At 46.9% G+C, this 142,146-nt stretch overlaps 1 protein-coding gene and 2 long non-coding RNA genes across 7 annotated transcripts; 2 read left to right on the forward strand and 1 right to left on the reverse strand.

Annotated features, from left to right (window-relative positions):
* Positions 1-43,617: 43,617 nt before the first annotated feature.
* LOC127482863 (uncharacterized) lies at positions 43,618-46,436 on the reverse strand. Of its 2 annotated transcripts, none has more exons than XR_016232123.1 (3): positions 46,384-46,436; positions 44,323-44,450; positions 43,618-43,967 (listed from the first exon to the last, which is right to left on the reverse strand). It is a non-coding gene; the product is annotated as an uncharacterized LOC127482863 (long non-coding RNA). The 2 variants fall into 2 exon arrangements; XR_007908732.3 differs by having other exon boundaries at positions 46,318-46,425.
* A 7,811-nt stretch (positions 46,437-54,247) lies between these two features.
* LOC108177946 (uncharacterized) lies at positions 54,248-64,018 on the forward strand. 4 transcript variants are annotated; one of them, XR_016232124.1, is made up of 5 exons: positions 54,248-54,381; positions 55,475-55,652; positions 60,716-60,882; positions 61,634-61,741; positions 62,719-64,018. It is a non-coding gene; the product is annotated as an uncharacterized LOC108177946 (long non-coding RNA). The 4 variants fall into 4 exon arrangements; XR_016232125.1 differs by having other exon boundaries at positions 61,703-61,741; XR_016232126.1 differs by lacking the exon at positions 61,634-61,741 and having other exon boundaries at positions 62,719-64,017.
* Positions 64,019-120,123: 56,105 nt separating this feature from the next.
* LOC138849502 (proline-rich protein 23A-like) lies at positions 120,124-121,035 on the forward strand. Its single transcript, XM_089330368.1, has one exon. The coding sequence runs from the start codon at positions 120,141-120,143 to the stop codon at positions 120,900-120,902; it is 762 nt and encodes a 253-aa protein (XP_089186494.1). The 5' UTR covers positions 120,124-120,140; the 3' UTR covers positions 120,903-121,035.
* Positions 121,036-142,146: the final 21,111 nt, after the last annotated feature.

Genomic DNA, 142,146 nt, shown 5'->3' on the forward strand with positions numbered 1-142,146 from the left:
GCCCTTTACTCCAAACTTCCTGCTAATGTAGATCCCAGGGGACAGTGGTAACAGCTCACATAATAGAGTTCCTGACACCACATGGGATACATGGGTTGAGTTCCCAGCTCTTGACTTCGGCTTCAGGAAGTGAACTAGCAGATGGAAATTTGTACTCTCCTCTTTCTTCTTCTCTCTCTTCCACAATCCCAAATTAAAATAGACAGACAGGAATATTTCTATATACTTGGAATGAGGAAAACTTCTTGAGCAAAACTGAGATGCAGTAAAGAAGAAACACAAGTAGAATCATGGATGCGGGCTCCAGCCCAGCCCTAGTAGTAGGACAACCCACAGACTCAGGCTCCGGACCAGGACTTCCCCAGAGCCCATATTTCTTTGTGTCCCCTACTTGAAATGGAAATGTATACCCTTTGCCTGCATCACCATTATATCTTGGAAGTACACAATTTTTTTTTTTTTATTTTACAGGTTCATAGCTATGAGAGTTTGCCTTCAGTCTCAGATGAGACCATGGAGTATCAGCTGTTAAATTGATGTTGGACTGAGTTAAGAGTTTGGGACTTTGGGGGATGGAATTGATTACATTTTTTATGCGAGAAGAACATGAGTCTGGGGAAGCCAGGGGTGGAATGCTATGGTTTGAGTAGAACTTGTCTCTCAAAAACCCACGTGAGCTGTTCAAACTCTGCTGTCTTGATGTGAATGGGTGATGGCATGAGGGTGGAGACCTGAGTCGGGTCTTGGAGGTGTGCCTGGTGGGAGGTGTTTCGGCCATCAGATGGTGGCTTTCATGAGAAGGTTGATTATTGTTTAGGTTCAGGTTAAACCTAGGTTCTCTCTCTCTCTGTTTCCTGCATCACCACAGGCTCATTCCTCTGCATCTGCCATGGGCAGCCTCCTCAGATGCCGGACTTTGGGATTGCTCAATCCTGAACTGTAACCGCCAAACTATAAGCTAAAATAAACCTTTTCTTTCCCAAAAACCTCCTCTCAGGTATTTTGGTTAAAGTAATAAAAAGCAGACTGATTAAAGGCCCGAGCACCAGGTGCTCCCACCCACCACCCACCTAAGCCCTGTGCCGTACCTCACCAGGGCTCCACCAGCAAGGCCTCCTGCAGACGCCCCGGCCAGCCCTCCTGGAATCTCAGGTGGCTGAGTAGTGAATGACTTCCTGCCAAAGTACACAAAGACTGGAAGAGATACTTACGTCTTCTGCATATCTTCCAATGCACAGACACCCACACAGGGATCTATGACACCACCAAAGAAACAAAATAGACACCAGTAACTGACCATAAGGAAATGAGTATTGAGGGACTAGTGCTGTGGTACAGTGGGTTGAAGCCCCGGCCTGCAGCGCCAGCACCCACATGGGTGTAGGTTCGAATCCCACTTGCTCCACTTGCAATCCAGCTCCCTGCTAATGCACTTGGGAAAGCAGTGGAAGATGGCCCAAATCCTTGGGCCCCTGCACCCATATGGGACTCCCAGAAGAAGCCCCTGGCTCCTGGCTTCAGATCAGCTCAGCTCTGGAAGTTGCAGCCATTAGGGTAGTGAACCAGCAGATGAAAGACCTCTCTCTATCTCTACCTCTCTCTGTAACTCTATCATTCAAATAAATAAAATAAATCTTTGAAACAAAAATAAATGAGTATCTACAAAGTGCCTAGCAAAAAACTCAAAATAACATCTTAAAGAATCTCAGCGAGTTACAAGAGCACATCGATTGACAACTAAATGAAATCAGAGAAATAGTACATGAACAAAATGAGAAGTCCAAGAGAGGAAAGCCATAAATTAAACCAACAGGATTCTGGAACTAAAAAACACAAGGAATAAAGTGAGAAATTCAACAGAGAGCTTCAGGAACAGACTCAATCAAGCAGAACTAATCCGCAAGCTTGAAGACAGTTCTTTTGAAATTATTCAGAGGAACAAAAGTAAAACAGAGTGGAGAGAGCCTTATGAAACACCATCAAGTGAACCCATATCTGCCCTGTGGGAGTCCTAGAAAGGAAAAGGGTCAGAAAGTTTCTTTAAAGAAGCAATGACAAAAAGCTTTCCAAATCTGGAGAGGAAACCAGCACCCACCCGGATCCATGAAGACAAGAGATCTTCACAAAGACACAATATCAAATCGTCGAAAGTCAAAAACAAAAAATTTTGAAAGCAGCAGGAGAAAAGTGACTCGATCACATATAAGTGAATCTCCTTGAGGCTATCAGTGTACTTCTCAGAGAAACCTTGCAGGCTTGGAAAGAGTGGGATGATGTATCCAAAGAAAAGACATGGCCACCCAAGAACACTACCCCAGCAAGCCTGTCTTTCAGGCCAGTTAAAGACGTGCCCAGGTAAACAAGCCGACGAAGTTCATCGCAACTACATCTGCCTTACATGGAAAAATGCTAGGAGGAGTTTTTCAACTTGAAACAAAAGGATGCTAATGACATGGGAATATATGAAGCTATAAAACACTGTACATGTAAGCACGCAATTCCATTCACTGGAATTCTGATACTACAGAACTGATAAATATGTCACTTTTAACTCTGGTATAAACTTGGTTAATGGACATAGAATATTAGAATATGTAAATTGTGATATCAACAACATGATACATTAAGAGAAAAGTTACAATGTAGTTTTTTAATGTATTCAAAATAAGTCGTTATAAGCCTAAAATAAATTGTTATAAGATATTCTATGCAAGCCTCATGGTAACCAGCAAGAAAAAAGTGAACAGATACATAAAATATGAAGGAATCAACTTATTCTGCTACAGAAAATCATCAAATCAAAAGGAAGAAAGCAAGAAGGGAAGAAAGGGAAAAAAGAAATACAAAATAGAAAATAATTAGCAATATGACAGTAGTAAACCCTTACCTATCAATAATCACTTAAATGTAAATGAATTAAATTCCCCTCTAAAAAGACATAGTGTCTCAGTGGACTACAGAACTAAAGACACAGCTGTAAGTGTATGCTTACAAGAGACTCAGTAATTCAACCTGAAGACCACATATAGATCGAAAATAAAGAAATGGAAAAGGATAGTCCATGGTGAGCAAAAGGGAGCAGAAATGGCTGTATTTACATCAGACAACATTGTCACAGTGAGAAAGGTCATTACATAGAAAGGGGTTAATCCACCAAGAGGATACACACATATATACACACACACACTCAACTCAAGACTGCCTAACAGGTGGAACAAATATTAACCAAATGAAGGGAAAGTAGACAGCGCTCCAACAGTAGCAGGAAGCTGTGGCAGCTCATTTTGAACAGTGGCCAGGTCGTCCAGACAGAAAATCAACAGGGAAACACCAGACTTGAGCCATACAGACCTGTCTCCCGGGATAAATCATGTATTAGGCAAATCTTTAAAGCTTTGATAAGATTGAAATCTTTCTAAGAATCTTTCTTGACCAGAATAACATTAGATTATTCCTATTGGAAAATCCAAAAACATGTGTAAATTAAACAACATTCTTCTGAACAACAAATGGGTAAAAAAAATTAAATATCTTGAGACAAACATAAATAGAAACACAACATGCCAAGACTTATGGGATGCAGCAAAAGCCATCTTGAGAGGGGAGGTCATAGTAATAAATGCCTACGTGGAAAAAGAAGGAAGCTCTCAGATGAACAACCCAATGTTACACCTCAAGGAACCAGAAAAAGGAGAATAAAGCAAGCCCAAACTTAGCAAAGGGAAGGAAACAACTAGATAGATACTAGATACTAGAGCAGAATAAGTAAACTAGAGAATAGAAAAGCAATAGAGAAAATCGATGAAATTAAAAATTTGTTTTTAAAAAGATAGGCCAAGTTGACAAAGCTTTAGCTAGACTTACAAAGAAATAAAAAGGCTCAAAGTCAAGAATGAAAAGATGAGACATTGCACCTGACCCCACAGAAACAGAAAGTATCCTGAGACTCTTGTAAATAATTAGACACAAAAAATCTGGTATTTTGCAAGAAATGGGTAAATTCCTAGAAACATGGAACCTACCAAAAATGACACAGGAAAAAATAGAAAACCTGAATAGACCTGCAACTAACGAGAACATTGAATCATGTCTGCCTTCACTGAGAAGTCCAGGACTTGAAGGCTTCACTTCTGATTTCTCCAATCATTTACAGAACTCATAGCAATCCTTTTCAAACTCAAAAAATTAAAGAGAACATATTTCCAAATTTGTTTTTTTAAAGATTCATTTTATTTATTTGAAAGACAGAGTTACAGAGAGAGGTAGAGAGAGAGGTCTTCTATCCACTGGTTCACTCCCCAAATGGCCACCATGTCCAGAGCTGTGCTGATCTGAAGCCAGGAGCCAGGAGCTTCTTCCAGTATCCCACATGCATGCAGGAGCCCAAGAACTTGGGCCATCCTCTACTGCTTTCCCAGCCATAGCAGAGAGCTGGATTGGAAGTGGAGCAGCTGGGTCTCAAACCGGTGCCCATATGGGATCCTGGCACTGCAAGCCAAGGCTTTAGCTCTCTGCACAACAGTGCCGCCCCCCACCCCCAAATTAGTTTTGCAATGTTGGCATTACCCTGATACCTAAGCCAGACAAGGTCACTACAGGAAAAGAAAGTTGCAAAGCAATATCCCTGATAACTATGGATGCAAAACTTCTCAACAAAACATTAGCAAATGAAATTCAACAATGCATTGAAAAGATAATTCTCCATGAGCAACTGGGACCTGGTCTTACAAAGGTTGTTTAAATAAATAAATAACTGTGATACACCATAGTGAAAAATGAAGGAAAAACCCACATGATCATAAGAGAGGCAGAAAAGGCATCTGACAAAATTCAGCACCTGTTCATCATAAAACTCCCAGTGAAATAGGAAATAGTAAGTGTATCTCGGGGCTGGCATTGTGGTGCACTGAGTAAAGCTACCTCCTGTGACACTGGCATCCCATATGAGTACTGGCTCAAGTCCCAGGTGATCCACTTCTGATCCAGCTCCCTGCTAATGGCTGGGAAAGCAGTGGAGGATGGCCCAAGTGTTCCGGCTGCTGGCATCCACGTGGGAGACCCAAATGAAGCTGCTGGCCCCTGTCTTCAGCCTGGCCCAGCCTTGGCCATTGTGGTCACCTGGGGAGTGGACCAAAAAATGGATGACTTCTGTCTCTCCTTTTCTCTCTCTAACCATGACTTTCAAATAAATCTCTCTTTATAAATGTATCTTTTTAAAAATGTATCTCAGCACAATAAAAACCATATTATGGCCAGTCTACAGCTAAAGTCATACTCAGTATGGGAAGCTAAAAGCCTTTTCTCAATTACAAGAATATTTCGGCTTGTGTGGCAACACGGCTCCCCCTCTGTCCTCGCGATGCTGCATGGTGCATGTCTCCTAGGTAAAGAGAACCGAGCGCGAGCGCGTGGCTGCAGCAAGAGCAGACGTGGCCACAGTCACAGGCATGGGCTGCGCCGGCCATATGTGTTCTTGGCAATTCCAGGCAAGAATCTGAAAAAGGAGTTTGCCAACTTACAAACCAGTTTGCTTCTCACTTTTTCAAAATGAAAACCCACCGGTCTCCCAAACCTCCCCAGATGCCTGCAATGGTTCCCATGGTCACGCCTCCTGTTTGCAAGCCATTGAGTCAATTCCCAGCCCTGTGAACTGTCCTCAGATACTAAAAACCCACACGTTCTGGGGCTTGGGCTTGTGCTCTTTGATTTTTTTTTTTTAATTTAACGCATATACCAATGATCTGGCCCTTTTTTACAGGGAGTGAGCTAGCAGTTGGAAGACCTCTCTTTCTCTCTGCCTTTCTCTCTCTGACTTTCAAGTAAATAAATGGACCTTTAAAAAAGAAAGAAGGGGGGGGGGAGGGGGAGGAGGGAAAGGAGGAGGAGGAGGAGAAGGCCTAAGGGCCTAAGTGCTTGGGCCCCTGCCACCCACATTGAAGGCCCAGATAGAGTTTGAGGCTTCTGGCTTCAGCCTGCCCCTGCCCCTGCCATTGCAACCATGAGGAGAGTGAACCAGTGGATGGAAGATTTTCTCTCTGTCGCTCCCTTTTTCTCTATAACTCTGCCTTTCAAATAAGCAAATAAATACTTTTTAAAAACTACAGAGGTTCTACTTGACTTCATTTTTCTTTCTCCCATGTATCCCCTCTCTCCCGTGTTGAAGCTTGAAGGTCCTAACAGCATCAATGTCGTGACTTGCATGCTTTATCCCATCATGAAGCACACATGAGGTTTCAGTTAACAACACTAACAGTACCAACAACACAATTAAAATAATTTAAGTGATTTTGTTTTGTTTTTTGTTTTTGGCTAAAGGTGTATCTACTGGGGATACACAAAGTGTTTGTGTTTTTTTTTTTTTTTTTTTTTTTTTTTGGCAGGCAGAGTGGACAGTGAGAGAGAGAGAGAGAAAGGTCTTCCTTTTTCCATTAGTTCACCCCCCAATGGCCGCTGCGGCCAGAGCACCGTGCTGATCCAAAGCCAGGAGCCAGGTGTTTCTCCTGCTCTTCCATGCAGGTGCAGGGCCCAAGCACTTGGGCCATCCTCCACTGCACTCCCAGGCCACAGCAGAGAGCTGGACAGGAAGAGGAGCAACCGGACAGAATCCGGCGCCCTGGCCGGGACTAGAACCCCGGGTGCCGGTGCCGTAGCCAGAGGATTAGCCTATTGCCCTCAGCGCCAGCCAAATCACTATGTTTTGCAATCACTAGGAATAGCTCCTCTCAGTGTGGCTATGCCAAGAACTCAAAGTTCCTAATGGCCACATAACTAACGAAGAAGGCTAAGTGCAATGGAATAGCAATGCCTCAAATGCGTTTAAACATATGAGATCATAAAGAAACAAAAATAATCTATCGGTTACCTTTGGAGGATGCTAGGACTTAACAGATTATTTTGGAAATGGTAGCCAAATCAATTACTTTATCTATGCAAACTGTGTATTTGGCAAACAGTTGATAAAGGGGAGTTCTCTTGACAGAAACACTGAAGTTCAGGCATTTAACCTAGTGAGGGAGGTGCCCGCAGCCCACAGCCCACAGCAGAGGAGCTGGGTTTGATTCCCAGCCCCAGCTCCTGACTCCAGCTTCCTGCTAACGCAAACTCTGGGCGGCAGTGCTGATGGCTCAACTCTTTGGATCTTTGCCACGCACAAGGGAGCCCGGAATTGCATTTCTGGCCCCCAGCTTCCACCCAGCAGCCCAGGTCCTGGAGAGCATTTGAGAAGTAAACCAGCTTTTGTCTCTCTCTCTCTCTTTATTAATTTTTTTTTTACTATTTTCAAGTTAATAAATGTGGAAGAGATGATAGAAGTAGAAACATCAGCATTTTGTAGCCCCTGAGGAAATAATGATCTAACGGGTGAGCAATGGGTTGCAGCAACACAACCAGGGAGAAACAGAGCCCCACCTAGGAACTAACCATCCCCAAATCTGAACCGGGGTCTGATCAAACTTCAGGCCTCACCCCCCATCCCCCGCTCCACCAGAGTGCCATCAGCACAGCCCAGACTGCTTGATTCATGGCAGAAGAAATAAACCAGTTTCTTCAAAAGATACATTCCAAGGGAAGAAAAGAGGTAAAAGGGCTGTTTACAAATTTGAATGGGACGTAAGACATAGGAGGGTCTTTTCAAAAAGTTCCTGGAAATGGAATTAGTAATTTTGGTGCCAAAAAATTAAAATCTATGTAGAGTTTCTCATAATATACATTTTTCATGAACTTTTATTTTGAAGAGCCCTTGCAGGCATGGATTCTAAAATTTTTTGGCACCCAAATAAGCTGAGCTTTTATCCCATTTTCCACAAACTTTTTGAAGTACTCTCATATCTCAACTGATTGCATTTGGATTTTGGGTTGGATAAATTGTGGAGGGTGATACAGTTAATTTTTCACTATGCAGTAATTACACTGTTGACACACACACACACACACACACACACTACACTCACGAATGTTTAAATGCCACCACAAAGTGAATCTTGGGGGCTCTGGTCTCCACCCCCATCTCCATCATGTTACTTTACCCTCTTCCACCTCGCCCCTTCCAGGTCACCCCACAATCTGAGGAGAAATCGTTCACGTGCTCAAACTTTTTCTTCCAAAGCCACCTCTGTACACTCAGCACCAGCCCCCTCTCTCTTGCCCCGCCCCCACCCCAGCCCCCCCAGCTCCTCAGCCCTCACCTTCTGTTCCAGCACCTGAGAACTTGCAGCTCCCAAACCCCCTCCTCCAGTCTCCTGAGAGATTCCGCTCTTCCCAAGGCACAGGTGCCCGGACTTCTCTTGCCCACCCCAGCCGCCCACACGTGGGAGGCACTGTAACGTCATTGAATATGGGCAGGTGAGCCATCTCTTTCCCACCTGAGAGGGCCCTTGGACTTGACAGGGAAGGACCTGAAAGCCTCCAGATCCAGACCTAAGCGGTGATGTCTTCCTCACAGAGGCAGAATGCAGTCTCTGCAGAAGCCAGTGGGTGGCCAAGGGACACAGGGGCCTTGGCCCCTCTACCCCGTGCCCTTCCTTTGTCCACAGATCATTCCTAGAAGCTGGTTGCAAAACAAACCATTGCAATAGAAATGGCTTTTTTTTTTTTTTTTTTGAACAACATTAAAGTGAAGGTAGGTTTCTGAGCTACAACCAGGAACCAGACCAGAAATCCACGATCCTAGCTGAATTGGAAAAAGCAGACTAAACAACCAACCATAGGCACAAAAAATAACAAAACAAGGTACCCACGGTGTCTCCAGCTCACAGTTAACACACAGGTAAAGCCACTGGAAACAGGGAAGACCAATAGTAGCGGTGTAGGCGGTCATAATGTGCGCTCCTGGAGACAGGAGAAGAAACTTGAGAGAGAAGGAACTTTAGGACAAATAACAGGAAAGCCAGCTTTCCACAAGATAGGATAAAGATGGTGGCTGGTGCATGGGCTGTCACATGTGGCGGGTCTTAGAAAACCCCATCCTGGGGCCGGCAGGGTGGTGCAATGGATTAAGCCACTGCCTCTGGTTCAAATCCCAGCTGCTCCAGTTCTGACCCAGCTCTCTGCTAATGCACCTGGGAAAGCAGCAGAAGATGGCCCAAGTGCTTGGGCCCCTGCCACCCATGTGGGAGACCCAGATGGAGTTCCTGGCTTCTGACTTTGGCCTGGCTCAGCCCCAGCCGCTGCAGACATTCGGGGAGTGAACCAGCAGGTGAACAATCTCGCTCTGTGTCTGTGTATATGTGTGTGTGTGTCCCTCTTTCTCTGTAACTCTACCTTTCAAATAAATAAATATTTTTAAATTAAATGGAAAGAGGGACTGGCATGGTGGCATAATGGGTAAAGCCACTGCCTGCAACACCAGCATCCCATATGGATGCCAATTCGAGTCCCAGCTGCTCCACTTCTGATCCAGCTGCCTGCTAATGGCCTGGGGAAAGTAGCAGAAGATGGCACAAGGGTTTGGGTCCCTGCTACCCATGTGGGAGACCAGGAAGAAGCTCCAACCCTCTAGGGAATGAACCAGCAGGTAGAATACCGACCTCTCTCTTTCTCTCTCTCTCTCTCTCTGTGACTCTGAATTTCAAATAATTAAATCAAGAAAGAAAGAAAGAAAGTCCCATCCCACCATTCCCTAGTTGTGTGACCTCAGGAAGCAGCTCTCCTCCTTGAATTCTGGGTTCCTTGTTGGTTGAAAGGGGGGTAATTGTGCCTAGCAGATAGAAGCACCCCCCCACCTCTACCTCTCTCTGTAACTCTGTCAAATAAATAAAATAAATTAAAAAAAAAAGTTCAAGTAAGCCAGTAACTGTGAGACCCTCTGCAGGTTGCAGCCCCATCTATGCCATCCTCTGATGTGAGACATGGGTGTCTTAAGAGCCAGGCCAGACACCTGGCTACCTCCTGTGCCAGGCCTCTGCCAGGGAGATTTCCAACAGGAAAACTGTTAGTTTCGATTCATTTATCCTCTTAAACTCTTCTTCTTTTTGAGCACCTGCGCTGTGCCTGATACCTGCTTACCGCTTCAGGACAAGAGATGCTTTCCAAGCAAAGAGGATGGGCTGTGCAAGCATGGGAAGGCTCGTTTCTCTGTGCTGTTGTGGTCTTAGCTATAAAAGCAGCTTCCTTCCCCCAGGTCAGCTCGCACACCACCACGGTGCTTAGTGAAACAAGGTGCCAGGAACGCGCGGGTACTTAGCAGGCATAAAAGGCCGTGAGGCTTGGCGGCCGTTCCTTGCGAGCACACAGGAAATACCCAAGGAAAGCACGAAGCTGGCTTGAGGTCCTTCTGCAGGGAGTCAGCACCCAGTGCGCTGAGCTGCTTTACGCCTTGCTCAGACCACAGAGGACACAGCCGGGTGATTCTCCGTCTCACCTTCAAAAACCCTGGCAATCTAGCGGTGAGGACAGAGATGCATGCACACCCAGAGGGCATGTGTCGGGAGAGCTGCAGTGAGCAGAGGAGCCAGCCCCACTGGGCCTCCTCCGGGACAGGACACTTGGGCTGGGCCTGGAAGGGGGAGCTCCTTTGCCTCTCCCTCTCTTCCATAAAGACGGGCAAAGGGGGGGGTGCAGAACAGCACGGCAGGTGTGGGAGCCATGAACCGAGGGTGAGCAGGAACAGGGCGAGGCTGGCTTGGTGGGATCCGGCAGGGCTGAGGGCAAGGCAGGCTAAGGAATCTGTGCAGCCATGGAGAGCCACTGGGAGCCCTGGAAAGTCCGCAGTGTTTAACAACGGTTAGGACTACAGACTCGGGGCAGGGGTTTGGCCTAGCTCTTAAGACACCCGCGTCCCATATCAGTACCTGCTCCAGCTCCTGGCTCCAGCTTCCTGCTCATGTACTCACGGAGACCCTTTGAGGCAGCAGTGATGGCTCAATAACTTGGTCCCTGTCACCTATATGGCAGACCTGGATTGACTTTCCAGCTCCCAGCTTTATCCTGGCCCAAGCCTGACTGTGGTGGACATTAGGAGAGTGCACTAGTTTATGGGAGCACATGCTTATCTCTCTCTCTCTCTCTCTCTCTTTCTCTCCTCACTCTCTCTCTCTCTCTCCCCCAAATAAATAATTTTAAGTATCCGCAAAAAAAATTTTAAAGTAAATTTTTAAATTAGGTCAGATTTGGGTTCAAATATTAGCTTTCACTACCTACAAGTTGTGTGAACAAGGGAAAGTTACTTTGGGCTTACTTGGCTCATCTGTAAAATGGGTATAATAAGGGTACTTACTCAAAGGTTTATCATCAGGATTAGTTGAGTGAGTCTTTACAAAGTGTTTAAAACTACCTGGTGTATGACTGGCACTCAGATGTTAGCATTAGCATCACCATTAGCAATCCTTTAATCCTCTGCATTTCCTACTACACTGCTGCTCCACGAGGCCAGGGAACCTGTTTATCTTGCTTATCCCATGATCCCAGTATGTAGCAAAGGCAATGGCACATGGTCAGCAATTAACCTCTGATGAATGAATTAGCAGACTATAAAGGCCAGTCCTATACTGGCAATGGAATCTGAAGCTGCTGCAGGCCCCCGGGCAGGCAATGACCCTGTGTCCTGCCAGGGGGCTGGGGAGCAGGCTCCCTGCAGCTTGCACAAGAGGCCAGTGTCACCACTCACCCCCCATAGACTTCCTGTGTTCACCAGGGCCGGCCCGCCATGGGCCGCGGCCTCCATGAGGGCCTCGGAAGTCCACTCTCACTCGACAGCCCAGCCCACCATGTCTCCTCGCTCCCAGGAAGCTCCTGCTTCCCCTCTCTGCCACCAAACCTCAGTCTGCACTGTCAGGTCCCTGGGCCCATTGTCCCCGCTGTGCCCAGCGAGCCTCCCACTTGCAGATCTAGCCAGGCCACTTCTCAGTTTAAAATGCAGCCCTGATTTCTCTTGTCCTTGAGCTAAAGTGCAAACTGGTTAGCATGCTGCTCACCAAACCCCCTACAGTCGGCCCCAGATCCATGGCCCTAGCCTAAGCCTCCAATTGCATCCGTACCCCAGCCCTCGCCCCACAGATACTCCTGCATGCCGTGAGACCTTCAAGTCTGGCTTCCTCTAGGGTCCACTCTCCCCAGACGCCCTGCTGTGACTTGATAAATACATTTCATAGCCACTTACAAGGATCTGTTTATGCTTCTGTCTCCACCACAGGGCCGAGAGGCCTTGAGCACTGGAACTGTCTGGTCTGGGAGGGTTGTTTAGGGTTTTTGGCATTCCCAGTACCCAGCCCAGCATATGGAACACAATAGTCACTTGGGAAATGTTGGTTGGGTGGTTGGTGGATTCATTGGCAGAACAAACGAATGAATGAATGACAAGCTCTCTGTATTCCAGTCATCCTGGCATGTAGTAAGGCCACCGTGTGTGAATGCAGAAGTCAGTCACCCCTCCCTCCACTAGCTGTTGACATTTGACTTTTTTTTTTTTTTTTTAGCACCAGCTCTACCCAATAGACAGAGAAAGAGAGAGAGCTCTTCAAACCCCCACCTGGCACTTTTTCTAAAGGAACCATTCCATATGCATGGATTCACTTGACTCTAGTCTAGTCTAACAGAATTTATTATTTTATATTCAAATATAAAAACAATGTATACAAATCTGTAATGTTTCCAAAAATACTGGTCAAGAATTGGCAAGCAGTCCCCTGAAATGTGGCCCAGGGACAGCCTGTGAGTGGACATTCTTTCCAGGAGACCTGGGTGACCCTGCCTGCTCCCCCACCCCACTTTGTGCACGGGAGGCCCCCACTCAGCCTCCCATCTTGGGCTGTGAGCCGACACCTGTGGCTATGCTGTAATCCCCAGTAAGCCGCCTGCATACAACCCAGCACCACCCCCAGCGGGTCCTAAGGATATCAATAGCCAGGTGCACCTGCGGGCCGGCTCGGCAGGACTGAGCATCAGCTTTTGAAGCACTGACAGGGCTGTTCCCTGGAGCCTGACCCCTGACCTGCAGGTGGGCACAACCATTGTCCCTACACATCCCAGCCACTGTCTGTCGCACTGCAGGGACCCGTGAAGGTATCCATTTCAGGTCAGTGCAAAGCAAAACAAACAGAGGGGCCAAGGGGCAGGGGTCTGTGTGGAGGGCTGTGCTGGCCAGGGAAGCCACCGTTGCAAACACAGGCATAATCCTCACCAGGCAGGCCCCACCTGTTGTTCACGAGGTTGTTTATAAACACGTGGCCTGGGTTGGATCTCCAACCCAAGAAGCTCTGGGAGTCAGGGACTGGAAGATGCTTTGAAATCACAAATCCTGCAGAGGAAGAGGCACCAGGCAGGGCGGTATCCCCATCTCTGCACCACAGGGTGGCAGCTGCAGCCAGGCACAGGCCTGCGAGAGCGCGGGCAGAGCGCCTGCGGGGCCCAGGTGCTGCTGACAGCTCCATCCCCATCAGACCACCTGCCCAGCAGCTGGCTGTGTGCTGCTCACACAGAGGAGAGCGTTGGTGACTCTGCAGGCTTTGGGATGTTTGTGTTACTGAGCAGTCCACGATCGCTCTAGCTCTGGATTCCAAAGCTGGCCCAGCCACAGGCCAGCCGTGTGAGCCCATGTTAACAAATTCACCTAGAATGCAGGCACGCGCATGCCCGACAGGAAGGGCTATGGTGAGGATCACCTGTGTGCAAAATCTCCTGGACCCGTCTTAAGCCTCTCACTTCCTACAAACCCAAGGAGCGGTCTGAAAATATTTGGACTGTTAAGGCACATTGCTGTTAAATATCACTCACATTCAAAAAGTAAAGCAGTAAGGGTACGCCTTTGGTGAGGCAGTTTATGGAGGTTACTTGGGGTGCCTGCATTTCACACTGGAGTGTCTGGGTTTGAGTCATAACTCCACTTCCGCTTGGAGGTCCCTGCTAATGCGCACCCTGGGAGCACACGGGTCCCTGCCACACACACTTTCTGTTTCTGTCTCTCTGCCTTTCCAATAAAATTAAACTAAATTTTAAAAATTAAAAAAGCAAAGGTAAAACAACATCCACTTACGACAAATGAACTGCAGGTTGAGCCTCCCTCGTCCAGAATGCTCAGAGCCAGAAGTGTCTGAGATTTTGGATTTTTTTTCATATTTTGGAATATTTTCATATACATGGTAAGACCTCTTGGAGACAGGGCTTCACTCGAAACAGGAAATCCACTTACGTTTCACCTACAAGCATACCTCCAAAAGTGCATGGACGGATGGAATTAAAAAAAAAAGTCTGGTTTTGGTGTCAGAGCAATTCTGGCCTTGAAAAAAGAGCTTGGCAGACTTCCACCCTTGTCAATTTGGGGGATAGTTTGAGCAGCAGTGGAGTTAGCTTTTCTTGCAATATTTGGTAGAAGCCACTTAAGGCCTTGAGGTCCTGGACTTCTCTTGAATGCGAGCCACTCAATCCCATTACTTGTTACTGGTCAACGTTTAATGGCTACGTCAATCTTATTACTTGTTTAGATTTTCTGTATCTTCATGCTTCAGTCATGGTGCGTCCTGTGTAACTAGAAATCCAGCCATTTCTTCAAGGTTTTCAAATTCGTTAGTTCAGAGTTGTTCAGTTTCTTCCAATCTTTTGCATTTCTGTGGTATCAGTTGTAATGTCTCCTGTTTCACCTCTGAGTTTATTTATTTGCATCTTGTCTGTTTTACTTTTCCGTGTTAGTCTGAGTAAAGGCTTCTCTATTTTGTTTATATTTTCAAAAAGCCAGCTTGTCGCTCCCCCTCTTCATGGAGGAGCAACACAGGACCCTGCCTAGGCTTCATATCCGAGTCACAGCACCATTATGTCGCTCCCCCTCTTCGCGGAGGAACGACACAGGACCCTGCGCTGTTCTTTTGTCTGCTCGGCCCTCCCCGGGTTTGCTGCTGGTTCTTCCCGGGTTGGCTACCGTCCCTTCCACCTCCGTGGAAGGGCGGTTCCCCCTGCCACTTTCCCCACTTCCGCGGGGGAGCGGCACACCGCCGGCCGGCTCTCTCGGGGGCTGCTCAGGTGTTCCTTCAGATAGATGTTCCTGGTGCATGTTGTCTCTCTCCTCCTTTATAGTCCTCTTCTACCAATCCCAACTCTGCTACCCACACGCCGAGTATGCTGCTCTCCTCCAATCAGGGAGCAGGATCAGCTCCTGCAGGTCATCACTCAAGTTGGTGAGAGGCAGCTGCGTAGAAGTTGTTACTCCCTTCTCAGTGCCATATTGTGGGAGAGCAGATGCATAGAATAAGTCTTAATTTGAGTAACAGTCTAGTACGAGTTGCTCCCCACACCAGCTTTTCATTTTGTTGATCTTTTCTAATTTTTTTAGCTTCAATATCATTTATTTTTGCTCTTATTATTTCTTTCCTCCTGCTAATTTGAATTTTGATTTGTTCTTGCTTTTCTAAGTCCCTGAGGTGTATCGCTAGACTGATTTTTTTTAACAGAGAAAGAGAGAGATTTTCCATTCCCTGGTCCTTCCTTCCTTCCTTCCTTTTCTTTCTTTCTTTCTTTCTTTCTTTCTTTCTTTCTTTCTTTCTTTCTTTCTTTCTTTCTTTCTTTCTTTCTTTCTTTCTTTTCTTTCGACAGGCAGAGTTAGTGAGAGAGAGAAACAGAGAGAAAAATCTTCCTTTTCCATTGGTTCACCTCCCAAATGGCTGCTAAGGCTGGCGCGCTGCGCCGATCCAAAGCCAGGAGCCAGGTGCTTCCTCCTGATCTCCCATGTGGGTGCAGGGCCCAAGGACCTGGGCCATCCTCCACTGCACTCCAGGGCCACAGCAGAGAGCTGGACTGGAAGAGGAGCGACCAGGACAGAACCAGCGCCCCAACTGGTACTAGAACCCAGGGTGCTGGCGCCGCAGGAGGAGTATTAGCCTAATGAGCCGCGGCGCCGGCCTTGATGTTTGTTTTTAATGTAGGCATGCACCTCTATAAGCCCCCTTATTATACTGCTGTTCCTGAAGCCCACAGATTTTGATATGCTGTGTTTTCATTCTCAACTGAACATAGAATAGTAATTACTAGTGAATGGAGGGGTGACAGGGGGATGCAGGGAGCTTATCTGATGGATATCGAATCAGAGTGAGAGAAGGAACAGGTTCCTAGTGTTATATAGCACAGTGGAATGACTACAGCTCGCAATAACGGGTCATACATTTTCTGTGCAGATGGAGACAAAAACAGCAAAGTGCCAATCATACAGTCAAATCAGAGATAGGGAGATGATTAACTGGATGTGGCCAATGCACATTGTATCCATGTAGTGAAATGTCACACCATAGCCCATAAATAGTCTAATTATTGCTCACTGGTTTTTTTTTAAAGATTTATTTTATTTATTTGAAAGACAGAGTTACAGAGAGGTAGAGACAGAGAGAGGTCTTCCATGTGCTGGTTTACTCCCCAGATGGCCACAATGGCTGGAGCTGTGCCAATCCGAAGCCAGAAGCCAGGAGCTTCTTCCAGGTCTCCCATGCAGGTGCAGGGGCCCGAGGACTTGGGCCATCTTCTACTGCTTTCCCAGGCCATAGCAGAGAGCTGGATCAGAAGAGGAGCAGCCAGGACTCGAACCAGTACCCATATGGGATGCCGGTGCTTCAGGCCAGGGCTTTAACCTGTTGTGCCACAGTGCCGGTCCCCGTTGGGTTTCTATTTTTTTAAAATCTGGCTTTTGAAAGTCATATTTAGGGAAAGAGTGAAACACACAAAGAGAGAAAGAAATAGAGAGAGAGAAAGAGAGTCTTTTAACACCTGGCTCACTCCCCAGATGGCCCCAATGGCCAGTGCTGAGCCAAGCCAAATCCAGGAGCTTCATCCCACTCTTCCATGTTTGTGGCAGGGGCTCAAACCCTCGGGCCATCTTCCGCTGCCTTCCCAGGTCATTAGCAGTGAGCTAGACCAGAAGGGGAGCAACCGGTGTCCATATGGGATGCCAATATTGCAGGTGGTGGCTTTACCTGCTATACCAGAACACTAGCCTTTGTTAATTGTTTTTTAAAAAATTAAAAACTAAAAAGAGATCAGCTTATTTTGGTTAAAAATAAAAAAGTTAAAACCTGTGTGGTTTTTTCATAGTATGTATTTTCCCAATGACATTTTTAAATACATGGTTTATTGGGAAAAAGTCATGATGAAAACTTCAATTGTTCTGCAACATACAAAATAATAAATCAATAAATAAAATGAATAGGGTTTTTATTACATCAGGACAAAATGGCTTAAAAAAATCCATCTAATACATATTTCCCATTCACAGGAACACATCCTGGGACGCTCCAGCTCTACATCATTCTTTTTTTTATTTTTATTTTTTTAAAATTTTTGGACAGGCAGAATGGACAGTGAGAGAGAGACAGAGAGAAAGGTCTTCCTTTGCCGTTGGTTCACCCTCCAATGGCCGCCGCAGCCGGCGTGCTGCAGCCAGCGCACCGCGCTGATCCGATGGCAGGAGCCAGGTACTTATCCTGGTCTCCCATGGGGTGCAGGGCCCAAGTACTTGGGCCATCCTCCACTGCACTCCCTGGCCACAGCAGAGTCCAGCTCTACATCTTTCACACCAGACATTTCCCATCTGTTTAGCAAGAAGCAGCAGGTCCGAGCCCCACCAGTCTCTGCGGTCTGTGGAGCAGTGTCCCCAGAACTGGAGCCGGTGGCGCCTGCGAGCTCTCCTGGGCTGTTTCAGTGGTGCTTTGGCGACAGCCAGGACCCTCCTCGGCTCCCTGCAGTACTTCATCGTGGCTACCAGTTGGGGTGAATTAGAACCCACTCATCTTCCCACACTGTCTCCACCAGCCCTGAACCCGCACACACACAACAGCACCAATGTACGGATACAGCACTTCCCCACTCCCAACCTACAAACCACTTTAAAAAGCGAAACTTCATCTCAGCATTGCGCTCCTTTTTAAAATTTTTATTTTTACAATTCAGGAACATAGTGCTACTTCCCACCCTCCCCCCCCACCCTGACTCCCACCCCCTTCCTCTTCCCTCTCCTATTCCCACTCTTAATTTTTACAAGATCTGTTTTCAGTTTACTTTACACTCATAAGGTTAACCCTACACTAAGTAAAGAGTTCAACAAATAGTACGAAGGAAAAAAAAAAAAAACAAAAACCACTGATCCTCCACAGTCGAGACAAGGGCTGTAGAAAGTCACAGAGTCTCAAAGAGGCCTTGCCGTGGCTCAGGCTGGCTCTGGAAGGACACTTTCCTACATAACATATCAAGGCACTGCAAGGCTTATAAAAAAAAAAAAAGCAATTATCCAGGACAGTAGTGACTTCTCCCAAACAGCGTTCATTTAGGAAGCTATTCTGCTTCTTCTAATAGCTAAAGGCTTGAAAATTATTTTTAATTTTTCGCACTTATTTTAGCATGTGGAGTCACTGCCAATCTTTGCCGTTCTCTCTCCCTTCTCTTTAAGCCCTCCACAGGCCTGACCCATCTGCAGAAAACAAATATGTGATCAGAGTGCTAAATCTTGGAAGCTTTCTCATTTCGACCTTACAGAGTGGTGACTGTCAGGTTCACGTTCTTTTACAAATGCAATATAAGTATTGTGGACAGACACAAGGAAACATTGACATAGGTGATTATTAAAAAGAAACAAGTCTTGCACTCTGGCAAAAAAAAAAAATCTAAATGAAAGATCTCCGTGAGTGAGATCCCAGTGGAAAGAAGGGGCCATCAAAGAAGGAGGAACCTTTCTCTGAAGGGAGGAGAGAACTTCCACTTTGACTATGACCTTGTCTAAATAAGATAAGAGTCGGTGAACTCAAAAGGCTTCCATAGCCTTGGCAACTCATGACAAGAGTGATTACTGATGCCATAAACAAGAGTGTCAAGTTGTTAAGTCAACAACAGGAGTCACTGTGCACTTACTCCTCATGTAGGATCTCTGTCCTTAATGTGCTGTACATTGAGATTTAATGCTATAATGAGTACTCAAACAGTATTTTTCACTTTGTGTTTCTATGTGGGTGCAAACTGTTGAAATCTTTACTTAATGTATACTAAACTGATCTTCTGTATATAAAGAAAATTGAAAATGAATCTTGATAAGAATGGAAGGGGAGAGAGAGCGGGAAAGGGGAGGGTTGCAGGTGGGAGGGAAGTCATGGGGGGGGAGCCAATGTAATCCATAAGCTGTACTTTGGAAATCTATATTCATTAAATAAAAGTTAAAAAAAAAAAACAAGTCTTGCCATGAAACAGATATAAAAGATGACTATGAAACTACAACACTAAGAACTCCAACCAGATGGAAAATGTGGGGTGCTGGGGACTAGGTGGATAACAGAACACTGCCCCAAGACAGGCTCCGGCTAGCCAGGGCTGGGGTGGCTTACCCCACTGCAGGCCCTGCTGGCCCCCCGGATTCTCAGGGATTGGCGGGGGTGCAGAAGTCCCAGGCTCGTTCCTTGCCCAGAAGCCGTCCTCAGAGTTGGGGCACAGCCACTCAGGGCAAGTGTGGCCGCGCCGGGTTATGGATGAGTGGCAGGCAGCAAGGCAGAAACCCGGGTAGGAGGCCTGGTCAGTCACCAGGAGGGTGACCTGGAGCACCCAGCCAGGAGGAGCGGGTCGCCCCCCAGCCCCCGTCCCTCTGGGATCCTCAGACGGGGAGGAAGCAGATGAGGAGGCAGAGTGGCAGGATGAGGAAGCCGCAGAGGCGCGGGGCGGCCTTCCTGTGGCGGACTCCACGAGGCTCGCAGACACCGCCCAGGGACGACAGAGACGTTGCGGAGACGACGTCTGGATGTGGCCTGCCAGCGCCAGGACGTGGAGAGGCCATGGCGCTGGGCGGCAGCTAGCGCAGGATCCAGCGGTGGAGCCCGCAGGCGTGGCTGTGCACGGTGCAGCAGGTGCCGGGCAGCTGGGGGCAGCTGAGGGCGGCCGAGGGGTGGCCGGGGGCAGCTGGGGGGGGCAAGTGGGGGCAGCCGGGAGTCAGCTGGGGGCAGCAGCCGAAGGGCAGCTGAAGGGCAGCCGTGGGGCAGCTGGGGGCAGCAGCTGAGGGGTAGCCGAGGGCGGCTGGGGGCAGTCGAGGGTTAGCCAAGGGGCAGTCGCAAGTCACCATGAGCCCCTGAGCCGTCGCTGCCGCAGGGAAGAGGCTTGGGCAGGTGGCTCCTTGCCCCACCTGGAGTCCAGCCTCCCATAACTTGCTGATGGACCTTTTTACTCCTAGGCTGAAGATCACTCTCCCCCATCCCCTCTATATCTCTGCCTTTCACGTTAACAAAGTAAATTTTTAAATAAATATATATGTAAAAAACCTTCAGGAAGTACTACAGAGTTCTTTCTCCATAATCAATGATTATGGGACAAAGAACTTACAAGCTACTTATCCAGCCAAGAATTAATATCCAGAATACTTAAGGAACTCAAAATCTCAACAACAAAAAACACCCAATCCATGGGGATTGCGTTATGGCACAATGGGTCAAGCCATTATCTGCAACCCATATAAATGCCAGTTCAAGTCCCAGCTGATCTGTTTCCAATCCAGTTCCCTGTTAATGCACCTGGGAAGGCAGCAGATGATGATCAAGTACTTGGCCCCTCCCACCCATGTAGAAGACCCTGATGAAGTTCTAGTCTCCTGACTTCAGCCTGGTCCAGCCTTGGCCCTTGAGGTGTGAACCACTGGATGGAAGATCACTTTCTCTGTCTCTGCCCTCTCTCCCTCTGCCACTCGTTCAAATAAATAACATAAACCAATCCAGTTAATAAATGGCTAGGGGCCAGCATGGGGCGAGGGAGGGTGCAGTAAGCCTCCACTTGCAATGCTGGCATCCCATACAGGTGCTGGTTCAAGTTCCTTTTGTTGCACTCCTGATCCAGCTCCCTGTTAATGCATCTAGGAATGTAGCAGAAGATGGCCCAAGTACTTGGGCCCCTGCACCCACATGGGAGATCTGGATGAAGCTGGCTTCAGTCTGGCCCAGCCCTCACCATTGAAGCCATTTGGGGAATGAACAAATGGATGGAAGATCTCTCTCTCTTTCTCTCTCTCTCTGTAATTCTGCCTTTCAAACAAATAAAATAAATACTAAAAACAGGAACAGTCAAAGGATCTGAATAGACGCCTCTCCAAAGGAGAAATACAAATGGCCAACAAGTACATGAAAAAAATACCTAATATCTGTAGCCATCTGGGAAATGCAAATCAAAACCACAATGAGATATCACCTCACCTCTGTTAGAACAGTTCTTATCAAAACCCAGAGAGCAACAAACACTGGTGAAGACGTGGAGAACGAGGAATTCTTATGCATTGTTGGAGAAAATGTAAATTAGTGTAGCCACCATGGAAAATCATGTGGAGATTCCAATAAAAAATAGAAATAGAACTGCCGCATGATCCAGAAATCTCTGTTGGCTTTATAACTAAAAGATATGAAATCACTGTATCAAAGACATACCTGCTCCACCATGTTTATTGTACAACTAATTCACAATAACCAGGATATAGAATTAACCAAAGTGTCCATCATCAGATGGATAAAGCAAATGTGTATACACAATGGAATATTTTTCAGCCATAAAAAGGATGAAATCCTGTCATAGGGCCGGCACCGCGGCTCAATAGGCTAATCCTCTGCCTGCGGCGCCGGCACACCAGGTTCTAGTCCCGGTCGGGGCACCTGATTCTGTCCCGGTTGCCCCTCTTCCAGGCCAGCTCTCTGCTGTGGCCAGGGAGTGCAGTGGAGGATGGCCCAAGTGCTTGGGCCCTGCACCGCATGGGAGACCAGGAGGAGCACCTGGCTCCTGCCTTCGGATAGGCATGGTGTGCCGGCCGCAGCATGCCAGCCGCAGCCCGCCGGCCGCGGGGGCCATTGGAGGGTGAACCAACAGCAAGAGGAAGACCTTTCTCTCTCTCTCTCTCTCACTGTCCACTCTGCCTGTAAAAAAAAAAAAAAAAAAAAAAAAAAAAAAAAAAAAAAAAGAAGAAGAAGAAGAAGAAGAAAGAAAGAAAGAAAGAAAGAACAAACAAAAAGAAATCCTGTCATTTGCAGCAAAATGGTTGGAACTGGAGGCTATCATGTTAAGTGAAATAAGCCAGACATGGAAAGACAAATACTACATGTTCTCCCTCATATGTGGGAGCCAAAAGTATCCATCTGAATACAGAGTAATGATTGCAAGAGTCTGGGAGGGCATGGGGATAGACAGAATTTGGATTAGGAATAAGCCCCTAGAGTTACACAGCACAGTGGGGCAACTATGGGTTCACAATAACTGTTACCCATTTTATGAGCAAACTGAAGAAAGGATTGCCAAGGCTTGGGTCATAGTATCAAAGACAGCAGATGCTGATCACCCTGATTTGGCCATTACCCAGGTATACATGCACTGAAATGTTAAACTGGAGGCTGGCACTGTGGCATAGTGGGTTAAGCTACGCCTGGAGTGCCAGCATCCCATGTGGGCACCAGTTCTAGTCCTGGCTGCTCTGCTTCCAATCCAGCTGCCCGCTAATGCATCTGGGAAAGCAGCGGAGGATGGCCCAAGTGCTTGGGCTCCTGTATCCATGTGGGAGACCCAGATGAAGCTCCTGGCTCCTGGATTTGTCCTGGCCCAGCCCTGGCTGTTGTGGCCATTTGGGGAGTGAATCAGCAGATGGGAGTTCTCTCTCTCTCCCTCTCCCTGTAACTCTGCCTTTCAAATAAATCTTAAAAAAAAAAAAGTTACATCATAACCCATAAATAGTACAATTGTCATTGGAGGGTGAACCAGCGGGTGTCTTTCTCTCTCACTGTCCACTCTGCCTGTCAAAAAAATATTTTAAAAGTATACACATAAAAATAACATTTATATTTCTTTTAAGGTTTTATGTATGTATTTATTTATTAGAAAGGCAGAGTAACAGAGATAGAGGGAGAGACATGGAAAGGGGAGAGCACTACCATCACTCCCTAAATGCCCATACCAGCCAGGGCAGGGCCAGGCCAAAGCCAGGAACCTGTACCTCCAGACAGGTCTCCCACACGGGTGGCAGGAACCCAAGTACTTGAGCCGTCATCTGCTGCCTCTCAGGCAGAGTATCAGAAAGCTGGACCAGACGCATGGGTGAGCGTCAATCCCAGGCACTCGGATGGGGATTGTGGCATCCCGAGGGCAGCTTAACCTGCTGTGCTACAGTGCCTGCCCTGCCCAGGATTTCTACTTCTTCCATCCCTTTTGCAACTGATACTCTTATAAAGTCTTCTCTCTAAACTCAAGTATTTTTTAAAATTTTTTTTGACAGGCAGAGTTAGACAGTGAGAGAGAGAGAGAAAGAAAGAAAGAAAGGTCTTCCTTCTGTTGGTTCACCCCCCAAATGGCCGCCACAGCCGGCGCGCTACGCCGATCCAAAGCCAGGAGCCAGGTGCTTCCTCCCAGTCTCCCATGCGGGTGCGGGGCCCAAGGACCTGGACCATCCTCCACTGCCTTCCCAGGCCACAGCAGATAGCTGGACTGGAAGAGGAGCAACCGGGACAGAATCCGGTGCCCCAACTGGGGCCAGAACCTGGGGTGCTGGCGCCGCAGGCAGAGGATTAGTCTAGTGAGCCACGGCGCCGGCTAAAACTCAAGTATTTACCATATACTTGCCATTGTCCTTCCTTTTGCTCCCCACGCCTGTAGCTCTGAGTTTGATGTTCTCGTTTTGATTCCCAGTACTGCCTGTTTCGAGCTTCTTTGGAACCAGGGTATTATCGATTTCGTTAGCCTTTTCAGTAAACAGATACGGCTATGCTGATCCCTTCTAGCTTCTGTTTGGCTTCCCCTTCGTTGCTTTCTACGGTTACCTTTATGACTGTTTCTATTTCCTTTGGTCTGTTTCATGGTTGATGATGTTTCCCTAATTTCTTGACACAGATTGTAAGTTCATTAACTGTCATCTCTACATGCTTCCAAGGATATAGCCTCCTCTATAAATCCAAATTTTACTACCTACCACCATTTTGAATGAAATATTGTTTTTATTCGGTTAAAAATACTGTTGCATTTCCATTGTAGGCTTTGTTTTATTTAGACTAATGCTACGTATTTTGCAAACTAAGTTATCCCTTTGCTATTCATTTTCAACTCGATAGCATTGTGGCCAAAATACACCCTCTGAGAGATTTCAATCCTTTTAAATGTCTTCGGGCTTGCTTTAGGGTTCCGTGTATGCAATTTTCATACATTTCTTATGGGTACTTAAAAATAATGGGTACTCCACAAAATGCTGGGCACAGTATTGTACAGAAACTGCCCACACAACTTCCTTCTGCTGAGAGACCTCCAGGGATCACACCGCCTCCTGCTTACATCCGTGTTCCAGTGAAGTCTTTAAGCAGGTCGCCTGGGCCACACAGCTAACCACAAGGCAGAGCCAGGGCCTCCGCTGCCAAAGCAATTCTGTTTTCTTTTCCTCATACTATACTTTTCTCAAGACTTTGTTGGGGGGTCGGTGCTGTGGCGCAGCGGGTTAATGCCCTGGCCTGTGGTGCCGGCATCCCATATGGCCGCCGGTTCTAGTCCAGGCTGCTCCTCTTCTGATCCAGCTCTCTGCTATGGCCTGGGAAAGCAGTAGAAGATGGCCCAAGTCCTTGGGCCTCTGCACCTGCATGGGAGACCTGGAAGAAGCTCCTGGCTCCTGGCTTCGAATTGGTGCAGCAATGGCCATTGTGGCCAACTGGGGAGTGAAACAGCGGATGGAAGACCTCTCTCTCTCTCTCTCTCTCTCTCTCTCTCTCTCTCTCCTCTCTCTGTGTAACTCTAACTTGGAAATAAATAAAGAAACCTTTTAAAAAAGGCTGCATTTAAACTGTCTATCAGACCTGCCCACATACAATATACACCCCCCAAAAAAAATCAAGCACACTTTTGCATATAGAAGCAGAAATCCTCTATATCATCAAATCAAATGCGGCAAAGTGTTAGAATAATAAACAACGGGCTTTCAGAGAGCAGACAGCTGAGCTGAAGGTTGCAGAGGTGAGAAGCTGATCTGCCAAAAGCTCTCCCAGTGCCTTGGGCACCGACGACTGTGTTTACGTTGGAAACAGCATTCACTAACTGGTCGGTTCAGCTGACTGCTCAGGAAAGTGGCAGGCAACAGAAACAGATGTACCAGGGCAGGAGTCTGGTGCAGTGGTTAGATCATGACCTGAGCACCTGAGTGAGAGGGCCTGGCTGGAGTCCTGTCTGCACTTTGAAGGAATTTTTTAAAAATTTATTTGACAGGTTGAGTTAGAGATAGTGAGAGAGAGAGAGAGAGAGACAAAGAGAAAGGTCTTCCTTCTGTTGGTTCACCCCCCAAATGGCCGCTACGGCCAGCGCTGTGCCAATCCGAAGCCAGAAGTCAGGTGTTTCCTCCTGGTCTCCCGTGCAGGTGCAGGGGCCCAAGCGCTTGGGCCATCTTCTACTGCTTTCCTAGGCCATAGCAGAGAGCTAGATCAGAAGTGGAGCAGCTGGGACTTGAATCAGCACCCATACGGGATGCTGGCACTACAGGTGGGGGCTTTACCCACTACACCACAGTGCTGGCCCCTAATGAGGTATTCTAATACATGAATACAATTATATTGCTCAAATCAGTCATTAGCATTTCCACATTTCCCTATTATATCATTTATTCATGTGGGCTCCTCCTGTCTTCATGTTTTTTTAAGATTTGTTTAATTATTTGAAAGGCAGAATTGGAGAGAGAGAGAGAGAGAGAGAATCTTCCATTTGCTGATTCACTCCCCAAATGGCCACAATGATTGGGCTGGGCCAGGCCAAATTTAGGAGCCAGGAGCTTCTTTTGGGTCTCCCATGTGAGTTCAGGGACCCAAGGACTTTGACCATCTTCTACTGCTTTCCTAGGCCACAACAGAGAGCTGGATTGGAAGTTGAGCAGCTGGGGCTAGAACCAGCACTCATGGGATGCCAGCATTGCTGGCCGTGGCTTTAATCACTGTGCAGTCCTCTTCCAGTCCTTCATAAAACATGTACAAGACTATTGTGAATGACAGCCACGACTGTGCCACAGGACATCAGGTTCAGTGAAAGAAGCCAGACACAGATACAAATACTACATGTCCTTTCTCATATGTGGAAACTGAAAAAGTCGGTCTGAAAGCTAAACGGGAATTACCAGAGACTCCCAGGGAGTACAGGCAGACAGCAGGAGGCTGGGTAATGGGTACCAAGACACAAATAGATAGGAGAAATTAATTCTAGCGTTCCTCCCTTTTAGTGCTACAAATTACATTTCAGGGAACATGTCCCTGCCTAACTCTTTTCCCACACTTTCCATATTTCCTTTGGTCCTATTTTTAGAAGTAGACTTAGTATACCAACTGTTGAGACATATTTTGAGTCCTTAATGCACATCAGAACTCTTGATGTGCTGGGCCTAAGCGCTCTATTAACAGCTGGCATCAGTTTCCACCAGCAGGGTCCAGCCACGCCCTCCTTAGCACATCCTTGGTAGCATTTAAGTGTTCTTTTCTTGACCTGTGTTAATCCAGTGGGTCAAAATTGGCATCATAGCGTTCTTTTAACTTGATGAACTTGAGTAGAGATAAACCTTAAAATCTGCCGCCTTCCAGAAAGCTCTCCACACATTGATTTTTCTCCATGCAAAGCGTGTGCATGGGAGACATGCAGTCTGGGGCCGGCCAGGAGCCAAGTACCTGGCTGGCCCAACGACAGAGAGCCAGAAACCTGAGTACCCTGGTGCAGAACCACTTTCCTAATGACTGGGCCTCTGGTGGATGCAGATGCAGGATAAGCCCAGGAAAGGATCAAGTGAAAAGGCCATATGTGAGGTCTCCTAATTGCCACAGCACTGGAAACACTATTACACTTGTTTTTAATCTCCCTGCTCTCCATTCGGCTCGTTCCTTTTAATTTTCCTAAATGGCCCGGCCGTTGCTGTTGAGAAGGTATTTAATATGGGTGAGGATTTAGCTGTTCCTCCAGGAACAGGCTGGGCCACTGCTTTGGAAATGTCATCTTGATTTGCTGCTTCCCCACTAAGTAAGAGACTTAATAGGGCTTAGGAGATGAATCGGGGCGGGGGAAACCTCCCTAATGAAATGGCCCAGGGCCTCGCCCACTGCCGTGGCTCTGGGGACAGCTGCCCCCTGGAGCAGGAGCTACTGACAAGAAAGGAGTCTGGAACCTGAATGACTCTCCTTGCCATCCCCCTCCCCCACCCTGGCTCTAGCCACTCGGAGCCCCTGGTCCGCACTGGCTGCCTGGCTCATGTCTCTTTCTCTCTCGTCTCCCGCTGCCCCACCGCCATCACCTGTTTCTCTCTGGGGCAGGTAAGTCTCCAAGATCGCCCAGCACCTCTGCTAACAGTGATGCCACTGTGTGAGAACTACCTGTTGGCTTCTGTGTTTCCTTCCTCCTTCGTTTACTTCAAACCGAGACATTTTTGAGAACATAGGTTGTGTCTGGTTTGCTACCCTTGGTGCTGAACAGAGTGTTCATTCCTGAAAAGATGCTCGATAAGCCACTGGTCAATGAATAAACGGATGGCTCTTGGATGAGCCTTAGTAAGACCCTTAACATGCTTCTCTAGAAAGTCAGCCGTGGGGCCAATGCTGTGGCCTAGCAGGTTAAGTTGCTGCCTGCCATGCTGGCATCCCAAATGAGTGCTGGTTCAAATCCCAGCTGCTCCATTTCCGATCCAGCTCTCTTCTATGGCCTGGAGAAGCAGTAGAAGAAGGCCCAAGTGCTTGGGTACCTGCACCTGCGTAGGAGACCCAGAAGAAGCTCCTGACTGCTAGCTTCAGATCAGCTCATCTTTGGCTGTTACAGCCAATTGGGACCAATTGAACCAATGGATGGAAGACCTCTCTCTCTCTGCTTCTCCTTCTCTCTGTGTGTAACTCTGCCTATCAAATAAATAAATATTAAAAAAAAAAGAAAAAGTCAGCCGTGCCTCAGTCTTCTTTTTTTTTTAACATTTATTTAATAAATATAAATTTCCAAAGTACAGCTTTTGGATTACAGTGGCTTTTTCCCCCCATGATTTCCCTCCCACCCACAACCCTCCCATCTGCTGCTCCCTCTCCCATTCCATTCACATCAAGATTCACTTTCAATTATCTTTATATACAGAAGATCAATTTAGTATATACTAAATAAAGATTTTAACAGTTTGCACCCGCACAGAAACACAAAGTATAAAGTACTGTTTGAGTACTAGTTATAGCATTAATTCATATTGTACAACACATTAAGGACAGAGATCCTACATGGGGAGTAAGTGCACAGTGACTCCTGTTGTTGACTTAACAAGTGACACTCTTGTTTATGGCGTCAATAATCACCCTAGGCTCTTAACATGAGTTGTCAAGGCTATGGAAGCCTTTTGAGTCATAGTCAAAGTGGAAGTTCTCTCCTCCCTTCAGAGAAAGGTACCTCCTTCTTTGATGGCCCGTTCTTTCCACTGGGATCTCATTCGCAGAGATCTTTCTTTTAGGGTGTTTTTTTTTGTTTGTTTGTTTGTTTGTTTTTTTTTTTTTGCCAGAGTGTCTTGGCTTTCCATGCCTAAAATACTCTCATGGGCTCTTCAGCCAGATCCAAATGCCTTAAGGGCTGATTCTGAGGCCAGAGTGCTGTTTAGGACATCTGCCATTCTATGAGTCTGCTGTGTATCCCGCTGCCCAGTTGGATCGTTCTCTCCTTTTTAATTCTATCAGTTAGTATTAGCAGACACTAGTCTTGTTTATGTGATCCTTTTGACTCTTAATCCTATCATTATGATCAATTGTGAACTGAAACTGATCACTCTGACTAGTGAGATGGCATTGGCAGATGCCACCTTGATGGTATTGAATTGGAATCCCCTCGTGCCTCAGTCTTCTTAGCCATCAAGCAGGGACACGGATTCCGGCTGGAGGCTGAAGGGTACTTCCAGAGGCACTGCTTATTTTCACAGTATACAGCTGTGCAGGCGGTGTACTTCCCACGACTGTCTGAACAAGATGGTAAATAGCATCTCGGACGAGGCCTGAGCTCAGCCTACCAAGCCCTGTGCCTTAGCTCATGGCTGTGCCAGTCTCCCCGTATCACCAAAGAGGCACTGATCAACGACATGGGAGGATTAACTTGGTCATTCTGTATCAGCCTCTGTCACTGGCTGCCTAAACTGCTGACTCCACAGCATCTACCAGGTCCAATGATCCAATCAGCAGGCTGCTTGCACTACCACATGAATCTTCTTCAAAGTGTTCTCATGTCCTGGACCCCATTCAGCCTTCCTTACTCTCTATAACTGGAGCAGGCTTGTATCCCAGCTATGACAAATGTGATCCCCACAACCCAAAGAAACCTACCAAGCTTGTGCTGCTTCTGTTGAAAGAGGCAAGAGGCAGGAATTACCCTTTGGAAGGCACATTCCAACATGCCTCTGATCACTGAACCCCTAAAGATGTCATTTACATAAAAGGCCACTGTATCCTTATAGGATTTACCTCCAACCATAGGGAGAACATGTGGTATACCAGCACCTCCAATCTATGTGCCATGTCTTGATCATCCAACTAAACTACAACACAGTTTTCAATACAGTGAACCAACGTGATGCTCTCAAGAAGGCCTCGGTCTCTTTGGACTGTGCTGCAACACAGGGTGAGAGGCCTGGGGCGTGCCCGTGACTGTGTTCCCAGGGAATTCACTCTGGCTCCATGATGGCAGAGCATGGCTGCCAGAGTGGTGTTAACAGATCATTCTCTCACACAAGGACAGCCCATCTGGCCCAGCAGCTGCAACAGCGCTATACTTGGTGTCAAAATAAAGTAAAAGTCTAGTTGAGACCCAAGTTTAATGGCTGTTGGTTTGTCAAACAAGCAACCTGATCCAGCAAAGTCTAGGGGAGCTCTTGGGGATAAGGTGCAAGAAAAGATAAGCAGGGAAGAAACAAAGCCAGCAGACGTTTCCCGAGTGTGTTGACTGACTGCCGACATTTGAGTTTTCCTGCTGTGTAAGCATTGGAAGTGATCTGCGGCACTCACGTGACGTGGGTTTCAGGGCTATGTCATTCAGGTGCCTCTGCTGAGTGCCTGGGGTCCCTGCCTTGGGATGAGGATATCAGGCTGCTTTGCAATGCGCCTGGGTCAGGATTTGTCATCCAGTTGGGTCAGACCAGTTTCACTAGGCTGGTGACCAGGTCAGAGTTTTGTATGGGTTAGGTAGGTGGTTGCCCATCAGAATCCAACATGGTGTTGCTGGTGTCTGCCTGGGGGATCAAATAGGGGTATGGCACACTGTAGGTTTCTGAAAGTAGCAGTCTCTGCCAGTCTTCCCAGGATGCAGTATCACTGTTTAATGCACCATCTTGGCCTGGGAGGAGGGTGGGTTCTGAGCCTTCCACTTGGTCTTTCTCACTACCACAGTGGTTACCTGACAGCTCAAGGGTCTACTGTGAGGGTTCTGCCAGCCACCAAGCAGCTCCACTCCAATTACACTCTGGGCCTGGGAAATGACCACCAGATGGATCCACGGACCCAGTGGACCCACTGTGAGCAGATCCAGGCCAGGACTCCACGGATGACACAGACTTCAATGTCCCCATTATGGGGTCCCTGGGTTTTAATGTCAGTTCAGAGCCTGTGAAAAGTCTGAAACTTTTTTCAGATCTTTGAAGATCTGAGTATAGTTCCCAGCACACGATTACCGAATGAAATGACCATGAGGGCACCTTGGGACAGGTCTGGGGTAATTCCCATGGAGCAAGGTCACTCCAGAGAAGCAGTGTCCTGTCTCAGAGGGACGCAGCTGTTCCACAGTTACTAGGGTTTGGATCTGAGAACAGGTCCAGGAACAGAAAATGGGCAGTGATCAATACTTCCGACTGCACCTGTTTCCCTCAGCCCTGGCCAATCATCCTTGATTTACCTTTATTACATGTACATTAAACAGTACCTTTGTTAGCTATCATCTTGAGCCACTTTGCTACCATAACAGAAGACCCAAGACTGGGTGTATTAGTTTTTTGTTACAACAATGGCGCACCTAAGGCTAGCCATTTACAAAGGAGAGGCTTTTTTGGTTCATGATTTTTGAAGTTCACAGTCCATGAGTAGGTAGATCCCCGTTGGTCTATCCAGCTGATGAGGCCACAAGATGGCAATGACAGAGTGTGTGAAATCAGAGACAGAGAGAGAGAGAGAGAGAGAGAGAGAGAGAAGCCCAAATTCAGCTTTCATCAACAGCCCTTTCACAGTATCTACCTTCCAAAGGCAGCCTCTAGTGACCTAAGGACCTCCCACAAGGCCCACCTCCCAGACACCATACTTGGATCAAGCCTCCATCCTCTTGCCACCATCAGTCCATGACTCTGAGACTGAACTGTCTAACATGAGTTCAGGAGTCATGTCCTATCCAACCTTCACACTGGGCACACAGACTATAGGTATAGTTGGCTCATGGTTCTGGATGCTGGGAATTCCAAGAACATAGTTCAGATAGGGTTCTTGGCTCAAGGCTGCTTTAATCCAAGGCAGAAAGTAGAAAGGAGGGGCCAGTGCTGTGGCGTAGTGGGCAAAGCTGCCACCTCCAGTGCTGGCATCCCTTATGGGTGCCGGTCTGAGTCCCGGCTGCTCCACTTCCGATCCAGCTCTCTGCTGTGGCCTGGGAAAACAGTAGAAGATGGTCAAAGTCCTCGGAACCCTGCACCTGCATGGGAAGACCCGGAGGAAGCTCCTGGCTCCTGGCTCCTGGCTCCTGGCTTTGGATTGGCGCAGCTCAAGCCACTGCAGTCAATTGAGGAGTGAAACAGCGGATGGAAGATCTCTCTCTCTCTCTCTCTCTCTCTGCCTCTCCTCTCTCTTAAAAAAAAAAAAAAAAAGGCCAGCCTCAATTTAGAACAACCCCTCTCTTGATAAGGGATCAGGTCCCTGTGAGAGCCAGAACTCATGCAGCAAGGGCTTTAATTCATTCACGAGGGCCCCAGCCCATAATCCAAAGACCTCCCCTAGCATGTATCTCCCAACACCGCCTCATTGTGGAATTACAATTCCAGCACATGAGCCTTCCCGGGACATTCAAACCATAGCGCAGTCTTACAAGGGACACTGAGGTCCATTAACTACCTCTGCAGTATTATGCTGGCGGGGCCCTCCTGCTGCCACTCGGGCATGGCCAGTCATCACCATAGTTACACCCACCTGACTTCTGATGGTTAAGCACTGCCACTTGGCTCCTATCATTTCCCCATTGCTACAAAGGAGACAGTGCTGCTGCCGCATTGCTCGATGCCAGTCCTGGGCCCCTGGGCTTCTCCATCATGCAAGCACCCCTTGCTATGCATTCCTGATCACTCTGGAAAGTGTGCTCCTGGCCCTCCCACAGAACATGACCAACTCTTCCCAACCTTACATCGTACATCCACTCTGGGCCCTAAGTCTTTTGATCCTGCTGGGCTGCCTGCCCCAGCAGGCTGTCATGTCTTCATCACTTGGTGTAGGTTGGCATTTTTGCTGAGTTTCTTTTTTTTTTTTAAAGATTTATTTTTATTTATTTGGAAGAGACTTACAGAGAGAGGTAGAGACAAAGAGAGAGGTCTTCTATCCACTGGCTCACTCCCTAGATGGCTGCAACGGCTGCAGCTGTGCAGATCTGGAGCCAGGAGCCAGGAGCTTCTTCCGGGTCTCCCACATGGGTGCAGGGGCCAAGGACTTGGGCCATCTTCTACTGCTTTTCCAGGCCATAACAGAGAGCTGGATCGGAAGAGGAGCAGCCAGGACTGGAACCGGTGCCCATATGGGATGCCAGCACTTCAGGCCAGGGCTTTAACCCACTGCACCACAGCGCCGGCCCCACTGAGTTTCTAAAAGCAATCCTGGTGGCATATCAGCACCATCTTCTGTGGTTCTTCCCAGGATATCCAATTCCGAATGTGCCACCATATCAATAAACTCTTCCACTAACCAGCTTTGTATTCCAGCTCCCTTGACACAGCACCTGGGTCCTATCCCACGTTAACTCTCCCAACGCCCTCCCCCTCCATCAGGACAGAACTCTTGTCCTCCTTAGCAGGTGCACAGCACTTCCCATGGGAACCTTCTGGAATCTGGCCCTTGTCATGGGTCTGCCTGGCAGCAGGAGAGGTGGAGATGGGTCCCAAGGAGGTTAAGCATTGTTTATAAAGTCACCCCACAACGATGCTGAGTTGCTGGTGGCACAGATGATTATCGTGGCTCCAGGGCTGCCCTCACCCCGCTGCCTAAAGGGCCACAGCTCTCCTGTGGACTCCCATGATCTTGCCACCCAAATGACTGAACAAGATCTGGCAGAAACAAAAGGCACAGGGACTTAGCTCACACCCTGGACAGGTGGCTTTTCAGAGGGGAGGAAGGATAGCATTTAGACGCTGGCTCTGCTTCTCCCTCCCCAGGAAGCAGTGGGAGAGTCACCTCACCTCTCTCAACCTCCCAAGGCATTTTTACAAGGTTTAAATGAGATGGGATGTGCAGGGTCCTTAGCCCTGGGCCTGGCGTGTGGTGGCTGCTCACTGCCTAGGGGACAGCAGTGAGCACCTCATGCTACATGAGGGTCAGGACCTGTCACTCTGGGACAGAGGTGAAGGGAGGGCCCAGATGTGTTAGAGGCATGGACAGTAGTGGGCACCCTGGAGGAGCATCCCAGCATGCCCCAGGCTGCAGGGTTTTCTGGGCCTCCCTTGTCCCTGTTCTCAGAAGAGAGAAGACAGTCTATGACCACGGATGAGCGTGGCCTCCACGAGGGGACCACTGGCCCCCGCAGTGTCCTCCCTCTCCAGCAGCCTGCCCAGCTCCTGTGCTGCCCTCAAGGTTCAACTCGGGTGCCACCACCCCTGTGAGCACACAAAACACCCTCCGCTTCTGTCTGCTCTGCACTGACCATGCAGCTGCAACCCCAAATCAGACCATGAGCTCCAGAGGGCAGAACCAGGGCCAGCGCAGGCCTGGCAGAGAAAGGAGGCTCCAAGGCATGTGCCCAGCAGATGAACAAATGCGTGGCGGGGTGGTACTGGCAGTTCTTTAATTGTTCTCTGCTCCCCCTCTATTGATTCACACGGTAACTGTTGACCACTGGCCAGAAGGCCTACTGCCTGAAAATGGAGGCTTGGGTCTCTCTTCGGGTCTTCCCCAGGGCACCGAGCACCCTGGAGAGCACATGGCACATGCTCGGGAAAGCCTTGCAGTAAATGCTTAGACTTCCCCAGGCTCCCCAGCGCAGCAGATTTGGCTGCTGCTCCATGAAATATCTCACACCCTGATCTTCACGTCAGTGGCCACTGCAGAGCCCAGGCACCCAGCTTGGCTGCCGCTGTGCAGGTCAAGGTTGTTCCAGCAGGAAGAGGTGATCAGGTGAATGCATTGGGCAGAAGCTGCAGGAATTCCCGCAGCACCTGTGCCGAACGCAAGTGGAACATGTGCCTGGAGATGCCATTCGCGCTGCTCGTCTGTAGATGGCCCTGGGGTCTTGGCTGCTAGATCGAGTATCCACTTGTCCATCTGTCTTCAGGCATCTCCCCTCAGATCTCATTAGCCCCTGCCAGCACTGGGTCCCTTCCCTATTCACAGAGATGAAACCGGCGCAGCAGCTGTTCTGTTTCCTGGGACCTGATGTCCCGAAGGGGAGCGATGCCCATTCATGAGTGTGCTAACAGGCACTCACAGACTGTGGGATGCACAGTTCCTTGCAGTCTTTGCTGATCTCACTGTGCATCCATCCCCAGGCATGGCTCTGGTTTCCGGGACCTAGCTCCGCGGGGACCACTGGAAACATCAACAGTTGTGCAACCCTCGAGTCTGCCTGCACAGATGGGCTGTTTTCAGGGACCACACAAAAACACTGCCTTCAGACGCCTCTGACCAGCTACTGACACGCTGCACCTGTGCCCGCCTGCTTAGCCCAAAACAAGGGGTGCAGCTCATGGCATTCATGGAATGTCTCACCTGGCTGTGCCCATCACTCCAAACGAGAAGCCCTGGCATCCCCAGATTGCTCCTCCCCCACCTGCCTGTCTGGGTTAACTCAAGCACCCAGCATGGGCCAGGTCCTGGGATCATGTAATTCAGTGCTCAACATTTACGAAATATAAAGCAATGCTCAGAAAGAGTCTACTGAGTATTGGTGCCATTTTGCAGATAAGAAAACTGAGACTCCAAGAGGTTATGTGGCTTTCCCAGGGGCATGCAGTAATGAAACCAAGATTTAGATGCGAGCCCTTCTTGGTCCGACTCCTGCCCTGTCTGTTATACTCTCCTAATTACATGGGAACGTCACACATAGCTGACCACCACCGCCTTCTCGTGAACCTCCATGCACACCTGTCTAGTCTCCCCGGTCACCCAAAGCCAGGGGACAGCCTTGGCCCAGAGCCCTCCCTCAACCCAGGTGGCCGCTGAGTCCTTTCCAGCCTCCTCTCCTCCCTGAGAGATCACTGGGCTCCCAGCACAGCCTTCCCACCCCCACCCTCCCCATCTTGCCATGTCTCAGCCACTCCCCACAAAAACCCCAAACCTCTTGCTTCTCAGTACCAGTCCTGCTGGCTCCAAAGTGAGCCTGGACATCTCACAACTCCGCAGATGCCGGTTCCTAGGCCTCCTGCAAGAGCCGGTACAAACATCACCTCCAATGGGAAGCCCTCCTGGCTCTCCTAGACAGGGAGAGGTATCCATCCTTTGGTCTCACACAATATCTCATGTCCTTTGCCCCTCACCAGGTGTCATAGTTGTGTGTGTGTGCAGGCCTCACCTCTGGTGCCCTTTTACCTGTGATCAGGGGAGTGTCTCCTAGTGTGACTTCCAAAAGCACCAATACTTTTTCCTGTAAGGAGATGGCCCCACGCAAACGCTATATGAACTCAGTGCCAACTATTGGACATTACCATATCTAAACCATGGGCTACTGCTTTTCTCCTTGGCAGTGGCAGATGCCAGAGAGTCTCCAAGGAAGACCACTGCATTAGTGGAAAATGATCTGAAAATCTGCGAAACGCAGTCATTACCTTTGGGATTCTGGGCACAAGCGACAGAAACCAAGGCACATGTTTTCCATCCCTTGTGCCTCCACCATCACACACAGATAAGTAGGTCCTTGTGATTTTAAATTCAGCTTGCAAATGTTCAAAGACTGCCTGTCATTGCTGCTCCTCGGAAGATGTGCACAGCTCGCCCTTTCAAGTGCAAATGTCGGCAGAACCCCAGACTGGGAACAACCCAAGCCAGCCAGGCTGCAGGCTGCAGCCCGCCTCGGGCTGCTGTCCTCACTTGTAGGCAGGCAGCTCTCCCCAGAAGCGCACCTGATGAGCACCTGGTCCCACCATGCAGGACCCAGCCCACATCTGGGGAGAAAGGATGGCAGGACCTGGGAGCCATGGGGTCCCCTGAGAAGTGTGTAGGACCACTAGACAGAGGCTGATGGGGTCCTGTGACCAGGCACACGGGCTTGGGGCTCACACCTGGTTGGATCCTGGTCCTGCCACTCACCTGCCACGGAGCCCCTGGGAAGTCATCACATCCCTTCAGCCTCGGCTCTTTCAGCTGTGACGTGGGAACAGTGACACCTTCCTGGGAGGGCTGTCATGGTGATTACATCAGAAACTGAACTTGGAACATTTAACCTGGTCCCTGGCACACAGCAAACACAAAATCAAAACCGGGGTCAGTGAGTGAGACACAGAAGGGCTTCGGCTTTGGGGGCTGGGGACTGGGGGCTATTTCCAGCAGGAGTTATTAACTCACCAACGGTGTTGCTGGGATGAACTCAAGATTCACAGGACGACAGGGTGACTGTGCCCACTGACTGCTCCTACTTCCATCCACTCAGAGCAGGCCCCCCAACTCCTGTCCATGTCTCAGGAGCCACAAACTGAGAAACAGCAAAAGGAAGAAAGGCCCTTGTCAGAATTGTGTCTAAAATCGCAGTGTAACTTGTTCTGAATGAAGATCTGAACCCTTGAGGCCCACGCCCAGGCCTGGCACATGGCTGCTGAGGTGTGGTGGCATCCCAGGGTCACAGATGCTGAGGCAGAGGCGGAGAGCACGCAGGTCATTTGCCTGGTGTCACACAGACATTGTGAGGCAGAGAACTGAAGCCAGGTCCGTGTATCTGCACAGCCCATAGTCTCTTGCTGCGGGGAGCCCCCTGCGGAACCGTTTAGATAAACGACCCCACCAGCTCTGCACGGAGCCCTCACAGGGCAGTGAACGGGAGCCCTTTCTCAACCTCAGTGGTGCTTCCGTGCCCTCCAGAGCCGCATAGCTCTTCCTTCTCGGGGTCTCCTCGCTGCTTGCACCAAGCCAGCCCACTCCTTCTGCTAAACTTCATTTTACATGAAAGTCTTTTTGCATTATCACACCCCATATCACTTCCTATAATTAAAGTAATTAATTACTAAAAGTGTAAGTTCATCTCCATATCAGTTAAAACCAGCTTGTTCTGATACATACCATTCCTAGTGAGGCTTTGTTGATTTTTAATTTCTTATTTATTTGATTTATTAGAGACATACCAACAAAGAGTTTGCATTCACCAGCTCCCCTCGCTCCGCTAGAAGCATCATTCTCTCAAACATGTGTATATGCCTCTATCTATGCATAAGCAACATTTTATTATAGAAACTTGTTCTTTTTATTAAGTTTCAAGACCAAAAGGAGAAAGAACAGCATCACGAACCCCCATGTACCCACCACCCAGCTCCAACATCACCAAAATCATGGCTAGCCCTGTCTCATCCGAATCGCACCCAATTCCCCACCCCCACACCCGCTTTAAAGTGCATCAGGACGTCACACCGTTTCATTCATGCACACAACATTCATAACAACAGTAACCACTCAAAAAGCTTCTGCCAGATGCCAGGCAGGTAAAGCTTCGCAGACACACACAGCCCTGGGCAGCCTGCAACCATTCTCGCCTCACCGAGGGTGCAGCGCACGCACAGACGCAAAGCCACTCACCCCAGCCCCACAGCTGGGGAGTGGCGCAGCCGGCACTTGAACTCCGGCAGCCTGTGCGCCCTCACCACCTGCACAGCATCACCTGGCAGCACAGACAGCCCTGCTTCTCGGCCCAGGTGAGGGCCACTCCCAGTGACCACTCCCAGTGAGCTTCCTGCAGCTCATGTGCAGTCTGTCCCAGCACCCCTGCCACATCACCAATCACCATCAGGTGCCCTCAAGACACAAGGCAAGAGGTGGGGCACTGAGGGCAGAGCAAGGGACCGGCGGGCTGGGTGTGAGCCTGCACTGCCCGGCACTGGCGAGACAGATACCGGTGCACGGCAGCTGGAGGGCTCGAGGACAAGTCAGCCCTGGACAGTCATTTGCGACTTGTCACTCGCTGTGCCTTCACGCAGGTGCTGATTTCTCCGAAGCCTTGTTTCCTGGGCATGCGGCTGCCGCTGGGGTCGTCCTTGGCTGTGCCACGCCATCGGGCGGGGAGGAATGCCTTTTGTCTTGATTGAAACTCTTCGTGTTCGTTTGCTTGCAGCAGCACGCAGGGCCTTGGTTCTAAGAGGGGGTGAAAGGGCTTACATGTCTCCAAAGGGTTCCGAGACATGGGATTTCTCAACAGAGAAAGGGTGATGATTTCAGGGGCGAGGAATCAAAAGCACATGTACCGCCTTTCTCGGCGCAGACAGAGTGACTCGAAAACCAGGGGAAGAAAGCGTTAGGAAAAACAGTTTTGAGTTTCGTTGAACCAACATCGGAAAAATGCAGCAAGACCCTATCCAAATCCAAAGCAGAACCGTGTCCTTCCACCTCTGCGGGGAACTCCTCCGGGCTGGAAACCGGGTCCCCTGGGCCGCCGGAAGTGCCCCGCCTCAACAGAGCGCCTCCCCCACTTCCTTCTGACAGGCAAGCAGATGCTCCCCGAGTCAGGATGCCCGGCCCAACCGCCTAAGGCGGGGCTGCAGGGAGGCCGCGCATGGCTGGTGGTTCCCCTGTACCCACTGCTCCCCTCGCTTGTCTGCAGCACCCCACATTATCACGTTCAGGGGCCAGAGGATGGGCGGGCACTCGGCTGGGTGGGATCCGTTAGGAAAAAGACGCTAAACAGGTTCGGAGACTATCTGGGGATGCGGAGGTGGGAGGCCACATGCGGGCGATACGTCAGGCTCCACAAGAACAGGAGGCACCCTTGGGAGACCGCTGGGTTTCCTTAGCTCTGGAAATCTTGTCATAGTCTTCCTCAGTCTCCTCTTACTGCTGTCAGCTGTCCCCTAGAGAGCCCCGGCTGCCCTGCTTCTGGAACCTTCTTTTTTTTTATTAATTAAAGATTTATTTATTTATTTAAAAGTCAGAGTTACACAGAGAGAGGGGAGGCAGAGAGAGATAGAGAGGTCTTTGGTTCACTCCCCAATTGGCCACAACGGCTAGAGCTGCGCTGATCCGAAGCCAGGAGCCAGGAGCTTCTTCTGGGTCTCCCATGTGGGTACAGGGGCCCAAGTACTTGGACCATCTTCTGCTTTCCGAGGCCACAGCAGAGAGCTGGATTGGAAGTGGAGCAGCCAAGACTAGAACCAGTGCCCATATGGGATGCCGGCACTTCAGGCCAGGGTGTTAACCCGCTGCGCCACAGCACCGGCCCCATGGAACCTTCTTAACCTGTGCCTCTTCCCTTCCTGCCTGCCACCAGAAAGCAGAGGATCTGATTGGGCCCCCTTGGCCCTGCTGCCCGATCCTGAGTCTCTATGGACAGCATCCACCTTGCTGGCCTACGAGGGGGCTGCCCTTGGCTGAGCCTCAGGGCCTGCTCCAGTTAGCTGTGGCCAGAACACAGCCTCCGGCCTCTGTTTAGCACAGGGCCTCAGGGATGGGAGCAGAATGGGGAATCCTATGGATAGACTCTGTTACCCTAGACCTTGAAACAAAGGCTCAGTGGTCTTCGGTAGAGACCACAAGGAAGCCTGCAGCCCTATGGAGGCGTGCGTGCATGTGCGTGTGTGCAGGTCCATGCCAAGCTTCAATTAGGTAAACCTGTTTTGTAACTTGGCCTGGCCTTTTAAACCCCGACTGTCAAGGAAGCCTCTGCTTTCCAGGAAGCCAGCCCCATCAGCAGTTGTTTCTGCAATCATGGCTGTTATGAAACCCTTTATTTTGGAAACACATTTCAAAACAAAGCTTCTTACGCACTCAGCTTTCTCTGGGCTACTAGGAGCAAAATGGCACAGATGTTTCCCCGTGGCCCATGGCCCCGTGCATTATCCCCGCGGGTCACTCAAGTACCCGAATCCATCCTATAGTCACCACGGAAAAATGCAGAGGCGCGCTGCGGGGGTCCTGCTGTCAGCTCATCGCCAACGCCCCCCTTCAGCCGGCTCCTGCCCCACACACGGCTGAGCCACGGCACAACAGCCTGCTCCTCGGGGAATTCATTATGTAATTAGCCGTTGTTTCATCAGAGCCGGTTTCTAAAGCAACTGCTGGGCTAATACCAATTAGCAAACACTACCAGGGGAGGCAGCCGGGCCCTGACGTCAGGGCTCCCGCCCGGGAGAGGTTGCAGAAGCTGTCAGACCCCTGACGGGAGGCTGGGGCAGAGACAGGCAGCTTGTGCCCTTTGGGCCCTTCTGGAGGGGCGTTGCTCCGCAGACTGGCTGCGGCTGCGGCAGGGCCACGGACAGAAAAGGGCTTTGAGCAGGGACCACAATGGACTCTAATCCCTGCTCCAGCCATCGCAGGCTGCGGGACCTTGGGCCAGCCATACAGCCTTTTGCAACTCCGGCATCCTTTCTGTCGTCTTCTTTTTTGCGATGTACAAAGATGTTTATTGTGCCATTGTTTGAAGGAGTGAAAAAACAAACACACCTGGAAACAACCTGAATTTCTGAACCTCAGAGACTAGCTCACCATAAAATATATCTGTTCTAAGGACTATTACAGAGCTATACAAGAAAAAAAGACTGCGTATGGATTGTTCTGGAAAGATGCCCATGATAGAATGGTTGAAAAGAGTCTGTTATCGAACTGAATACGACATGATCCAGCGTCTGGGAACAAAAGCTCTTCTATGCACACACACAAGACAGGTATCTGTGAACGTGCTGGTATAAGCGTCAAAGACAAGGACAGACCACGGAACTCAGCACCGCTCACCGTAGAGCATGGGCCTGGCAGGGAGGGGCGCCTCTGTGGCCCTGCTGGACCTGTTGTAATAGGCGGCACTGCACAGGCAAAGGAAAGCTAGGGTCGGGGAACCGCCTGGTATCTTTTAACACAAGTGATACCAGATCCTTTAAAAAAATTATTTACTTGAAAGTTAGAGAGACAGGAAGAGACAGAGAGAGAGAAAGATCTTCCATCTGCTGATTCACTCCCCAAATGACTGCAACAGCCAGGGCTGGGCCAGGCTGAAGCCAGGAGCCTGGAGCTTCCTGAGTCTCACATGTGGATACAGGGGCCCAAAGACTCAGGCCACCTCCCACTGCCTTCCCAGATGCACTAGCAGGGAGCCAGATCGGACATGGAGCCCATATGGGATGCTGGTGCTGCAGGCAGCAGCTGAACCCACGGCACCACAGCGCTGTTCCCGACCAGCTTCTTTTTTAGAGGGTTGTTTTTCTTCCACACTCCCACACAGGGCTCCGCGAGGGCTAGAGAGAAGGGGGCCAAACAGTGGGAAGCAGTGTCAGCACACAGGAGGCGCTCTGGTGCAGTGTGGCCATCAGCCCTCCAGCATCAGCACGAGTCCGCAGTCCGGTGGCTCTTAGGCGAGTGGCCTGGGCTACCCAAGGGGCCCGGGAGAGGAAGAAGGCTCGGACAGAGAACACTCTTCTCAGATGCTCCGCTGGGCCCCGGTCCCACTCACAGCGAGCTTGGTTCAGAAAACTCCTGCTGAGCCCCTGCTCTCAAGGAACTCACCCTGAAGGGATGCAACAGACAAGAAACACAACTGCAGCACCACTGACACAGGCAGGGCAGGGCAAGAAGGGGAGCACACAGGTGAGATCAGGGCCGACTTCCTGGAGGAGGAGATGGGGTAGTGGGGAAGGGAGCCATTTCTGGGCAGAGGGTATGAGATCAGGGCTCAGCTACAATGCTAGGAGCACACACTGCAGGTGTGGGGTCAGGAAGGTGGGTTGGCCCCTGGGAGCCTCAGAGGAGGCAGGGGCAGCCTCCAGGGAGCAGGGCATTGTGGTGGGCCCCTTAGCTTCACTCGGGAACCACAAGGGGAAACCAATTTGACAAATGAACAAATTCTCACAGGCAGCAATCAAGTTACCTGCGAGGCAAGCTGGAAGCAGCACAGCCCCTCCCTGGCCTCCTGCCTGAGGTGGATTCCATCTAAGGCCCTATGAGCCCTGTCCAGGGCTGGTCCAGCCACACAGTACTGGGTAAGGAGCCCAGCTGGGCTGCAGGGAAAGCCAGGCCTTTGCCCAAGGCGCTGTCCATGCTGTCCAGCTTGTATGCTCTACATCTGTCTCCAGTAGGCTCAGAGAACCAAAGAAACTGGACTGGGTCAGGGCGCAGGGGCACCATGACGGAAGCCATTCCCCACTCTCTATGCCTTCCCTTCCTTAGAGGTAGCCGGCCAGTCTCCCATGGACAGAACCAGGGCCTGCAGACCCGTGCCCACCAGGACATCTAGCGTCTCACAGTCACTGACAGATAAGGCTGAAGAACATTCCAGAAAGATGGTAATCCAGGGTTAGAACCCCCATTTGCTGTTAAGTTCTTGTGGGAACAAGAAAGAGTTGCAGGCCATGCTAACACCCAGGAGCCTCCTGCAGCCTTTGCATCATGCAGTGGGGCGCCCCCGGAGCACATGGGCTGCTCCATCAGGCCTACAGGCCACACCCCCAGCAAGCAGCCCGGCCCAGGGGCGTGGTGTGAGCCCCTGCGAGAGGCCCATGAGCAAGCTCAGCTCTCCCCTGGGAAGAGGCAGTCCCTCCTCTGCACACCTGCTGGTCCACAAAGGAGAGGTGTCCTAAGCCTTCCGGTGACCAGAACAGAGAGAGGCCAGGGCGTCCCTGGGATGGCCGATTCTGTGTGTTAACACAGCTGGACCACAGTACCCAGATATTTCATCAAACATGTCTGGTTGTGTCTGTGAAAGCAGTTTTGGCATGAGGTTTCTTTTTTCCTGTTTTTAAATGTCTATTTATTATTTATCTATTTGAAAGGCAGAGTGAGAGAGAAAGAGGCCTCCCATCCAGGGGTTCACTTCTCAAGTGGCCAGAGTGGTTGGGGCGGGCTAGCCTGAAGCCAGGAGCCTGGAACTCCACCTGGGTCTCCCACATGAAGACAGAGACCCAGGCACCTGTGCCATCTTCTACTGCCTCCCAGAGTGCATCAGCAGGAAGCTGGATGGAAAGTAGAGTAGCCAGGACTCGAACCGGGGCTCCAACATGGGATGCCAGTGCATCAAGCAGTGGCTTACCCAATGCACCACAGTGCCAGTATCCAGGATGAGGTGTTTGAGGAAGGCAGATTACGCTCCCTAATGTGGGTGGGCCACGCCTAATCAGCCGAAGGCCTTCAGAAGGAAAACTGTTCTATCCCGAGAAGGAGAAATGTGCCAGCCGACTGCTCAGGCTTGAGCTGAGACAGCGAGTCTTCCCTGGGTGCCCAGCCTGCATCTGCCCTGTAGACGCTGGACCTGCCAATCTCTGTCGCCACACGAGCCACTGTCTTACAGCCAGCCTCCCTCCTCCCATCCTCCACCCCTCCCCCCTTCCCCTCTCTGTCTCTCTCTCCTCCTGCTGCTGTGGGTTCCACAGGCTGGTCCACCCGTGACTGTATCTCTGCTGTGGCTCTTTGTCAAGTTCATCCGGCACAGTTCCTTTTCTTTCTCCTCTCTTAAGATCTGGCTCCCAAGATTCAGCCTTACGGTCTGCTCTGGGTGGGACTTCCCTTGGCCACAAGAGCGACATAAAGAGGAGCTTGCCCTGGAAGCTTTCTCTGGATGGCTGCGCAGAAAGACATAACAGGCAAATGAAGTGACCTAGCATTTGGGGTCTTATTAGAACACAGAACTGGACCAGGTGGAGAGGCAGAGTATGTCCAGGTAGGCAAGTCTTCCCTTCAACAGCCTTGGGCAGCTTGCTTGGGCTCTCCGTGCCTCAGTTTCTTCATCTGTGAAATAAACGAGTTGGCTATTTTTTGAAGCCCTAAAGATCTAGGATCTTCTGACATACAGGTTCGCCCTCTTCTGCAAGTGCCCACTTAGATTAAGACAAAATATCTACACCACGGGGATAGTTACATCCACCCCAGGCCCCCCACACCCCACTGAATGACAAGTGTTCTTTCCTTTGAACAGCAGAAGCTTCCCCAACACAGCACACCAGGAGTGACCGCATCCAACCAGAGGATCCATGCAAAATATGATTTGGATTAAAAACGTGCAAGCCTCTGAAAGCTTGTCCCCAGCCAGAATCCCCCAACACTGCCCGCCCAGAGTCGGGGCCAGGACTTCACAAGAACTCACCAGCCTCCCACGGAGGGCTGAGCCTTCAGAAAGGTGGCCCGGTTGCTCAGTAACTCCCCCGGGTCTGATGTCCACAACCCAGGACCCACAGATGTCAAGGAAGCAGGGACTTCCATCCTAAGGAACAACTGCAGGGAAGCAGAGCCACAGAAGGTGGGGTGGACATCACAAGTGAGGGCTGCCCCCCCACATACCCCTCACACCTACCACAAGCTCAGGTGCCCTCCCCCCGCACACTCACTCCCCCCCAGAAGGGCTCCCGGGTGAAAACGACCTGCAACAGTGCCATCTAGTGGGGGCTGGCGGCTGTCCGGCCCTCACAGGTTTCTCTGCACAGCCCTAGTCTGCTGATGCACAGACCTGGAGGAGGTGGCTGGTGCTCGCCAGAAAGAAGTGATGGCTTGAGACTCTCACCCCACCTGCACACGGTGCCAACTGACCCGTCAAAGCGCTCTGGGGTGGCCACGTGTCACCCAGTCAGGGGCTAGGAGACCCCACAGTCCCTCTCCCACAGACGGGGCCTCTGTGCCTCTCTAGTGCAGGAGAGGATGCCATCATTTTTAAACAAGGATTTATGTCAGGCTGCTGGCCAGCGGACACCCCCCCCCTTCCCCTGCGGAGACCACAGGAAGATGTCGCAGCTCAGTGAGCACAGGCGCACGGGTCGCAGCCTGTGCAGCCCACAGAAACAGTCACTGAGCAGGCCAGCGGGCTGTGGGGGGAGCCGGTGCATTGCTGCCTCCTCCTCCTCCACCAAGAGGGGCCCTCCCAGGGCCGGGGATCAGCCTCTCCAGGAGGCCCTCCCAAGGAGACTGAGAGATGGGGAGGCCCTGGACCTTAAGGGCCTATGGAGGCTGACCAGGAGGAGCGGGAGGTGACACCCTGGCCACTCAGCCTGAGAGAGGAGGAAATGGAGCCCTGGCGGTGCCTCCACCTGGGGGAGAGGAAGCTCCGCAGAGGGTGCCCCAAGATGGCCCGGCCTTCCCTGGCTCCCAGGGCCCTTGGGTGCAGCGGGCAGGGCATGGATGCCAGGTGTGTTGGGGCCCTGGACCCGCCACCCTCACTCGCTCTCCCTGTTGAATGGCTGCCCTGGCTGCACCACCCCAGACACTGCTCTGTCAGCCTCTCACCACCACCAAGCCTCACTCTTCCTCCTCCCTCCCGTTCCTTGCCCCGGAGTGTCCTCACAGCACCACAGGCAATGGCTCTGCCAGGGCCTCCTCCAGAACCCCTCCCCCCTTGCAGGGAGGGCAGCATGGCCTGCACCTGACCCACATGCTGGGCTATGCATCGGGTTCCGAGGAGCCCACTTCACCAGGGGGCATCCTCAAGGTCACAGAGGGCATGGGAGCCCGGCCAGGGACCCAGCTGTCTGACTCTGTGCAGCCTCTAACGCCTGGGCCAGCTCCACCAGGTGCATGTAGGGAGTGGTCTGGGCTGCAGGCCAAGGTGTCACTAACAACTGGAGCTGAGCGCAGCGACTGGGGACCTTCCTCAGCCCCAGGATGGCGACAGTGCACAAAATGACCTCTTAGTTTGGGGGCGGGGGTAGGGTGAGCAGCGTGGGGCACAGGTTGGAGGGGGGGAACTTATAATGCAAATTTCCCCAAGCCCGCTCCATCCCCTCTCACACCAGCCCACCTCTGACCCCAAGCAAGCAAGGGGAGGCTCCCAGCACCAAGCAGCATCGAGGCCGCTTCGTGGGCGAAGGAGCCCCTGTCACCGACAGGAGGGAGTGTTTGCTTTACTGCACTACTGCAGGGGCAGGGCCTGGCTTCTGAGAGTAGAAAGTGCAGCAGACTTCACGGGCAGCGAGGTCACGTCTCCCCTCCACCCGCACAGCCCCCCTCTGGGGTCAGTCTGTAGGTCTCTGCCCCCTCACCTGTCTCTCTACCTCTCTCCCTCTCACTGCCCCTGCCCCATCTCTGTCTCATCCTCTCTGTTTTTCTTTCTCCCTCTGTCAGGCACACGGCGCGGCTCTTTCTGCTCATTCACCTGCTTCCACACGCTGCCACTACGCCCAGCCCGAATCTGGCTCAGCCCCTGGGTCCAGCATCCCACCTTGTTAATGTCTGGCCACGACCTTTCCGGTTCAAATCTCAAGAGAGAATCTGATTGGTTTAATCCAGCCTATGGCTTGGGGCCAGGTGGTCAGGTGACCACCCTTATCCAATTGGCTGTGGGGAAGGCGGGGCGGCTTGGGTCACATGACCCAATCAGAGCGAGCGGAGTTGAGAGTGGCATGGAGGCAGGAAGAACACACTCGGGACACCCTCGTATCGCACAGACAGAAAAATGCTCCGTGAAGCATCGTTTATAACAATAACAAAAAATCTCTTCGCTCCCTGGTTCCCTCAAAATGGTTAATCTGCCATTCACTGGCTGAGCAAGGCACTGCTTGCCGGACCCGGCACCAGCCCTGGACACTGAGGCAAAGCTGTATCAGACGGCCACTCAGTCGTGCAGGGGTAGAGGGCCGGGCCGCACGCAGCCCCTCCACGCAGGCTCTGCAGCCAGGCCACGTCATCTCAGCCCGAGGAGAGACCCGCAAGCACCCGCGATGTGAACCACCAGAGTCCGGCCTTCCCGGGCTGGGGGCAGGCGCCAGTGGCATCAGGGCCAAGCGGCCCCGAGGGCGAGATCCTGGCAGGAGCAGCGGCTCCTCTCCAGACCTGGCAGGTCCTGACTTGCAGTTGGAACCTGCCTTTTGGCCCACGGGCTGGCAGCCCCAGCCGGCCGCTCCAGTGTCCTCGCCTCTACCTGGACTTAATTCAAACCATTCTGTCCAAGCCTAATTCAGAGCTTTTATTAGGTTTTAGGTTACTCTATCTATGGCACAATAGAAACATTTCTGCAATCTTAAATTAGAAACATACCAGGGTGGGGGGTGGGGGGATTTTTTTCCAAGCCTTTTACAACACTGTCGACAGGACTGCAGTCTGACAAGGGAGCCTCGCGTGGGGAGCTCTGGTTCTCCAGACCAGCACGCATCCTCCAGGTCGCTCTTCCTTCTCTTTTCCCAAGAGCGGTCCCAGGACCCAGCTCATTATCAGACTGTGGCCTGTGAGTCCCCAGGCAGGATCACTCTGGTGGCAATCCCAGAAGGAGTAAGGCACCGGCTGCAGATCAGGACACGGAGGGTTTGAACCCCAGTTCTGGGAGGAACAGACCCTCCCGGATCATTCCTGCTTACCCTGACATGAGGGTGGCAGGAGCCCTCCGGCATCCTGGCTGTGGCATCCAGGCTCCTGGACAGCTGGAGGATGGCTTGCTTACAGCCAGAGGCTCCAAGCCTGTGGCAGTCTGGTCCAGGACAGCGCCCAGGGCTGACATTTGGGGCCCAACTTGGAATTTTGGAATGAAGCAGTTGCTTTGTAGAAGGAAATCAAGGCAATGAGCAGAAAGTGGCTGATTGATGCTGAGGGAGGGGGAAAAATAGGACAGTCCTGAGATTATGCATGAATTTGTCCCATGTAAAATGATCTAACTCCCCTGAACCACACCAAGAAACCCTGCACTCTGAAAGCCACAGCATTGCTCACCAAGGCTGCTCGTGGTCCCTGTGATCTGACCGCCATCCCAAGGCCACAGCAGCTGGCCAGGTTGATGCCATGGATACACGATGGGGGAGGGAGGGGGAGGATGGTGCCACTTTCAAGAACCAACAAAGGGTGAGTTCAGTCCTCAGTGCACTGGGTCTACTGGTATTATGGTCTCTGAACCTCCGTGAGCCAAACAGTTGACAAGTTCCAGGTATAAAAATGAAAAATATCTGACAGAGGCTGGTGCTGTGGCACAGTGGGTTAAGCTGCACCTGAGAGGCCACTATCACATTGTGGCATTCTGATTCAAGTCCTGACTGTTCCATTTCTGATCCAGCTCCCTGCTGGTGCGCCTGAGAAAGCAGCAGCAGAAGACTCAAGTACCTGGACATCTACCATCTATGTGGGAGACATGGCTCCTGGCTTAGTCCTGGTCATTGTGACATCTGGGTAATATAGTGATCAATCCAGCGAATGGAAGACCGATCGGTTGGTCAATCGATCTCTCTCTCTCCCCACCCCGGCTTTCTCTGCCACTCTGCCTTTCAAATAAATAAATGAGCCTTAAAAAAAAAAAAAAACAACTGAGCTTGTGCCCAGCCCACAGTTCTACCTCACACTCTGGCTTCCTGCCTGCCCACACCTGTCCCTAGCCCTGGCCCTTCCCCACCACTGTGGGCACAAGGCTTGGTGCTGCAGGCAATGGCCTACAAGGTATGTCATCTGGGCACACACTACAGGAGGGACTCGGGGTGGGCAAAGGTCTCGCAGAGCTGGAAAGGGCACAGAGGCTTCCCAGCGAGACAGGCTTGGAGACTGGCTCTGAGGGAGGGCCAGCCCAGGGCAAGCCCGGAGGGCAGGCGGCATGGCCAAGGCCAAGACTCCGAGCCGCGAACCCTGGGTGTTCAGGAGCAGCCGGTGAGGGACAAGGGGCTCGCCTTGGAGACGAGCGTGGTTAAGGAAGCGTCCACCCTCCCGACGGCGTCCCTAGCCTATCCTCGTCCCTGTGAGGCGGATCGTCAGGTCTGTGGCCACCTGACCAGAGGGCCGGCCTGACGCAGTGCTAAGCCCCGGGCTGAAGGCTGCACAGGGACTGGGGGAAGCTGGCTGTGGCTGCTGCCCTCTCTCCCACTTCTGGTCCCACAATCTAGGATGGCAGCTTCTCCACTGATAATTCCCCAGTGGGCTCAGTCTGCCCTGTCTCAGGGCACAGGGGTCAGCGTGAGCCCTGGGCCTTGGGCACAGACCCCATGTGACACTGGGGGGGGTGCTGAAACCCACGCTGAGGCCCAGCACCCTGCTGGTGCTTGGCCTCGGGAATATATCACTCGGGGGACTGGAAATCCAGGGGCCCTCCTTGCAGGAGACCACGGGGTACAGGGCAGCTTCTGGCCCCCACCACCCCATGGCTCAGGGACCACTGCCAGTCTGACTTCCACCTGACCCCTAGAAGACAAAGGCCAGAGGCGCTCACTTGAAGTGGCCCAAGGCAGGGACAGGAGCTGTCCAACTCCTGGGCTGCTCTGGGCTGTTGGGTGCTTTCACCCAACAGCACACCTGGTAACCCAGCCTTCGGCCTTCCACCCACTCTCCCCCGAGGCCGCCCCATCAGCAGAAAGAGGCACTCAGGAGCTCAGCTGGGGCCACCAGCACACCAGGCTCCCAGTTGAGTCAGGCCAGCTCCTCCACTTTCTCCTTCTACCCGAGGCGGACACTGTGGAGTCAAGGACACGAGCCTGGGGCCCCACTCAGCTCAGAGTCCTAGTGACCAGCACAGGACATGGGGAAGTGACCACAAGCCAGGCTAGACGAGACCCACCACTGCCCTGGGAGGTGCGGGCATTGTTCAGTGGGTTAAGCCACCATTAGGGATACCTGCTTCCTGGATCAGACCACCTGATTCAAATGCAGGCTGCTCCACTTCTGATCCAGCTTCCTGCTACTTCGATCCTGGAGGCAGCAGGTAATGGCTCAAGTGGTAGAGTCCCTGCCACCCACGTGGGAGACCCAGAGGAAGTTTCAGGCTCCCAGCTTCAGCCTGGCCCAGCTCCCACTACTGCAGGCATTTGGAGGATGAACTAGCAAATGAAAGATCTCTCTCAACACCGCTCTATCTCCCTCCTTCCTCCTCCGCCTCTCTCTCTCTCCCCCCTGCCTTTCAAATCAATCAGTCACAGGCACATGACAGGTGAACTGATGCCCCTGCTCAGAACAGCGCTGGCTCAATTGGCCCTGCTCAACCCCCCCTCGGCAGAGTCCCCCTGGGACTGGTCACACTGTGTCACCTCCTGCAAGGCTAGTGAGAGGTCAATGCTGGATTCAAACCCAGAGTTCTCGTCCACTCAGACAGAAGAACCGGCAAAGGCTTGAGGAAGGCAGAGGGTAAGCCACCTGGGTGGTGCTTCCATAAAGGGCAGCCTCCAGGCAGCACAGACAAGGCTCAGGAAGATCCTGGAAGACCTCCTGGAGGAGGTGATGTGTGGCAGATGAGCAGGAGAAGGCCTGCAGGACAGAGGAATAGTGTACGTGAGGGTGGCAGGCAGCTTGACCCTTGGAGACTCCACCAGTGGCCCCCTGGCTAAATGCTAAGACAGCTGTGAGGAAGATGTGCATTCTCAATAATGATCTGCTGTCTGAAATATCTCCACTTTGGCTTGGACAGGGAGTGCAATCTGGCTATCTAGGAAGGCAATCAAAGCCAGAGACAACAGGCACTTAGAAAGCCCCGGAGTGGGTGGAGGCGAGCCGTTCTTCCTCTGAAGCACCAGGGACATCTGGGCCAGGTTACAGCCAGGACACAGTGCCCACCTGCAGAGGCCTGCACCCTCTCTGCACCAAGAATCCGGGCAGTCACCCCTGAGACGGGCAGATCTGGATGCAGGTGTGAACTGGGAGGGCTCTTGGGGCAGGCCTGGAGGGTCTGGGCACCAGCTGGATATCTTGGCCGATGCCACAGAGTCCCCAGAGGCTAGGCCCTGAGGTAGGCTGTCATCCCTGCTTGGCCCTGATTCCTTCCCAACTGGTTCAGCTCCTCTGAAAGGTCTTCCCAGAGCCCACCCTATGTTCACTAGGACCCCCGGTCGCAGCATATCGTAGGATCTGTACTACCCTTTCAGCCAAGGGATTCATCACAGGCTATAAATAGGAACGTGTGTGCTCGCTTGTTATCTGATTATCTCTGCTGGGCTTCGAGCACCACAAGGACAAGGACTGGGACTGTTCTGTCCACCAGCATAGCCCCAGTGTCCAGCAAACTGACAAACACTTGCAGAGAGGCCAAAGGCATGACTAGGGGACTGCAAATCTGCCCCTAGAACCTTGTTCCCCAAACCCTTCTGCTCATTCGAGCATCCAACGTTCACTAAGCATCTATATGTGCCAGACCCAAAGCTGGGAAAATGAGACATACACGCCCACGGGAGAGCGCTCTAGGACACAACCTGTTACTCAGGCACTGGCAGGGATTTGGCCATGGATGCCTTCCGTCACGGGCCTCACGCTCAAGGTGCGTGTGCTGGGGGCACGGGGGTGGTGTGCGGGGCGGAATTCACATCAGTAGTTACAGGCTGACACTGGCTTTGCTGCAGAGAGCAGGGGGCACCTCCCCTGCTAATCTTGCCCGCCAAGGCCCCAGGCCCTGCTTCGCAATCAGGAGACCTTGAGAGTACAGGGCAGGGGTGAGGAAAGCAGATAGTTCACACACTTCTCACCCACTGTTCTTCCCAGCTTGGATGGGGCTCAGCGCTGGCCATCAGCCATGCCAGAACTGAAGGTCGGGGAGCAGAGCCAGACCTCGAGGTGGGCAGCGGAGCCTGGAGGCGCCACAGGTCCCAGAGCAAGGCTGCTGCAGGTACCCCACCTGGCTCAACAGCGCCTTCACCTCCACTCCTTCCGAGAACCGCGTCCCCCCCACCCCATCCCCGCCACACTGCGGGGACTCTGGTGGCAGGGGCAGGCAGCAGGATGGGGCAGCTCTCTGTGCAGCCACCCAGCAGGGCTGTCAGGATTTGCGGGCAGCCGGAGGGATAGTCAGAGCAGCAGCTGCATGTCAGAGGCATCAACCCGAGGTCTGGGCAGCACGGCCAGAGCCTGGATTCTACTGCTGGGGAGACCAAGGGCAGACAAGGGAGGACTCTGCTCCAGGCTACAAGGGAGAGAGGTCGCTCCAGGGCTGGCATGGGTTCCATTCCACAGGCCTGGGTTCCTTCACAACGCTCTGCCAACTGTGTTTCTGGCTGATGGCACCCCAAACCCAGCCCCTCCAAGCCCACAGGGCAGAACTGAGCTAAAAAAACGCATTCAAGGGTTGGGGGGTAGGGGGCCTTGAGCAGTCCCATGGAGGCGCCTCCCCTGCACCCACCAGAGCCTGTGATTTGACCTCCTCTCACCTTTCCTAGATGTGCTCCGGGTCCCCATGAGGCCTTCAGGGTCCCCCCACACACACTACCACCCCGCTGACGGAGAACAAATGGGGGAGTCCCAGAAGGGCTGGGGAGAGCCCCACTCTGGCACACGCAGAGCGGCATTGAGGCCACACCTCCGGCTCCCGCCCTTAGGTGCCCTCAGCTCCATCTCCGCCTCTGTAACATGGGTGAGGGAGCCTGCCACAAAGGACTGTGGCAAGGGATCGGTCCACGGGCACGCAGCCACGCAATCCCTGAGCCTCCCCTGATGCCGCTCTGTGGAACGCATCTCCCATTGCAGGCCGATTCAGCACGCGGGTGCAGGCCCAGCACAGCACACACGGCAGGCTCACCAACAGCGCGTACAGCTGCCACACTCACTACCATCCTCCTTTTACAATAGGTCATCACACGCAGGGGATGGGGGCAGGGGGGGGGGCAGATGATGCAGGAGACTGGCCAGGGGCAAGACTGCAGGGGCTGAGGAGGGAGGATTTCTTGGTGACTGTATTGGTGTTTCAAGCCTTGGCCTTCCCCAGGCTACATGACCTCGGGCAACAGACGTGACCTGACCTTCCTGAATGGATCTGTTTGCTCTGCAAGCCCAGGCGACACCTTTGTCTTAGCTCAGCAGTGAGGGTGAAGAGAGCACGTCCAGTGTGGCACGAGGCAATTGGAGGGGGCTCAGCCCCTGCCCACCCTCACCTGTCTTAAGCAGCCAGAGGGCGGTGACACAGGGGAAAGGCACAAAGTACCAAAGAGTGCGGCTCAGTTCTAGAATGGCCTCAAAAGTTCTAGAATGTCCTCAGAAGAGCAGTAAGAAGACAGAAACCACACAGGAGCTTGTTTTTAAAGACAAAGGGAAAATATGATTAAGCAGGCCTGAGAATGCTGTTATGAAAGAATGCAAATATTTTCCTTTCCAGGGCATTTGTATGTCAACAGCTGATAGGGGGCAGGAGGGGCCCCACAAGGCCACCAAGCACCTCCAGCTGCACAGTATGTGGCTGCCGTGGAGGAGCCACCGCCGGGAAAAGCAGGCCGGGAGGCCACTGGGGGAGGGAGGACTTTGCAGAGCCTCAGTAGTGCAGCCTGAGAAATAGGGCTGCCCAGGCTGGGCTCTGGCCGGCCACGCCGCTTTTCCACCTGCGCTCTGCGAGAACCGGCCTGCAGCAGCCTAACTGGCGGCTGAGGTCGGGGGAGGAGGGAGCTGAGACCGTCAGGTGAACAGAAAAGTTAAGGACTGCTCCTGAGGTCACACAGCTGATGGGGTGTGGCACAGCTGACAGACGCTGGGGTGGCCCCAACGTACCACCTTGCGTCGCCATCCTGGGAGACTGCTTCACTCATCCTCAGCCCCTGGAGCAGCACCAAGAAAACCCAGAGACCCCTCCTGTCCCCGCTTCTCCCCTGAGGGCCCTCGGCTCTGCCCCTCCCCCACACCCAGACAAGCAGGACACGTGAGAATCCTTGGCTGGCCGCCCTAACCCTTGCTCCCTCTCTGCCAGGCAACCATGATCAGTCTCCTGTTCTCAAGTTCCCTGCCTTCCCCACAGCTGCCAGCCCATCCAACTCCCCTCTCCTGGTTCTTGGGTCATGGCCAGCACCCTGGGGATCTTTCTCACCTTAGTGTTTGTCTCCTCCCCAGTGCCCCTGAGAAACCGGCGTCCGTCCGAGGAGCAACACGACACCCTCGCCCTTCCTCCTGCACATCTATGCTTGGCGTGATTTAGCGGCAGTGTTCTCTGTGGCAGCATACACTAGGTGCCCAATGCATGCATGCTGATGATGTCCACTTGTGCACATTAGTCTAACTGACATCACTAGGACCTCACGGGACCTGAATCCCTTCCCTGTCCCCAGGACAGAGACTGCCAGAGGAGGAAACAGGGCTCCAAGCCAAGTGTGCTCCAATGTGCCAAAGTCCAGGTTCAAAGCCTGGTGTTTCAGCCCCTCCCACTGCCCCACACCACCCCTCGTCGCCTACATCCCCTGCGAGGCAGCTACCAGGCAGTCCCCGGGGGACCGGCAGCTTCAGCTTACGGGGTTCAGGAAGGTGTGGCAGCACCCCCCCACACACACTTTATCCAGGTCCACCTTGGAAATGCTCTCAGGTAAGGGACCCAAGAGCAGCTGCAGGTGCTGCTGGGTAGGCCTCTCAGAAGACGTCCCTCATCCCGCCTGTGCTGGGGTGACAATAAGGGGGCCCCAGACCACTCCCTTCTCCCAGCAGATGGCCTGGGCAGCACTCCCAGCAGGAGGGGCGGCTCTGTGAGAGAGGCAGCCCCGCACAGTGAGCGGGGCTGGAGGCTGAGGCTGGCTGTGTCTGCCCTGCGCTCCCCATGCAGCCCCAGGCCGGGCAGGAGCCAGCAGCAACCTGGACAAGCAGTCCTGCAACCCTTTGTGGGCCACAGCTGCTGCCTGGACACTTCTAGAAACTGCCCAGGCACGAGCTCTGCCGGTCAGACTCACAAGCAGGCAGACACGATGGAAAGCAGACTCTCCCACCTCGGACATCGAACAGCAGCCTGGGGCTGCGAGGCACTGGCTGCGGAACCCATGGGCTGGGCCCTGTGCTGAGCACCTGAGATTCAGACGTAAGCAAACCAGGGCCTCACCCCTGCAGAGATCATGGGTGCTCACGGGAAATGCTTCACATCTGTGGGCCCAAGGACTGGCCACAGATTACAGGTTCAGGTCACTCCTCACTGTTCTGTGCCCCTCTGCAAGCCCAGACCCTCTGCTGCCCGGGGCCACCATGCTGTGAGCTGTGTGGCTTCACCAGTCCAGGCTCAGTTGACTGGACCAGGGTACACAGTGGCTCGAGTGTGTGTGTGTGTGTGTGTGTGTGTGTGTATCAAGAGATCAGAGAAGGGGCTGGTTTTAGAGAACTGGGATTTCAAGAGCAAGTGAGTTGGAGTGGGGATGGCCATGAGACCATGCTGGAGCCAAAGAGGCTTTGCCAGCAACTCACAAGCTGAGGGGGCAGGACTTACGAGAGCCAGGGCTTGGAGACACAGGGCCAGACTGGGGGGTGGAGGGGAGAGGGGCAGTTGATTAAGGGGTGGGGGAGGCTGCAGTGGTCCTGAGGGGCTGCTCCGATAGCTGTTGAAACTTCAACAAGTGCAAGGCTAGACTGGGAGCCAAACAGACCTCAAGTACACAGTGCTCAAGAATCGTTCAGTCTACAGGAGTAACTCTGCCCAGTTCCAGGTCCCGTGCCAAGATGAGCGACGTGGCCTGTGCCCGTGAGAGCCACAACCCAGAAGAAGACATACAGGTCAGTCTGAAGAGGATTGGGACCGAGAGAAGGAGGCCTAGGAGACCACGGGAGCAATGCTAGCTGGACACTGGGAAAGTTCCAGAAATGGACCGGATTTACTAGGTAATAAATGGTTCTGCTCGTATGGGAGAGCCCAAGACGCCCCCAAGTAACTGCAGAGGTCTGAGTGTCCACTGACCTGCGCACTGCTGGGGCAGAGGGGTCTGGGCAGTCGGTGGCTGAGTACCCATCTCCTGCCTCCATCCTGGCTTCAGATTCTTCATCTGAAAAGACAAGCAACCTTGTTTGTTCCCAGTATTGGGTGAGAACATGCAGAGAGAGGCTGGCTCAGTGTCACGCATCCAGTAAGTGCTGCCACCATCAGAGGGCTGGGCTGGTGGCACAGTCCCCAGACTGTAGCCTGTGTCTTCCTCTTGGCACCCCCACTCCTCCAAGGTTTGTGGTGTTGGTGCATCAGGGAAGAACTGTTACTCCTCTTCATGTTTGTTTCCTGACTTGTTCTAAAAACAATCGGTCACACTGTTAGAATCAGGTTACAACTGTCTCCATGTACAGAGCACTAACGTTAACTGAGCACTCTGATGTGACAGACTGGATTCTTTACGTACATTATCACACTCAATTCCAGTAAGTAAGGGAGAGGCAATGCATATGTGAAAACACGCAGAATACCTTTCAGGAAGAGAACCGTGTTGGCCACGTGACCTAACCCCTAAGCTTCCCCCTCCATACAGAAGGGGTCAGACTTGGACCTATCACATGGAGCTACTCTGGCTACTGAAGATTCAATTAGATAATACACGGGGAGCATCAAGCACGGGGCTTTCAAGTGCCTCGAAAGCATTGCACATAAACTAAGAACCAGTAAATATTTGTTGATTGATTGATCTGCACTTATTAAATGCTCAGTAGTCACTGTTATTTTGACATTAGCTTAGGAATGCCCACAAGTGGACAGTTTGTTAATGAAGATGAGGCTTTCGATTCATGGTGTTAGTGGCCGGTGTGGTAGCGCAGCATGTTAAGTCACTGTGTGTGATGCCAGTGTCTCATATCTGAGCACAGCTCAAATGCTAGCCGCTCTGCTTCTGATCCAGCTCCCTGCTAATGTGCCCAGGAAAGCAGCAGAAGATGGTTCAAGCCCTTGGGCCCCTTCACCCACGTGGGAGACCTGGATGGAGTCCAGGCTCCTGGCTTGTGCCCATTTAGGGAGTGAACCAACAGGTGGTTCTCGCTTTGTTTCTCCCTCTATCTCTGTCACTCTCTGCCTTTCAAATAAAAAAATCTTAAAAAAAAAAAAAACAACTCATGGTTGTACCTAATGGGATTAGAACAAAAGAAGTTGCAACAAGCACAGAAAATTCACCTGAAGTTAGAATGGTCAAAGAACTTTCAAGAATAAAGATGTTTAAAATTACACCTTAAGGCCAGCGCCGTGGCTCACTAGGCTAATCCTCCGCCAGTGGCACCAGCACCCCAGGTTCTAGTCCCGGTCTGGGCGCCGGATTCTGTCCCGGTTGCCCCTCTTCCAGGCCAGCTCTCTGCTGTGGCCCGGGAGTGCAGTGGAGGGTGGCCCAAGTGCTTGGGCCCTGCACCCCATGGGAGACCAGGAGAAGTACCTGGCTCCTGCCATCGGATCAGCGCGGTGCACCGGCCACAGCACACCACCAGAGCAGCCATTGAGGGGTGAACCAACGGCAAAGGAAGACCTTTCTCTCTGTCTCTCTCTCTCTCACTGTCCACTCTGCCTGTCAAAAAAATTTTTTTAAAAAATTACACGTTAAGCTGTTTCTGTTTCCTCAAGACGGAATCCCTCTCTACAACCTAGAAAGCCTGCAAAGGACATCTTTGGCGAGACAGGGTTGAAGGAGGTGAAATGAACCATGCAGTGTCCATCAGAAAGGAGCCTCCACACTGACCTCAGCGAGTGCAGGAATCCACACAGCAGGCAAAGCAGATTGCTAAGCACCCAGCCACAGTGAGCACCAGGGACAGGGAAATGCACACCGCACAGTGCCGTCTATAGGATAACTCACAGGAGAAAACATTCAGAGTGTATGATCTTTAACCAGAAAAAATAGGGGGACTTTAAAGTCCCAAAAGAAGACATGAGAGAAAACAAGGAAAGAAAAGTCTACACCATGTGGCAAAAATACAAGTTATTTCCGAAAGTTCGTGGGGGCCAGCACTGTGGCATAGTGGTAAAGCCACTGCCTGCAGTGCTGGCATCCAATATGGGCTCCGGTTCAAGTCCTGGCTGCTCCACTTCCGATCCAGCTCTCTGTTATGGCCTGGGAAAGCAGTAGAAGATGGCCAAAGTCCTTGGGCCCCTGCACCTGCATGGGACACCAGGAAGAAGCTCCTGGCTCCTGGCTTTGGATCAGCGCAGCTCTGGCCATTGCAGCCAACTGGGGAGTAAACCAGTGGATGGAAGACCTCTCTCTCTCTCTCTCTCTCTCTCTCTCTCTCTCTCTCTCTCTCTGCCTCTCCTCTCTCGGTATAACTCTGACTTCCAAATAAATAAATCTTTTTAAAAAGTTCATGAAAAACTGAATTAAAATATAAATTTAGGGGCAGGGATTTGCTCTAGCAGTTAAGACACCCATGTCCCACGTCAGTTTTCAGCTCCAGCCCCTGGTTCCAGCTTCCTGCCAATGCAGGTCCTGGGAGGCAGGGCTGATGGCTCAAGACTGGGCTCCTGCCACCCACCCCCATAAGAGACCTGGATCGAGTTTCCAGCTCCCAGCCATTGCAGGCATTTGGGCAGTGGACCAGCAGACAGGAATACTTGCTCTCTTTCAAATAAATTTTTATATATATATATACACACACACACACACACATATATATATATGAAGTATATATTTATATATAAATGAATACACACACACACACACACATCATACATAGGGGTATGGAACATAGGAACAGTTGTTAAGACATTGGGGCCGGCGCCACGGCTCACTAGGCTAATCCTCCACCTTGCGGCGCCGGCACACCGGGTTCTAGTCCCGGTCGGGGCGCCGGATTCTGTCCCGGTTGCCCCTCTTCCAGGCCAGCTCTCTGCTGTGGCCAGGGAGTGCAGTGGAGGATGGCCCAGGTGCTTGGGCCCTGCACCCCATGGGAGACCAAGATAAATACCTGGCTCCTGCCATTGGCAGTGCGGTGCACCAGCCACAGTGCGCCGGCTGCGGCAGCCATTGGAGGGTGAACCAACGGCAAAGGAAGACCTTTCTCTCTGTCTCTCTCTCTCTCACTGTCCACTCTGCCTGTCAAAAAAAAAAAAAAAAAAAGACATTGTTTGGGACACCCGCATCCTGTATCAGAGTATCTGGCTTCAATCCCATATTTGCATTCAATTCCAGCTTTCTACTAATGCACACCCTGAGAGGCAGAAAGTGGTGGTCCAAATACTTGGGCCTGTCACCTATGTGGAAAACATAGAGTGAGTTCCAGGCTCCCGGCTTGGTCTGGCCCAGCCCCAGCTGTTGCAGACATTTGGAGAATGAACAAGCACATGGAAGACCTCTCTGTTTCTGTCTATCTCCCTCTCTCCTCTGTCTCTTTACCTTTCAAATAAATTAATTAAAATGTTTAAATATATATTAAAATAACTAATTTTATTTTAGTGCAAAATATTTGAAATTCATTAATGCAAAATGTGAATTATGAAAAAAACTGGATTTCAAAGGTTTTTGCACAAAAAAACTTGCTTTTCAGTTTTCCTTGAGCTTTTTGAAGTACACTTATAGAAAGCATAAAGGGGTAGATTTCAATACATTAAATGTAAATAGACTAAATGCTCCAATTGAGATTCCTGCTGAAGCGCTATGAAAAGTATGTTTTAACTTGAACATGCATGTTTAAAAGGAGGAATATATAATAAGAATTTTTAAAGTTTATAAGTAAAAGGGTAGCAAAAAATTACCCTGAAAGCAATAACCTAAAGAAACAAGGTGACTGCTAAAGTTGACCTGTGAAAATGTACAGCAAAAACCATACTAGAGAATAGGAGAGCCAGTTCACAATGACAAAAGGTTCATCAGAGAGATAAAACAATTCTGAAATGATATGCAGTTAATAATATCCTCAAAACATACAAAGCAAATATATAAATAAATCTTCAAAGTAAGAGATTTTAATAATAAGTATTTGCTAAAACAAGCAGGCAAAAAATCAGTTAGGATAAAGAACATTTTAACAACACCCAGTTAATGAGAAATTACAGAATATCAACCAATAATTGGACAATAAAAATTGTTTTCTCTTTAAGATTTATTTATTTTTTTGAAAGGCAGAGTTAGAGAGAGACAGAGAGAGAGAAGAGACAGAGAGATCTTCCATCTGCTGGTTCACTCCCCAAATGGCCACAACGGCCAGAGCTGGGCCAGGCTGAGGTCAGGAGCTTCCTCCAGGTCTCCCATGTGGGTGCAGGGGCCCAAGCACTTGGGCCATCTTCCTCTGCTTTCCCAGGTGCGTTAGCAGAGAGCTGCACTGGAAGTAGAGCAGCTGGGACTTGAACTGGCATTGCAGGTGAGCTATGCTACAACACCAGTCCCCCAAAAATTATTTTCAAATACAGTACTTCCCACTTATCCATGGTTTCACTTTCTGCTATTTCAATTACCTCCAGTGAATTGCAGTCCAAAAATATTAAATGGAAAATGCCAGAAACAGACCATGAAAAAGTTTTCATCACAAAGCGTTCTGAGTGCTGTGATGAAAGCTCACATCATCATGCCCCACCCTGCACAAGACACAAAGCATTCATCAGCCCAGGGCACCTGGGATGCACGCTCTATTCACCACTTTGTGCTCGTCCCTCTGGCCTACAACAACAGATGGGTTCTTCTTTGCCAGTCACCTGGGGAGTCCTTCCAGCTAGGGGAAACCTGACGGGTAAGTTCAGAGCTGGCCCAGGCTGGCTGGGCAAGGCCCTACTCAGACTCCCATTTCCGGAGGTTTTGACTTTTCACGTGAGCCTGACCTCTAACTCCAGAGGGGCCACTGCAGACGACTTGTGGGGCCCTGGCTGGGTGACAAATGGGGCAAAAAGAATAAGGTCTCCCTCAACCCACACTGCACATGAGCTGCCTCCCATTCTGCCCTGAACAGAGTGGAGCTCATGCTCCCCTAAGGCTGAGCCTTCTCCCCTCTCCCTGCAGCTGGGAGCCCCCAGGGGCAGGAACCTCAGGAATGCTCCCTTGGCCTGCAGCATCCAGCCTGCCTGTAGAAATTCAGCAGACTCTCGCCAGCTTGGAACTGCTCAAAAGGGTGTGCATTCTGAAAACGCTCCTTTGCCGAACGTCTTGCAATTTCTGGGTTGATGTTGGTGAGCTGATTTATCTTCCATCCTCCTTAGTTCCAAGATCTAAACTTCCTTGAACAGCAAAACACTAACGTTGCTGCAGCCAAGTTCAACAGGAGAGGAGGCTGCCATGCTTTGGCTGCTTCAGGGTCACTGGCTGAGGACCTGGGCGTCCCACAGCTGGAGCTGGAGAGGTGGCCGCCAGTGGGGAGCAGGAAGGAAGGAGGAATATAGGGGCAGCGGACAAGGAAAGTAGGGGAAGCCAGAAAGCAGTGAACCTGGAGCCGTGGGGGCTGCCACCCAGCCCACCTGCCCAGCCTGTCTGCCCTCCCTTCACCCAGCAGGGTGACAGGTGTGAACCTGCTACCTCCTCGGTGTCTCTCAAACCCCCACCCTGACCCCTCCACGACCTCATCCCAGTTCTAGCTTACTCTCCCAGGCACTACCATGCTGGCTGTTTCCAGTGCTGATGCTACATGGGGCTGGGCAGATCTTTTAAGCACAACTCTGGTCATATGCAGTCCACGTGACAGCCATCAAGGCTTGTCCACACACTCTAAAAAACTCCACCACCCCACCTTGCTGACACTGTGCACATACTCTGCACCCTCCTGTTCTGGCCCACTCATCTTGCACACAATTCTCCAGCCCCATGCAAGGAAGGCCTCTCTCGATGCCCCTTGCATACCATGCCCCTTCTGTCTACAAGACCTCTGTGCCACTGCCCACCCAAGGAACCTGGCTGAATCCTGTTTGTCTTTCTCACCTGTGCCAGGAGTGCTGTGTCCAGGCACTCAATTGACTGTCTCTCCCCTGATCTGTTTCATTCATGGCTCTTCCCAAGCTTGGTACCGATGCGGGCGCTGCCTGTTCACTGTCAAAGGTAAGTCCCATGCAGGCCGGAGCTGTGTTTCTTGGGTTCTGCTGCATATTGCAGCACTGACCCAGCACCTCCCATACAGCAGATGTTCAGGAAGGGCCTGGTGTTGGAGGCAGGAATCCCCATGGGGTGAGAACTACTGCAGGCTCCTGGGAACTCCAGGGGAGCCGCAGAAATGTGCACAGCCATGGGCCCCAGGCGGGGATGAGAAGCAAGGGCTGGAAAGATAGATGGTCGCTGAGGGTACAGAAAATCCCTGGAAGCCAGCCTCAGAGCAGGATGCCACCCAGGCCCGGCCCAAGCTGCCCCCAGTCATGATAGCGCCTTGAGGCAGAGGAGTTCGGGGCTGGGAGGAGCCTTTCGAATGTTCGACTCTAGACAGGGCAATGAGTGGTCCATGAGCGCAAAGCCGGGCAGCCAAGGGCCAGGCTTCTGGATAGATGGGTGCAGTGCTAGTAACCTCACCCGTGTGTATGAGCACGGAATGCCAGCGGCCAGCGGCTCGCCCAGCGCGCGGTGGATGCTCTCAAGTCCCTTCTCCTCTTGCCCCATCTCCCAGGGAGAACAACTGGGGCCATGTGTGGTGTGACTCCTCTCCCTGGCTCTTCCATGTCTCCCCTGACCTGGGACATCTGGGTGGGAAACGGCTTCAGGCTGCAGATGCTATGACAGCGCTGCTTAAATTGAATTACACCGAAACCAGAGAAGCCTTCAGCTCTCCCAGGGAGTTCAGAAGTGCTCACCCCGAGAGTAACTGCACTCTGCACGGGAAAGGCATGTGAGTTGATAAGGAGTCACTCGGATCACCATCTAAGGCAGCTTTCGCCTTTGAAATAAACTCATTCCTTATTAGCACACTCCGGGGACGTGCAGGATTGAATATTATTTCTATGACACACAGTGCATTTTTTAGGCATTTTTTTCATGCCGTCAGGGTCCTATGTAATTTCATCTCTCCACATTGTCACTCTCTCGCACAGACAGGCCAGAAGCCCCGATGAGAAACGAAAAGAGAAAGCACATGGATGAGAGTCACTGACCCAACCAGGGCTGGAAGCAGGCACCAGCACACACGACAGACAAGTCTGCCTCACTGAGAGCCTGTGGCCATGAAATGACCCCTGGGCCTCCCTAGAAAGCGATGGGGAAGCCACTGAACGGCAACTGAGGAGGGAAGAGGAAATTATTCCTTTTTATGATGCTCACTTTGTGTATAATGGAAAAGACAGATGCAGGGGAGGGAAATAGTTAAGAAACTGATCATTTATTCAATTTACATATGACATCAAAAGCACAAATCTCTGACTAAGAGTCTCGTGTCTTCTGCCAGCGCCCATGAAACTAAATCAGGCTACTGGTGAGCTTGCCAGCAGGGTAACATCTCAGAACTTCATAGTGCCTAACAAAGAGGAAACCACAGAGGAGCAGCCTGATGGGTCTTTTCTCCCTCTCTTTCATCCTTACCTGCTGGAACCAGGTGGTAACACCCAGCCCAGGAGGGGCCGCAAGGGAGACCGCAGAAGGAGGGCGGCAACAGTGTCTGGACTTAGCCGGGAAGACCGACCAATGCCACAGGTCACAAACAAAACCCTCCCCTTGTATCCCCACCAGACTCAGTATTCACGGGCTAACTCAGACTCTCAGACACAGACATAAGCCCAGCCAAGATTTGCCAAACATTTGAGGGAAATCAATCCTATGTAAGAGAAGCATGTGTGTGTGCAGACAGAGAGACAAGAACACTCAAAATGGGGGACTTAATATGACAAACAGTACAGGTCTCTACAATGAGGATAAGCATGTACAGAAAGGCATGGGGGAATAGTCAGAAAAAAGTAGCTAGCTTCTTGCGATTTTAACACTGCTCATAAAATAAGAACTGAATAAAAGACTAGACAGAGCGAAGAGTAAAGAATTAGAACATTGACGCAAGGAGTTCTCTTGAGTACAACTCACAAAGTCGGAGATGTTGATACGGCTGAAGGAGCAGGAAAAGCCGAGACCCCAGAGCAAACTTTGTCAGGACGAAGTCTCTGCAGGAGAGGACAGAGAAGACAGAGATAAGTCACGGGGGAAAGTTCCACGACTGAGGAAGGGCACCAACCCTCAGGCTGAACAGAGCCACTGAGGGCCGAGCAGAATGAACCAACAAATCCCCAGTCACAGCAGGAGACCCTAGAGTGCTCAGAAATCAAGGGATGAGGTAAGACCAAATCATTCTACAGAAAGGGGCTGTTCCACATGATAGCCTATTCAAACGTGACTCTTTATATTTAAAACAATGCCAATTAAAGAAAACGTAAAATTCAGTGTCTCAGGTATACTAGACACTTTTTTAAAAAAGATTTTATTTACTTATTTATTTACTTGAAAGTCAGAGTTACATAGAGAGAAAAGAGGCAGAGGAGAGAGGGAGAGGGAGAGAGAGGGAGAAAGGGAGAGAGGGAGAGAGAGAGAGAGGTCTTCCATCCACTGGTTCACTCTCCAATTGGTCGCAACAGCCAGAGCTGCGCCGATCCAAAGCCAGGAGCCAGGAGCTCTCTCACACAGGTGCAGGGCCCCAAGGACTTGGGCCATCTTCCACTGCTTTCCCAGGCCATAGCAGAGAGCTGGTTTGGAAGAGAAGCAGCTGGGACTAGAACCAGTGCCCAAATGGATACTGGTGATTCAGGCCAGGGGGTTAACCTGCTGCGCCACAGCACCAGCCCCTAATAAACACTTTTAAGTGCCTGATACATGTGACAGCAGCAAGCCTCAGCTAGAGAACATTTCTGTCATCCGGGAGGCACTATATAGGGGAGTCTACTGAAGGATTTGAATGACCCAATTAACAAACCGAATCTAACTGCAAAACACAAGAACTGCACCCAACAGAGCATACACATTTCCATGAAATGCATATAAAACACTCTGAAAGATAATATAGTGTACATTTATGAGCATGACTATACAAGTTCTAAGTAAAATCCAAGCTAAGAAGCATATAATGAATTTAAACATCTATTCTTCATTGCTTTTAAAAAGAAAAAAAAAATCTCTTCACAAACTTCAATGGAAGAATTCTTCAGTTGCTAATCTAGCATAAACCCACAACAGGTTAAGCATCCCTGGTCCAAAAATCTGAAATCCAAAGCTTGCTGAGTGTTCACAGGACAGCACAAGTGGAAAATTCCACTTCTGAACTCATGTGACGACAGGTCGCAGTCAAAACATAGGCACACTAAAAATACTGTATAAAATTACCTTCATGCTATGTGTAGACAGTATATATGAAACATAAATAAATTTTATGTTTAGGCTGTGGTCTCACTCCCCAAAGTTTTCACCATGTTTACGCAAATAGTTCAAATTAAAAAAAATTGAAATTCAAACACATCTGGTCCCAAAAATGTCAGATAAGGGATACTCAAACTGTACAAAGCTGGTCAGGGTGGAAAGTTTAGAAGAATTCCCAATGGTCAGGACCTAACCAACAACACCTGCTCTCGTCACTGTACTTCAACTGGGTAGAGACAGCCCTCACCGAGGCGAGACCAGGGGCTATACACACAGGGAACAGGAAGATACAACGCTGCTGCTATTTGCAGGGGATAATGATACAGCGCCAAATAAATGCAAGAGAACACACGAGGAAGTTCACTGAATGCAGTAAGGGGATTAAATGCCTGAAAAGAAAACCAGGACCAGGAGGACAGGGAGGAGAGGAAGGAGGGAAGGCTGCCTTCCTTAGTACCTGCAGGAAGTAATCAGAAAATGGAACAGAAACACTTTATATCCTATTCACACATCAGAAAAAACAAAATAATACCACAAAAACGAATCTAAGAAGATGTTGAAAAGACCTATCTGGAGAGATCCCAATACTTTACATAGAGAAAACCTGAGTAAGTTGTCAGCTGTACTATACCTGCATAGAAGAGCTGAGATCATAAAGACATCAGATATCCTTGAATCAACCCATAACCCAGTGCCAGTCTACTCAAAATCATCACTGGCTTTTGTAAGGAAGTTAGTAAGTATACCATAAATGCATCCAGAATAAAACATGTGCAAGAATAATCAAGACAATTTTGCTTGAAAAAGACAATGATCAAACTTTCTCTACCAGCCATCAACAATTTAGTAATGAAAGCAATTCAATATTAAGACAAAAATATATTACAGATTAATGAACATACAAAGAATTCAGAAATAGAACAAAAAACATAGGGAAATTTTTTGTATAAAAAGAAGGTGGTACTTTCAGCAAATTAAAAATATTATATTTTTCAATAATAATGTTAACACAACTGGCTGTTCATTTAGAAAAACAAAGATGGAATCATTATAACAATATTTTTAAAGAGGAGAAATCTACAAAGCCACTGGAAGAAAACATGGTATGGAAATACACTATCAAACCAAAGTGATATCAGTGTATGAAATTTCTGGGGCTGGCATTGTGGCACAGTAGGTTAAGCCACTGTCTGGGAGGCTGGCATCCCATATGAGTGCTAGTTTGTGTCCTGGCTGCTCCACTTCTGACCCACCTCCCTGCTAATGTGCCTGGGAAGGCAGCAGAAGATGGCCCAAGTGCTTGGACTCTTGCCACCCATGTGGGAGAGCTATACAGCATTGCAGGCCCCTAGCTTCGGCCCGGCCTGGCCCTGGCTGTTGTAGCCATTTGGGGAGTGAACCAGTAGATGGAAGATCTCCCTTTCTCTCTGTAAAAGTGTCTTTCAAGAGAACAAATGAGTTTTTAAAAAAATAAAGATAAAATATAACACATCAGTATGAAAAAGATATCACAATCAAAGGTAAAAGAAAAACAACACATTTAAGAAAATATTGGCTGGCCGGCACCATGGCCCACTAGGCTAATCCTCCACCTGTGGCGCCGGTACCCCGGGTTCTAGTTCCAGTTGGGGCGCCGGATTCTGTCCCGGTTGCTCTTCTTCCATGCCAGCTCTCTGCTGTGGCCCGGGAAGGCAGTGGAGGATGGCCCAAGTGCTTGGGCCCTGCACCCGCATGGGAGACCAGGAGAAGCACCTGGCTCCTGGCTTTGGATTGGCGCAGTGCGCTGGCTGTAGCAGTCATTTAGGGGGTGAACCAACGGAAGGAAGACCTTTCTCTTTGTCTCTTTCACTGTCTAACTCTGCCTGTCAAAAAAAAAAAAAAAAAAAAAGAGAGAGAGAGAGAGAAAATATTAGCAAGAATTAACAACCATAATAAATTATTTTTTTATTTTTTATTTTTTTATTTTTCTTTTTATTTTTTTTTTTGGACAGGCAGAGTGGACAGTGAGAGAGAGAGACAGAGAGAAAGGTCTTCCTTTGCCGTTGGTTCACCCTCCAATGGCCGCCGCGGCCAGCGCGCTGCGGCCGGCGCACCGCGCTGATCCGGTGGCAGGAGCCAGGAGCCAGGTGCTTTTCCTGGTCTCCCATGGGGTGCAGGGCCCAAGCACCTGGGCCATCCTCCACTGCACTCCCTGGCCACAGCAGAGGGCTGGCCTGGAAGAGGGGCAACCGGGACAGAATCCGGTGCCCCGACCGGGACTAGAACCCGGTGTGCCGGCGCCGCTAGGCGGAGGATTAGCCTAGTGAGCCGCGGCGCCGGCCCATAATAAATTAAAACTTCTACAGATCACTGGAAGGAAGTCCACACAAAAAAACCTACACAAAGGTTCTAAGGAGCAATCCAATGATAAAACATAAAAAAAATCCAATAAAAAATAAAAATCTATTCAATCTCTCTGCTACTTAAGAAAAATCTAGTTAAGGGCCGGCGCCGCGGCTCACTAGGCTAATCCTCCGCCTAGCGGCGCCGGCACACCGGGTTCTAGTCCCGGTCGGGGCGCCGGATTCTGTCCCGGTTGCCCCTCTTCCAGGCCAGCTCTCTGCTGTGGCCCGGGAGTGCAGTGGAGGATGGCCCCGGTGCTTGGGCCCTGCACCCCATGGGAGACCAGGATAAGCACCTGGCTCCTGCCATCGGATCAGCGCGGTGCACCGGCCGCAGCGCGCCGGCCGCGGCGGCCATTGGAGGGTGAACCAACGGCAAGGGAAGACCTTTCTCTCTGTCTCTCTCTCTCACTGTCCACTCTGCCTGTCAAAAAAAAAAAAAAAAATCTAGTTTAAACAGCAAGGTGCCACATTTTAACATTTTGTCTCCATAAAAGGACGAGGTTGAGAATCAGGTGTAGTGGAAGTTAAGAAGGGACAGAAGCTCCCATGCACTGCTTGCGGAAAGCACCACAGTGCCACTGGACAGTATTTGTTTATGTTTTACCGTGAACACTAATTCCTGGCTTGAACATCTATCCCCTGTTTAAAGGAAATGATGCCAAAGGCAGCAAGTGTAGAAAACAGGGGGCAGGGGCTCCCAATTCCATTTTCCATGAAACTAAGAGATATGCTAAACCCCAAACCACAGGATGACTGACAAAGGAGGGAAGAATGGGCAGACCTCTGGGAGCATCAGCAAGGTAACCTGACACGGCTCAAAAGGAGGGGGACACCATCACTTTAGCAGAAATCCTAAACCCTCACTTTGCAAAAGTTGCAATGAAGTTCCTGGGCTGGAATTGGGAGCACCCCTGACCCCACACTGGCTCTAAAAAAGACAGTGAATTGATCTACCCAAGAATCACCGAGGTAGTTACTCAAGCAATGGAAAGACACACTTCGCTTGGTAAAAAGCTGTACAGTTGCTTCTCTCACAGACAAGAAAGAAAAGTGTTAAAGTCACAAACAAAAGCCTTAATCGTAAGGAAAATTCTACTTAATGGGTAGCAAAGCCTTGGTTGTCCTACCACACAACCTCCTAAAAATAGCTAGTCTGGAGTCAGGGCGGGGGGAACCCACCTCTTGACAAACAATCTAAAGGGAATGAGCACGGGAAGTACTGAGATGCTCCCAGAAACAAACGAATGGTAGATGTTTAGCCTGGCAGTTAAGATGCTACCGAAGAAGCCTGCTACCCGTATTATGTCGGGGACCAACAGCATGTGACCTCTTGGTAGAAAGACAGGGCTAGACGGGCCAGACCAGATAGTACTGATAACGCAACCTTGTGTGACCTCATGCCTTAAGACCTTGTAACCTTTCCCCTACTTGCACAAGCATTGCAGCTACAAGATAAGCTCTCCCTCCTTCCCCCCGCCCGACACCCTGCCTCTATGATATATAAGTGTGTGGTTGAAAAATAAAGTCGCAGCTTGATCGGCACCTGTCTTGCTGCCATCTTTGTGTCTCCTGTCCCTTTCATTTCTCCTTCTAGGTGCTCGGCCCCAGTTGCTGTCCCGCGGGACAGGACAGTATTGGAGTACCTGAGTTCAATTCCTGGCTCGGGCTCTCTAGTCCAGTGTCCTGCTAATACAGACCCTGGGAGGTGGCAGGTGATGGTTTAAGTGAGTCCCTGTCACCCAAATGGAAGACCAGGATTGAGTTCTCGGCTCCCAACTCCTGGTTTCAGGCCAGCCCAGTCATGGCCACTGCAAACATTTGAGATATCTCTTTCTCAATTTTAAAAAAGAAAAAATAAAAAAAGCCATATAGCTGATGACAAATATTCTTAAAAGAAACATCAACACAAATAAGATTAAAATTATAAAGGAAAATGAATTTACCATTAATTTAGAAGCATTGCCTCTGTGAACCAAGCATAATACCATATGTACAATGAGTTCAGAGAAGATGTGGTGAGAAAACAAGAGAAGACAAAATACAAATCAACAGAGCAACTAAAGCAAAGTTGGAACCAAGACAAAAATGAATACAGACTTTTTTTAAAAAAAGATTTATTCATTTATTTGAGAGGCAGAGTTACAGAAGAGAGAGGGAGAGGCAGAGAGAGAGGTCTTCCATCTGTTGATTCACTCCCCAAATAGCCACAACAGTCAGAGCTGGGCCCATCTAAAGCCAGGAGCCAGGAGCTTCTTGCAGGTCTCCCATGTGGGTGCAGTGGCCCAAGCACCTGGGCCATCCTCCACTGCTTTCCCAGGCCATTAGCAGAGAGCTGGATTGGAAGTGGAGCAGCCATACTCGAACCAGTGCCCATATGGGATGCCAGCACCACAGGCAGAGGCTTAACCTACTATGCCACCGTGCTGGCCCCTACACATCTTTTAAACCCTTGCAAAAGACATAGCAGATATACATGAGAAAAGCCAACTGAACAAATAAAAGGAAAATATTTCTTAATTTACAAAGGTATTATAGGTACAGAATATAGACAAAGATGAGTAGAGTATAATTAGCATCTTTGGAGGTAGGGACAAATATATAAATAATGCAATCTAACAAAATTTAATGTACAATTGTAGAATGCATTCCTTTTTCTCTAAATATTTATTTATTTGAACAGCAAAGTTAGAGAGAGAATGAGAGAGAGACAGAGAGAAAGGGAGAGGTCTTCCATCTGCTGGTTCACTCCCCAAATGGCTGCAATGGCTGGAGCTGGGCCCATTTGAAGCCATGAGCCAGGAGCTTCTTCTGGGTCTCCCACACGGGTGCAGGAGCCCAAGGACTTGGGCCATCTTCTACTGCTTTCCCAGGCCATCAGCAGAGAGCTGGATGGAAGTAGAGTGGTAGGACTTGAACCAGCGCCCATACAGGATGTTGGCAAAGCAGGCAATGGCTTTACCCACAATGCCACAATGCTGGCTCTGAGGACATAAGATAAAAGACATTTTGACTTTACATATGGACCACCTACTGGTGAAAACAGACAAAACACTCAAAACTAAGTAATTTCCCAGCAAAAATCTCTGGGCTTTATAGAAAAACATTCTCTGCATGACAAAGCAATAAGATCAAGTCATACACAGTGAGTGGCGACAGCCAGGTTGGCCTGAGACCTCTGTACAAAGCCAAAACAAGAAATCACAGTTACACCTGCACATTTTTCAAAGAAAGAAAAGGTAGTTCTAAAATGTTACAATGACCAGTGTTCAACTACAAATGCAACAGAGTTTTAAACAAGCAAGAATGAGGAACTGCTGCTCCCATGCATTCTTAAGCAATGAAGTTGGGAACCAAATTTAGTTAAGGAATGGATGACTTTAAAAAGCTATAGCTGGAATATCCCAATATCTACTAAATACATTTAATCTTCTGTTTAAAACCCTCAAAGAACTCCAGTCCAAGATCATTTCACCATGGAATTCTTCCAAAATTTAAAGATGCAAAGCAAATCTCCAATCGCTTCAAGAAAATTAGAATACAGGAAGCATTTTCCAATTTTTTAATAAGTTGACATATCCTTAATACTTAAAATTGCTAAAGAATTTCAAAAAGGAAAACTACAGGCCACTTCTCTTTAGTAAACATGTAAGTATAAATCTAAATTATATAGAAAATGAAATCCAATAATATGAAAAGGATACTATATCATGACCAAAGGGCTGGTTCATGTCCTGGCTGCTCCACTTCCAATCCAGCTCTCTGCTGTGGCTTGGGAAAGCAGTAGAAGATGGCCCAAGTGCTTGGGTCCGTGCACCCACACTGGAGACACAGAAGAAGCTCCTGGCTTCTAGCTTTGGATCAGCACAGCTCTGGCTATTGTGGCCATTTGGGGAGTGAACCAGCAGATGAAGGGCCTTTCTCTCTGTGTCTCCTTCTCTCCATTTGTAACTCTACCTCTCAAATAAATAAAATCTTTACAAAAAATAAAAATATATCAAGACCAAGTCAGGTTTATTCCAGGAATGCAAGGATAGTTTAATACACACACACACACACACACACACACACAATGCAATTGATCATATTAACAAGCTAGAGAAGAAAAATATTATGTCAATAGATGTATAGAATAATTGACAATATTCATTAGCAAACAAATAATGAAACTCTAAATCTAATTGATAGTATCCTCAAAACACCCAGAGTAAATGTGGTATTTGATGGTTAAATTATTGTAAATCATCCCTTTGAGATCAGGAGCAAGAAAATAATATTACCTCTATTCTTTTCTTTTCAAGATTTTATTTATTTATTTGAAAGGCAGAGTTAGAGAGAGGTAGAGGCAGAGACAGAGACAGAAAGAGAAGTCTTCCATCTGATGGTTCACTCCCCAAATGGCCACAACAGCCAGAGCTGAGCCAACTAGATTAATAAATGAATTTAAAAATTTCACTAGAAAGAGGAGTTCAATATACAAGTCTAATTATTAAGTGCACCTGTGGAAGGGCTTCCCAGAAGGCAGAATTATATGAAATTCTGGTCATCATGGCAAAAGAAAACATGAGATAAAAAGAAAAGAAAGGGTCCAAATGAGCTCAACAAGAAGCCCAAAATACAGTAAGACAAAAGATGGCCCTTCCAGAATCAGGTTTCAAAAAGATCGAGCCTCCCCAACTTTTCTGTCTCTCGGGTTCCACTCCCTGCCCCACTTCTAAGCTGAGCCTTCTGATGAGCTTGCAGTCCTGGCCAACACATGACTTCAGCCTTATGAGGCTGGAGCCCCAAGGTTCCTATCCTTTAGAAATTGAAATAATAATGCCGATTTTAACTATAAAGCTTAAGGAATAATCTTCTATGCAGCAACAGATAATAAAAGAAAAAAGATACCATGTCCACAGATTTAAAGACTCAATATTGTAAAGATGTCAATTATTCTGATTGATCTATAGATTCAGCACAATCCCAACCAAAATCCAAGCATAGGGAGGAGGGTGTGTACACATGCATATAAATTTTAAAACTGAATCTGACATTTATATGGAAATGCAAAGGGTCAAAATAGTCAAGGAGAAAGCCAAACTAAAACTCCCAAATTTCAAAATTTGTACAACAATAGCACTTAGTATACAGTATGTACTGGCAAAATAATAAACAGGATAATCTGGAAACAGACCCATGTATAAACAGTCACTTTATTATGACAAAGGTTAGAATACAGAGTCGGGGGCAACGTTGCAGTGCAGTCTGTTAAAGCCACGACTTACAACATCAGTATCCCATCATCAGAGTGACAGTTCCAGTCCTGGCTGTTCCACTTTCAATCTAACTCCCTGGTAATGAGCTGGGAAGGCAGTGGAAGATGGCCCAACTACTGGGCCCATGCCACCCACATAGGAGACCCCCATGGATTTCCTGGCTCCTGGCTTCAGCCTAAGCTGTTAGGGCCAACAGATAGATCTCTTGATCTCTCTTTCATTCCCTCACTATCATTCCTGCTCTCTCTTTCCCTCTCTCTCTCCATCCATGCCTCCTTCTGTCACTTTGCTTTTCAAGTAGAAAATAAATCTTTAAACACATGGAAAAAGAATACAGAGCAGTGGGGAATGGGCAATATTTTCAATAAATGGTACTGGACCAAATAGATAACCATATAGAAATAAATCGTGGCCCTTTACCTCACAAAGAAGCCCATTTCAAATGGACTGTCAATAGAAAACAGCTGAAAGAGTAGGTGTTTAGTGCAGCAGTTAACCACTTGGGGCACTTGCATCTTGTATCAGAGTGTCTGGTTCAAGCTCTGGCTCCAGTTCTGATCCAAATTCCCGCGAACAAGCACTCTGGGAGGCAACAGTGATGTCCCAAGTACTTGGTTCCCCAGTAATCACATAGGAAACTTGGACTGAGTTATAGGCACCCAGCTGCACCTCGGCGACTGAATCAGTGGGTTAAAGATCTCTGGCTGGCTGTCTATCGCTTTCTCTTTACCTCTCAAATAAAATGAAAATAAATTAAAAGTTTTTTTTAAATTATAACTGCTTTCTAAAGCTCTTTTAAGTTTAGAACAGGGGTTGGTGTTCTTGCTATGCCAGCATCCCATATTGAAGCACTTGTTTGAGTCCTGGCTGCTCTGCTTCCAATCCGGCTCCCTGCTGATGCACCTGGGAAAGCAGCAACTAATGGCTCAAGGACTTGCAACCCTGCCACTCATATGGGAGACCTAGTTGGAGTTGCAGACTCTTGGCTTCAGCCTGGCTCATCCCCAGCTATTCTGCCCATTTAGGGAGTGAACCAGCAGATGGAAGATCTCTTTCTCTGTCTCCCCTCTCTCTGTCACTCTGCCTGTCAGGTAAATAAATGAACAATCTTGGAAAAAAGCAAGTTTAAAGCAAAACATTTTGAAATGTCTTCAAAAACTTAGGATAGGCAAAGTATCTTAAATAGCATACAAAAGAGCTAACCATTAAAAATTGATAAATTGAGGCCAGCTCTATGGTGTGGTAGGCCAAGCCTCTGCCTGTGGCGCCAGCATCCCATATGTGTGCGTGTATGTATGGTTCGAATCTCAGCTGCTCCTCTTCTGATCCATCTCTCTGATAATGGCCTGGGAAAGCAGTAGATGACTCAAGTGCTTGGGCCTCTGCACCCACATGGGAGACCCAGAAGAAGCTCCTGGCTCCTGACTCCTGGCTTCAGATTGGCCCAGCTCTGACCATTGTGGCCATTTGGGGAGTGAACCAGCAGAGGAAAGACTTCTCGCATCTCTCCCTCTTTCTGTCTATACCTCTGCCTCTCTAATAAATAAACAAATAAATCTTAAAAAATTGATAAATTAACCTAAATTAGTATAATTAATTTTTGTTAATGAAAAATATCATTAAATTAAAATACAAACCACAGAGTGAAAAGATATTTGTAATAGATCTGTCCAACAAATAACTCATATCCAAAATATATAAAGAACTACTATAATTAATAAGAAAAAGGCACACGACTCAGAATTGAATTTTTTTAAGATTTATTTATTTATCTGAAAGGTAGAGTTACAGAGAGAGAGAGAGAGAGAGAGAGAGAGAGAGACAGTGAGACTGAGACTGAGACAGAGACAGAGAGAGATCTTCCAACTGCTGGTTCACTCCCCAGATGGCTGCAACAGTCAGGTGTGTGCCAGGCTGGAGCCAGAAACTTCTAGGTCTCCCACCTAGGTTCAGAGGCCCAGGGATTTGAACCATCTTATACTGCTTTCCCTGGCACATTAGTAGAGAGCTGGATCACAAGTAGAGCAGTCGGGACTCGAACTGGCGTCCATAAGGGATACTGACACTGCAGGCAGCAGCTTATCCCGCTGCGCCACAGCACCAGCCCCTAGAATTGAATTTATATAAGACATTTCACAGGAATAGAAGTGATTAAACAAATCAATGGATGCTCTATTTCATTAGTCACAAAGGTTATGAAGATTAAAACATAGTGGTACGTCACTACTCACCCACCTATCCACCACAAAGGCTAAGACTGAAAAGATAAACACTACCAAGTATTAGTAAATATGTGGAGCAGCTGTAACTCTTTTTTTTAAAGATTTATTTATTTGAAAGTCAGAGTTAGAGAGAGGGAGGAGAGGCAGAGAGAGAGAGAGAGAGAGGTCTTCCATCCATTGGTTCACTCCACAATTGGCCACGAGGCCAGAGCTGCTCCAGTTTGAAGACAGGAGCCAGGAGCTTCCTCCGGGTCTCCCACATGGGTGCAGGGGCCCAAGCACTTGGGCCATCTTCTACTGAAGCTGTAACTCTTACACCTTACTGATGAGAAGACAATTGGCACAACTGCTTTGGAAAACTGCTTACTAGTATCTACAAAACATTGAGCATTGCACACTGTGACCTAACAGTTCTACACCTCAGTACATACCTAACAGAAATGTGTCTCCAGAGACATGTACAAAGAAATTTTCACAACGCTCTTTTTTAGTTTAACACTTAAAATCAAATGTCTACCCGTTAAAGAATAAATAGAATTGTGGTATAGAGTTACAATGTAATAGTGTTGAGCAATGGAAATTAATGACCTACTGCTTCATCCAACAACATGGCTAACTCCCACAACATAAGGTTGAACAAAATGAGCCATACATAAAAAGAAAATGTGTATTGAATGATTCCAAGCATATAATATTCAAAAAATAGAAGCAATTATGGTGACAGAAGTCAGAATAGTAATTATCATGTAGGGGAAATCAGGGATTGTGAAGGGGACCTGGGCAATGCTAATAATGTTCTGTTTCTTCAGTTGCAGGCAGGTTCTATGAGTCACATTGCTAACATTCATCACCAACTTCTCTCTCCCGGGGCAACATGGATTCTGAACACGATGGCTGGGGTAGCACACTGCTGCAGCCTGTACGCCGGGAGCTGGGGCAAGAAGACAATGTGAACTCCTGTTCTGAAGCAAGGCAAGCATGTGTGTTCTGGATAGCAAACTGCCTGGGCTGCAAGTCCGTGATAACCATTATCTGATAATGTTCTACAAGTCTTAATCAGAATAATTAGGCACAAAAACAAAAGAAATGGCATACAAATAGAAAAGTTAAATTATCGATGTTTGCAGATGATATGATTCTACATATAGAAAATCCTAAAGACTACACCAAAAGACTATTAAAAATGATAAATTCAGTACAGTTGCAGGATACAAAATCAACACACAAAACTCTATAGCGTTTTTATACACCAATAATGAACCAATTCAATAGAAAATTAATCACAAAATCAGTCCCGTTAACAATATTTACCAAAAATAAAGTATCCAGGAATAAATTCAACCAAAAATATAAAATACCTCTACATTGAAAATTATGAAACATCAACAAAGGTGAAGGGGTGGGCATTGTTGTGCAGTGGATTAAGCTGCCACTTGGGGCACCCACATCCCATGTTGGAGTGCCACTTAAGTCCCAGTTACTCTGTGACCTGGGAAGCAGCAGATGATGGCTCAAGCCCCTGCCACTCACCTCGGAGACCCTGAAGGAGTTCCTGGCTTCAGCAGGGCCCAGCCCTGGCTATTGGAGCCATTTGGGGAGTGAAACAGCAGATGGCAGATCTTTTCTCTCCCCCGCTCCCTCTCAAACAAATAAATCAATTCAAGAGACAGAGAGAAAGAGAGAGAGAATTTCACAAAAAGGAAAGCCCTCCCACATTCATAGATTGGGAGAATATTATTAAAATGTTCATACTACTCAAATCAATTCACAGATTCAAATCAATGCCCAAAAAGATACCTATGACATTCTTCAAACAACTAGAAAAAATAATCCTAAAATATATATGGGAGCACAAAAGAATCTAAATAGCCAAAGCAATGTTGAGCAAAAAGAACAAAGCTACAGGCATTGCAGTGCCTAATTTCAAGCTATACCACAGAGCTATAGTGACCAAAACAGCATGGTACTGACATGGACACATAGACCAATGGAACAGAACAGAGATTCCAGGGGGAAAAATCCATGCATCTAAACCCAGATGATTCTTGACAAAGTTGCCAAAAATATTTGGTGGAAAAAGTGCAGACTCTTCAATAAATGGTACCAAAAGAAGTGAGTATTTACATGTAGAAGACTGAACCTTGGCACCCCCTCACGACTTCTCACCTTACACAAAAATCAGCATCAAATGGATCAAAGACCTAAATATAAGACCTGAAACTGTGAAACCACTACAAAACATAGGGGAAACACTTCAAATTATCAATATAGACAACGATTTTTTTGAATAAGACTCCAAATCACAGGCAACAACAGCAAAAATAAACAGAATTGTACCAAAATAAGCTCTGTTCAACCAAAGAAACAATCAACATTGTGAAGAGGTAATTTATAGAAGATTCTTGCAAATTACTCATCTGACAAAAGATTAGTATTCAGAATATATAAGGAACTCAGAAAACTCAGTAACAGGGGCTGGCATTTGGCCCAGTGGTTGCGAGCCTGGTTAAGGCACTTGTGTCCCACACCAGTGTATCTGTGTCAGAGTTCCAGCTCCAACTCCTGCTCCAGCTTCCTGCAAATTCTGGACCCTGGGAAGCAGCAAACGATGGGTCAAATACTTGTGCCCCTGCCACCCACATAGGAGACTTGGATTGAGCTTCTTGCTGCAAGCTTTTAACAAGGCCCAACCCAAGCTGCTATGGGCATTTGGGGGAATAAACTAACAGATGGAAATGATCTCTCTCTCTCTCTCTCTCTCTCTCAAATGCACTTCAATAATACAAAAAAACAAATGATCCAATTTAAAATGGCTGATATGAATAAACCCCTCTCTAAGGGAAAAATCAAACGGCCAACAAATACATGGGGAAAAAAATGCTTGACATCATTAGCCTTCAGGGAAATACAAATGAAAACTACAATGAGATATGATCTCACTCCAGTTAGAATGGCTATTATTAAAAAGAAAAAAGTAACTGGGGCCAGCATTGTGGTGCAGCAGGTTAAGCCACCCCCTGCGACACCATCATCCCATCTCAGTGCTGATGGGAGTCCTGGCTGCTCCACTTCTGACCCAGCTCCCTGCTAATGTACATGAGAAAGCAGCAGAAGATGGCCCAAGTCCTTGGGTCCCTGCCTTCGACATGGGAGACCCAGATAGAGTTCCTGGCTCCTGGCTTCAGCTTAGTCCATCCATGCCCATTGTAGCTATCTGGGGAGTGAACAGGCAGATGGAAGATTAATTGATATCTTTCTCTTTCTCTCTCCTTCTTCCTTTCTCTGTCACTCTGCCTATCCAATAAATAAAATAGATCTCAAAAAAAGAGACAAAGAAAAAATAGCACATGCTGATGAGGATATAAAGGAAAGGGAACTATTGGTGGGCAAGTAAATTAGTTCAGCCAGTATGGAGAAGGCATGAAGTTTCCTCAGAAAAATCAAATCAAATAAAAATAGATCTGTCACATGATCCAGCTATCTCACTTCTGGGAACACACCCAAAGAAAATTAAATCAGTGTATCAACGAGATGCCTGCACTCAAGTTTACTGCTTCACTCCTCACAATTGCTACGATATGAAGTCAACCTAGATGCCCATCAACAGATGAATGGATAAAGAAAATGTGATGCATGCTCAGGATCACCAGCCATCAGGGAAATGCAAATAAGAACTGCAATGAAGTTTCAGCTTATGCCAGTTAGAATGGCTCTTATACAGAAGTCAAAAAACAATAAATGCTGGCAAGGATGTGGGGAAAAGGGTTCCTTGATCCAATATTTGTGGGAATGAAAATAGTACAGCCATTGCAAAAGACAGTATGGAGATTCCTCAGAAAGCTGAAAATAGATCTACCAAATGACCCAGCCATCCCATTCTTGGAGATTTATCCCAATGACACGAAGTCAACACATAAAAGAGTTATCTGTACCCCCATGTTTACTGCAGCTTAGTTCATGATAACTAAGATACAGAATCAATCCAGATGCCTGTCAACCACGACTGGATAAAGAAAATGTGGTATATATACACTATGGAATATTACTCAGCAACAAATAAAAAATGAAAATCTGTCTTTTGTAACAAAATGGATGCAACTGGAAACCATTATACTTAGCGAGATAAGCCAGTTCCAAAAATACAAATACCATATGTTTTCCTTCATCTGTGGTAACTAATAGAGTACAAAAAATGTGATACATAGTTAATGGCATTGCAATCTGCATAAAATTATTCCTGTGCATAAAATATTGGGAGGAAATGGCTTAAAGTCTAAATGAACTAAATTATTTTGTAACCACACAGGAAATATTTAGATGTTACACTGTCATTGGGTTCTAGTTCACTAAAAGAAATCATATTGCCAAAAGAAAGAAAGAAAGAAAGAAAGAAAGAAAGAAAGAAAGAAAGAAAGAAAGAAAGAAAATGTGGCTTATACACACAAAGGAACATTACTCAGCCATTAAAAACAATGAAAACTTGTCATTGGAACCAAAATGGTTAAAACAGGAGGAGATGGTGTTAAGTGAAATGACTCATACTCAGAAAGATAAATACTTAAGGCCAGCACTGTGGCGAAGCAGGTACAGCCACCACCGACAATGTCAGCATCCCATAGGGGGCCAGTTCTAGTCCAGCTGCTCCACTTCTGAGCCAGCTCCCTGCTAATCTACCTGAGAAAGCAGCAGAAGATGGTCCAAGTCCTTGGGCCCATGCACCCACATGGGAGACCCAGAGGAAGCCCCTGGCTTTGGATCGGCCCAGCTCTAGCCATTGCTGCCATTTGGGGAATGAACCAGCGGATGGAAGATCTCTCGACTCTTAATCTCTCTATCTTCCACTCCACCCACCCTGCCGCAACTCTGCCTTTCAAATAAATACGTAATTTTTTTAAAAAAAGAAAGATAAATACTGCATGTTCTCCCTCCTGTGTACGTTTAAAGAAAAAGTCAATCTGGATGTAGATTAGTAATTGCTAGAGGTTGAGAAGGGCAGGGATAAGGAAAGAGAGCAAGGCTGGATAACGGGAATCAAACCATGGTTAGGAGACAGTACACTCTAGAGTTCTACGTTAGAGTGGGTGACTACAGTTCACCATTACCTATTGTGTATTTCAGGAACAAATAGTACAGAGAAGCTTGAAATCTCCAATCAGAAGCTATCGACAAGAGGAAGGAAATGTTAATTACCCTGATTTGATTAGAACACATCTTGTGTTTTTTATTGAAATGTAACACTGTCTCATATATATAATTAAAATAATAATAATTAGAAAAAAATTTTAAAGAAAGGCTTACTTGGAGAGGTAAATGACCCAAAACAGCCAATGCAACATGGAAAAAGAACCAAGCTGAAAGACTGACACTGTCTGACCCCCAGACTTACTAGAGAGCCATAAGAAAGTGTGGGGTTAGGGGCTGACGCTATGGTGCAGTAAGTTAAACATCTACCTGTGGTGTCTGCATCCCAGATGGACACCGGCTCCTCCACTTTCCATCCAGCATCCCTGCTGCCTTTCCATCCAGCATTCCCTGCCTGGGAAACCAGTAGAAGGTGGCCCAAGTGCTTGGGCCCCTGCACCCGTGTGGGAGACCTGGAAGAAGCTCCTGGCTCCTGGCTTTGGTCTGGCCCAGCTCCAGCCATTGTAGCTATTTGGAGAGTGAATAAGTGGATGCAAGATGAAGAGCTCTCTCTTTCTTTCTCTGCCTCTGCAACTCCACCTTTCAAATAAATAAATCTTAAAAAAAAAAGGAAAAGGAAAAAAAAGGAGAGCCTAGAAACGGACCTACATAAATATATTCAACTGACCTCTGAGAATGGAGCAAAAGGAAATTCAACTGAGGAAGGCTAGCCTGTTCAACAAATGATGTTAAAATAACTACACATCTACATATAAACATAAAGGATCTGGACATGGACCTCATACTTTTCACAAGAAATAATTCCAATTGATCAGATTCCTAAATGTAAACATAAAACTATACAACTCCTAAAGGAAAACAGAAGAAAACCTAGATGCCACTGGATTTGTTGATAGATACAACCCAAAGACATGAACTGTGAAAAGAAAGATTGAATAAGCTGGATGCAATTAAAATTTAAAATATCTGCTCTGCAAAAGACACTGTTACAAGGATGAGAATACAAGCCACAAATGGGGAGACAATATTTGTGAAAGGTTCTGATAAAGAACTTGTACTGAAAACATACAATGAATTTTTAAAAGATGAAAACAACTTAATCATAAAATGAGCAAAATATGTGAACAGACACCTCACCAAAGAAAATAAGAATATAAAGATATACAGTATCACACCATTAAGAATGCAACTTGAAGCAACAAGATACCACTACATGCCTATTAGAATAACTAAAATCCAAAACACCAACAATATCAAATGCTAGCCAGGATATGGAACAGGAGGAACTCTGTTCATTGCTGGTGAGAATACAGAATGATACAATGACTTTGGAAGACAGTTTGTCAGTATCTTACAAGGCTAAATAATCTCACCATACATTGGCAACTACATAAATGAGTTAAAATCTGATGTTCATACAAAACCTGCACGTGAATATTTACAGCAATTTGATTCAGAACTGACAAAACCAGAAATAAACAAGATTTCCTTCAACAGGTGAATAGAAAAAATTATGGTAGATTTATAAAATGAAATATTATTAAAAAAGTTTATGACCTACAAGTCATGAAAGTACATAAGAAAACTTAAATGCATATTGCTAAATGAAAGAAGCCTGTGAAAAAGCTACATATTGTGTGATTCCAAGTATATGACACTGTGGAAAAGGAAAACTATAGAAATAGTAAAAATATCAGTTATTGTCATGGGGAGGAAAAGGGAAAAGAGATGAGAAGGTAGAATATGGGGAAATTTATTTCTGTATGATATTGTCATAGAGAACACGTGATATTTTGCATTTGTCAGAACCTACAGAACTATATAATACCAAGAGTGACCCCTAATGTAAATTGTGGGCTTTAGATAATAATGATGTATCGGGGTGGAGCCAAGATGGCAGAATAGTGAGGGCGCGCACCAATAGTCCGGGAAAAATTAGTTTAATAAAAGGGGAGTTACGGTAGCCTCAGAAAAAAGAACCAGGAAAATATTGCAGAGGAAACTCTTCTGGATCGAGTGGCTGTGAATCAGAGGACCTACTGGGAGAACAAGGTCGCCCACCGCGCAGAAGCCGAGCCGCGGGACCGAGCCGCGGAAGCCGCAGGGTCTGCGCGCCAGTGCTGGAAGGGGAGTGCATGCCACACAGACAACAGCGGGGAGACTTGCGACGTCCAGGGCTCCGAGTCCACACATCGGCGCTGGAAGGGGAGGTGAGCTCAATAACCCGAGACATTGGTGGGGAAACGGGGGTCAGAATCTAGAGGGGGGCCGGAAAGTGCAGCAAACTCACTACTGGAAAGAAGGAAAAAAAAAAAAAAAGCTTGGGGGTTGCTCTTTCCCCTAACCTTGCAAAGGTTGCAAGGCTGCAAGGCTTGAAGAATTTGCAAGAGACAAAGAGCAGGCCCCCTCTCTGGATTTACTTATCAACGGGGGAGAGCTAAGGAACTGAGTCACTACAATTCAGTAGCCTAGGCAACCCAGTGGGAGTCCAGAGGAGCCTAAACAGACTCTGTGGGTAGAAGCCAGAGACTGGAAGCTAAATACCATCAATTATGCACAGCCGTGCCTTGCGGTGTTACTTACCCCCTGAATAAACAAAATAAATAAATAAATAAATAAATAAATAAATAAATAGAGAGAGATTTACCACGCATAACCTGAGGGTGTCACCTTCGCACACCCTTAACCAGGAAGAACCAAGCAGAGCTCTCAGGCCGCACCCATCTCAAGCCTCCAAGGCTCCTCCAACAGCAGGCAGTCCACTTAACATGGACATAGTATAAAATAAAAAAAAAAAAAAAACGCACAGTGACGAAAGAAGAATTAACTAAGCCAAGTAACAAACACAGAAATCGAGGGAACAAGATCAACGATGACACTATGATGCCTCCAAATAAACAAAACCCCAAACCAAGATTATGAAGATGATGAGCTAGAAGAAATGCAAGATACGGATTTCAAAAAATTTATGATAAGAACATTTAGAAGTTTTCAAAAGCAAATCCTTGAACTACAGAAATCCTTATTGGACAAGATTGAAAATCTCTCTCGTGAAAATGAAATTTTAAGGAAGAATCAAAATGAAACTCAGAAACTAGTACAACAGGAAAGTGTGATAGTGCAGAGAAATCAAAATGAAATGAAGAGCTCAATAGATCAAATGACAAACACATTAGAAAGCCTTAAAAACAGAATGGGTGAAGCAGAAGAGAGAATATCAGACTTAGAAGATAGAGCACAGGAAAACATACAGTCAAACCAAAGAAAAGAAGAGGAAATTAGAAATCTAAAGAATATTGTTGGGAATCTACAGGATACTATTAAAAAAAAAACCAACATTCGAGTTCTAGGAGTTCCTGAAGGCATGGAGAGAGAGAAAGGATTAGAAGGCCTTTTTTAGTGAGATACTAGCAGAGAACTTTCCAGGTTTGGAGAAGGACAGAGACATCCTAGTACAGGAAGCTCATAGAAACCCCAATAAACATGACCAAAAGAGATCCTCACCACGACACGTGGTAATTAAACTTACCACAGTGAAACATAAAGAAAAGATCCTAAAATGTGCAAGAGAGAAACGTTAGATTACTCTCAGAGGATCTCCAATCAGACTCACAGCAGACTTCTCATCAGAAACACTACAGGCTAGGAGGGAATGGCAAGACATAGCACAGGTGCTAAGAGAGAAAAATTGCCAGCCCAGAATATTATATCCTGCCAAGCTCTCATTTGTGAATGAAGGTGAAATAAAGACCTTTCATAGCAAACAGAAATTGAAAGACTTTGTGGCCACTCGTCCGGCCCTGCAAAAGATACTTAAAGATGTGCTACACTCAGAAACACAGAAACACGGCCATCAATATGAAAGAAGGGAAAGGAAGAACACCTACCAGTAAAAGAGCATGGGAAGCTCAAAGCATATACTAGAAAATATTTCTGGGTAAATGGCAGGGCAAAGTCACTACGTATCAATAGTCACATTGAACATTAATGGTCTGAATTCTTTAGTTAAAAGACACCGTTTGGCTGACTGGCTCAAAGAACACAACCCAACTATTTGTTGCCTACAAGAAACACATCTCTCTAACAAAGAGGCATGCAGACTGAAAGTGAAAGGTTGGAAAAAGATATTCCATGCCAACAGAAACCAAAAAAAAGCAGGTGTAGCCATATTAATATCAGACAAAATAAACTTTAATACAAAAACTGTTAAGAGAGACAAAGAGGGACACTATATAATGATTAAGGGTTCAATTCAACAGGAAGATGTAACTATTATAAATGTATATGCACCTAATTACAGGGCACCGGTCTATTTAAAAGATATGTTAAGGGACTTAAAGGGAGATTTAGATTCCAATACAATAGTACTGGGGGACTTCAATACTCCACTCTCAGAAATAGACAGATCATCCGGACAGAAGATCAACAAGGAAACAGCAGATTTAATTGACACTATTGCCCAAATGGATCTAACAGATATCTACAGAACTTTCAACCCTACATCTACAGACTTCACATTCTTCTCAGCAGTGCATGGAACCTTCTCTAGGATTGATCACATACTAGGCCATAAAGCAAGTCTCAGCAAATTTAAAAGAATTAGAATCATACCATGCAGCTTCTCAGACCACAGCGGAATGAAGCTGGAAATTAGCAACTCAGGAAACCCCAGAAAGTATGCAAACACATGGAGACTGAACAACATGCTCCTGAATGAACACTGGGTCATTCAAGAAATCAAAAGAGAAATCAAAAACTTTCTGGAAGTAAATGAAGACAACAACACAACATATCAAAAGTTATGGAATACAGCAAAAGCAGTATTGAGAGGCAAATTTATAGCAATAGGTGCCTATATCAAGAAATTGGAAAGGTACCAAATAAATGAGCTTTCAGCGCATCTCAAGGACCTAGAAAAACTGCAGCAAACCAAACCCAAATCTAGTAGGAAAAGAGAAATAATTAAAACCAGAGAAGAAATTAACAGGATTGAATCCAAAAAAACACTACAAAAAATCAGCCAAGCGAGAAGCTGGTTTTTTGAAAAAATAAACAAAATTGACACCCCATTGGCCCAACTAACTAAAAAAAAGAAAAGACCCGAATCAATAAAATCAGAGATGAAAAAGGAAACGTAACAACAGACACCACAGAAATAAAAAGAATCATCAGAAATTACTACAAGGACCTGTATGCCAGCAAACAGGAAAATCTATCAGAAATGGATAGATTCCTGGACACATGCAATCTACCAAAATTGAACCATGAAGACATAGAAAACCTAAATAGACCCATAACTGAAACAGAAATTGACAGTAATTAAGGCCCTCCCAACAAAGAAAAGCCCAGGACCAGATGGATTCACTGCTGAATTCTACCAGACATTTAAAGAAGAACTAATCCCATTTCTTCTCAAACTATTCAGAACAATCGAAAAAGAGGGAATCCTCCCAAATTCTTTCTATGAAGCCAGCATCACCTTAATCCCTAAGCCAGAGAAAGATGCAGCACTGAAAGAAAATTACAGACCAATATCCCTGATGAACATAGACGCAAAAATCCTCAATAAAATTCTGGCCAATAGAGTACAACAACACATCAGGAAAATCATCCACCCAGACCAAGTGGGATTCATCCCTGGTATGCAGGGATGGTTCAACATTCGCAAATCAATCAATGTGATTCACCACATTAACAGACTGCAAAAGAAAAACCATATGATTATCTCAATTGATGCAGAGAAAGCATTTGATAAAATTCAACACCCTTTCATGATGAAAACTCTAAGCAAATTGGGTATAGAAGGAACATTCCTCAATGCAATCAAAGCAATTTATAAAAAACCCACAGCCAGCATCCTATTGAATGGGGAAAAGTTGGAAGCATTTCCACTGAAAACTGGCACCAGGCAGGGATGCCCACTCTCACCACTGCTATTTAACATAGTTCTGGAAGTTTTAGCCAGAGCCATCAGACAAGAAAAAGAAATCAAAGGAACACAAATTGAGAAGGAAGAAGTCAAACTATCCCTCTTTGCAGACGATATGATTCTTTACTTAGAGGATCCAAAGAACTCTACTAAGAGACTATTGGAACTCATAGAGGAGTTTGGCAAAGTGGCAGGATATAAAATCAATGCACAAAAATCGACAGCCTTTGTATACACAAGCAATGCCATGACTGAGAAAGAACTGCTAAGATCAATCCCATTCACAATAGCTACAAAAACAATCAAATACCTTGGAATAAACTTAACCAAGGACGTTAAAGATCTCTACGATGAGAATTACAAAATCTTAAAGAAAGAAATAGAAGAGGATACCAAAAAATGGAAAAATCTTCCATGCTCATGGATTGGAAGAATCAACATCATCAAAATGTCCATTCTCCCAAAAGAAATTTATAGATTCAATGCAATACCAATCAAGATACCAAAGACATTCTTCTCAGATCTAGAAAAAATGATGCTGAAATTCATATGGAGGCACAAGAGACCTCGAATAGCTAAAGCAATCTTGTACAACAAAAACAAAGCCAGAGGCATCACAATACCAGATTTCAGGACATACTACAGGGCAGTTGTAATCAAAACAGCATGGTACTGGTACAGAAACAGATGGATAGACCAATGGAACAGAATTGAAACACCAGAAATCAACCCAAACATCTACAGCCAACTTATATTTGACCAAGGATCTAAAACCAATTCCTGCAGCAAGGACAGTCTATTCAATAAATGGTGCTGGGAAAACTGGATTTCCACATGCAGAAGCATGAAGCAAGACCCCTACCTTACACCTTACACAAAAATCCACTCAACGTGGATTAAAGACCTAAATCTACGTCCTGACACCATTAAGTTATTAGATAACATTGGAGAAACCCTTCAAGATATTGGCACAGGCAAAGAATTTCTGGAAAAGACCCGGGAGGCACAGGCAGTCAAAGCCAAAATCAACTATTGGGATTGCATCACATTGAGAAGTTTCTGTACTGCAAAAGAAACAGGAGAGTGAAGAGACAACCGACAGAATGGGAAAAAATATTTGCAAACTATGCAACAGATAAAGGGTTAATAACCAGAATCTACAAAGAGATCAAGAAACTCCACAAAAACAAAACCAACAACCCACTTAAGAGATGGGCCAAGGACCTCAACAGACATTTTTCAAAAGAGGAAATCCAAATGGCCAACAGGCACATGAAAAATGTTCAAGGTCACTAGCAATCAGGGAAATGCAAATCAAAACCACAATGAGGTTTCACCTCACCCCGGTTAGAATGGCTCACATACAGAAATCTACCAACAACAGATGCTGGCGAGGATGTGGGGAAAAAGGGACACTATCCCACTGTTGGTGGGAATGCAAACTGGTCAAGCCACTATGGAAGTCAGTCTGGAGATTCCTCAGAAACCTGAATATAACCCTACCGTTCGACCCAGCCATCCCACTCCTTGGAATTTACCCAAAGGAGTTTAAATTGGCAAACAAAAAAGCGGTCTGCACCCTAATGTTTATCGCAGCACAATTCACAATAGCCAAGACCAGGAACCAACCTAAATGCCCATCAACGGTAGACTGGATAAAGAAATTATGGGATATGTATTCTTTAGAATACTATACTGCAGTAAGAAACAACGAAATCCAGCCATTTGCAACAAAATGGAGGAATCTGGAACACATCATGCTGAGTGAAGTAAGCCAGTCCCAAAGGGACAAATACCATATGTTCTCCCTGATCGGTGACAACTGACTGAACACCAAAAAGGAAACCTCCTGAAGTGAAATGGACACTATAAGAAATGGTGACTTGATCAGCATAGCCCTGACTGTTAATGAGCAACTTAATACATTATCCCTCTTAGTTTTTTTTTTTTGTCTGTTCTACTTAATATGACTGGTTTAATTCTGTAATTATCACACAGTTATTCTTAAGTGTTGAAAATTAACTGAAATGTGATCCCTGTTAAACATAAGAGTGGGAATAAGAGAGGGAAGAGATGTATAATTTGGGACATGCTCAAGCTGACTTGCCCCAAATGGTAGAGTTAGAAACATAGCAGGGGATTCCAATTCAATCCCATCAAGGTGGCATGTACCAATGCCATCTCACTATTCCAAGTGATCAATTTCAGTTCACAATTGATCATAATGAAAGGACTAAGAGTCAAAGGGAGCACATAAACAAGTCTAGTACCTGCTAACACTAACCGATAGAATAAATAAAGGGGAGAGTGATCCAACATGGGAAGTGAGATACTCAGCAGACTCATAGAATGGCAGATGTCCTAAATAGCACTCTGGCCTCAGAATCAGCCCTAAAGGCACTCGGATCTGGCTGAAAAGCCCATGAGAGTATTTCAGGCATGGAAAGCCAAGACACTCTGGCAAAAAGATCTCTGTGAGTGAGATCCCAGTGGAAAGAACAGGTCTTCAAAGAAGGAGGTACCTTTCTCTGAAGGGAGGAGAGAACCTCCACTTTGACTATGACCTTGTCTAAACAAGATAAGAGTCGGAGAACTCAAGGGGCTTCCATAGCCTTGGAAACTCATGACTGGTGCATAGGGAGATTACTGATGCCATAAACAGGAGTGTCAATTTGTAAAGTCAACAACAGGAGTCACCGTGCACTTACTCCTCATGTAGGATCTCTGTCTTTAATGTGCTATACATTGAGGCTTAATGCTATAACGAGTACTCAAACAGTATATTTCACTTTGTGTTTCTATGCGGGTGCAAACTGTTGAAATCTTTACTTAATGTATACTAAACTGATCTTCTGTAAAAAAAAAAAAAGAAATTATCAATTCCAAAAAAAAAAGATAATAATGATGTATCAATAAGGGCTCATTAGGCCGGCGCCGCGGTTCAATAGGCTAATCCTCCGCCTAGCGGCGTCGGCACACCGGGTTCTAGTCCCGGTCGGGGCGCCGGATTCTGTCCCGGTTGCCCCTCTTCCAGGCCAGCCCTCTGCTGTGGCCAGGGAGTGCAGTGGAGGATGGCCCAGGTGCTTGGGCCCTGCACCCCATGGGAGACCAGGAAAAGCACCTGGCTCCTGGCTCCTGCCATCGGATCAGCGCGGTGCGCCGGCTGCAGCGCGCCGGCCGCGGCGGCCATTGGAGGGTGAACCAACGGCAAAGGAAGACCTTTCTCTCTGTCTCTCTCTCTCACTGTCCACTCTGCCTGTCAAAAAAAAAAAAAAAAAAATAAGGGCTCATTAATTATAACACGAATCACACCAACACAAGATTTTAATAAGAGGAACTATGAGGGGAGGGTGTCTATGGAAACCCTCTATAAAAGCCACTTAGGGGCCAGTGCTGTGGCATAATGGGCTAAGCTACGGCCTGCGGCCCTGGCATCCCAGCTACTCCTCTTTCGATCCAGCTCTCTGCTATGGGCTGGGAAAGCAATGGAAGATGCTTGGGCCTCTGCACCTTCATGAGACCCAGAAGAAGCTCCTGGCACCTGGCTTTGAATCAGCCCAGTTCCAGCTGTTGCAGCCATTTGGGGAGTGAACCAGCAGATGGAAGACCTCTGTCTGTCTCCCCCTCTCTCTTTCTGTAACTCCTACCTCTGAAATAAGTAAACAAAAAACTTTAAAAAAAATCAATTTAAAAAAAGCTGCTTGATTTTTCTGTAACCTGTTTCTAAAAAATAAAGTCTACTGCTTACAAAAATTAGAAACTAAATTAAAACAGAAATATTTCATTGTGCTATACACTAAATATATGTAATTTTCAATATGTATATCATTTCATTAAAAAGTTATCTTTCATTTTTATTATTAACTTTGTTAATGCATTGAATTCTTAAGGTCACAGTAAATGTATGATACCTACTACAACACAGTTCTTATCAGTTCTTATGTTGATGTGATATTAATACAAAAGAGCAGATTTAACATTGTTCATAGAATTCTAATATAATGATACTACAAATGTTAATGGATGTAAAAGGAGACATAAACTCCTATACAAAAATAAAAGTGGACTTCAACACCCCACTTTCATAAATGGACAAATCAACCAGACAAAAATATCAATAAAGACCAACAGAACAAATCTACACTTTAGACCAAATGGACCTAATAGACACTACAGCCACAGAATACATATTCTTTTCGTCAGTGCATGGAACATTCTCAAATAAGCCATATTCTAGGCCACAAAACAAGTCTCAATAAATTGAAAAAACTGAAATTATGTATCTTTTCTGACCACAAATGGAATTAAACTGGAAAATGACAACAAAAGAAACTCTAGAAAATATACAAACACATGGAGACCAAACAACATGGTCACTGAATGAACAGTGGATCATTGAAGAAATTGAAAAAGAAATTAAAAATTTCTTGAAACAAATGAGAATGAAGACACAATATATCAAAGCCTATGGGATACAGCAAAAGCAGTGTTAGGAGGAAAGCTTATAGCAGTACGTGCCTACATCAAAAAAATGGAACGGTATCAAATAAATTATCTAAAAATAAACCTAAAGGACCTAGAAAAACAAGAACAGGCCAAATCCAAAATTAGTAGGAAGAAAGAAATAATAAAAAATAGAGAAGAAACAAAAAAGAAATTTAAAAATCTATACAAAAGATCAGTGAAATGAAGAGCTGCTTTTCTAAAAAAATAAACAAAATTGATTAAAAAATTTGGCCCAACTAACCAAAAAACAGGGAGAAGACCTAAATGAACAAAATCAGAGATGAAAAGGGAGACATTGCAACTGATACCACAGAAATACAAAGAATATTTAACCAAGCATGTGAAAGATCTCTACACTGAAAATTTAAAAACATTAATGAAAGAAACAGAAGAGGGGCTGGCACTGTGGCATTGTAGGCTAAGCCTCCACCTGCAGCACTGGCATCCAAACAGTGCTAGTTAGAGTCCCAGCTGCTCTGCTTCTGATCCAGCTCCCTGCTAATGACCCAGGAAAGCAGCAGAAGATGGCCCAAGGATTTGGGGCCCTGCCACCCACATGGGAGACCTGGAAGAAGCTCCTATCCTGGCTTTGGTCTGATCCAGCACTGGCCACTGCAGACATCTGGGGAGTGAACCAATGGATAGAAGATTCATTCTCTCTCTCCCTTCTCAGCTACAGAGAGAGAGAGAGAGAGAAAGAGAGAGAGAGAGAAAGAGAGAGAGAGAATGGAATGAATGGAATGGAATGGAATGGAATGGAATGGGGAGAGGAGAGGAGAGGAGAGGAGAGGAGAGGAGAGGAGAGGAGAGGAGAGGAGAGGAGAGGAGAGGAGAGGAGAGGAGAGGAGAGGAGAGGAGAGGAGAGGAGAGGAGAGGAGAGGAGAGGAGAGGAGAGGAAGGAAGGAAGGAAGGAAGGAAGGAAGGAAGAAAGAAAGAAAGAAAGAAAGAAAGAAAGAAAGAAAGAGGGAGGGAGGGAGGGAGGGAGGGAGGGAGGGAGGGAATTAATTCAACAACAACAAAACAATCCAGTTAAGAAATGGGCAGAGAATTTGAATAGGAATTTTTCCAAGAATGAAATATAAATGGCCAACAGACACATGAAAAGATGCTCAGGATTACTAGTCATCAGGGACACACAAATAAAAAACACAAAGAGGTATCACTTCATCCTAGTTAGAATGGTTATCATCCAGAAATCAAAAAATAACAAATGCTGACAAAGATGTAGAGAAAAAAAGTACCCTAATACAGTGTTGGTGGGAATGTAAACTGGCATATCCATTTTGGAAGACAGCATGAAGATCCCTCAGAAATCCGAATATAGACCTATTTATGACCCAGCCATCTGACTCCCAGGAACATATCCAAGGGAAATGAAAGCAGCGTATGAAAGAGTTACCTGTGCTCCATATTTATAGAAGCTCAATGCACAACAGCCAAGATATGGAGCAAACCTAGATGTCCATCACCTCATGACTGGATCAAGAAAATGTGCCATACATATACAATGAAAAACTAACATAAAAAGAATGAAGGCCGGCGCCGCGGCTCACTAGGCTAATCTGCCTTGCGGCACCGGCACACCAGGTTCTAGTCCCGGTCGGGGCGCCGGATTCTGTCCCGGTTGCCCCTCTTCCAGGCCAGCTCTCTGCTGTGGCCCGGGAGTGCAGTGGAGGATGACCCAAGTGCTTGGGCCCTGCACCCCATGGGAGACCAGGAGAAGCACCTGGCTCCTGCCTTCGGATCAGCGCGGTGCGCCGGCCATGGAGGCCATTGGAGGGTGAACCAACGGCAAAGGAAGACCTTTCTCTCTGTCTCTCTCTCTCACTGTCCACTCTGCCTATCAAAAAAAAAAAAAAAAAAAAAAGAATGAAATCATGACAACTGCAGCAAAATGGATGTAACTGGAGATCATTCTGTTAAGTGAAAGACGCCAGACCCAAAAAAGAAAAAGATCATGTTTTCTCTTATTTGTGGTTTATACAGTTTTTATAGATATCTTACTATAGTTGTAATGATCTGTGATTATTTTAAGATTTATTGTAGATGAGTGAAATGGACATTTTTTCATTAGTTTATTGTGTTTAGCCCTAGTGTATGTGCCTGCTGAACTGTGTATGCTCTTTTTGCTTTTCACTTGTTGAACTCTTGATTTAGTGGAGCATTAAGTCTTTGACTATAAAGTAAGTTAAAAATGCTACCTCAAAAATCAGGAAGAAAGAAAGAATGAAAGCTTACTTTAAAAAAACTATAATTGGAGTGCTGGTGGTAGGCATTGGAGCTATACAGACAAGTATTATCAAAACAATGGTAGGAATATAATGTAAAATTTTTAAAACTAGTTGGAAAGGAAAGGTGTAAAGAAAGTGGGAGGTAATGGGGGTATATTCATTTCCTCTTTAATAACTAATAAAAATCATTTAAGATTAACAAAACAAGAAATAGTTATATATAAATGCTAAGATAAGTGTTAAAAATGATAATGAAATCTTCTAAATTCATATCTACATTATAGGAGATTAAGGAAAAGAAATACAAGAATTTCATCATCACTCATGGTGGAAAATTAATAGATAGTGTCTACTGAAGTAGATTACTAGAGTATTAAATAAAATAACCATAACCAAACTATTATAAACCTTCATCATTATAAGAAATTTACTGAATAAAGAAAAGTGGACCACACAGTGAGAGTTTATTTAAATATAATATGGCAGAACTAAGTCTAATATGTTTATTTTTATCAACCAGAATAAATAGGCCAACTCACCTACTTAAAGAAAGACTTTCATATTGGATCCCAAATTTAAACCCAACTCTATTTTGTATTTAAGAGTCACCTTGAAAAAAATACAAAATTGTTTGAAAAATAAAATAAGCAATGGTATATCAAGCAAACTCGAAAAAGTAGAACATCAACATTAATATTCAATCAAGTTTAATTCAAAGCAAAATCATTACCTTAGAGAATACTCATGCTGTTCAAAGGTACAGTTTGTGGTGATGATTTAATCATTACAAATATTTATACACCAAAAAAATACTATTGACAAAGATGAAGCAAGAATATCAAGAGAAACAGAAACATACTAGAAGCTACATATTTATTTGAACACTCTGCTTCCTCTGTAGATCACCAACAATAATTAAGGGCATAGAAGACATTAAAAACAATTAATGGGAGCTGGCACCGTGCATAATACAAGCATCTCATATCAGCGCCAGTTCATGTCCTGGCTGCTCCTCTTCTGATCCAGCTCTCTGCTGATGGCCTGGGAAAGCAGTGAAAGATGGCCCAAATGCTTGGGCCCCTGTACCGGGTGGGAGGCCCAGAAGAACCTCCTGGCTCCTGGCTTCAGATCAGCTCAGCTCCAGCCATTGTGGCCATTTGGGGAGTAAACCAGCAGATGGAAGACCTTTCTCTCTGTCTCTCCCTCTGTCTGTAACTCTACCTCTCAAATAAACAAACAAATCCTTTAAAAAAATTAATGAGGTAAATTTAATTAATATATAATAATGTATCTGAAAATGGATAATATACCTTTTTCCACATACCCTTGACTATTCTCAAAACCTGTTAGATAACATGATACATTAAATTCCAAAATTTAATAATAGTGTAGAAAATACTATCTGCCACAATGCATTTAAACTAAAATTAATAATGTCATCGGGAAACAACAACAAAAAACCCTAACAGAATACATATGAGAACTTGTAAGAGACGACTGAAGGGACCAGCGCTGTGGCACAGCGAGTTAAAGCCCTGGCCTGAAGTGCTGGCATCCCATATGGCTGCAGGTTCTAGTCCTGGCTGCCTCACTTCCGATCCTGCTCTCTGCTATGGCCTAGGATAGCAGCAGAGGATGGCCCAAGTCCTTAGGACCCTGTACTCACATGGGAGCCCCAGAAGAAGCTCCTGGCTTTGGATCAGCAGAGCTCTGGCCGTAAGTAAGTTACTGGTCCTACGTGTAATCACTAAAAAGAACAGGATTTCTTAAGAGAAATGGTTAATTCTAGAACTGGGCAGTTAAGATACAAGATGAGCTTAGAACATTGTGTTCTGTCAGAAAGTAAGGAAATGTTTCAGTAAAAAAAAAAAGAGAGAGAGATTTCAGAAGGATTCAAGCACTATGCAGAGAAAAGGGATTTTATACACTATGGTGGGAATGCAAATGAGTAGAGCAGCTATGGAAAATAGTATCAAGGTTCTTCAAAAAATTAGAAATAGAATTACTATATGATCCAGCCATCCCACCACTGGGTACATATCCAAAGAAAATGAAATCATTGTAACAGGTACCCACATGCTATGTTTACTGCAGCACTACTTACAATAGCCAAAATAGGGAATCAACAGAAGCATCCATAGAAGGATGAATGGATAAACACAGAGGAATATTATTCCACCATAAAGAAGAAAGAAATCCTTCCATTTGCAGCAACATGGGTATCATGGGAAAACATCTAGCTAAGTGAAATAAACAGATACATAAACATAAATACTGAATGTCCTCATTCATTCGTGGAAGCTATAAAAGCCAATATCATGTAAGAACAGAGTATAATAGCAGCCACTAGCCACTGAGAGCAGAGAAAGAGAGGGGACAGAGGTCAGAAAACAACACTAAAACATGGGAGGAACTAGTTCCAGAATTCTACAGCACAGTAAGGTAACTATAGTTCACAACAATTTATGATATATTTCAAAATAACTGGAAAGGAAGAATCCAAAGATTTACAAAACATAAAATGGATAAATGTCTGAAGAAATCAAAATGCTAATTACTGATTTGATCATTACACATTGTATACATGTAGCAAACTAATATACCGTACCCAATGAATATATGTAAAAAAAATGCTGATATGAGGACCAGCTGAAGTAGGTATCCAACTAGCCAAATCTAGGGAAAAATTAGCATCAAAATGACAGAAATAAATTATAACTCAATAAACAAAGAATGCATGCATCCATATTGACAATGATGGAGAAGAGAGAAAAGACTAACAGTACAATTCCAAGTACAGTATTACCATCTTGTTGCCATCACAGGAAAAATTAGTCAGCTAACAAACACCAGTGAATCCTAAATATCGAAGGAGGGACTTAATGAGGAATAGGACAATTACATATTCTCCAAGTCTACACAAATTATTTAATTACAAAAGAAAAATAGCAGTTATACAGTAGAAAAATATCAGTATATAGTTATACTGAAAGCACCTTAACCAAGTGATCAAAATTAATATCCCCAGCAGATTGTTTGGCTATGTCTGAGTGACACCTGCAAATCTCTCCCCAAAAGGTGACCTACGGCAAATTGAGATGAGCCTTTGGTGCAGGAGGTAATACCTTGCATGGAAGCCCAGCATGCCCTATCAGAGTGCCTCATTTCAAGTGCTGCATCAGCTCCCATTTCCACTGCCTGCTAATGCGCACCCAGGGATGCAGCAGGCCCAAGTAGTTTGCCACCTGCCATCCATGAGAGAGACCTGGAGTGTGCTCTTGGTTCCTGGCTTTGGCCAGGCCCAACCTCAGCTGTTGCAGGCATTTGGACAATTGGAGAATGAGCCAGAAATGAGGGATATCACTCCACCTCTCTCTCTTTCTTTGCCTTTCAAATAAATTAAATACACGATTTAAATAAAACTACATTTAAAAGGCATACAATAATCTCAGATATGTTTGATTTTTAAATGGCTGAAAGTAGGTGAAACAGTGGAAATTTGTGGCAGTCTGGCCTAGGGATTCTGCTGTCTTCTCCTTCCAGTTTTTTTATCACAAGGAGATTCAGCCAGAGTCGGGGCAGGCTAGGAGGACCAGAAGCTGTCCTGTTGCAATCAAGGAGGGATCTCTAGATTTGGAATGGCAGGCGGCACCCTTGTACTACAGCATTGTTGGTGGAAGTGATGTTCTCAGGGGTGAGCGGCAGGAGGACTAACACACTAGCCTCAGCAGATACTACACACATCTGCCACATACTCCTGGACAACCTGAGGTTGTGCCCATCCTCAGAGGAGATATTAATATTCCAGGGGAAGCAAATGCCTGGCACCTGGAAAGAGCCTGAACTTTGCATGAGCTCCCCTACCTACACACAGACCCATATGTAGAGATGGAAACCCTACTGGCTCTTACTCTTTATTCCTCTGTTAACTAAGACAAGCAAGCTATGCACACAGGAGCAAACCCTAGGAAACAAGGCTTGAAAATAAACACTCAGGTATTGTTTTTGCAAAAACCAAAGAGCAGACACATGGGTAGCCACTCTGCAGGGAAGAGAGATTTCACAGGTTAAGCCCAAACAAGTTACTAAACAAAGAAACAAATAAGCACACAAACCAGGAACAGCAACAACTCACCAAAAAGAAGAAAGTCGAAGCCCAAAGCTGCTACAATATATTGCCAGAAATCTGTTTTCAAGGGAGTATTTATGAGACACTGAAAGAAACAGGGAAACTTTACCTCATAACTCTTCCTCCTAAGTAGTTCGTGGAAACTGCCTCTGTTTGACCACAGACACTGGAGTTATCAAACTAATATTTCAAAGCAGCTGTTACAAAAATGTTCAAATGACAAAGGGAAACTGTGCTCAAATAATAAAGCTAGTGGAACAATCAATCCACAAAGATTTTTAACTAGAAGATAGAAAGGACCCAAATGAACATGCCATAGTAGAACACAAGGACTCAAAAGAAAAAAATTCACTAAAGGGGCCCAAAAGTAGTCAAGACAGCAGAATAAGGAGCCATTGAACACGAAAACACAACAGCAGGAATGATCCTATCTGGAAAACACAGCACCTCAGAGAATTGTGAGAAAGCAGTAAAGGTACCAAATTATATGTAATGGAAGTTCCAGAAGGAAGAAGGATGTAAAATACAGCTACAGAAATTACTATAAGAAAGATTTACTTATTTAAAGTCAGTAAGAGAGAGGGAGAGACAGAGATCTCACATCCTCTGATTCATCCCCCCAGATGGCTACAACAGCTAGTACTGGGACAGGCTGAAGACAGGAGCCTGAAGCTTCATGGGTCATCTTCCACTGCTTTCTCTGGGCCATCAGCAGGGAGCTGGATTGGAAATGGAACAGCCAACACTCAAACCTGCACCCACATGGGATGCTGCCATTGCAGGCAGTGGCTTTACCTGCTATGCCATAATGCCAGCCCCAGAAATTACTTCTTTATAAATTCTCAGATTTGATGAAAAACTCTCTAATAAGTTTAATGAAATTCAAATAGGATAAATCCAAATCCACACATAGATACATTATAGTCACACTCTTGAAAGTCAAGCCCAGCAAAAAAATGTAAAAGCAGCAAGAAAAAAAGACCCATTGTGTAGAAGGGAGCACAGATACTATTAACAAGTAACTGCTCATGTGAGTCATCAGAAGCCAGAAGGCAGTGGAATGACAAATTCAAAGTACTAAAGAAAAGAAAACTTTCAACCAAGAAGGAACTCTTTACCCAGAAAAATGATCTTATACAAATGAAAGCAGTAGGGCCAGCGCTGTGGCACAGTAGGCTGATTCTCTGCCTGTGATGCCAGCATCCCAAATGGGTGCCAGCTCTAGTCCCAGCAGCTCCTCTTCTGATCCAGCTCTCTGTTATGGCCTGGGAAAGCAGGGGAAGATGGCCCAAGTCCTTGGGACCCTGCACCCACCTGGGAGACCCAGAAGAAACTCCTGGCTCCTGGCTTTGGATCAGCCCAGCTCCAGCCGTCACTGCTATTTGGGGAGTGAACCAGTGGATGGATGACTTTTCTCTCTTTCTGTAACTCTGCCTCTCAAATAAATAAATAAATCTTTAAAAAAAAAAAGGAAATGCCAACCCCAGACTCTCTGGCCATCCTACCTGCCTAAGAGAAGGTTGGGAGACACGGACAAGCAGTTGTCAAATCACAACTCAGGGGCACAGGCTCCTTAAAAGACTGAGATCTAGTCATAGGGCTGTAAATTCTCCCCCTGCCCCTACAGCTCATCAACACATAATTATGGGCCTACTTACCTCAGTGTCTGTCACCCAGTACATCATGTTCAGCAAAAAAATTATAAGACATTATGACAGGCAGCAAACACAGGTTAGAGAGAGAGTGTATGCATCAGTATCAGATTAGGGATTGTCATACTGAGTTTGAAATGGCTAGGGTTAATATGCTAAGGACTCTAATAGGAAAAGTAGGCAATATATAAAAAATGAGTAACATGAGTAGAAATTATAAGAAAGAATCAAAAAGAAATGTTAGGGACCAAAAACACCATAACAGAAATGAAGACCATCTTCGATGGGTGTCGCTCCCCCTCTTCATGGAGGAACGACACTAAACCCTGCCTAGGTTTCCTATCCGAGTCACGGCACCATTATGTCGCTCCCCCTCTTCACGGAGGAACGACACAGGACCCTGCGCTGTTCTTTTGTCTGCTCGGCCCTTCCCGGGTTTGCTGCTGGTTCTTCCCGGGTTGGCTACTGTCCCTTCCACCTCCGTGGAAGGGCGGTTCCCCCTGCCACTTTCCCCACTTCCGCGGGGGAGCGGCACACCGCCGGCCGGCTCTCTCGGGGGCTGCTCAGATGTTCCTCAGGTGTTCCTGGTGCATGTTGTCTCTCTCCTCCTTTATAGTCCTCTTCCACCAATCCCAACTCTGCTACCCACACGCCAAGTACGCTGCTCTCCTCCAATCAGGAGCAGGTCCTACAGTTTATTGGTTGAACTGGAGGCAGCTGTGTAGAAGCTGTTTCCTCCTCTCCCAGCGCCATATTGTGGGAGAGCAGATGCATAGAATAAGTCTTAATTCCAGTAACTTAGTCTAGTCCGAGTTGCTCCCCACAGATGGGCTCATTTGTAGACTGAACACAGCCAAGGAAAGAATATCTGAGCTTGAAGATACAGCTGAACTCAACAGCATCATCAGTCAACTGGATATAATTGACACCTACAGATTGTATCATCCCACACAACAGTGAAATACACATTCTTTTGAAGCTCACCTGGAACTGAGAGAGACCACATTCTGGGCCACAAAGACATACATTATCAAATTCAAAGGAATAGAAAGTACACAGTGGTGCCAGCGCTGTGGCACAATGGGTTAAAGCCCCAGCTTGCAGTGCTGGCACCCCACATGGGCACTGATTTGAGTCCCAGCTGCTCTACTTCTGCTCCAGCTCCCTGCTAATGAGCCTAGGAAGGCAGCAGAAGATGGGCCAAGTCATTGGGCCCCTGCACCCACATGGGAGACCTGGAGGAAGCTCCTGGATCCTGGCTTCAGATCAGCTTAGCTCTAGCCATTGTGGCCATTTGGGGAGTGAACCAGTGGATGGAAGCTCATTTGCTCATTCAGTCTCTTGATGTCTGTATCTCTCTCTCTTTCTGCCTTTGCCTCTCTGAAACTCTGCCTTTCAAATAAATAAATAAATAACTCTTTTTTAAAAAAAAATATTGCAATACACTCAAACTAAAAATAATAGAAAGATACCTGGGAAGTCCCAGAATACTTAAAAATTAAACAGCGTATTTCTGAATAAGATATATATATATATATATATATGACAAAAATCTCAAGATCAATTTTAAAATGTTTTATGTGGAGTGTGCATTATGGTATAGTGATTAAGATGCCATGTGTAGGACACCCACATTCCAAATCAGAGTGCCTTGATTTGAGTTCTAGCTCTAGCTCCTGATTCCAGCTTCCTGCTAATGCACAGCCTCAGAGGCAGCAGGTGATGGCTCAAATACTTGGTCCCTGCTACCCAGATGGGAGACCTGGATGGAGTTCCAGGTGCCTAGCTTTGGCCTGGCCCAGCACTGGCTATTACAGTGATTTGGGGAGTCAAACACTAAATGGGAGATATGGAGATATATTCTTATATCTCTCTGTCTCTCTTTATCTTCTTTTAAAATAAAAACAAATATTAAAATAGTAAAATAAAGTGGTATATATAAAATGAAAACACAACTTATCAAACTTTATAGGATGCAATGCAGTACTTACAGGGACATTTATAACACTGAAAACATGTTAGGAAATTAGCTTAAAATCAGTAATATAAATTTCCACTTTAGGAAACTAGAAAAAGAAGAGTAAATTAAATCCAAGATAAGCAGAAGGAGAAAATAATAAAAATTAGAGCAGAAGCTAAAAAAAAAAACCTAAAAACAAAAAAATTTAAAGCTGGTCCTTTGAAAAGCTCAATAAAATTGATTAACCTCTAGTCAGTCTAAGAAAAAAGAAAGAAGACATAAATTACTAACCGCAGAGATGAATGATAGGACATCACTACAGATTGCATGTACATTGAAAAAATAATAAATGAATTCTTTGAACAACTATAAGCCTATGAATTTGATAATCTAAATAAAATGGAATAATCATTTCAAAGACAAGTATCCAAAACTTACACAAGAAGAAATGGACAATCTGAACAGGCTTATATCTGTTAAAGCAATAAAATTAATAACTAATGACCTTCTAAAAACAGAAATAACAAGACCCAGATGGCCTCACTGGTAAATTATACCAAACATTTAAGGAAGAAATCATACCAACTCTCTACGACCTCTCCCAAAACTAGAAGTAGAAAATACTTCCTAACACATTCTATGAAGTCACCTTTCCCTACCACCAAAATTAGACAAAGACATTACAAGGAAAGAATATTACAGATCAATGTCTCTCATTAGTATGGATGCAAAAATGTTCAGTAAAAATTAACATATAGGTAGATGCTTGTCACAGCTTTTAAGATGCCCCTTGGGACACCCAAATCCTTCTCAGTGTCTGGGTTCAAGTCCCAGCCCCATGCCTGTTCCAGCTTCCTGCTAATGTGCATCCTGGGAGGCAACAGGTGAAGTTTCAAGTAGCTGAGTCCCTGCCACTCTCGTGGGAGACCTGTATTGAGTTACCAGCTCCTGGCTTCAGCCTGGCCCAGCCCTAGCTGTTGCTGCCATTTGAGCAGTGAATCAGTGGATAGAAGACCTACCTCTCTTTCTCTTTTTCTCTCTTTCAAATAAGTAAAATAAGTATTTTATCTAATGTAATAGAATCTATTGATATAGAAAAAGCATTATACATCATGCAAGGCTAGTTCAATACTCAAGAATCAATTCACAGGACCAGCATTGTGGCACAGCAGGTTAAGCCATTGCTTGTAACACAGATATCTTGTATGAGCACTGGTGGATTCCCAGTTGCTCCACTTCTGATCCAGCTCCCTGCTAATGAACCTGGGAAAGCAGCAGAAGAGAAACCAGGACAGAGTTCCAGGCTCATGGCATTGGCCTGGCTCAGTCCTGGTTGGTATGGCCATTTGGGGAGTGAACCAGCAAATGAAAAGTTCTCTCTATCTCTGTCTCTCCCTCTCTCTGTAATTATGCCTTTCAAATAAATATCTTTTTTTTTTAAAAAAAAAAAGAATCCATTAATGAAATCTACCACATTGACAGGGTAAAGAAAAACCACATGGGGGTCAGTGTTGTGATACAGTGGGTTAAGTCACCACCTGCAATGCCAGCCTTCAAAGTGGGCACTGATTCATGTCCTGGCTGCTCCAATTCTGATCCAGCTCTCTGCTAATGACCTGGGAAAGCCCTAGAAGATGGCCCAAGTGCTTAGGCCCCTGAACCCATATGGGAGACACAGAAGCGGCTCCTGGCTCCTGTCTTCAGCCTGGTCTGGCCCACTGCTGTTGCCATTTGGGGAACAAGCACATGGAAAATCTTTCTCTGCCTCTACCCCACTCCTCCCTATAACTCTGCTTTTCAAATAAATAAATGAATCTTAAAACAAGACAAACAAAAAGGACATCTAGAAAAACCTTCAGCCAACAGCATACTTAATGACAAGAAACTAGAAGCCTTCCTAAGAAGATCAAGAATAAGGCAAGGGGCAGGCTCTGTGGCATAGCAGGTAAAGCCACCACCTGCAGCGCCGGCATCCCACATGGGCACCGGTTCGAGTCCTAGCCGCTCCACTTACGATTCAGCTCCCTGCTAATGTGCCTGGGAAGGCAGAAGACGGCCCAAGTGCTGGGGCCCCTGCACCCTCATGGGCAATCTAGAAGAAGCTCCTGACTGCTGGCTTTAGCCATGCCCAGCTCCAGCCACTGCAGCCATTTGGGGAGTGAACCAATGGATGGAAGAGATCTCTCTCTGTGTCTCTGTCTCTTCCTCCCTCTGAGTAACTCTGACTTTCAAATAGATAAATAAATAAATCTTTAAAATAAAAAAAAATATGAGTAAGTCAAGACTTCCCCTTTTCAACTCTGTGCCAGAAGTCCTACCTCATTCAGTAAGATAAGAAAAGGAAATAAATGACACAGATCTGGAAAGCAAAATAAGACAGCCTTTGTCCACAGAGGACAGAAAATCCCAGAGCATCACCAAAGAACTCCTGGTGCTGATAAGCAATTATGGTAAGGTTGCAGATACAAGATTAACATAAAAAGTCAATTGTTTTCCTATATTGTTTTCAGTCAGCAACTGAAACTTGATATTAAAAAATCACAACACTACATTAGCACCAAAAAATGAAATACTTTGGTGAAAATTTGACTAAGCATGTACAGAGTCTATAAACATAAAATTTCAAAACGTTGATGAGTATTTTGAATGATTTCACCATAAAATGTTAAATGCTTGAATATATATATTTACACAATGTATACATGTACCAAAACATCACATTGTACCCCCTAGTATGTACAATTTTTATGTCTATTTTAAATAAAAATGTAATTATAAAATTAAAAATATATTAACAAGATTCTGATGAAAGAAATCAACAAACTAAATAAATGAAGAGATATTCCATGTTCATGGACAGGAAGTCTCAATATTGTCAAGATATCAGTTCTTCCCAACTTGACTTATAGATTCAATACAATCCCAATCAGAATCCCAGCAAGTTATTCAGTGGATATCTGCAAATCTAAACAATAATTTACACAAAGAAGTAAGGCATAGAATAAAAAAAAATGAAGGAGAAAAACAAAGTTAGAGGACTGATACTATCTGACTTTAAGACTTACTTTATAGCCGGTGCCACGGCTCAATAGGCTAATCCTCCGCCTGCAGCACCAGCACCCGGGTTTCTAGTCCTGGTCGGGGCGCTGGATTCTGTCCTGGTTGCTCCTCTTCCTGTCCAGCTCTCTGCTGTGGCCCGGGAGTGCAGTGGAGGATGCTCCAAGTCCTTGGGCCCTGCACCCGCATGGGAGACCAGGAGAAGCACCTGGCTCCTGGCTTTGGATCAGCGTGGTGCGCTGGCTGCAGCGGCCGTTGAGGGTGAACCAACAGAAAAAGGAAGACCTTCCTCTCTGTCTCTCTCTCTCTCACTGTCCACTCTGCTCATCCAAAAAAAAAAAAAAAAAAAAAAACTTACTTTATAGCTACAATAACCAAGATCACTGCAATACTGATCCTACTCCTGACACAAATATTAACTCAAAATGTACCACAGTCTAAATGTAAAGTCCAAAACTATGAAACTTAGAATACAACATAAGAGAAAATCTAAATGACCTTAGGCTTAACTTTTTAGATGTAACACAAAATGCATGATTCATGAAAATAATTATTGAGGCCGGCGCCGCGGCTCACTAGGCTAATCCTCCGCCTTGCGGCGCCGGCACACCGGGTTCTAGTCCCGGTTGGGGCGCCGGATTCTGTCCCGGTTGCCCCTCTTCCAGGCCAGCTCTCTGCTGTGGCCAGGGAGTGCAGTGGAGGATGGCCCAGGTGCTTGGGCCCTGCACCCCATGGGAGACCAGGAAAAGCACCTGGTTCCTGGCTCCTGCCATCGGATCAGCGCGGTGCGCTGGCCGCAGTGCGCTGGCCGCGGCGGCCATTGGAGGGTGAACCAACGGCAAAGGAAGACCTTTCTCTCTGTCTCTTTCTCTCACTGTCCACTCTGCCTGTCAAAAAAAAAAAAATTATTGAGAATCTAGATTTAATTAAAATGAAAAACTTCTGGGGCCAGCTCTGTGGCGCAGTAGGCTAAGTCTCTGCCTGTGGCACCAGCATCCCATATGGATGCTTGTTCAAGTCCCGGTTGCTCCTCTTCTGATCCAGCTCTCTGCTGATGGCCTGGGAAAGCAGTAGAAGATGGCCCAAGTGCTTGGGCCCCTGTACCTGTGTGAGAGAACTGGAAGAAGTTCCTGCCTCCTGGCTTCAGATTGGCTCAGTTCCCACCACTGTAGCCATTTGGAGAGTGAACCAGTGGATGGAAGACCTTTCTGTCTCTCTCTCTGTGTCTGTCTGTAACTCTACCTCTCAAATAAATAAATAAAATCTTAACAAAAAAAAACTTATGCTTTATGAAAGACAATGTTCTGTCAACAGGAGAAGATAAGCCACACGCTAATAGAAAACATTTGGAAGAGATATCTGATAAAAGGCTGTTATTCAAACATACAAAGAACTCTTAAAGACAATAAGAGCAAAAACAACTTGATTTAAAAATGGAACAAAGATCTGAACAGACACCTCACCAAAAAAATATGCATATGGAAACAAGCATATGAAAAGTCTGTCAATATCATATATCATTAAGGAGTTGCAAATTAAAATAACATGATATACCAGAAAACCCAGAGATGCAGAGAGGATGGCGAATGGGTACAAGAGTGCAACTGAGGATTAACTTCTAATCCTGTACAGCACAGCAGGATAACTATGACTGACAACAACTTAATATCTCGAAATAGCTAATACAGAGCATTTTGAATGTTTGCAACATAAAGAAATCACATATGTCTGAGATGATAGCTATACTTTGATACCCCTGAGTTATCTTATTATATACATGCTATTATTACAGGCTATATACATGTATTGAAATGCCACACTGCACCCCCACATGTATGTACAATTACTCTGTGTCCATTAAAAATAATTATTAAAATAAAATTAACAAAAATAATATGGAAATGACCAAAATAAATAACATGAATGAATTTCAGATTCTTAATGTTAATGAAAGAAGTCTGCATCAAAAGGCTACATACAGTATAATTCCGTCTACATGACATTCATAGAAAACACAAAACTCTCAGTGATTACCAGAAAACATATTAGTGGATGCAAGAAGTGGGAGGAGCTGACCAAAATGAGGCATGAGGGAATACCAGGGCAATCATGAAACTTCTGAATCTCGCCTGGGATGGTTCTTTCACAAATGCAGGTGTTTGTCAAAATTCACAGAACTATACACTGAATGGGTGAATTAACTACACATGAATAATACCTTAAGACATTTGATCAGAAAAAAGTTTTCTTTAAAAAAAAAAAAAAACAGGAAAAATTCAAAAAACTAACAAAACCAAAAGCATGTTGAGTATGTAGAACAACAGGATTTCTCATTCATTGCTAGTTGAAATGACACATGCTGTGGGCACTTTGGGAAGCAGTATGCCAATACTTTACAAAACATACTCTTAGGGGCCAGCACTGTGGCATAATGAGTAAAGCCGCCACCTGCAGTGCCAGCATCCCATATGGGCAATGGTTTGAGTCCCAGCTGCTCCACTTCCCATCCAGCTCTCTGCTATGGCCTGGGAAAGCAGTAGAAGATGGCCCAAGTCCTTGGGCCCCTGCACCCGTGTAGGAGACCCAGAGGCTTCTGGCTCCTGGCTTCAGATCAGTGCAGCTCCGGCTGTTGCAGCCAATTAGGGAGTGAACCAGTGGATGGCAGAAACCCGGCCCCCCCCCCCCCGCCACCTCTTCTTCTCCCTCTGTGTAACTCTTCCAAATAAATAATCTTTTTTTAAAAAAAAAACATACTCTTAGCATCTGATCCAGCAATCATGCCCAATAGAGCTGATAACATGATAGCACATCCACACAAAAACTTGCATATGACTATTTACAGCAATTTTATTCTTCACTGTTAAAAACTGGAAGCAGGCCGGTGCTGCAGCTCAATAGGCTATTCCTCCACCTGCAGCGCCGGCACACCGGGTTCTAGTGCCAGTTGGGGCGCCGGATTCTGTCCCGGTTGCTCTTCTTCCAGTCCAGCTCTCTGCTGTGGCCCGGGAGTGCAGTGGAGGATGGCCCAAGTCCTTGGGCCCTGCACCCACATGGAAGACCAGGGAAGGCACCTGGCTCCTGGCTTCGGATAAACGCCGTGCGCTGGCTGCAGCGCGCCAACCTCAGCGGCCATTGGGGGTTAACCAATGGAAAAGGAAGACCTTTCTCTCTCTCTCTCACTGTCCACTCTGCCTGTCAAAAACAAACAAACAAACTGGAAGCAACTAAGACATAGGTGAATGGATATATAAACTGTGGTATATGCATACACCATAGTATTATTCACTGCTAAAAAGAAATGAGCTATCAAGTCATGAAAAGATATGGTGAACCCTTAAACAAATATTACTAAATGAAATAAATCAACTTGAAAAGGCTGTGTACTATATGATTCCAACAATATGATATTTTGGAAATGGTAAAGTTAGAGAGATAGTGCAAAGATCAGTTAGCAAGGAGATTGGGGGTAAAGAGGGGTGAATAGGAAGTCACAAAGGATTTTTAGGGCAGTGAAATTATTTTTATGACACTATAATGATGGATAGCTGTAACTACAATTTATCAAAACCCATAGAATGTAAACTACCAAGAGTGAACCCTAATGTTTACTATGGATTTTGAGTGATGATATCATTTTATTTATTTATTTTTAAGGTTTATTTATTTGAAAGGCAGAGTTAGAGTTAGAGTTAGAGAGAGAAATATCTTCCATCCACTGATTCACTCCCCAAATGGCTTTAACAACTGGAGTGAGGCCAATCTGAAGCCAGAAGCCTGCATCACATGTGGGTGCAGGGGCCCAAGCACTCGGGCCATCCTCCACTGCTTTCCCAGGAATGTTAGCAGTGAGCTGGATCAGAAGTGGAGCAATGGGAACTCAAACTGGCAACCATGCAGGATGCAGGCACTGACCAACTAAGTCAGAGTGCTGGCCCCTCCATGTATCAACTTAGGTTTATCCACTCTAACAAACCTAACACTCTGGTGTGGGATGTTGATAGTGGGTGGGCTATATATTTCTAGTAAAGATAAGAAAACTCCCTCTACTCTCTGTTGAATTTTGTTATGTACTTTAAAATTATCTAAAAAATTAAACCTATTTTTCTTTAAATTCTGTAAATATATTTTCTCATTTCTCTTAACTTTCTTAAAAGACATAAGATTATATGATACAATAATTATAATGCCACTTTATTGGATTCATAACATATATTAATACAATATGGACAATATATAGAAGAAAGAAGAGGAACTAGAGCTATATTGGAGCAACGTTTTGGTATATTATTTGAATTAAATGAGCATTAATCTTAAGTAGATCATGTCAAGTTAAGATGCATGCTGTGATCCCTGGATCCCGAAAACTAAATTTAAAAAATATAGGTTTAAAATTCAAAGAAAAATTTTAAAATATACTGAAAAACATTTAACACAAAAATGTAAAGGAACAACAAAGGAATAAATAAAAGAGGCCATATAGAAAACAAGCACCAAATTGCCAAGTATATTCAACTGTACTGATAATTATCATAAAAATAGTCCAAACATAACCAAAAGGCAAAAACAAAGTTAGACTGGGAGGAAAAAATAAAAACAAGGCCCAACTATATGTTATCTACAAGGGACACAAGATATAAAGAACAAATAGATTGAAACAGTAAGATATAATATATATCTTACTGTAAATATATACACTCATCATGCGAACATTAATCTTTTTTTTGTTTTGTTTTTTGTTTTTTTTTTTGACAGGCAGAGTGAACAGTGAGAGAGAGAGACAGAGAAAAAGGTCTTCCTTTACCGTTGGTTCAACCCCCAATGGCCACTGTGGCTGGCGCGCCACACTGATCTGAAGCCAGGAGCCAGGTGCTTCCTCCTGGTCTCCCATGGGGTGCAGGGCCCAAGCACTTGGGCCATCCTCCACTGCACTCCCGAGCCACAGCAGAGAGCTGGACTGGAAGAGGAGCAACCGGGACAGAATCCGGCGCCCGACCGGGACTAGAACCCGGTGTGCCAGCGCCACAGGCGGAGGATTAGCCTAGTGAGATGTGGCGCCAGCCTCGAACATTAATCTTAAGAGAGACAGACTGGAGGGCCAGGCATTGTGGCACAGTGGGTTAAGCTACCACTTGGGACCCTGGGACATCAGATGCTCTATCGAAAGGCCTGGGATTGAGTCCCACCTTAGCTTCCAATCCAGCTTCCTACTAAAGCACACCCTGGCAGAAACAGATGATGGCTGAAGTAGCTGGGTTCCTGCCACCATATGGGAGATCCAAAAGCAGTTCCTGACTTGGCCTCACCCAGTCCCAACTGTGGGCCATTTGGTGGTTGAGCCAGTGAAAAAGAAGATTCCCGCACCCCTCTTTCTCTTTCTCCCTCTCCCTCTCCCCATCACTCTGGTTTTCAAATAAATAAATAAATCTTAAAACAAAAGGGGGGGATGGCACTGTGGCATAGTGGGAAAAGCTGCCACCTGTAGTGCCAGCATCCCATATGGGCACTAGTCCCAGCTGCTCCACTTCTGATCCAGCTTTCTGCTATGGCCTGGGAAAGCAGCAGAGGATGGGCCAAGTCCTTTGGCCCCTGCACCCACATGGGAGGCCTGGAGGAGGCTCCTGGCTCCTGGCTTCGGATGGGCCCAGACCGAGCCATTGCAGCCATTTGGGGAGTGAACCAGGAGAGGGAAGACCTCTCTCTTCTGCCTCTGCCTCTCTGTAACTCTGCCTTTCAAATAATAAATCTTAAAAAAAAAAGTTTTGAGAGATACAGAGTTAAAAGATTAAGTTTATTTTTGTACAAAATAAACAAATCCATGCATATAAGAGATCTTCAAAAAGTTTATGAAAAATGCATATTATGAAAATATTGCATGTATTTCCATTTTTGTACCGTAAACTTATCTTTTGATTCCATTCTCCACTAACTTATTTGAAGTGCCCTCATATAAGAATTTAATTACAAATGTGCATTCACCTAATAACAAAATTTTAAAATATATAAAAACTGACAAAATCAAAAAATAGGCAATGTGATAATTAGAGGGTTTAGTACTCCCCTTTCAATAACTGACAGATCATTACACAGAAAATCATTAAAACTAGAGAACACTTGAACACCACTATTGACCAACTCAATATGTATGGAACACTCTATCCAGTGACTACAGAATACATTCTCCAGGACAGACCATCTGTTGGGTCATAAAACAAGTCTCAATAAGTTTTTAAAAAGACTGAAATCAGACAAAGTATGTTCTCTCAGTGCAAGGGAACTAAGCTATAAATCAACAACAGGAAGAACTCTGGGAGATATCCAAATATTTATAATTAAGCAATACATTTCTAAACAAATAACCATGGGTCAATAAAGAAGCCACAGAGGAAACTAGAGAATAGTTTGAATTGCATAAAAGCAAAATTAAAGGGACTATAAGGAAATATTATATACAACTTTATGTGGATAAGTTAGATGACTTAGATGAAATGGAAAAATTCATATAAAAATACCAATTACCAAAACTAACTCAATAAGAAATAGAATGTCTGCATAAACTTATTATAAATGATTTTAATTGGTTTACCCACTTAAAATCTTCCCACAGAGAAAATCTTAGGTCCAGATAGCTTCACTGATGAGTTCTATGAAATATTTAAACAAGAAAAATGATATTAAAATATCAATTTTTGACAAATGTTCAAAAAATAAGAGGATAAAATACTGCAATTCATTGTATGAAGTCATCATTACTATAACACGAAAACCAAGTAAGACATAAGAAGCTATTACAGATCAATACTTCTCTTGAATACAGATGCAATGCAGCAACATACAGGAAAGATTCATATACAATGTACAAATGGGATTTACCCCAAAACACAGGATGGCTTGACATCTAAAACCTAGATAATGAAATATAGCATATTAATAAAAAAAGAAAATCAATTGATATCGTCAATAGATACAGAAAGCATTGGACAAATATCCAATCATAGCCATTCATGATAATAAACTCTGAATAACCTAAGAACAGAAAACAACTCTGTTGAGCTGACATAGGGTGCCTAAGAAAAATCTATAGCTGAGGTGGGTGTTTGGTCTAGCAGTTAAGATTCAGGTCGGGACACCCACATCCCATTTTGGAGGGTCTGGGTTTGAGCCCTAGCTCTGCTTGGAATTCCAGCTTCTTGCTAATGCACACCCTGGCAGAGAGTAGGTGATGACTCAACTGATGGGGTCTCTGCCACCTCATGGTGACCTGGATTAGATTTCAAGGTTCCAGCTTCCATCTGGCCCAGCCCTGGACACTGCAGGTATCTAGGGAGTAAACTATCAGATGGCAGTGTTCTCTCACATAGGCTCTCTTCCCCTGTCAAATAAATAAATAAGGCAGATATAAAGTAGTTTTAAAAACCCACAGCCACGGCCGGCGCCGCAGCTCACTAGGCTAATCCTCCGCCACACACGGGGTTCTAGTCCTGGTCGGGGCGCCAGATTCTGTCCCAGTTGTCCCACTTCCAGGCCAGCTCTCTGCTGTGGCCAGGGAGTGCAGTGGAGGATGGCCCAAGTCCTTGGGCCCTGCATCCCATGGGAGACCAGGAGAAGTACCTGGCTCCTGCCATCAGATCAGCACGGTGCACTGGCCGCGGCAGCCATTGGAGGGTGAACCAACGGCAAAGGAAGACTTTTCTCTCTGTCTCTCTCACTGTCCACTCTGCCTGTCAAAAAAACAAAAAAAAACAAAAAACAAAAAAAAAAAAAAAAACAAAAAAAAACCCACAGCCAGCATTATACTCTTATTTAATGGTGAAAGGGAGAATGGTGCTTTCTGACCTAAGATCAGAAACAAGACAAAGGTGCCACCATCACCACTTCTACTAAACATTTTACTGGAAGTTTAAGGCAGAACAATCAGGAAAGCAGAAGATGACAAAGGCATCTAGATTGAGAAACTATCTTTATTCTCATTTGATAAGCTCTTATAGTGAGAGAATTCCAATAAATTCACCAAAGAAAAGTTCTAGAACTAGTAAGTGTATCAAGGTTGCAGGTCACAAGATCAGTACAGAAAAATCAACTGTATTTTTTATATACCAACAATCCTCTCAAAACAAAATTAAGAAAATGCTAAGGGTGGGCATTTGGCTCAACAGTTAAATCACCGCTTGGGGCAAGTAATCAAGAGACAGTGGTATTGGCACAAGGATAAAGATCAAAGGGACTGATTTATGAGTCCAAACATAAATCATTATGGCTAATTATTGTTAACAGAAGTGTCAAGTTCCCACTTAACCTGACACACTTCCATATACACAGAATCCTCCACCCAATGACTGTAGAATATCTTTTAAAGTACACATGGACTATTGTCTAAGACAGACTATATACAAGACCAAATTAATTTAAACCGACAGTGTTAACAATATAAGACACACTCTAAAAAATAAACTCATGGGGCAGGTGTTAGGCCTCGCAGTTAAGATGCCCACATTCCATATCATAGTGCCTGGTTTTGAAGTCCAGCTCAAGGCTGCTAGTGTAGAACCTGCAAGGTGCAGGTGATGGCTCATGGCTCATGATGGTACATACCAGCCATGTGGGAGACCCGGGTTGAGTTCTTGCCTCTTGGCTTCTGCCTAGCCCAGCACCAGCTGTTGTGGAAGCATTTGAGGAATGAACTAGTGAATGGAAGTTTTTCTCTCTCCCCTTCTCTCTCTCCTTCTTTCTCAGTCTCTCCTTCTCTCTCTCTCTCTCCCTTCCTGACTCTCTCTCTCTCCACCTCTCAATAAAATAAGCAAAATTAAAATACTACTTCACAGCATACACAAAATTATCTCAAAATGGATGTAAAACTAGATGTAAAAACTAAAACGATTAATTTCTAGGAAACTTTCATGACCTTAGTTGGACAAAGCATCCTTAGATGTGGGACCAAAAGTATAATCTATTTTTTAAATTAATATTTTGAACTTCATCAAAACTTTTGCACTTCAAAAGTCATCAACAAGAAAAAAAAGCAATCCACAGAATAGGAAAAAATGTGCACAATCATATATCAAATAAAAGACATATCCAAAATACATAAAGAATTCTTAAAATTCAATAATAAGACAACTGAATTTTTAAGTGAGCAAAAGTAAACGACATCTAACCTGAGATCAAAATGACTACAAAGCTCCGGAAAAGATGTCTAACATTATTAGTTATTAGAGAAATCAGTTAAAACATTTACAATGACAAAGCACAACATACCCACTATAATGGCTATCATCAAACAGATAGAAAATAAAAGTGCTGGTAAGAATATGGAAACTAGGGACTTCATGCATTGCTGGCGGAGATGTAAAATGATATAGCTACTTTGGAAACCCATGTGTTGGGTTTTCTTATTATTTATGTATGTGTTTGAGAGAGCAAGCGAAAGTACTCCAACCTACTGGTTCACTGTCCAAATGCCTATTTAGACTGGGACTAAGACTGGAGCCAAAGCTGGGAGCCAGGAACTCAATGCAAGCCTCCCACATGAGTGGCAGGAATCCAGTTACCTGATTCATCCCCACTGCTTTCCACGGTCTACATTAGCAGGAAACTGGACTCAAGAGGCAGAACCAGACCTAGGAATGAACCTGGGCGTTCCCATGGAAGACAGGGACATCTGTTCTTCTAGGTTAAACATTTACCCTGGCAAGTTTTCCTAAAGTGAAACACAAACATGCTATTTGACCCAACAATCATACTCCTTAGACTCCATCCAAAACACATGAAAATGCATGTCTACACAAAGACATGCAGTGAATATTCATATTAGCAAGATAGGCATAATAGACAACAAAGCTGGAAGCAATCCAAATATCTGCAGACCAGTCAACAAGTAAACAAAAGCGATATATCTATGCAATAGATACTAGTTAGCAATTAAAGTGAATGAAATTCCGATACACCATGTTACAAGGTGAATGCAACTGCAACAAAAGAAGAAAACCTCAACAATACATTAACAGAAAGAAGTATGATACAAAGAGATCATATTCTATTACTGCATTTATATGAAAATCTGTAGAGATCAGTGATTGCCGAAGTCTGCGTTCTGACCAGGCATTAAATACAAACAGGCGTGAAGGAAGCTCTGGAGATGATGGAAATGTTCTAAAACTGGCGGTGACAGTTGCACAACAATATGTATTTACTAATCATAACTAAAGTGAAAGAAAATTTTCAGATTGTCATTTATTTTTATTTTTTATTGGAAAGGCAGAGAGGCAGAGGAAGAGAGATCTTCCATCCACTGGTTCACTTCCCAAATGACTACAGCAGCCAGGGTTGGGCCAGGCCAGGCCAAAGCCAGGAGCCTGAATCTCAGCCTGGTTCTCCCATGTGGGTGGCAAGGACTAAGCACTTGAATCATCATGTTGCTTCCCAGGGTGCACACTAGCAGGAAACTGGATTGGAAAAGGAGGAGCCAGGACTCCAATATGGGATGTGGGTGTCCCAAGCAGCATTTTAACTGCTACACCAAACACCTGCCCCAGAAATAAACTTAATAGCATCTGTAAGGGAGAGATGGGAGGACACAAGATCAGTTACTAGCACTCAAGCCAAAAATGCTTAACTGTAATCCTATTAGGAAACATCAGAGAATCCCAAATTAAGAAACATGTGTTTTTCAAAAGTATTAATAGTATGAAAGATAACAAAAGCTTAAGAAACAGTTTCAGATAAAAGGTGACCACAGACATGACACTGGTAAGTAGTAGTAATACAGGAAGCTGAACTGCATTTTATAGGAGGGGGGGAAAGGGGCAAAAAATAGCTAGTGTAAAGGCATTATTGGTACAACTACCATTATTGGTACAACTGGAAAAATGGAGTGAATTAAAGTATTGAATCAATGTTAACTTTTTTCTTAATTTGATAATTGCACCAAATATTTGTAAGAGAGTATTCTTTTTGTAAAAAATTTATTTATTTGAAAGGCAGAGTTACAGAGAGAGAGAGAGAATCTTCCATTTACTAGTTCACTCCCCAAATGGCAACAATGGCCAAGGCCAGGCCAGGCCAAAGCCAGGAGCTTCATTCCAGGTCTCCCATGTGGGTGGCAGGGGCCCTAGGACTTGGCCATCTTCTGCTGCTGTCTCAGGTGCATCAGCAGGGAGCTGGACTGGAAGTGGAGCAGAGAAGATTCAAATTGGCGCCCATGTGGGATAGCACCATTTCAAGTGGCAACTTAACCCACTGGGCAGTGCCAGCCCTGATAACATTCTTGCCCATAGGAAATATATACTGAAACATTATAGAGTAAAGGGCTATGATGTAACTAGCTTACTCTCAAATGGCTCGAGTATCCTTAGATGGATGGATGGATAGGAAGGTAGGTAGGTAGGTATGTAGATATCACATAGCCTTTCTGAGACAGAGACAGAAAATAATAAAGCAAATGTGGCAAATGTTAAAAGTTAATATGGGAGCCAGTACCATGGCTCACCAGGCTAATCCTCCCCCTGCGGCGCCTGCACCTCAGGTTCTAGTCCCGGTTGGGGTGCCAGGTTCTGTCGCAGTTGCTCCTCTTCCAGTCCAGCTCTCTGCTGTGGCCCAGGAAGGCAGTGGAGGATGGTCCAAATGCTTGGGCCCTGCACCTGCATGGGAGACCAGGAGGAAGCACCTGACTCCTGGCTTCCTATTGGCTCAGCACGCCAGCCATAGCAGCCATTTTGGGGAGTGAACAAACAGAAGGAAGACCTTTCTCTCTGTCTCTCTCACTGTCTAACTCTGCCTGTCCAAAAAAAAAAAAAAAAAAAAAAAAAAAAAAAAAAAAAAAAGTTAATATGGCGTAAGTAGGAATTCTTTGCACTGTCTTTGCAGTGCTTCTGTAAACTTGGAATTATTTTCAAATACAGCATTAAGAACATAATAAAACAGATGGAGAGTCATATTTCTTAAGCATAACATTTACTTCTAAGAAATGACCACTGTCAAACCAGCAAACATCAGTAGCATTCTCTCCAAAGCCTAGAACAAAAAGATGCCACTCTCCTGGTATTACTTAACATTATACCAGGGGCCAGCGCTGTGGTGTAGCAGGTAGTGCCGCCACCTGATCCAGCTCTCTGCTGTGGGCTGGGAAAGCAGTGGCATATGACCCAAGTCCTTGGACCCCTGCACCTGCGTGGGAAACCCGAAGGAAGCTCCTGGCTTCAGATTGGTGCAGCTCCGGCCATTGCAGCCATTTGGGGAGTTAACCAGCAGATGGAAGACCTCTCTCTCTCTCTCTCTCTCTCTCTCTCTGCTTCTTCTTCTCTCTTTGTATAACTCTTTCAAATAAATAAATAAAAATCTTTCAAAAAAAAAAAAGTACCAGAGTTACCAGCCAACAAAACTACACAAGAGAAAGGAACTAGAGGTATAAAACTGTGAAAGGTAGAAAATATCACCACTATATATCACATAATTAGAAAATATTGAAAATAAAAATTCCATAAGATGGCTGAATACAAAATTAATATACAGAAATCATTTCCAGTTCTAACAGGAACGCTCTTAAGTTTGACTTCAGTTTAAGTAATTGATAAAAATCTTCTATTTAGCTTCAGCCTAAGCCTTTAAAAGCCAAATAGCCAAATAACTAATGCCAGCTTTTGCACCCTTAGAACACTAAGAGATTAATGATTTTGTGATCACACAGGCCAACACACAGCTAATCTTTGTACTACATTAGTAATACAAAGCCACTCAGGCCTTCGTGTCCGGGAAGTAAAGGTAACTTTACAGCATCGCATTCTAGAATTGCCAGAATTCCTTCGAGGCAAGCAGAAATGGGCCACTTCCATCATTCTTTTAGAGGCAAAGGCAAAAATGCTGCCGCACACAAGATTTTTGAAATCTCTCTGTCTTGTACTTACACAATATTTTAAAATAAGATACTCATATTATAGAAGCCAGTATTGCATGTTAGTAAAAAGTCTCTTGAATAACATAAAAGGGACACTGCAGATAACGATACCAAATAGCAGTGAGGCCCAACATAATTGCAGGAAAACACCCACAATCTGTTACCATTCCAAAAAGAACGCGGAAACCCTATGTTATGTCTGCTAAAAACAGAAAGGGGTCTGATCACACCAACTCTGGATTAGTGGTTGGAGGGAGAGCTGACAGGAGACTTCAACTTTAGCTACACTGTTTGGACTATTTTTGATAGTGTATGCAAATATTATTGCTTGGTGAACAAAAATAAAGAGGGATTTTTAAAAGTCACTAACTCTGCATTATAGAGGATAACAGAGGGCCCTCACTACAATCAATGCCGAGAGTGCCAGTCCCGCAGGGCCTCACACGCACCAGGAAGGAGTCACAGCGCCCAAGTACCTGAAACTCGAGTCGCATTCCGCAAAGTCCTACTCGCCCCACGATTTCTAAACTCCTGGCCCACACTTGACTCAAGTCACTTTCACCAACCCTGCCCACATGCAGATACAAGCACTTCATACTGATTGGTTAGGGGGTATTGATTGATGCCAGGGCAGCCCAATGAGCAGCATGCTAATTCACCATCTTCAGTGGTCTTTTTTTTAAAATTTCTTTTATTTGAGAGAGTTACAGAGACAGGTAGAGACAGAGAGAGGTGTTCCATCCGCTGGTTCACTCCCCAGATGGCCGCAATGCCTGAACTGCGCTGATCCGAAGCAAGGAGCCAGGAGCTTCTTCTGGGTCTCCCACGTGGGTGCAGGGGCCCAAGCACTTGGGCCAGCCTCCACTGTCCTCCCGGGCCACAGTAGAGAGCTGGATTGGAAGAGGAGCAGCCAGGACTAGAACCGGCGCCCATGTGGGATGCCGGCACTGCAGGCCAGGGCATTAACCCGCTGCGCCTCAGCGCCAGCCTCTTGGTGGTCTTAAGAAGAATCAGGTCGGGGCAGAGCACCTGATCGGGTGCCCAGCCTGGCCGTGTCTGAACCATGAAAACACCTGAGAGTGTTTCTTAACAGGTCAAATCCCTTTTTGGGATAATGATGATGCTGTTGTATGCAACACGCCACTGGGGAACAGGGCTGGCACTGCCCAGTGGGAGACAGCAATGATAAAACACGGGACCAACAGCTACTCTTTACTGAGCACTTCCTAGGTCCCAGGAACACTGTACATCCGCAACCGCTCAGCACAGCAGATGGCATTCTCCGCGTCTGAGGCTGGGGCCAGCTGAGGTGACTTGCCCACAGTCACCGTCAGCACGGAGCCTAGGAGAGGTGACCAGGGGTGCCTCCTCCAGGAGCCCTGCTAAGGGCTTCCCACCCGAAGTGGGGCCACCTTTCCTCGGAGGGGAGTTCGCGGTGAGGATTCTGAGCCCACAGAGTTGGGGTCAAGCCCAGGGCCCAGGACGCGGCGTGGTGAGCCCGCTGAGGCCAGGCAAGCTCGGGCACCACCGGAGGCCCCGCCAAGAGCCTGCCATCCCCGCCCCTCCCCCCTGACTCCTCTCCTTCTCTCCCACCTGGTGTTCCACAACGTTCCCCCTGCATGGAACGCTCAAGGGTCGCGGATGGAACTCAGAGGCCCCAAGCAGGTCTTTCCAGCCACCTCCAGGCCAACCCGCCCTCAGCCAGCGGAACACCCAGCCAAGGCGCCCCTCCTAACCTATCAGCCAGGACTACCCACTTGCGCCCCCATGGAAGACGCCCAACGTGCCTGAGACGCCATCAGGCTCCTAGCCAGGTCTTTCCTAACACCACCCAACAGCCTTCCCGCGGGTGCCCGCGGTTTTCCAGCAGCGCAGCTGAGAACACCAGAATCCAGGCCAAAAGCCAATCTGCAGGCCACCGGCAAGGCCAGGAACGCGGGGAAAGACAGCGAGCACGGCCCCGAAGCAGGGCCCTGTGGAAGCATGCAGCTCCCGCTCCCCGCCTGAGCCCCTCAACTGCTACATGAGACAGGTTCACCGGTCTGCAACTTCAGCTTAAAAGAATTCTTTGAAGGTGATTGCAGACAATTCCTAGGGCCCTTGTCCCAAGACTCCTACTCAGAGGCTCTGAGGCGGGGCAAGGAATCCGTATTTCCGGGGCTGTTGGCGCCAAGCCTTAGGCTTCTGCTTGCGATACCTGCACCCCCTCTCCCAGTGTGCCGGGTTGTCGCAGCCCAGCCCCCGGTACGCTGCCTCGGACCCAGCTTTCTGCTACTGGACCCGGGAGAGCAGCAGGTGAGGGCCTCTGACGCCCACTGGAGGACCAAGATGGAGTTCTGCGTTCCCGCCTTCTCCCTGCCCAGGCCTGGCTGTTGCAGCCATTTAGGGAATTAAGCAGCAGCTGGAAATTTCTCTGTCGCTCAGCGTTTCAAATAAATCTCTTGTTAAGTTAATGGACGGGGAATACAGTTGGTTTTATTAAATGTGCGTATCCCAGAAACCTCCAAAAGGATGCCAATGCCACCAAGTGCCAGACTTAAACGTCCACCCGGAGAGGTTTGATTGATGCAAAGGAATACTAGGTAGCCCTTAAAAATAAATGTTATAAAAAGAAAAGGGAGATGAGTAACATGCATGTGATTTGGTTTTAAGTGCACAAAATATTTTGAATGGTAAGCAGTCACAATGTGACGTCTCCAAGGTGACGATTTAATAAAATCAGAGACGAGAAGAAAGATTTTGTAGTCCTCAGGAACCATTTGTAAACATGACCTATCCTGGAAGCCGTGTGGGGGTTCTTCCCCTTCTAGCACTGAAGGCGGTTTGAGCCGCACCTTCCCTTAAGCAAGCTCCATGCAGGCTGCTTTCCAACTCACTCGGAGCGCTGACACTAAAATGTTGCGGCTTCCGGGCGCTGGCAACGCCACCCCTGCAACCAGTCCCCTGCTCCCAGCAAGCTCCTTAATAACTTAAACATGCTCATCACCTGGAACTTGGGCTAAAGGCTCATATACCTAAGAGTTACCACTTAGGTCAAAGGACACAGAAATCGCCACGCGTGGTGAGCGCGTTCTATCCCCTACCTTTCCAACACCCTGAGGGGCCACACCAGCCATTGACAACTTAGGCGAAACACAGGCCTAAGGATCTCACCTAAAATCAAAAAAAAAAAACCTCCAGGAATAAAAATGGCGCCCAGGGTACTTCCGGGTCAGGGTTGTCACCTGGAAATCCTGATGTGATAATCCACTCGCGTGACCTGAACATTATGCAGTATCAACGTGAGAAAGCCCGCGAGAACTTGACAAGCCCAGGAGTCGCACAGTGGCCCGCCCCCTAAGGTTCCCGCACATTAACCAACCAACCACAGCCCTGGATTGTCCTCAGCTGCCCCGCCTCAGGGCGGAGCCTCCAGGAGCAGGGCTTAGTGGGATGTACAGCCACTTCGGTTCCCAGAGCCACGCTCGCAACGTGATTGGTCGTCCATTCTGCATCCGGGTCTGTACATGGAAGGCTGAAGATTTCAAGACTCCAGGCCGAGCCCCGAAGCTGGACCGCAGACCACCAGACAGCCTCACGCCTCCTCACCCGTCCACCACAGGCCGCCTCACCCGTCCGCCACAGGCCACCTCACAAGTCCGCAGCAGGCCGCCACTCCTGACCCCGGACCTGACAGCGCCCGCGAAGCCCGCGAAGCCCGCGAAGCCCGCGAAGCCCGTCGCCCCTCGCGCCCTCTGCCAGGCCCCCGGAGCGCAGCCCGCAGCGCCGTCGACATGAGGGGCGTCCGGCCCCGCAGCCCCAGCGCCTGCCCTGAGCCCGCGGGGCCCCCGCAGCCCGGAGCAGCCGGCCCTGCCAAGCGCCGCCGAGTGCAGGAGCCCGCGGCCGCCGAGCCCGGGCCCCAGCCCGGCCTCCCGGCCCCGCCCGCGGCCCCGCCCGCCTCGGCGCTCCCCTCCGTCGTGGTCGTGGTCCTGGCCGCCGGCTGCGCCCTGCAGCTGCCGCTGGACGACGTCGACCTGCTGCTGGAGCCCGCGCCCACGGCGGTCCTCAGCGTGTCTCTGCCCGGCCACACGCTGCTGCTGGTCCCCGAGGGCCTCCTGGAGGCCGCCGGCCAGGGCCCCTCGCCGGGCGGCCTGGCGCTGGCCGCTGTCCTGGACGCCGCGGCCGAGGCCGTCGTGGTACAGCAGCAGCAGCAGCAGCAGCAGCAGCAGCAGCAGCAGCAGCAGGGATTGGTGTGCTCAGCCCCCACGGAGATGGCCGGCCAGGCAGAGGCCTTTGAAGACGAAGACGACGCCGACCCCGAGCTCCTGGCGTTGCGCGTGGACCCTGCAGCCGGCTGGGCCGCGGGGCTCTGCCTGGGCGCTGCAAGGGGCTCCAGCCCCGGCTCGGCCTTCCACCTGGACTGGGAGCTGTGGCGGCCGCTCCCCGGCTCTCCGCTCCAGCCTCTCCCTCCGTCTCCCAGTCCAGAGCCCCCGGGGCGCCCGCAGCGCCCTCCTCGGCCCGCCTGCAAGGCCCGGAGACGCCTGTTCCAGGAATGAAGGAGCTGCCTCTGCACCCCGTCGCCACGCAGCTGACGCCCAGGTGAGGGGCTTCTGAGAGCCATTCTGGGGGCCCTGCTGGCTGTGTGTCCAAAAGGCTAGACGGCGCAGAGAGGGAGGTCCTTTGGCTGTAGACGGCGTTGCACCATTCTGCAGGGCTGTTTGTTGGCTCAGCAGGTCTGGGAGAAGGACCATCTCCTCCCACACCCGAGGACAATGCTGCCTGCAGCGCAGCCGCCCGGAGACCTCAGGTTCTGCTTGGGCCCTGCTCTGCGCACAAGGCACCCAGGCACTGTCATGGCCCTGACCTTTGCTTCCAGCCTCAGCTCAGCACTTGTGGAAAACTTTGCCAGCCCGCCCCCAGCACCCTACCACTGGACCCCTCGTCTCGTCTCCCACATTGCAATGAGGACGGAATCGGTTTGCTTCGGGCCCTAGACTCTGCAAGCTCTTGGCAAACGTCTGACCGCGGACTCTTCCTGAGGCTGGCCCTAGTCCCTTTCGGGGGGTCTGGAAAACAGTTGGACGTGGACCAAACAAAGCACTGGGCACCGTGACCACGTACCCCCCATTTGGTTCATGACTTGGTTAGCAAGTAGTTAGGTTTGGGAGTTAGGGTTGTGCACCCCCTCCCCCCAAAGACCAACTCTTTCCCATTCATTGCTTCCTGTCTATTTGTAAGATAATGCCCCATGCATGTTCAAAGTTCCCAATTCTAAGTGTCTTTTGTGTTGTTCTAGGATCCTGAGTATATGTGGTACATTGTTGCTAATGTATAGAAATAATTTGTTTCTTCTATTGATCTGACATCGGGAGAGAATTATTGAATTTCTATAGTGTTTCCTTGGCAGATTCTCTTGGTTGATTATGAAATAATATTTTCTCTTTTGACACTTATTTTTTTTCTTACTTTTTTATACTGGATTTTCTTTGAAATCCAGGTTGAACTGTATAATTGATAGCAATATTCCTGTCTTAAGCCTCATGTTAATGCTTTGGAATTTCACCATAGAGTGTGATCTTTACTGAACGTGATTGTCAATAACCCTTGTCCTACCGAAGAAATTACTTTATGCCCAAGCAAAAAGGTTGGTTCTGTGCTCATTTTGTTTTTCCCAGCTATGTGACTACACAGACTTGTCAGATTATTTCAAGGTTGGCATTTAATTGTGAATTATATCAAAAAGGTGTGTGGAGTCTTTGGGCCATTTTTGTTTGGAACCCTGGCCCAAGAAGAAACCAAACCAGTGTGGAGTTTCAGGGATGACATGACTGTAGCATCACCTTCAGATTGTCACTATTAAGAAATGGTTTTCTCGTTGCACCAATGTGACTGTGGTTTGGTTTTGAATCGATTCCTGTGGGAATTTGGACTGTTAACACTTCTAGCCACTGAGTATCTTCACATTTCAGTGATTCCATTTTCTAGGAAGGATTCTACTTCTAGTGTTGATTGTTTGGGGTTTCATGTTTGTTTGCAGGTTGTGTTAATGTTTTACACAGCATTGCTAATTTTTCATGTCCCTTCTTTGGCCAAGTTTGTATTATATTTCATGAAAAATAAATTATTACTGGTAAACAAGATGTTGTTTGTTGAACAGTAACAATTATTATTTAGATTTACTGACATACGTTATCAGTTTCTTTGCCCATTTTCTGTTCTTGCATTTTGTGTCTTAATTTCCTCTGTATCTCCTGTCCTACTGAGGTGTGCTTTCTAAGAATCCTTTCATCTATGGCCTGTGTGGCAAATCTGACTCCTTTAAAGATAGTCCTGTATTCCTTTCCCTGCCATTCTAGTAGTGCACATTCAAAGTCTGCCATTGCTGCTGTCTTTTCCTTGTATGAGATGAGGCTGTTGGCTTTCTTGACTTTGATGTTCTACAGTTTAGTTGGATGTGTTCAGTGCTAGAAATGCTGTCTGCTGCAACCGGTGACCTTTCACATCTTGAGAACTAAGCCTTTCAAATTTCATTTTAAACAAGAGTCAGTTGCTCCTGTACATTTTAGCCCCTCTCCAATCTCCAGAACTGCTGAGACAACAAGTGATGCTATTCAGGCAAGGCACTGCCATGTCGCTCAGTACCCATATGATGTTCTGTACCCTTCATCATAATATACTATCGTTGCCTGTTTTCAAAATTCTGCTTATGTTCTTTATATATATAAGTTTGAAAGCAAGGGGCGGACATTGTGCCTCAGCAGGTCAAATGGTGGCTTGAGACACTGCATCCCATTTGATGTCACTTGGAGTCCCAGCTATGCCACTTCTTTTTATTTTTTATTTTATTTCATTTTTTTAGACAGAGTTAGTGAGAGACAGAGAGAGAGACAGAGAGAAAGGTCTTCCTTTTTCCGTTGATTCACCCCCAAAGTGGCCACTATGACCAGCGCGCTGCGTTGATCCAAACCAGGAGCCAGGTGCTTCCTCCTGGTCTCACATGTGGATGCAGGGCCCAACTGCCTGAGCCATCCTCCTCTGTACTCCCAGGCCACAGCAGAGAGCTGGACTGGAAGAGATGCAACCAGGACAGAATCCGGCACCCTGTCCGGGACTACAACCCGGGACGCCTGCGCCACAGGTGGAGGATTAGCCTAGTGAGCCGCAACACCGGCCTCTGCATATGTTCTGTATAAGACAGCATTTGTGGTGCTCATGGACTTTGCCACTCAGAAATCACAGCTGTCATCCTCAAGCAATCACCTGAGGACACCAGTTTCCAGTGTGAGTGAGGCAGTGATGCAGGGATGGATGGCCCCTCGGCCCACCCGTCAGCACTGCTGGCAGTGTCAGCTGACTCAGCTGGGTGGTTCCCCAGGAATGATCTCTGCCTCCAAGGGTAGTGCACTTCAGTGACTGCTCCATTAGCAAGTAGCTCAGCCAGCCCGCATCCTTCAAGTCAAAACGACTCTGAGCTGTGAGTTGGATGAGGCCTTTGTTACAGCAGCATCCCAGTTCAGCTTCTCTATCTGCCTGGCCATATAGTCTCCATTCTCCCAAAGTCCTGCTTGTGTATCTCCATCTTCCCAGATGGGCCAGGAGTTGACTTAGGAAAGCAGTTAATATAATGGACTTTGAATAGCCCGTGACATGCTGCAGCAATGTGGATAAGCTCTGAATCCTTGGTGAACTTACTGGGACACTGGTGGCAGGAAATACACTGACATTGACAGTATCCTGGGCATTGGGAAAATGTGGAGCACAAAATCATTACAAGAGCTAATATGTAGAAAGAGTTTGGGGTGAAAGGGTTGTTCTAGGATAGTCAGTGCACTTATGAAACAGAGTGATTAATTGCCAATCAAACCTTAATATGAGATCCAAAAAGGCCCTTGGCTGCATACAGATAGACTTTCCTGTCCCAGGCTAATGGTGGGGTGAGTGAGGGGATACTGTGGGTCTGACCCAGGATTTATTGTAGGACAGTGGAGTACAAGAAAAGGTTAAAGTTCTCAAACACGTGTGTAATGCTGAGGTCACAGCCCTGATTGGCCCTGACACTGGAAGAAAACCAGGTAGATAGATTTCAGAATCTTAAATCTGCAGGTGCCTCCCAATCTCTTGGCTACAAAAGTGGCCCCCTCCTCTGTATACCTCTCTAAGATGATAGAGAATGGGCTGGCATTGTGGCACAAGGGGGTTAAGCCACTGCTTGCAACAACAACATCCCATATCAGAGCACAGTGTGAGTCCTGGCAACTCTGCTTATCATCCAGCTCTCTGCTAATGTGTCTGGGAAAACAGCAGATGATCGCCCACACATTTGGGCCCTTGCCACCCAATCAGAGAACCAGAAGAAGTTCCAGGTTATTGGCTTTGGCCTGCCCCAGCCTTGGCATGGCGGCCAGTTGGATTGAACCAGAAAATGGAAGATCTTTCTATCAGTCTCTCCCTCTCTTTCTGTTGCTCTACATTTCATATAAATAATTCAGAAATCTCTGCCTAGAAAGACAACGTACACCCACCACAAGATCTGCTCTCACAGCCTCTCTTTGCCATAATGCAAGTACCTCAAGCACAAATTGCCCAGGTAGGTACATCCTAAGGAAGGGGTCTCTACATATCCTCGAAGAGATGCACGAATCACCCAACATAAACCAGTAGAAGTCAAGTGTACAACCGAGGATGCGGGATGTCAACCTGCAGAAGGGACAGCTGGGAATTTAGAAGCATTCTCCCCAATATAGGATTTGACTGGTTTGGTTTGTACATCTCTTACATATTGCATATTTGGCTTCAAGGAGAGATTCTTTGGAGAGAGCTGCTGCTGTGCCATAGTGGGTAAAGCTGTCACCTGTGGTGCAAGCATCCCACATGGGTTCTGGTTCAATCTAGGCTGCTCCTCTTCTGATCCAGCTCTCTACTATGGCCTGGGAAAACAGTAGAAGATGGCTCAGGTGCTTGGGCCCCTGCCCCTGTGTGAGAGACCCAGAAGAAGCTCCTGGCTCCTGACTCCGGGCTTTGGATTGCCCAGTCCCATTCATTATGGCCATGGGGGATTGAACCAGTGATGGAAAACCTTTCTCTCTATTTTTCCCTTTCTCTGTCAGTATACCTCTCAAAAAATACATAAATATATTTTTCAAAAAGCACTAAAAAGCAAAACAAAAAGATTCTTTGTCAAAAGCTAATGAGCACTGGACAAACAAGATGGATTCATTTCCCCATTAAATTGTGCATCCTGGTCCTACATCCAGATCTCCTCTGTGCCTTCCCCTTCTATCCTCTCTTCCCACACCTCTGATGACTCCTTCCCCTGTTCCTCCTTACCCATACCCTCTACTCTTTCCACCAGCTCTCCCAAGAACCTAAAATGCCATTTACCTCGAAATGTTGATTCCCTTATGTGCCAGGTTTTCAGGAAACGGTTATAGAATTTAAACCTTACACTCAAGATTAATCAAGAATAGCAAGTCTTCTAAATCCAGGCAAGAACACCAAATATTCATGGATGAGATTAGAATTCCTTTGGGTAAATATGATCTAGGATTACCTGACATTTCAACTCATCCATATACTGGACAGAATCACAGGTGCTAAATCCTGGAGGGCAAAACCTGATGGGACTTCCTCAGCAGGAAATCGACAGCATCTTTCTCTCCATAAACCTGGGGCTCAACAACAGTCTGAAAAGTCTCCTAAAATCCATACCCAAAACATTTTAATAACAATGCACATGCTACTGCTAATAAACTTAGTGTCGCTACCTTTAATTGGACTCTTCCCTAGATGAACATACGACACAGATGGTAGTACCATTTTGAAAAGATTTATTTTTTATTTGAAAGGCACAATTTTAGAGAGAGAAAGAATGGGAGATCATCCATCCTCTGGTTCGCCCTCTAAATGGCCTCCACAGCCAAGACTGAGCCAGTCTGAAGGTAGGACCCAGGAGCTTCTTCCAGGTCTCTCATGGGTGCAGGGCACCAAGGACCTGGACCATCCTCCGCTGCTTTCCCAGGCACATAATAGGGAGATAGATTGGAAGTGGAGCAGCCAGAAATTGAACCAGGGCCCCTGTGGGATGCCGCATCCCAGGCATTAGCTTAATCCACTGTGCCACAACACCAGCCCCCATGTTTTCCCCTATTGCTCAGCCTTTAACTGCCACCCTTGAAGACTAAATATACTCCTCTCTGCTTTCTGGTAACACACCCTCAAGTGAGTAGGAGACTGATGCGCACATGGAAATTTAATAGCACAAGCTCCCCAGTGGGACTATTTCATGAGTTTCAGAGGATTTTTCTACTCATCATCAAGTTGTATCTATTCTGGATGTATCTTTGCATTATCTATTGGATCTGGGGCATAGCCCTGATAAACATCTTGACACCGTAAATTACCTTCTCTGTGCTAGAAATCCTACGGACATAGAGAAAAACAACAGGATTGGGAGGAGGGCCTATTAAAGTTTAGATAGAATCTACCAAACTGTCACCCAAATTTCCCCCAGTATCTTTGGAAGCCGAAGGAATGACTCAAGCCCATGGCAGAAGGCCTCACACACAAAGGTCTTCTCATGCCCTATGCTAGCCCTTGTGACACTCCTAGCTGCTAGCAAAGAAGCAAGACTGACAAGGATGTGGACTGCTCAAGACCTCAAGGCCACCTAGACAATCGTTACGCCTCCTTCCCAGTAGAAGTTGACCAAACACTCTCCTGCCATCAGTTCCCCCTGAAGCTACTGCCTTCAAGATAGTGAATCTCTGCTTTCTTTTTGGGACATATGTCTAGACTGGTCTGGTCGATAACTTTTTGTATTCAAGTGGAAGGACAGCAGTATTACCAGAGACACTCAGACCCCTGGAGTGTGTTGGAGCACCCTCAAATTTCTCAGCCAAATAACGAGTACTCAAACAGTATATTTCACTTTGTGTTTCTATGGGGGTGCAAATGACTGAAATCTTTACTTAATGTACACTAAACTGATCTTCTGTAAAAAAAAAAAAAAAAGAAAGAAAGAAAGAAATTATCAATTCCCAACTTGACTCTCACTGGGATTAAACATGACAATAGGTCAGATCTGATTTCATCATCATTTAAAAAAAATCATCTATTATTTTTCACTTTATGTTTCTGTGTGGGAGCAAACTGTTGAAATACTTACTTAAGGTATACTAAGCTGATCTTCTGTATATTAAGATAATCGAAAATGAATCTTGATGTGAATGGAAGGGGAGAGGGAGTGGGAAAGGGGAGGGTTGTGGGTGGGAGGGACGGTATGGGGGGGAAGCCATTGTAACACATGAGTCGTACTTTGGAAATTTATATTCATTAAATAAAAGATAAAAAAAAAATTTCTCAGCCAAGACTGAGAAGACCTAAAACCCCCTTGTATTAAGTTCTCACATCATAGATATGAGATATCCTCATTTATATCAGAGAACAATGACCGCCCCCCAAAATGATTGTTGACTTCCCCCCAGGTTTCTCAGAAAACAGCCATCAAATTTTAGAAAATAAGTTCCAATTCTGGCAGATAATACTGTATGACCTGTTTGAGGGAAAAGCATTCTCTCCGAATAGACTAAGATCATCCTGACATATTCTATACCCTTCACAACAGACAACTGCGAATATTTCTGTGTTTAACTGGCTATTGCAGACAGCAGTGGCCAGTGTTTATTTGAGACAGAAATGCCTCCTTTTGAACTAACGGTCCAGAGACAGACCAGGTGAAAGAGGTCTTCTGTAACCTGAAGGGAGCTGCTCTGTGGCCTCTTCCTCTACACACCCTGACCACATGGAACTCTTGTGTCTCTTTGTGCATAAGCAATTGAAACAAGTCCTAGAGTTTTTTTCTCTCTCTCTTTTTTAAAACTATTTTCCACTGGGGAGACAAGGAGGCAAGCACTTGAGCCAGCATCTGCTGCTTCCCAGGATGCATTTGCAGAAAGCTGGAGGGTCCTGCTCTGTGGTGCAGTGCATTAAGCTGTCATCTGCAGAGCTAGCATCCCACTCATATGGGCGCCAGTTCAAGTCCCGGTTGCTCCACTTCTCATACATCTCCCTGCTGATGCACCTGGCAAAGCAGTGAGAGATGGCCCGAGTCCTTGTGCCCCTGTACCCATGTGGGGGACCTGGAAGAAACTCCTGCCTCTTGGGTTTGGCCTGGTCTAGCCTTGGCCATTGAGGCCATTTGGGAAGTGAACTCTCTCTCTCCCTAACTATGCCTTTCAAATAAATCAGTAAATATTAAACAACAACAACAACAAACCAGGAAACTGGACTGGAAGCAGAGGTCCCAGGACTCAGACCAGCACTCTGAGAGGGGATGCAGGTTCCCCCATGGTGATACAACCCACTGTGCCACAATGCCCACCTCACTCAGCTTGTTGGTAACCACCAAAAGCCCATTGATCAGAAAACTGGAACTAAGATGGCCTCAGTAGGTGAATGGAAATGTAAACTCTGGTACATCCATACAATGCAAAACTGTTTGGATATCAAAAGCAGTGAGTGATCAAGCCATGAGAAGATTCAGAGAAGCCTCAGTTACCAAGTGAAAGAAGCTGGTCTGAGAAGACTAAACGCTGTATGTTTCCAACTCTATGACATTCTGGAAAGGGGCAAATCTAAAGATACAGCTTTTAAAAAATGATACCCAGGGATTTAGAAGGAGGGGGAGTGAGGAATAAGTGGAGCATGGGGGAATTTTAGGGTGGTGAAACTATTCTGCTAAATGGTAGGCACAGAATATTGTGCTTTGGTTGAAAGCCATGGAACCTTACAACACAGAGTGAACACAGTGTAACAAGAGACGTTATTAAGAATGTATCACTATTGGTTTATTAATGGTAATACCTATAGCATTGTAATGCAAGACATTATAGTGGGGAAACTCAGCTAAGAAGCTCTGTGCCATCTGCCCAATTTTCTGTAAACCCCAAACTGTCCTAAAATTAAGTCAATTTTAATGGTAAGAGAGAAAAATAGATGCTTTAGAGAACTTCAGGGATAGGATTTTTTAAATGTGCTGATACCAGGAGAACAAGCTGATACTCCCACAGCAGAAAGGAAAAGGGGACTTGCTTGATGAACAGTATATGAGCGCTGTGTTAAAAGAAGCCTGTTCTGGGGCTGGTGCTCTGGCATAGTGGGTTAAAGCCAGTGGTTCGACTCCCAGCTGATCCACTTCTGAAGAGCTCCCTGCTAATATGCCTGGGAAGGCAACAGAAAAGGTCCTAAATACTTGGACCCCTACCACCCATGGTGGAGACCTGGATGGAGTTTCAGGCTCCTGGTTTTAGCCTGACATCAGACTATATTGTAGCCAGTTGGGGAGTGAAACAATGGATGGAATCACACTCACTCTCTCTCTCTCTCTCTCTCTCTCTGCCTTTGAAATAAGGAATCTTTAAAAAATAAAAATATGTTCAAGCAAAATTCTAAAATCATTCAAATGGCAGATGAGGCTTTAATGTGCCTTTTTAATAAAACCAAGAACTAGTTTTTCTAACCTCTCTCTTCTACTGCCCTAAACTCTAAAATCAAAACAGTACTGTTGCTTATCATGCATCCCGCTTGGCAGGCTGAAAGGGGTTAGCCCACTGCAAAGATTCTTGGTGCTTCTGTGGAACCAGCACTGGCCAAAACATCACCACACTGGACAGCTCTCTTCATGCAATACAGGTGTCACTACCAACAAAACACAAAACAGGTGATTCATGTTTTATGAAATTCTAGGAGGGGGCTTGTTTACTGTAAAGAAACTATGCATGCATTTCAAATTCTTTTGCACTAAAATAAACTTTCCATTCCGTTTGTCCATGGAACTCTTGGGGTCCCCTCCTCTGACTGTCACTTTCACGCTCTCATTCACCACGGCAGCTCCCCTTAGTTCTGCCACTCTGTCGCCTCTCCCAAAAGAAAGGGAACCTCAGCATCATCTCATCTCCACCAGGGAAATTTCTGTTCCTCACTCAGACACACCAGAAACTCCTGCTGAGAACCAGACCTCATATACCTGTTGACTCAAAAATGAAACTGGGGATTATTACACAGGATAGGCACCTACTGATCTAAGTTCTCTTTTAGAATGGAGAATCCTCGCAGGGGTGAAATTAACCCAGATGGTAGAACTCAGTGCACCTGCTACAGCTGGTTAACTTGCCCAAGATCAGAAAGTACACATACAGAGGGTCTCCTTGTGGAGCAGCGCATGACTTAAGGATGCTTGGAGACAAAGGGGACTTCCTGCCTCTGCGGGAATCCCTTCAATAATAGAACAATGAAGGAACTTTAGGTGCTAGCACTGTGGCTAGCCCCACCTGCAGTACCAGCATCCCATATATGCATCGGTTCAAGTCCCTGCTGCTCCAGTTCACATCTAGCTCCCTGCTAATGCACCTGGGAAAGCAGCAGAAGATGGCTGAAGTACTTGCACCCCTGCACCTGCATGGGAGACCTGGAAGAAGCTCCTGGCTCCTGGATTGGTCTGGTCCAGCTCTGGCTATTCCAGCCATTTGGAAAGTGAGCAAGAAGATGGAAGATCTCTCTCTGACTCTACCTCTCCCTTTCTCTCTCTGTAACTCTGCCTTTCATATAAATCAATCAATCTTATACAAAAGGGGGGATGGTACTGTGACATATTGGGTAAAGCCGCCACCTGCAGTGCCTGCCTCCCAAGGCACTCACAAGGCAGCCTATTTGTGGCACCAGATGATATCAAATGCATTAGTGAAATTTTTCCAAGAAACTACTCATCACAATATAGACAAAATTGAGCAGGCATATAAGAGAACCCAATTAATTTGAAGTCATGAAAAATGAAAATATAGTATTTAAGCAAATACCACCTAATAAAGAAATAAGTAGCATTTTTTAAGTATTCAACAAAATTTTATTTTTGAAATCTGCACTTAACTTGTAGTTTCTTTTTTTTTTTTGCTTTTTATTAACTTTTATTTAATGAATTTAATTAAATTTCCAAAGTACAGCTTATGGAGTAGAATGGCTTCCCCCCCCCCATAACTTCCCTCCAACCTGCAACCCTCCCCTTTCCCTCTCTCTCCCCCCTTCCAGTCACATCAAGATTCATTTTCAATTCTCTTTATATACAGAAGATGAGTTTAGCATATATTAAGTAAAGATTTCAACAGTTTGCACCCACATAGAAACACAAAGTTAAAAATACTGTTTGAATACTAGTTATAGCATTAAATCACAATGTACAGCACATTAAGGACTGAGATCCTACATGAGGAGTAAATGCACAGTGACTCCTGTTGTTGACTTAACAAATTGACACTCTTGTTTATGGCATCAGTAATCACCCTAGGCTCTTGTCATGAGTTGCCAAGGCTATGAAAGCCATTTGAGTTCAACAACTCTGATCATATTTAGACAAGGTTGTAGTCAAAGTGGAAGTTCTCTCCCTCCCTTCAGAGAAAGGTACCTCCTTCTTTGATGACCTGTTCTTTTCACTGGGATCTCACTCCCAGAGATCTTTCATTTAGGTGGTTTTTTTGTTTTGGTTTGTTTTGGTTTTTTGCCATAGTGTTTTGGCTTTCCATGCCTGTAATACTCTCATGGGCTTTTCAGCCAGATCCGCGTGCCTTAAGGGCTGATTCTGAGGCCAGAGTGCTGTTTAGGACATCTGCCATTCTATGGGTCTGCTGTGTATCTCGCTTCCTATGTTGGATCGTTCTCTCCCTTTTTTATTCTATCAGCTAGTATTTGCAGACACTAGTCTTGTTTATGTGCTCCCTTTGGCTCTTAGTTCTATCATTATGATCAATTGTGAACAGAAATTGATCACCGGGACTAGTGAGATGGCATTGGTACATGCCACCTTGATGGGATTGAATTGGAATCCCCTGGTATGTTTCTAACTCTACCGTTTGAGGTAAGTCAGCTTGAGTATGTCCCGAATTGCACATCTCTTCCCTCTCTTATTCCCACTCTTATATTTAACAGCGATCACTATTCAGTTAAGCTTCAACACTTGAGAATAACTGTGTATTGATTACAGTATTCAACCAAAAGTATTAAGTAGAACCAACAACAACAACAACAAAAAACTAAGAGGGATAACATATTAAGTTGTTCATCAACAGTCAGGGCAAGGGCTGATCAAGTCACCGTTTCTCATAATGTTCATTTCACTTTAACAGGTTTCCTTTTTGGTGCTCAGTTAGTTGTCACCAATCAGGGAGAACATATGGTATTTGTCCCTTTGGGACTGGCTTATTTCACTCAGCATAATGCTTTCCCTGTTAGGAATTTGGAAAGAATAAGTAGCATTTTGAAAACAGACACTGAGGCCGGCGCCGTGGCTCACTAGGCTAATCCTCCACCTTGTGGCACCAGCACACCGGGTTCTAGTCCCAGTCGGGGCACCGGATTCTGTCCCGGTTGCCCCTCTTCCAGGCTAGCTCTCTTCTGTGGCCCGGGAGTGCAGTGGAGGATGGCCCAAGTGCTTGGGCCCTGCATCCCATGGGAGACCAGGAGAAGTACCTGGCTCCTGCCATCGGATCAGCGCGGTGCGCCGGCCGCAGAGCGCCAGTCACAGTGTCCATTGGAGGGTGAATCAACGGCAAAAGGAAGACCATTCTCTCTCTCTCTCTCTCTTACTGTCCACTCTGCCAGTCAAAAAAAAAAAAAGAAAAGAAACAGGCACTGATGGCATCAGTTAATTGGAAGAAAATATGAAAAAGGGTACAGAATGTCATATGGGTACTGACAGACATGTGGAGGGGCTTTGATTGAATAGCATCACTTGTTCTCTCAGCAGTTCTAGTGGGAGACCCAGAAGAAGCTCCTGGCTCCTGGCTTTGGACTGCTGGAGCCCTAGCTGTTGTGGCCATTTGGGGAGTGAACCAGCGGATGGAAGACCTCTCTCTCTCTCCCTTTCTCACTCTCTCTCTCTCTTTGACTCTGCCTCTCTGTAACTCTGCCTTTCAAATATGTAATTAAATTATAAAAAGACTGTCATTTCCTCAATGAAGCCTCAGCACTTGCTGACTATCGTGAGCTCACGGAGGAAGGCTTTGTTTCTGGGGATTCAATTCATTTCCATGGGTCTATATGTCTGTCTCCATTCTCACACTGTTTTGATTATTTTGGGTTTGTAATAATTGCTTTAGATTTATTTATTTGAAAGGCAGAGTTATTGGGGGTGGGGCGGGGAACAGATCTTCCATCTCTCGGTTTACTCACCAAAAGGCAGCAGCAACAGGGCTGGGCCAGGCTGAAACTAGGAGCCTGGAGCTCCATCCAGGCCTCCCACATAGGTGCAGGGGCCCAACCCCTGGGCCATCCTCTGCTGTCTTTTCCGGGAGTTGATGCCAAAATAGACTGGAACTGGCACTGCAGGCAGCAGCTTCAGCTACTGTGCCACAGCACTGAACTCCTATAATAAGTTTTGAAAGTAGGATGTCTGTGAGTTTTAACTTTGTTATTTTTCAAGAGAGTTTGTTCACTTGGTGTTCCTTGAAATTCCACATGAATCTTAAGATGGATTTTTCTGCTTCTACTAAAAAAATTGCTGGGATTGTGATAAGGACTGTGCTGAATTGTAAATGATTTTGGGTGGTACTGACATCTTAACAACGTTAAGACTTTCATTCTGTGAACACAGAGTATCTTTCCATTTATCTGTGCCTTCTTTAATTTGTTTCAGCAATGTTTTGTACTTTTCAGTGTTAAAGTGTTTTGCCTTGGTTAAATTTATTCCCAGTTATTTAATTATTTCTGATACTGTTGTTGTAATTAATCATCTTTTTAAAGGCATCCACATCAATGTTGAGTGAAGAAAGTAAACAATTTGTCTATATTGTGATGAGTAGTTTCTTGAAAAACTTTCATTGATGTATTTGATATCATCTGGTGCAGCAATAGGCTGCCTTGTGAAATGCTGAAGATCATTGGAGTGAAAGGTAGATTCAGATTTATATTTGTTGATTGATTGATTGATTGATTGATTGATTTCATTTCCCAAATCAGGGGCTAATCACTGATTTAACAGAATGAGCTTTGTGATTGACTCCAGATTCACTCTTTAAGATGTATTTATTTATTGAACACAGAGTGTAAGATTTTATTGTCAGGCTTGCCATTGCGGCACAGAGGGTTACACCACTGCCTGAGAAACCTGCATCTCATATGAGTGCAGGTTCAAGTCCCAGCTGCTCCACTTCCAATCCAGTGCCCTGCTAAAGCATCTGGGAATGCAACAGAAGATGGCTCAAGTGCTTGGGCCCCTGCACCTATGTGGGAGACCTGCATGGAGTTCCAGGATCCTGGGTTCAATCTGCCTAGCCTTGGCAGCTGTGGCCATTTGGGTGAGGGAATCTCTCTCTGTGTTTCTCTCTCTTTCTGCCTCTCTGCCTCTCTGTTCTCTTCCTCTCTGTAACTCTTTCAAATAAACAGATAAACCAGTCTTTAAAAAAAGAGATGTAACTACCTTCATGATACAGCAGAAGGTGAAGCACAGAGCGGGATATCTCAGCCCTTTCTCTCATTATCACCTCCAGTTCAAACTGGCTACACCTCTCTCTCTCTTTCTCTCTCTCTCTTTAAAATAATTTATTTGAAAGGCTGAGAGAGAGAGAGAGAGAGAGAGTTCTTCCATCTGTTGGTTCACTCCTCAAATGGCCCAATGGCCAGAGCTTTGCCAATCTAAAGCCATGTGCTTCTTCCAGGTCTACCTTGTGGGTGTAGGGGCACAAGGACTTGGGCCATTCTCTACTGTTTTCCCAGGCCATAGCAGAGAGCAGGATTGGAAGAGGAGCAGCCGAGACTCCAACTGGCACCCCATGGGTGTGGCACTTCAGGTTGTGGCTTTAACCAGCTACAGCACAGAGACAGCCCCCTGTTTGGGTCTCTTGAGATGCCGACATTCTTAAATCTACAGCTGGACCCACCACATTCGAACCTCAGCATGATCTCTGTGATCTTAACCTTTTACCCAGAAAATCAGCGTGAATACACCCAGCACAACTACTCTGTTTCCTGTCACAACAGCGCTTTCCCTGGGCACACAGAATCCTCATCCTTCTTGTGGGGCTGGCACATGCCACACTTCCTACAGAAGGCACGGCGGGTTGTAGGCATGTCTGCCGTGTTTGTTGGAGCACTGTCACTGTGGAAAGCCCTTTGAGGATTTAGATGAGATCCTAACATTGCTTAAGGCTACTCGTTTGCCATAACGAGCTGCATTACCTTACATATAATATCCTCCTGTATGGGCTCCAACCATTAGAGAAGCAGCCTTGCCATGAAGTGGGAGTGCCTCTTACAGTTCCTTTTTTATAGATTTATTTATTTACTTGAATGGCAGAGCTACACAGAGGCAGAGATGCCCACGCAAACACACACACAAAGAAACACACACACATACAAACAGAGAGAGAGAGAGGTCTTTCATCCAATGGTTCAGGCCCCACATGGCCACAATGGCTGGAGCCATGCCGCTGTGAAGCTAGGAGACAGGTGCCTCCTCCTGGCCTCATACGTGGGTGCAGGGGCCTAAGGACTTGGGCCAACTTCTACTGTTTCCCAGGCCATAGTAGAGAGCTGCATCTGAAGTGGAGTAGCTGCGACTAGAACTGGCACCCATATGGGATGCAGGCACTGCAGGTGGTGGCTTTACCCACTATACCACAGGGCCATCCCCCCTTTTGTTTTGAGATTTATTTATTTATTTGAAAGGCAGAGTTACAGAGAGAGAAAGGGAGAGGGAGAATCAGAGCAAGATCTTCCATCTGCTGGTTCACTTTCCAAATGGCTGGAATAGCCAGAGCTGGACCAGGAGCCAGGAGCCAGGAGCTTCTTCTGGGTCTTCCAGAAAATTGCATCCAGGGGCCCAAGCAGTTCAGCCATCTTCTTTTGCTTTCCCAGGTGTATTAGCAGGGAGCTAGATGTGAAGTGGACCAGCAGGGACTTATACCAGCACACAAATGGGATGCAGGCATTGCAGGTGGTGGCTTTACCCAATTTGTCACAGTACCATCCCCCCTTTTGTATAAGATTGATTGATTTATTTGAAAGGCAAAGATACAGAGAGAGAAAGGGAGTGGGAGAGTCAGAGAGAGAGCTTCTATCTTCTTGTTCACTTTCCAAATGGCTGGAATAGCCAGAGCTGGACCAGAACAAGCCAGGTGCCAGGAGCTTCTTCAGGTTCTCCCCTGCAGGTGCAGGGGCCCAAGCACTTTGGCCATCTTCTGCTTTCCCAGGTGCATTAGCAGCTGCTAGATGTTAAGTGGAACAGCTGGGACTTGAACTGGCACATATATGGAATGCAGGCACTACAGGTGGTGTGTTATCCTCCTATGCCTCACTGCTAGCACCTAAAGTTCCCTCGTGGTCTGTTTTTGATAGGATTCCAGCAGAGACAGGAAGTCTCTCAAAGTATCCTTAAGTCATGCGCTGCTCCACAAGGAGACCCTCTGTATGTGTACTCTCTGATCTTGAGCGAGTTAACCAGCTGTAGCAGGTGCACTGAGTTCTACCATCTGGGTTGATTTCACCCCTGCGAGGATTCTCCATTCTAAAAGAGAACTTAGATCAGTAGTTGCCTATCCTGTGTAATAATCTCCAGTTTCATTTTTGAGTCAACAGGTATATGAGGTCTGGTTCTCAGCAGGAGTTTCTGGTGTGTCTGAGTGAGGAACAGAAATTTCCCTGGTGGAGATGAGATGATGCTGAGGTTCCCTTTCTTTTGGGAGAGGCGACAGAGTGGCAGAACTAAGGGGAGCTGCCGTGGTGAATGAGAGCGTGAAAGTGACAGTCAGAGGAGGGGACCCCAAGAGTTCCATGGACAAACGGAATGGAAAGTTTATTTTAGTGCAAAAGAATTTGAAATGCATGCACAGTTTCGTCCCAGTAAACAAGCCCCCTCTTCAAATTTCATAGAACACGAATCTCCTATTGCGTGTTCAGTTGGTAGTGACGAGTACATTGCAAGAAGAGCCATAGCATTGAGCTGGACTAGGAGCAACCGGGACAGAATCCGGTGCCCCAACAGTGACTAGAACACGGAGTGCCGGCACCTGAGGTGGAGCATTAGCCTTGTGAGCTGCAGTTCCAGCCATGTAACTCTTTCAAATAAACAAAATAAATCTTTTTTAAAAAGAATATAGATAGTAAACAGGATAAGTGAACTGACAACATGTTTAATACCAGATGCTCCTTGATGTACAACAGGTTTATATTCTGATAAGCCCATTGTGAGTTGAAATATCAACTTATGTTTTTAAAAATTACCAAAAATCAAAATTCATGTAATCCACCTAACCTACCAAACATTGTAGCGTGCCATAAATATGCACATAGTATTTACGTTAGCCTAAACTTTGGCAAACTCATCCAACACTAATTTTTTTGAAACTAAAACATTGAATATCTGATGTACATACACAGAAGGGAGCCTTACAGACATGATGAGAGCAAATACATAAGAGAATATCCACGAACCCTTGGCAACAGAGCACCCCGTGGAGTGCCAGTTCTTTATCACCCCAGTGCCGTGACTGACTGGGAGCTGCACTTGCTGCCACTATGCAGCACCCCAGGAGAAGATCAAAATTCAGAGTCCCAGTACCACTTCCACCAAATGTGTATTGCTTTTCCACCAGCATAAAGTCAAGCAATAGTACATCGAGCCATCCTATACTGAGATCCACTGAGAAGTGTGAGATTTGGATTAAGGCAGGGAAGGGAGGGAGAAGAGTCTGGGACTGTCTGTTTAGCTGATGTGCCCAGAGGAAGCTTCGAGACACAGTGGGGAAACATACAGAAAGACCAGTGTGGAGGGTTCCCCGAAGAGAAAGGACGATTCCACAATCTATGCATAATCTTGTCACCTTTCATGAAAATCAGAGACCAGAGAGCTTTAAAGGAAGGAGTGAGGAGGACGTGATGAGAGGTTGACTAGGACAGATAATGTGGGTGGAAGGTGCATACAGAACCCTGCAGGCCCATATAAAACATTGGCTTTAGTCCTGAGTGAACTGAGCAGACTGCAATGTTCTACTTCTGTTTTGTGTATGTTTCTGTTTTCCTAGCATCCAGGGGGTGGTTGAAGATCTACTTCCGGTTTACAAGGACCCCTGCAGTTGTGTGTAGACTAAGCTGAAAACAGACCCAGGAGAGATGCAAGGAGAAGCTGAGGAAGTCTCTACAGTAACTCCCTCAGGGATGGAGCCTGGTAGCAGAAGGAGCGCCACAAAGTGGTGCAACCCGGGACATGTGGATGGAATGGCTATGGATGTGACAGAGGACACTCGAGGACAACTCTGAGGCCTGGATTCCTGCAACAGGAAGGGTGGAGTTACCAGTTATCGTCATGGGGAACACTTTGAGAAACTCAGCTTTCAGGAAACGCAAAGAGGTCAAATTTGGACCTTCTGTTTGAACTATTATTAGGTAGAAATGCAAATTGCACATGGTTCAATTGAACAGACATCCAGGAGAAAACAGTGAGCATGCACTTGGATGTCCATAGGGGAGGTACAGATGGGTGACAGCAACACACGGATGGTATTTAAAGGAAGAAAGCAAAGTTGAAAGGAGGAAAAGGACAAGAACTGTGTCCTGAAATGTTCCAGCACCAAGAACTAGCTCAGGAAATGAGAACAAACCAGAGAAAGACCAGAGAATGTGAGAACGTGGGTGCCAAGGGGAGGGTGGTGGCGTTGAAGGGAAAGACCCAGTGACTCCATCACATGTTGCACATAACTCAACATGAGGACTGGGGGAGGGGCATTGTGGGGCAGCAGGTTCAAAGCCACCATGTGCAGCCCCAGCAGCCCAACGCACAGCACCAGTTTGAGTCCCAGCTGCCCTGCTTTGGATCCAAATCCCTGCTAACCAGTCAATGGGGTCCAGTGGTCTACAGAAACATTCATCTGTGAAAGCACAGAGGTAGAGCAGGCAGATAAAATTAGAGGCCAAGTAGGAGACAGGAAAGGAGATGAGGCTACAAATGCAGCAGCGGCTGTAAGGACAGTCCACAGAATTTCAGCTCCAGGTGTGGAAGGAGTCAGGACCTGACGCTGCTAGTTTCAGTGAATGGGTGGGATGGGATTTGTAAAAGTCACTAACTCTGCATTATAGAGGATAACAGAGGGCCCTCGCTGCACTCAAAGCCGAGAGCGTATAAGAGTCCCAGGCCCACCAGGCCTCACAGGTAGCAGGAAGGAGTCACAGCGCCCAAGTACATGAAACTCTTGAGTCCCTTTCGACAAAGTCCTCTTCACCTCACAATTCCTAAACTCCTGGGCCCAGCTTGACCCAAGTCACTTTCCCCAACCCGGCCCACATGCAGATATAAGCACTTCATACTGGTTGGTTAGGGGGTATTGATTGACGCCAGGGCAGTCCAATGAGCAGCATGCTAATTCACCGATCATCTTCAGTGCCCTCTTTTTTTTTTTAAGATTTATATTATTTGAGAGAGTTACAGAGAAAGGTAGAGACAGAGAGAGGTGTTCCATCCGCTGGTTCACTCCCCAGATGGCCGCAATGCCTGAACTGTGCTGATCTGAAGCAAGGAGCTTCTTCTGGTTCTCCCACTTGGGTGCAGGGGCCCAAGCACTTGGGCCATCCTCCACTGCCCTCCCGGGCCACAGCAGAGAGCTGGATTGGAAGAGGAGCAGCCAGGACTAGAACCGGCGCCCATGTGGGATGCCAGCACTGCAGGCCAGGGCATTAACCCGCTGCACCTCAGCGCCAGCCTCTTGGTGGTCTTAAGAAGAATCAGGTCGGGGCAGAGCACCTGATCGGGTGCCCAGCCTGGCCGTGTCTGAAAACACCTGAGAGTGTTTCTTAACAGGTCAAACCCCTTTTTGGGATAATGATGATGCTGTTGTATGCAACACGCCACTGGGGAACAGGGCTGGCACTGCCCAGTGGGAGACAGCAATGATAAAACACGGGACCAACAGCTACTCTTTACTGAGCACTTCCTAGGTCCCAGGAACACTGTACATCCGCGACCGCTCAGCACAGCAGATGGCATTCTCCGCGTCTGAGGCTGGGGCCAGCTGAGGTGACTTGCCCACAGTCACCGTCAGCACGGAGCCTAGGAGAGGTGACCAGGGGTGCCTCCTCCAGGAGCCCTGCTAAGGGCTTCCCACCCGAAGTGGGGCCACCTTTCCTCGGAGGGGAGTTCGCGGTGAGGATTCTGAGCCCCCAGAGTTGGGGTCAAGCCCAGGGCCCAGGACGCGGTGTGGTAAGCCCACTGAGGCCAGGCAAGCTCGGGCACCACGTAGCTCGGGCACCACCCGGCCCAGCATCTGAGGTCCAACCTGGAGCACACATTCATCGCCCCTCTCCTCCTTACTTCTCCGCCTTCTCTCCTGCTTGGTGTTCCCCATTCTTCCATGCATGGAACGCTCTTTGGACCAAGACTGAACCCCCCAGTCCCCAAGCACGTCTTTCCAACCACCTCCATGCCCAACCCGCCCTTGGCCGGCTGGACACCACACCTGGAGGTGGGAGACGCCCGAGGAGCCCAAGAGGCCCTCAGGCTCCCAGCCAGGTCTTTCCTAACGCCATCCAGCAACCTTCCCATGGGGGCCTGCGGAATTCCGGCGAGGAGTCTGGGAACACCGGACACCCAGGCCAAAAGCCAATCTGCAGGCCACTGTCCTGGCGGACTGAAAAGGCAGCAAGCGTGGCCGGGAAGCAGGGCCCTGTGGCAAGCATGCAGCTCCCGCTCCTCGCATGAGCCCCTCAACTGCTACATGAGACAGGTTCACCGGTCTGCAACTTCAGCTTAAAAGAATTCTTTGAAGGTGATTGCAGACAATTCCTAGGGCCCTTGTCCCAAGACTCCTACTCAGTGGCTCTGAGGCGGGGCAAGGAATCCGTATATCCAGGGCTGTTGGCGCCAAGCCTCAGGCTTCTGCTTGCGATACCTGCACCCCCTCTCCCAATGTGCCGGGTTGTCGCCCCCAACCCCCGGTACACTGCCTCAGACCCAGCTTCCTGCTACTGGACCCGGGAGAGCAGCAGGTGAGGGCCTCTGACGCCACTGGAGGACCAAGATGGAGTTCTGCGTTCCCGCCTTCTCCCTGCCCAGGCCTGGCTGTTGCAGCCATTTAGGAAATTAAGCAGCAGCTGGAAATTTCTCTGTCGTTCAGCGTTTCAAATAAATCTCTTGTTAAGTTAATGGATGTGGAATAAACTTTGTTTTATTAAATGTGCATATCCCAGAAACCTGCAAAATGATGCCAATGCCACCAAGTGCCAGATCACAAACTTAAACGTCCACCCGGAGAGGTTTGATTGATGCAAAGGAATACTAGGTAGCCCTTAAAAATAAATGTTATAAAAAGAAAAGGGAGATGAGTAACATGCATGTGATTTGGTTTTAAGTGCACAAAATATTTTGAATGGTAAGCAGTCACAATGTGACGTCTCCAAGGTGACGATTTAATAAAATCAGAGACGAGAAGAAAGATTTTGTAGTCCTCAGGAACCATTTGTAAACATGACCTATCCTGGAAGCCGTGTGGGGGTTCTTCCCCTTCTAGCACTGAAGGCGGTTTGAGCCTCACCTTCCCTTAAGCAAGCTCCATGCAGGCTGCTTTCCAACTCTCTCGGAGCGCTGACGCTAAAATGTTGCGGCTTCCGGGCGCTGGCAACGCCACCCCTGCAACCAGTCCCCTGCTCCCAGCAAGCTCCTTAATAACTTAAACATGCTCATCACCTGGAACTTGGGCTAAAGGCTCATATACCTAAGAGTTACCACTTAGGTCAAAGGACACAGAAATCGCCACGCAGGGTGAGCACGTT

This window comes from Oryctolagus cuniculus, chromosome 4 (genome assembly GCF_051225735.1).
Source record: "Oryctolagus cuniculus isolate XC-2025 breed Fujian yellow rabbit chromosome 4, ASM5122573v1, whole genome shotgun sequence".
Lineage (NCBI taxonomy): Eukaryota > Metazoa > Chordata > Mammalia > Lagomorpha > Leporidae > Oryctolagus > Oryctolagus cuniculus.

Excerpts from the sequence above, each read along its gene's own strand:
- LOC138849502 (XM_089330368.1), top strand. The coding sequence starts at position 120,141 with ATGAGGGGCGTCCGGCCCCGCAGCCCCAGCGCCTGCCCTGAGCCCGCG.